General features: G+C 53.3%; 2 protein-coding genes, 1 long non-coding RNA gene and 1 pseudogene across 7 annotated transcripts; 3 read left to right on the forward strand and 1 right to left on the reverse strand.

Annotated features, from left to right (window-relative positions):
- Window positions 1-29,457: 29,457 nt before the first annotated feature.
- Window positions 29,458-88,591, forward strand: ADGRL1 (adhesion G protein-coupled receptor L1). Of its 4 annotated transcripts, none has more exons than XM_030820612.1 (24): window positions 29,458-30,295; window positions 52,945-53,109; window positions 58,866-59,079; window positions 65,996-66,105; window positions 69,697-69,714; window positions 73,300-74,100; window positions 75,083-75,397; window positions 76,009-76,112; window positions 76,408-76,593; window positions 76,945-76,983; window positions 77,133-77,316; window positions 77,504-77,629; window positions 78,158-78,372; window positions 78,659-78,829; window positions 79,248-79,457; window positions 79,564-79,784; window positions 79,987-80,053; window positions 80,525-80,616; window positions 81,195-81,363; window positions 83,486-83,614; window positions 83,785-83,881; window positions 83,961-84,089; window positions 84,248-84,265; window positions 84,757-88,591. In XM_030820612.1, the coding sequence occupies exons 2-24, from the start codon at window positions 53,040-53,042 to the stop codon at window positions 85,497-85,499; spliced, it is 4,428 nt and encodes a 1,475-aa protein (XP_030676472.1). In that variant the 5' UTR covers window positions 29,458-30,295; window positions 52,945-53,039; the 3' UTR covers window positions 85,500-88,591. The 4 variants fall into 4 exon arrangements, with proteins under 4 accessions (XP_030676472.1, XP_030676474.1, XP_030676475.1 ...); XM_030820614.1 differs by having other exon boundaries at window positions 69,700-69,714; XM_030820615.1 differs by lacking the exon at window positions 69,697-69,714.
- Window positions 80,859-98,636, reverse strand: LOC105740344. The gene is made up of 2 exons (XR_004032004.1): window positions 98,558-98,636; window positions 80,859-81,570 (listed from the first exon to the last, which is right to left on the reverse strand). It is a non-coding gene; the product is annotated as an uncharacterized LOC105740344 (long non-coding RNA).
- Window positions 86,563-88,591, forward strand: LOC101179277 (annotated as a pseudogene). The gene has a single exon (XR_004032003.1). The product of XR_004032003.1 is annotated as an uncharacterized LOC101179277 (transcript).
- Window positions 98,637-99,164: 528 nt separating the features above from the next.
- On the forward strand, window positions 99,165-116,623 carry ASF1B (anti-silencing function 1B histone chaperone). The gene is made up of 4 exons (XM_012509608.2): window positions 99,165-99,435; window positions 109,913-110,028; window positions 114,427-114,603; window positions 115,478-116,623. The coding sequence occupies exons 1-4, from the start codon at window positions 99,327-99,329 to the stop codon at window positions 115,682-115,684; spliced, it is 609 nt and encodes a 202-aa protein (XP_012365062.1). The 5' UTR covers window positions 99,165-99,326; the 3' UTR covers window positions 115,685-116,623.
- Window positions 116,624-117,851: the final 1,228 nt, after the last annotated feature.

The raw sequence follows: 117,851 nt of genomic DNA on the forward strand, positions 1-117,851 counted from the left end.
AGGAGTTAGAGACCAGCTTGGCCAACATGGTGAAACTTCATCTCTACTAAAAATACAAAATTAGCTGGGCGTGGTGGTGCATGCCTATAATCCCAGGTACTTGGGAGGCTGAGGCAGGAGAATCACTTGAACCCAAGAGGCGGAGGTTGCAGTGAGGAGAGATCGTGCCACCGCACTCTAGCCTGGGCCGCAGAGTGAGACTCTGTCTCAAAAAACAAAACAAAACAAAACAAAAAGCCCAGGTGTGGTGGCTCATACCTGTAATCCCAGCACTTTGGGAGGCCGAGGCAGGCGGATCATGAGGTCAGGAGATTGAGACCATCCTGGTTAACATGGTGAAACCCCGTCTCTACTAAAAATACAAAAAAAGAAAAAAAAATTAGCTGGGTGTGGTGGCGGGTGCCTGTAGTCCCAGCTACTCAGGAGGCTGAGGCAGGAGAATGGCGTGAACCTGGAAGGTGGAGCTTGCAGTGAGCTGAGATCGCACCACTGGACTCCAGCCTAGGCGACAGAGCAAGACTCCGTCTCAAAAAAAAAATTTTTCTTTTTGTAGAGACAAGGTTTCATTATGTTGCCCAGGCTGGTGTCAAACCCCTGACCTCAAGTGATCCTCCCACCTCAGCCTCTTGCATAGCTGGGAATACAGGCTCAAGCCACAGTGCTGGGCTAGTAAGATCTTATTTTAACTTTAACTAATGACATCTGCAAAGATACAATTTCCAAATATGGTCACATTCTGAGTCTCCAGGTAAACATGAATTTTGTCAGGGGAGGAAGACACTATTCCATCTCCTGCACCAATAGAGGACAATGATGTGTCATTAACTGAGTTGGGGAGGACAGAGGAGGAAACAGGTCTGGAGTGTGATGAAGAGTCTGCTTCCGGTGTGATGCTTGGGTGTGCCCACTGGGTTTCCAGCGGAGACATCTGGGGGGTAGGTGAAGGTCCCCAGAGAGGTGAGAGGTGGGGACGCCATTGGCAGCTGTCGGGTGTAGGTGGCATTTATTTATTTATTTTTGAGATGGAGTTTTGCTCTTGTTGCCCAGGCTGGAGTGCAGTGGCGCGATTTCAGCTCACTGCAACCTCCGCCTTCCAGTTTCTTTTTTTTTTTTTTTTTTGAGACGGAGTCTTTCTCTGTCCCCCAGGCTGGAGTGCAGTGGTGCGATCTCGGCTCACTGCAACCTCCGCCTTCCAGTTTCTTTTTTTTTTTTTTTTTTGAGACGGAGTCTTTCTCTGTCCCCCAGGCTGGAGTGCAGTGGTGCGATCTCGGCTCACTGCAAGCTCCGCCTCCCGGGTTCATGCCATTCTCCTGCCTCAGCCTCCCAAGTAGCTGGGACTACAGGCGCCTGCCAACACGCCCGACTAATTTTTTTTGTATTTTTAGTAGAGATGGGGTTTCACCGTGTTAGCCAGGATGGTCTCGATCTCCTGACCTTGTGATCTGCCCACCTCGGCCTCCCAAAGTGCTGGGATTACAGGCTTGAGCCACCGCACCCGGCCCCGCCTTCCAGTTTCAAGTGATTCTCTTGCCTCAGCCTCCTGAGTAGCTGGGATTGCAGGTGCCTGCCACTACGCCTGGCTAATTTTTGTGTTTTTAGTAGAGATGGGGTTTCACCATGTTGGCCAGGTTGGTCTCAAACTCCTAACCTCGGCCTCCCAAAGTGCTGGGATTACAGTGAGCCACTGCGCTCAGCCCAGCATTTATTTTAGTTTTATTTATTAATTTTTTTCTTTTTTTTTTCTTTTTAGACAGAGTCTTGCTCTGTTGCCCAGGCAGGAGGGCAGTGGTGCGATCTCGCCTCACTGCAAGCTTTGCCTTCCTGGTTCACGCCATTCTCCTGCCTCAGCCTCCCGAGTAGCTGGGACTACAGGTGCCTGCAACCACGCCCGGCAAATTTTTTGTATTTTTAGTAGAGACGGGGTTTCACCATCTTGGCTAGGCTGGTCTCGAACTCCTGACCTCACGATCTGCCCGCCTCGACCTTCCAAAGTTCTAGGATTACAGGCGTGAGCCACCATGCCCAGCCTATTTTATTTTATTTTAATCATTTTTTTCTTGAGACAGAGTCTCGCTCTGTCGCCCAGGCTGGTGAGCAATGGTGCAATCTCAGCTCTTGGCTTTCTCTTCAAGGCCAAGATTGGGAGATGAAGAGGAATCACAGAAGAGACTAAGAAGTGGTGGTCTTGGAGGTGGGAGGGGAAGCTGGGAATGCACAGTCTTAGAGGCTGAGAAATGACCATCAGGTTGGGCAGGATGGAGCCCTTCTAGTGGCTGAGTGGGAACAAAATACTGAAAGGAGAGAATCAGAGAGAGGACGAGAGAAGAGCAGCTGGACCCAGTGATAACTCTTGGGATGTTTTGCTAGGAAAGGGAATGTATTCTAGTCCTCTCTCTGCATCCTGCAGGATGGTTCCAGGACCTCCCTGGATACCAAAATCCACAGATGCTCAAGTTTCTTTTATAAAACAGCATAGTATTTGCATATCACCTATGCACATCCTGCTGTATATATACATACATATGTATATATGCTGTATATATGTATGTATATATACACATATATGTATATGTATACATATGTGTGGCTAGAGTGCAGTGACGCGATCTCGGCTCACTGCAACCTCCACCTCCTGGCTTCAAGCGATTCTCAGGCCTCAGCCTCCCGAATAGCAAAGATTACAGGCACGTGCCACCATGCCTGGCTAATTTTTTTGTAGTTTTAGTAGAGACGGGGTTTCACCATGATGGCCAAGCTAGTCTTCAACGCCTGGCCACAAGTGATCCACTCGCCTCATTTTTATTTTTTAATTTTTATCATTTTCTGAATCTGGGCTGCAGAGAATGTTTTTTTTTTTTTTTTTTTTTTTTTTTTTTTTTTTTTTTTTTTGAGACGAGTCTTCTCTGTCCCCAGCTGGAGTGCAGTGGCGCAATCTCGGCTCACTGCAAGCACCGCCTCCCGGGTTCACGCCATTCTCCTGCCTCAGCCTCTCCGAGTAGCTGGGACTACAGGCGCCCGCCACCACGCCCAGCTAATTTTTTGTATTTTTAGTAGAGACGGGGTTTCGCCGTGGTCTCGATCTCCTGACCTCGTGATCCGCCCGCCTCGGCCTCCCAAAGTGCTGGGATTACAAGCCTGAGCCACCGCGCCCGGCCCGAGAATGTATTTTTTTTTACTGTTGTGATATTTTTAACAATAAATATAACTTAAAATAATAAAATAAACACAGGCTGGGCGCGGTGGCTCACGCCTGTAATCCCAACATTTTGGGAAGCCGAGACGGGCGGATCACGAGGTCAGGAGATCGAGACCATCTTAGCTAACACAGTGAAACCCCATCTCTACTAAAAATACAAATAAATAGGCCGGGCGCGGTGGCTCACGTCTGTAATCCCAGCACTTTGGGAAGCTGAGACGGGCGGATCACGAGGTCAGGAGATCGAGACCATCTTGGCTAACACGGTGAAACCCCGTTTCTACCAAAAATACAAAAAATTAGCCGGGTGTGTTGGCGGGCGCCTGTAGTCCCAGCTACTCGGGAGGCTGAGGCAGGAGGATGGCGTGAACCCAGGAGGCGGAGCATGCAGTGAGCTGAGATCGCACCACTGCACTCCAACCTGGGGGACACAGTGAGACTCTGTCTCAAAAAAAAAAAAAATAATAAATACAAATAAATAAATAAATAAATAGCCAGGCGTGGTGGCACATGCCTGTAGTCCCAGCTACTTGGGAGGCTGAGGTAGGAGAATCACTTGAACCCAGGAGGTGGAGGTTGTAGTGAGCTGAGATTGTGCCATTGCACTCCAGCCTGAGTGACAGAGCGAGACTCCATCTAAAAATAAATAGAAAATAATAATAATAGGCCAGGCGAGGTGGCTCATGCTTGTAATCCCAGCACTTTGGGAGGCCGAGGCGGGCGGATCATGAGGTCAGGAGATCGAGACCACGGTGAAACCCCGTCTCTACTAAAAACACAAAAAATTAGCCGGACGTGGTGGCGGGCACCTGTAGTCCCAGCTACTCGGAGAGGCTGAGGCCGGAGAATGGCGTGAACCCGGGAGGCGGAGCTCGCAGTGAGCCAAGATCGCACCAGTGCACTCCAGCCTGGGCAACAGAGCGAGACTCCGTCTCAAAAATAAATAAATAATAATAATAATTTAAAATAATAAAAATAGTAAATAGATAAAATATGGTTTTGTTTGTTTGTTAGGATAGAGTCTTGCTTCATCACCCAGGCTGGAGTGCAGTGGTGCAATCATCACTCAGTGCAACCTCAACCTCCCAGGCTGAAGCAATTCTCCTGCCTTGGCCTCTCGAGTAGCTGGGACCACAGGTGTGCGCCACCCACTGGACTTATTTTGTTAATGTTTTTTGTAGAGATGGGGGTCTTGCTACTTTGCCCAGGCTGCTCTCCAACTCCTGGGCTCCAACAACCCTCCCACCTCAGCCTCCCAAATTGTTGGGACCATAGGCATGAGCCAGCATGGCTAGCCAGGGTTTTTTGTTGTTGTTTTTTATTTTTCTTTTAGTTTTTTTTGAGACAGGATCTCACTCTGTCTCCCAGGCTGGAGTGCAATGGCACGATCTTGGCTCACTGCAACCTCTGCCTCCCAGGTTCAAGCGACTCTCCTGCCTCAGCCTCCTAAGTAGCTGGGACTACAGGTGTCTGCCACCACGCCCAGCTAATTTTTTTCTATTTTTAGTAGAGACGGGGTTTCACCATGTTGGCCAGGCTGGTCTCGAACTCCTAACCTCAAGTGATCTGCCTGCCTCACCCTCCCAAAGCGCTAGGATTAGGGTTTTTTTCCCTAATGTTTTCCATTCGCTGTTTGTTGAATCCTGGATAAGTGGATATGGAGGGCCAACTATAATATTTCCTGTAACTGTTGTAACCAATGCCCACAAACTGGGTGGCTTCAGGACAGCAGAAAACAAAACAATACAACTATTATATATCAATAAAATATAATTTCAAAACAAAAACAAAAAACAGACATTTATTTTCTTACAGTTCTTACATTTATCCCTTAAGTCCCAAATCAGTATCATTAGCCCCAAATCAAGGTGGCCCTCTGGAGGCTCTAGGGGAGGATCCTTTCTGCCTCTTCAAGCCTCTGGTGGCTCCCGGCATTCCTTGGCTTGTGGCTGCATCACTCCAGTTTCTGCCACCATTGTCACATGGACTTTTTCCCTGTGTCTCTGTGTCTGTTTCCCTTCTTTTCTTTTTCTTTTCCTTTTTTTAAAATTTTTTTGAGACAGAGTCTCGCTCTGTCACCCAGCCTGGACTGAAGTGGTGCAATCATGGCTCACTGCAGCCTCCACCTCCTAGGCTCAAGTGATCCTCCCACCTCAGCCTCCTGAGTAGCTGGGACTACAGGCGCACACCACCAAGCCCCACTAATTTTTAAAAACTTTTTTCTAAAGACAGGACTCTCACTATGTTGCTCAGGCTGATCTCAAACTCCTGGGCTCAAGTGATCCTCCCAACTCAGCCTCCCAAGGCTCTGGGATTACAGGTGTGCATCCCGGTGGCCTCTCTTTATTCTTTTCTGATGACATTTTTTCTTTCTTTTTTTTTTTTTTTTTTTTTCCTCTGGCTCTGTCACCCACGCTGGAATGCAGTGGCATGATCTTGGCTCACTGCAGCCTCTGCCTCTCCAGCTCAAGCGATCTGATCCTCCCACCTCAGTCTCTCGGGTAGTTGGGACTACAGACGCCCGCCACCACACCCGGCTAATTTTTGTATTTTTAGTAGAGACGGGGTTTCACCATGTTGGTCAGGCTGGTCTTGAACTCCTGACCTCAGGTGATCCAACTGCCTCAGCTTCCCAAAGTGCTGGGATTACAGGCGTGAGCCACTGCACCGGGCCAGGACACTTGTTAATAGATTTAGAGCCCATTCTAATTCAGGATGATCTCATGTCAGGATTCTTCACATAAATACACCTTCAAAGACCCTTTGCCCAAATAAGATCACACTTACAGGCTCTGGGGGTTAGGATATGAACGTATATTTTTGGAGGACTGTCATTCAACCAACTATAGGGAGGAAAGGGATGGGGCTGGGGTGGGGAGGTGACTTGGCGAGCCAAGTGCTTTGGTGTGAATGTTTGTGTCCCCCCATATTTATATGTTGAAATCTTTTTTCTTTTTCTTTTTTTTTTTTTTTTTTTTTTTTTGAGATGGAGTCTCATCACCCTGTTGCCCAGGCTGGAGTGCAGTGGTGCAATCTCAGCTCACTGCAACCTCCACCTCCTGAGTTCCAGTGATTCTCCAGCCTCAGCCTCCTGAGTAGCTGGGATTACAGGCACCTACCACCATGCCTGGCTGATTTTTCCATTTTTAGTAGGGATGGGGTTTTTGGCATGTTGCTGAGGCTGGTCTTAAACTCCTGAGCTCAAAGCAATCTGCTCACTATGGCCTCCTAAAGTGCTGGGATTACAGGTGTGCACCACCACGCCTGGCCAATATATGTTGAAATCTTAACCCCCGAGGTCGTGGTGTTAAGAATTGGGGCCTATGGGAGGTGAGGAGGGTGGAGACCTCATGAATGGGACCTGTGCCTTTACACAAGAGGCTGAAGAGAGACCTCATGCCCCGTGAGATTAGAGGGCGAGAACGCTAACATCTTTGTCCATAAAGAGAGCCTGGCTGGGCGTCGTGGCTCATGCCTGTAATCCCAGCACTTTGGGAGGCCAAGGCGGGCAGATCACCTGAGGTCAGGAGTTTGAGACCAGCCAGTTCACCCATAGTGAAACCCTGTCTCTACTAAAAATACAAAAATTAACTGGTGTGGTGGTGCATGCCTGTAATCTCATCTACTAGGGAGGTTGAGGCAGGAGAATCACTTGCACCCGGAGGCAGAGGCTGCAGTGAGCTGAGATCTCGCCACTGCACTCCACCCTGGGCAACAGAGTGAGACCCTGTCTCAAAAAAAAAAAGAAAAAAAAAAAGTCTTAATGCCGGAGGAATGGAATACTCTGCTCAGGAACAAGACAGAAGTCCTCAAGTCTCTGGCCACTCCCCACGCCATTCCCCGGGACCCCAGCATCCCCCGCCCCCCCCCCCCCAACTATCCTTGGCTCCATGACTGTTCTCCCAGGTCAGAGCCTGCATCACACTCCTTCAACCTCCAGAAGTTTGCCCAGGAAGTCTCTCTACCTGACTGGCCTTCCCTCCCACAACTCCCTCTGTCTGCCTATCCTTAAAGTAGCAGCCAGGGTGATCCTTCTGAAGGGGACTTGGGTTATGCCAAGATCTCTTCTTCCCTCCCCTCCTCTCCTCCCCTCTCCCCTCCCCTCCCCTCCCCTTTCCTTCCCTTCTCTTCTGACAGAGTCTCACTCTGTCCCTCAGGCTGAAATGCAGTGGCATAATCTTGGCTCACTCCAACCCCTGCCTCCCGGGTTCAAGGAATTCTCCTGCCTCCTTCTGAGTAGCTGGGATTACCGGCATGAGCCACCACACCCGGCTAATTTTAGTATTTTTAGTAGAGACAGGGTTTCACCATGTTGGCCAGGTTGGTCTCAAACTCCTGGCCTCAAGTGATCCACCCACTTCGGCCACCCAAAGCGCTGGGATTACAGGCATGAGCCACCATGCCCAGCCTTCTTTTCTTTTTTGAGATGGGATCTTGCTCTGTGGCCCAGGCTGGCGTACAATGGCATGATCATAGCTCACTGCAGCCTCAAATTCTTAGGTCCAAGTGATCCTCTTGCCTCAGCCTCCCAAGTAGCTGGGACTAGAAGGCATGTGCCACCACACCCAGCTAATTTTTTAATTTTTTTTTAGAGTTGGTGGTCTCGATATGTTGTCCAGGCTGGTCTCAAACTCCTGGCCTCAAGCGATCCTCCTGCCTCAGCCTCCCAAAGTGCTGTGATTGTACTTGTGAGCCACCATGCTCAGCCCAGCCCTGCCAAGATCCATTTTCCATTCCCATGGCACTCAACACTCTCCTCAGAGCAGTTTCCACAATTGTAATTACCTAGTTTGGCAGAGTGATGTCTTAATGTTGCTCTCTCTGCTTCTAGAATGTGAGCCCCCAGGGAGGTCAGGGCCTGGGAGATTTATTCATTTACATATCCCACGCACCTAGTCAGGCATAGCACACAGTAAGTGCTTAATATATGTGCCCAGGGGGTTTTCAAATGAATGCCTTTCGGCCAGGCACGGCGGCCCACGCCTGTAATCCCAGCACTTTGGGAGGCCAAGGTGGGTAGATCACTTGAGGTCAGGAGTTCGAGATCAGCCCGGCCAATATGGCGAAACTCTGTCTCCATTAAAAATACAAAAATTAGCCGGGCATGCTGGTGGGTGCCTGTAATCCCAGCTACTCAGGAGGTTGAGGCAGGAGAATCGCTTGAGCCAGGGAGGCGGAGATTGCAGTGAGCCCGGATTGCACCACTGCACTCCAGCCTGGACAACAGAGCAAGACTCAGTCTCAAAAAAAAAAAAGGAATCCCTTTTGTCCAGGCAAGCGGGACGCACTGGTTCTCTGACCAGCAATTCCCCAATTCCCCAACTGGACGGGTCACTTGGTGTCCCAGTGGAATGAATATTCAGGAATCTTCTCTGAGGCAACGGGACACACACACACACACACACACACAATCACACACAGACACACACAAAATGAACACCCCCTCCTCAATTTCTTTACCAACTATTTTTCCCCCCAGGCAGAAAATGAACCATTATTAAAACAACACGGCAACCGGCCGGGAAAACCCATTTACAGCGATTTATATCGCGTCGCCGCGGCTGCCGAGAGGAAATGGGAGGAGAAGCTCGAGGTTTAAGCACTGGGTGAAAAATCACATTCCATCAGAGGAAGAACAGATGGGTGTTTTTTTCCTCCCCTTTCTCCCCCTTGCTTGGGCTGGGTGTCAGGAATCTATGTCAGCCGTGGGTTTGTTCTTGGTGTGATAGGGTGATTCTGGGGAGACGGAGGCCCAGCCAGGCTGCTGGGTCCCAGGGAGCAAGGGGTGGCTTGTGAGCCACTGAGGACCCCTGCTCCCCATCCTGCATCCTCCTGCCCACCCGCTCTGTCTCCTGGGCCTGTAGGCTGCCGATCTGAGCCCCATCCCCCATCCTGCTATTTTAATTTTTACATTTTCTCATCACCCCCTGGAATTACCGTCTCTCCTTATTTCCTTCCTCCTTCACAGTTTTTTTCCTTGAAGGCAGGGCCATGTCTGTCCTGTTCGTCGTTGCATCCTTAGTGCATTGAACACATAGCAGTGGCTCCCATATCTGCAGTCAACCACTAACCCTCTGCCACGGTTCCACCATCACGCCTGCCATCCTATCCTAACCTTACTAAGGACGCCCTCCCCCACTCCCCAGCGGGCTGTGAGCGCGCTGGAAGACGGGGGCTGTTTAGTTTGTTTCCTTCATGGATGGATCTACGGTCCCTCCACCCCCAAAGAAAGCCTGATTCACAGCTTTCTGGGTGTTGGGATTGGGGGATGGGGACAGACAGGCATGACTGAGTCATTCAGCTGTTTAAAAGCTATCACTGACTTCTTCAAAATTGAAAAATGTTATCATGGCTCCAAAGGTCCTTTCCAACCTAGACCCAAAACACCTGTTCAGTTTAAACCACCCCCCCCCACTTCCCCACGCCTGCCCCCAAAAACATGTTGGCACCACCTAGTCAAACCCCCTGGCCCATGTGGTCCCCAACTCACCCATGATGCTTTGCATCGCCTTCACCAAATGCCCCACTCCTCCCTCTGTGTCCACCCCAGAGCTGAATCCAGCCCACAGATGTAATTGGCTTGGGTCCATGCAGGGTTTAAAAACATTTTGTAATGACTTGCTAGCATTTATTTATTTATTTATTTATTTATTTATTTATTTATTTTTGAGACAGAGTCCTGCTCTGTCGCCCGGGCTGGAGTGCAGTGGCGCAATCTTGGCTCACTGCAAGCTCTGCCTCGCGGGTTCACGCCATTCTTCTGCCTCAGTCTCCCTAGTAGCTGGGACTATAGGCGCCCGCCACCACGCCCAGCTAATTTTTTGTATTTTTAGTAGATTCGGGGTTTCACCGTGTTAGCCAGGATGGTCTCCATCTCCTGACCTCATGATCCGCCCACCTCGGCCTCCCAAAGTGCTGGGATTACAGGCGTGAGCCACCGCGCCCGGCCCATGACTTGTTCGCTTTTAAATATAGGCTGCTTTTTCGTTGTTGTTGTTGTTGTTGTTGTTGTTTTTGAGACGGCGTCTCGCTGTGTCGCCCAGGCTGTAGTGCAGTGGTGTGATCTCTGCTCACTGCAACCTCCGCCTCCTAGGTCCAAGCGATTCTCCTGCCTCAGCCTCCCAAGTAGCTAGGATTACAGGCGAAGGCCACCAGGCCCAGCTAATTTTTTTCTATTTTTAGTAGAGACAGGGTTTCACCATGTTGGTCAGGCTGGCCTTGAGCTCTTGAACTCAAGTGATTCGCCTCCCTCAGCCTCCCAAAGTGCTGGGATTACAGGCCTGAGCCACCAGTACCAGACCTCAGGTGATTTTTGCATAAAAATCTGGATGCCTGACGTCCCCCAAAGATGAAACCTTGTCTGGGTGCGGTGGCTCATGCCTGTAATCCCAGCACTTTGGGAGGCCGAGGTGGGCAGATCACCTGAGGTCAGGAGTTCGAGACCAGCCTGGCCAACATGGCGAAACCTTGTCTCTACTAAAAATGCAAAAATTAGCCAGGTGTGGTGGCACATGCTTGTAATCCCAGCTACTCGGGAAGCTGAAGCAGGAGAATTGCTTGAACCTGGGAGACGGAGGTTGCTGTGAACTGAGATTGTGCTACTGCACTCCAACCTGGGCGACATAGCAAGACTCGTCTCAAAACAAAATAAAACAAAACAAAAAACAATCGAATTAAATGAGTTCATGCTATATAAGGAGCGGACTTAGCAAGTGCTGATAAATGTTACTCATTCTTATCATTATTTGCCATAGTCCCACCCGTCCTTACTGTCCCTGACACTGAAGTTGTTCCATTGCTGGTGCAGTCAGTCTTTTTTTTTTTTTTTTTTTTTTTTTTTTTTGAGACGGAGTCTCGCTCTGTCGCCCAGGCTGGAGTGCAGTGGCGCAATCTCGGCTCACTGCAAGCTCCGCCTCCCGGGTTCACGCCGTTCTCCTGCCTCAGCCTCTCCGAGTAGCTGGGACTACAGGCGCCCGCCACCACGCCTGGCTAATTTTTTTTTGTATTTTTAGTAGAGACGGGGTTTCACCGTGGTCTCAATCTCCTGACCTCGTGATCCGCCCGCCTCGGCCTCCCAAAGTGCTGGGATTACAAGCGTGAGCCACCGCGCCCGGCCTCAGTCAGTCTTTTTATCTTGGCTGCTTGACGTATTTATATTACCTACTGTCTGTCCCTGTAGGTTTGTGGCATGCTCCAGCTCAGTTCTGCGTCATCACCTCTGCTATAAAGAGGTTCCCCAGTCTGGGCACGGTGGCTCAAGCCTGTAATCTCAGCTCTTTGGGAGGCCAAGACAGGAGGATTGCTTGAAGCCAGGAGCTCAAGACTCGCCTGGGCAACATAGTGACACCCCAACTCTACAAAAAATAAATAAATAATTAGCCGTGCATGGTAACATGTGCCTGTAGTCCCAGCTACTTGGGAGGCTGAGGCAGGAGGATCGCTTGAACCCAGGAGGTCGACCGCGCCACTGCATTCTAGCCTGGGTGACGAAGAGAGGCCCTGTCTAAAAAAAAAAAAAAAAAAGAAAAAAAAGGCTCTCTGGTCCTCCACCTCACTGCCCATCCGTCTCTCAACACTCCCCATTTTCGAGTTTCCCTCCCCCTCCACTGTGCCACGGGCCCCTCCAGACGCTTCATCAAGTGCTTGTGGAATTGGATATCGGGGCCTGTGTTCATTTCCTGGGGCTGCTGAAATACATTACCATAAACTAGGTGGCTGGAAACAACAAGAATTTATTATTTCACCATTCCGGAGGCCAGAGGTTGCAATCAGGGTGGTGCAGGGCTGCAATCCCTCCAAAGGCACTAGGTGAGGATTCGTCCTCTCTTCTTCCAGCCTCTGATGGTTCCTTGCCTGTGGCTGTACTGCTGCAAGCCCTGCCTGTCTTCACTCGGCCTTCTCTGTGTCTTCCCCCCTTCTTTTCTAAGGTCATTTATCATTGGATTTCGGGCCACCCTAATCCAGGATGATCTCATTGCAAAATCCTTAACTTAATTACATCTGCAAAAACGCTTTGTCCAAATAAGGTCACTGCTATGGTTTGAATGTCTGTGTCCCTTCCAAATGCATATGTTGGAAGAGTTGGGGTTCTTGGGAGGTGATTAGGCCAGGAGGGCCCCATTCTCATGGGTGAGATTATTGCCCTTATAATTGAGTGTGACAGTTTGGAGATTTCTCAAACAATTTAAAATTCTTCTATTTTATTTGACCCAGCAATCCCATTACTAGGTATATACTCAAAGGAATATAAATTGTTCTACTATAAAAACACACGCACATCTATGTTCATTGCAGCACTATTCACAATAGCAAAGACTTGGAATCAGCCTAGGTGCCCGTCAGTGGAGGATTGGATAAAGAAAATATGGTACATATGCACCATGGAATACTATGCAGCCATTAAAAAAGAATGAGGCCGGGCATGGTGGCTTATGCCTGTAATCCCAGCATTTTCAGAGGCCAAGGTGGGTGGATCACTTGAGGCCAGGAGTTCGAGACCAGCCTGGCTAACGTGGCAAAAGCCCGTCTCTACAGAAAAATACAAAAATTAGCGGGGTATGGTGGCAGGTGCCTGTAGTCCCAGCTACTCGAGGGGCTGAGGCAGGAAAATTGCTTGAACCTGGGAGGCGGAGGTTGAGGTGAGCCGAGGTCATGACACTGCACTTCAGCCTGGGTGACAGGATGAGACTGTCTCAGAAAAAAAAAAAAAAGAATGAGATCATATCCTTTGCAGCAACATGGATGGAGCTGGAGGCCATTCTCCTAAGCCAACTAATGCAGGAACAGAAAACCAAATACCACACGTTTTCACTTATAGGTGGTAGCTAGACACTGAGTACACATGGACACGAAGGTGAGAACAACAGGCCAGGCACGGCGGCTCACGCCTGTAATCCCAGCACTTTGGGAGGCTGAGGGAGGTGGATCACTTGAGGTCAGGAGTTTGAGACCAGCCTGGCCAACATGGTGAAACCCCATTTCCACTAAAAATACAAAAACTAGCCAGGCGTGCTGGCACACGCCTATAATCTCAGCTACTAGGGAGGGTGAGGCAGGAGAATCTCTTGAACCCGGAAGGCAGAGGTTGCAGTGAGCTGAGGTCGCGCTACTGCACTGCAGCCTGGCAACAGAGTGAGACTCCGTCTGAAAAAAAAAAAAAATCAGTTGGGTGTAGTGGTGCGCACCTGTAGTCCCAGCTGCTCCCTGGGAGGCTGAGGTCGGGGGATGGCTTGAGCCCGGGAGGTGGAGGTTGCGGTGAGCCGAGATCATGTCACTGCACTCCAGCCTAGGTGATAGAACCAGATCTTGTCTCAACTAAACAAATAAAAAAAATAAAAATAACTTGCTTGGCCAGGTGTGGTGGCTCACACTTATAATCCCAGCACTTTGTGAGGCTGAGGCGGGTGGATCACCTGAGGTCAGGAGTTCAAGAACAGCCTGGCCAACATGGCAAAACCCCATCTCTACTAAAAATACAAAAATTAGCCAGGCATGGTGGCACACACCTGTAATCCTAGCTACTCAGGAGGCTGAGGCAGGAAAATCGCTTGAAACTGGGGGGTGGAGGTTGCAGTGAGCCGTGATTGCACCACTTAACTCCAGCCTGGGTGAAAGAGCGAAACTCTGTCTCAAGAAACAAAACAAAACAAAACAAACAAACAAAATCTTGCTTGAGGAAGAGTTAGTCTCTTGCCTTTCCATCCCTTCCTCTATGTGAGGACATAGTGTTCATCCCCCTATAGAGGATGAAGCAACAAGGTGTCATCTTCGAGGCAGAGAGTGGGCTCTCACCAGACACAAAATCTGCTGATGCCTTGATCTTGGACTTCCCGGCCTCCAGAACTGTAAGCAATACATTTCTACTGGCTGGGCGCAGTGGCTCACGCATGTAATCCCAGCACTTTGGGAGACTGAGGTGGGCAGATCACCTGAGGTCAGGAGTTCCAGACCAGCCTGGCCAACATGGCAAAACCCCGTCTCTATTAAAAATACAAAAATTAGCCGGATGTGGTGGCGGGCGCCTGTAATCCCAGCTACTTGGGAGGTTGAGACAGGAGAATCGCTTGAACCCGGGAGACCGAGGTTGCAGCGAGGCGAGATTGCGTCACTGCACTCCAGCCCGGGTGACAGAGTGAGACTCTGCCTCAAAAAAAAATAAAAAATAAAAAATTCTGGCTGGGTGCAGTGGCTCACGCCTGTAATCCTAGCACTTTGGGAGGCCAAGACGGGCGGATTACCTGAGGTCAGGAGTTCAAGACCAGCCTGGCCAACATGGTAAACCCTGTCCCTACTAAAATACAAAAACTAGCTGGGCATGATGGCGGGTGCCTGTAATCCCAGCTACTCAGGAAGCTGAGATGGGAGAGTCTCTTCAACCTGGGAGATGGTGGTTGCAGTGAGCTGAGATTGCACCACTGCACTCCAGCCTGGGCAGCTGAGCAAGACTCCGTCTCAAAAAAAAAAATAAAAAAAAATAAAAAAAAAAACAAAAAAACATTCTGTTACAGTTGACCTTTGAACAACACGGGCTTGAGCCATAACTTCCTGAGTCCCCTTGTAAGTGGATGTTCTTCCGCCTCTGCCACCCCTGAGACAGCCTCTCTTCTTCCTCTTCCTCCTCAGCCTATTCCATCGGAAGACTCGTGGATGAAGACGGTTATGATAATCCACTTCCACTTCATGAACAGTAAACACATTTTCTCTTTCTCATGATTTTCATAACATTTCTTTTTTCTAGCTTACTTTATTCTAAGAATACTGTATGTAATATATAGAACATACAGAATACGAGTTCATGGATTGTTTGTCATTGGTAAGGCTTTTGATCAACCATAGGCTATTAGTGGTTAAGTTTTTGGGAAGTCCAAAGTTATATGCAGGCCAGGTGCAGTGGCTCACACCTATAATCCCAGCATTTTGGGAGGCTGAGGCGGGAGGATCACTTGAGCCAGGAGTTCAAGACCACCTTGGGCAACATAGCGAAACCCCTATCTCTACAAAAAATATGAAAGCTAGCTGGGTGTGGTGGTGTGCGCCTGTGGTCCCAGCTACTCGAGAGGCCTTAATTTTCTTCTTCTTTTTTTTTTTTTTTTTTTTTTGAGACGGAGTCTTGCTCTGTTGCCCAGGCTGGAATGCAGTGGTGCGATCTCAGCTCACTGCAAGCTCCACCTCCCGGGTTCACACCATTCTCCTGCCTCAGCCTCCCAAGTAGCTGGGATTACAGGTGCCCCCCACCACGCCTGGCTAATTTTTGTACTTTTTGGTAGAGCAGTTTCACCATGTTGGCCAGGCTGGTCTCAAACTCCTGACGTCCAGTGATCTGCCCACCTCAGCCTCCTAAAGTGCTGGGATTACAGGCATGAGCCACCGTGCCTGGCCTCCTTAATTTTCTTTCTGTCTCTCTTCACTCATTCAGTTTTTTATTTTATTTTATTATTTTTTGAGTGGAGTCTCGCTCTGTCGCCCAGGCTGGAGTGCAGTGGTGCAATCTTGGCTCATTGCAACCTCTGCCTCCCAGGTTCAAGCAATTCTCCTGCCTCAGCATCCTGAGTAGTTGGGATTACAGGTACCTGCCACCACACCCAGCTAATTTTTGTATTTTTAATAGAGACAGGGTTTCACTATGTTGGCCAGGCTGGTCTCAAACTCCTGACATCCGGTGATCCGCCTGCTTCAACCTCCCAAAGTGCTAGGATTACAGGTGTGAGCCACTGCGCCCGGCCATCATTCAGTTTTTTTAAGCCAATGCAGACTCAGACCCTGCACCCGCAGCTGTGCCCCTGGAAGCCCGCTGTCCTCTCTCTTCCTTGCACCCACGGGAATGGCTCTCCCTCCAGGAGGGATGGGTAGGGGCAAATGCCACCCTGTCCGCCCTTTGTTACCAGGAAGGGCGAACCCACCTCTCTTCACATTGCAGAAGAACTCGGGTGAGCACCCCACTTTCCCGCAAGCTCGCAGAGAGCATCCTCCGCCCACCCTGGCAAGCACCACTTCATCACGCCACCGCCAGGGTGTCAGGCCGGGCGGGGCTGAGCGGTTGTCATTTCTCTCTCACCCATCAGAACTCTGCACTTCCTTGACAGTTCGCTGGCTGGCCTCCGACCCGTAGCTGATTTCTTTCCAGGGCTGACAGGTTGGGTTAAGAGGGAGCGCTCCCCTGAGCCGAGACATACTTTCTTTTGCCTCCAAGTTGCTTCATCCCCCACCCTTCACCAAGAACGCCCACGACTCCTGGATGGTGCATTACCCTCCAACCCCCCAACCCCGTCCCCTTCCTTTCCCTCCATTCCCAAATGACGGCAGCCCTGGGTCCAAACTGGCCCTGGATGTGTTGTTTGGCCTGTATGGTTAACTCTTCGTTTTTAAAAAATTCCTTTTTAAAAAAAATTAAAAAAATTTTTAAATTCCTTTTTGGAATAAAATTCACCTAACATAACACTCGCCATTTTATTTTATATTATTTTTAGAAACAGAATCTCTGTCTGTTTCCCCCAGCTGGAGTGCAGTGGTGCAATCATAGCTCGCTGCAACCTCAAACTCCTGGGGTCAAGCGATCCTCCCACCTCAGCCTCCCAAGTAGCTGGGATTACAGGCAGGCTCCACGTTGCCCAGCTAATTAAAAAAATTTTCACCGGGCACTGTGGCTCACGCCTGTAATCCCAGCACTTTGGGAGGCTGAGGTGGGTGGATCATCTGAGGTCAGGATTTCGAGACCAGCCTGGCCAAGTGATCTGCTCGCCCCAGCCTCCCAAAGTGCTAGGATTACAGGCATGAGTCACTGCGCCTGGCCCCAATTGTACATTTTAAAATGTACAATTCACTGGACTTTTGTATACTCAAAGAGTTGTGCAACTATCACCTCTAATTACAGAACATTTCCATTACCCCCAAAAGAAGCCCTATCCCCACTAGCAGTCAATCTCCATTCCCCATCCCCCATCCCCTGGCAACCACCAATCTGTTTCTGTCTCTATGTGTTTACCTGTTTTGGGCATTTCATATAAAGGAAGTCATACACTACGTGACCCTCTGTGTCCGGCTTCTTTCACTTTTCCAAATGTTTTCAAGGGTCATCCATGTTGTAGAGTTAATGCCTTTATTGTGAAACACATAAATCTTAGGGGCACAGGTCTGTGGATTTTTGAAATACATTTCACCCTTATCACTGCCACCTAGTTCAAGATCAAGAATATTCCAGTCTCCCAGGAGGCTCCCTGGGCTACTTTCCAGGAAGTGGGCTGCCTCAAAACATCACTAAGCCAGTGGCTTTTTTTTTTTTTTTTGAGACGTAGTCTTGCTCTGTTACTGAGGCTGGAGTGCAGTGGTGCTATCTTTGCTCACTGCAACCTCTGCCTCCTGGGTTCAAGCGATTCTCCTGCCTCAGCCTGCACATAGCTGTGACTATAAGCGCACGCCACCATGTCTGGCTAATTTTTTTGTATTTTTAGTAGAGACAGGGTTTCACCATGTTGGCCAGGCTGGTCTTGAACTCCTGGCCTCAAGTGATCCACCCGCCTTGGCCTCCCAAAGTGCTGGGATTACAGGTGTGAGCCCCCACGCCCGGACCAGTGGCTCCCATCTGATGGTGATTATGCCCCTAACAACAGACATTTGTCACAATTGGGAGGTGCTGCTGGTACGTAATGGTTGGAGGCCAGGGATTCTGCTCAACATCCTACAGTGCACAGGACAGCCCCCATCACACAGAATCATTTAGCCACAAATGTCAATGAAGCCGAAGTTAGGAAACCTTGGGCTTCCCCAACTCTTTTCATAGGTTACTTCTGCCTGGCCTTGAACAACACAGGAATGAAATCACTCAGGGTATTCTCTGTTATCTTGCTTCTCCTACTGAACATTATGTCTCTGGGGTTCATCCATGCTGTGAATGCGTTAGTAGTTTATTCTTTTTCATTGCTGCGTTATATTCCATTATATGAATGTCCTCCCATTTCTTTTCCACTTGCCAGTCGATGGTCAACTTAGGGGGTGTCTGGTGTCTGGCGATCATGAATGAAGCTGCTAGGCACATCCATGGATGTGTCTTTAGGTGAACCTAAGCTCCTGTTCCCACTGGGAATCAACCCAGGAATGGAATTGCTGGGTCGTAGCAATTTAACTTTAGTAGATCCCCATGGGATATTTAAAGCTCAGGGAATTTTGCACAACAACCGTGATTTCTGGCTTCTCTTGAAGAAGCTATTCTGGCAACATTGAGCCTGAGTTCCCACGCGGTAGCGCACAGCTGGAGCTGAGTGGTAGCAAGCGGGTGCCCATGGAAAAGGGGGGTGGTGCAACTTCAGCTACCCTGTCCTTCACCACTGCCTCACCCCTGCCCAATTTCTGCATTTTCATTCCCTGGTCCGCATTTGGCTTTGTGTCCCCTGAAATGAGCTCATGCAAGGTTAGGAGTCACCTTCTACCATCCTGTGGCCATCACCTCTACCTCTCTGGGACCCACCTATAACCCCTCACTCCTATTCCCAACCCCCTTCCCAACTTATCTCCATTCCACAGAGCCTGCAAGGCCCCACATCCACCTTGATCCCAAACACAGGATCCCTTTAGACCTGGCAGGCATTTCCGGGTTGCCGCAGACCCCGCCACTCCCTATCACACTATTGCAGTTTGGATCCTGCCAGCTTTTTTCTTGGTAGCACCCTCAGAGCCTCCATATGAGTGGTCCTCTCTGCCCAGATCACCATGAGGGGGACTGCTATTTAAAGCCAGCAGGTGCCTGCCTCAGTTTACCTGTCACTTCCCCAGGACTGGGGAGCCTTCTTTGTGCTGGGACTGGCCAGTGCCGGGACTGGATCTGTCTCATTCATTGCTGTTTTCCCACCACTCAGTTCATTACACAATGAATCCTGGCCCTGGGGCATGAAGGAGAGAGAGGGAGAGTCAGTGCCAGGTTGAAGAAGCCACTTACTGGCCACATGTTCTGCAGAAGCTAGCTGGTGAGCTTGCCAGGCACATCTCACTCCTCAAAGGGGAAGTCCCTCACCGTTGCTAGTCCGAGGGATCAGGGTCTGAGAAATCCCTCTTCCTCCCCAGAACACACTGGCCAAGTCCAAGTCCGGCAAAGCTTAGGGCTTCTTCCCTGGGATCCTTAACCCCATAGGCCAACCCCACCCCTTCAATCGTCCCGGTCTTTTCCATGCATGGTCCAAATTTCCTCCAGTGGAGCCACCAGGGCAAGGCCTTCCGGCTGCCAGACTTTCCCGGACTCCCCAGTTGCTCACCCATCTTCCCGCACCTCCCTCAACTCTCCGCTCCTCTCTCCCTAACACCGGGCTGTCTCCTCACCTTCTCACACCTCCCAATCTCCCCACGCATTTTTCCCTTCCTTTCGGCAGCCCCCACCTCAAACACGCTCACCTCTCTCCCTTCACCCCCACTTTGTCCCCTCACACCCCAACTCCCCCAGCTCTGCGCTCTTCACCCCCCTCCCTTCCCCGGGCTGCCCCTCCCGAGCACCTGGGGAGAAGGGGCGGGGCCCCCTCACCTGGCGGCCGGAGAGCAGCGGGGAAGCGGCCCCTAGCGGCCGGGGAAGGAAGCGCAGCCCAGCCGGGCTCCCCTTCCAGCTGGTGCCTAACTAGGAATCCGCCTCCACTTAAACGCCTGCCTGCTGCTCAGGCTGGAACCCGGCGGCTTCCGGGATTCTCGCTTTCCTTCACTCCCCCGCTTTCTCCTGAGCGCCTACTATGTGCCAGGATCGGTCCTAGGCTCTGGGTAGATAGCAGTGAACAAGAAACAAACATCCCTGGACTGCGGAGTTGGTATTCTAGTGAGGGAGACAGATAAATGAATGAAAACGAAACTAGGTCAGGATATGCTGTGGGGACCAGGAGTTCAAGACCAGCCTGGACAACATAATGAGACCCCCCCCCATCTCTGGGGCTGGGGAGAGATAAAGGGGAGAGGGGAATCAAGGGAGTGAGGAGGGTGGGGGTGTTTGCAGTTTTCTTTTTTCTTTTTTTTTGAGACAGTCTTGCTCTGTCGCCCAGGCTGGAGTGCAGTGGCGTGATCTCTGCTCACTGCAAGCTCCGCCTCCCGGGTTCACGCCATTCTCCTGCCTCAGCCTCCCTAGTAGCTGGGACTACAGGCGCACACCACCAGGCCTGGCTAATTTTTTGTATTTTTAGTACAGACGGGGTTTCACCATGTTAGCCAGGATGGTCTTGAGCTCCTGACCTTGTGATCTGCCCGCCTCGGCCTCCCAAAGTGCTAGGATTACAGGCGTGAGCCACCGTGCCCGGCCCTGTGTTTTGCATTTTCAGTTGAGTGGTCAGGAGGTAACATGAGCAGAGTTCAAGGAGGGTGCAAAGTAAGGGGTCCTGTTGACTCTGCCCCTAAGACATGCCCCAAACCTAACGTTTTCCCCTAGCATCCTGTTCTGGGCCTCCATCACCTGCCTCTCACCTGGATGACAGTGGTGATCACCTCGCGAATCTCCTGGCTCCCTCTCAAATTGCCTATATAATTTATTTATTTATTTAGAGACCAGGTCTTGCTATGCTGCCCAGGCTGGTGTCGAACTCCTGGGCTCAAGCGATCCTCCCGCCTTGACCTCCCAAAGTGCTGGGATTACAGGCATGAGTCACTGCGCCCGGCTGACCTGTATAATTAAAAAATAATAATAATCAATAAATAATATACATTTTTTAAGAGATGGGTATCACTCGGTCACCCAGGCTGGAGTGCAGTGTTGCAGTCATAGCTCACTGCAGTCTCTAACTCCCAGGCTCAAGTGATCTTCCCACTTCAGCCTCCCAGGTGGCTGGGATTACAGGAGCACACTAGCATTCCTAGCATTTTCTTTCCTTCCTTCCTTGTTTTTTTTTTTTTTTTTTTTTTTTTTTTTTTTGGCATCTCACTCTATTGCCCAGGCTGGACTGCAGTGGTGCGAGCTCAGCTCACTGCAACCTCTGCCCCTGGGTTCAAGTGATTCTCCTGCCTCAGCCTGTGGAGTAGCTGGGACTACGGGCACGTGCCACCATGCCCGGCTTTTTTTGTATTTTTAGTAGAGATGGGGTTTCTCCACGTTGGCCAGGCTGGTCTTAAACTCCTGGCCTCAAGTGATTTGCCAGCCTCTACCTCCCAAAGTGCTGGGATTATAGGTGTAAGACACCGTGCCCCGGCCCCTAGCATTTTTTGTTTTTTTTTGAGGCAGAGTCTCACTCTGTTGTCCAGGTTGGAGTGCAGCGGCACAATCTCAGCTCACTGCAACCTCTGCCTCCTGGGTTCAAGTGATTCTCCTGCCTCAGCCTCCCGAGTAGCTGAGATTGCAGGCGCCCACCACCACGCTCGGCTAATTTTTGTAGTTTTAATGGAGACGGTGTTTCACCATCTTGGCCAGGCTGGTCTTGAACTCCTGACCTCGTGATCCACCCGCCTCGGCCTCCCAAAGTACTGGGATTACAGGCGTGAGCCACCGCGCCCGCCGGCCAGCATTTTTAATTAAGCTAAAATTCCCACAACAAAAAATTAACCACCAACCATTTTAAGGTGGACGATGTCGTGTCATGTCATAGTACGTTCATCATGTCTAGTTCCGAGACATTTTTCATCATCTGCTAAAGAAAACTCATACCCGTTAGCAGTCACTCCCCGTTCCCTGCTCCCCCAGCCCCAGGCAACCACTCATCTGCTTTCTGTCTCTATGGATTTGCTTGTTCTGGACATTTCATATAAATTTCATATAAATAGAACATATAATGGTACACTATGGGAACGTTTGTGCCTGGCTTCTTTTGAGCATGGTGTTTTCAAGGTTCATCTGTGTTGTAGTGTGTACCAGGATGTCTTTCCTTTTAATGGTTGAATAATATTGCATTGTATGAATATATATTTTGTTTATCTGTTCATCTACTGATAAACATTTGGATTGTTTTCACGTTTTTACTATGGTGAGTAGTGCTGCTAGGAACATCCACGTACAAGCATCTGTTTAAGAGGCTGTTTTCAATTCTTTCGGTTATACTTAGGAGAGGATTGCTGAATCATACAGCATTTTTTTTTTTTTTTTGAGACAAGGTCTTGCTCTGTCGCCCAGGCTGGAGTGCAGTGGTACAATTATAGCTCACTGCAGCCTCGACCTCCCTGGCTCAAGTGATCCTCCCATTTCAGCCCCCGATCCTGAGTAGCTGGGACTATAGGTGCAAGCCACCCTGCCCCGGTAATGTTTGTATATTTTGTAGAAACTGTGTCTCACTATGTTGCCCAAGCTGGTCTTGAACTCCTGGACTGAAGCGAACCTCCCATCTTGGTCTCGCAAAGTGCTGGGATTATAGGTGTGAGACACCGTGCCCTGCCTCATATAGTAATTCTGTGTTATACTTATTGAGGGAGCACTAATATAATCTTTTATTTATTTATTTATTTTATTATTATTATTTTTTGAGACAGAGTCTCGCTCTGTTGCCCAGGCTGGAGTGCAGTGACATGATCTTGGCTCACTGCAAGCTCCGCCTCCCTGGTTCACGCTATTCTCCTGCCTCAGCCTCCCGAGTAGCTGGAACTACAGGTGCCCGCCACCACACCCGGCTAATTTTTTGTATTTTTAGTAGAGACGGGGTTTCACTGTGTTAGCCAGGATGGTTTCGATCTCCTGACCTCGTGATCCACCCGCCTCGGCCTCCAAAAGTGCTGGAATTACAGGCGTGAGCCACCGTGCCTGGCCTATTTTTTTTTATTTTTATTTTAACATTTTGTTTTAGAGACAGGGTTGGGGAGTTTTAGAGAGGATAGGTTGGGGGCAGGGAATAATTCCAACTGTAGTCTTTTCCTTTTCTCATCCTGTTGCCCAGCTGGAGCGCAGTGGCTATTCACAGATGTGATTCCACTACTGACCAACACAGGAGTTTTGACCGCTCTGTTTCCAACCTGGGCCAGTTGACTCTTCCTTTGGCAGCCTGGTGGTCCCCTGCTCTTGGGGGTCACTACATTGACGCCGATGGTCATGGCACACACCACCTCCCGGAAGTCCTAAGCACAAGCCTGTGTGCGTGAATCCTCCTGCCTCAGCTACGATACAGGATCACACCACCAAGCCCAGCCCTATAATCTTCTCAACATGCAAGTAAGATTATGCCACCCACTTCTGAAAGCCCTCTTGGGGTTCCTAGTATCACTGGGAATATAATCTAGACCCTCTCCTGGCCTCCCACCACGCTAGCCTAGCCCTGGTGCCTTTCAAATAGTCCTGCCTGGCCAGGCGCAGTGGCTCACGCCTGTAATGCCAGCATTTTGGGAGACCGAGGAGGGAGGATCGCTTGAGCCTGGGAGTTTCAGAACAGCCTGGGCAACATTGTGAAACCCTGTCTCTACAAAAATACAAAGTTAGCCAGGCATGGTGGTGTATGCCTGTCGTCCTAGCTACTTAGGAGGCTGAGGCAGGAGAATTGCTTGAACATAGGAAACGGAGGTTGCAGTGAGCTGAGATTGAGTCACTACACTCCAGCCTGGACAACAGAGTGAGAAAAGAAAAAGACCACAGTTGGAATTATTCCCTGTCCCCACCCTATCCTCCCAGCCCAAATCTGGGACCCGGCTCAGAACCTAACTACTTTTTTTTTTTTTTAGACGGAGTCTTGCTCTGTTTCCAGGGTGGATTGCAGTGGTGCGATCTCGGCTCACCACAACCCCCAACTCCTGGATTCAAGCGATTCTCTTGTCTCAGCCTCCCGAGTAGCTGGGATTACAGGCACGCGCCACCATGCCTGGCTAATTTTGTATTTTTTGTACAGATAGGGTTTCTCCATGTTTGTCAGGCTGGTCTTGAACTCCCAACCTCAGGTGATCTGCCCACCTCGGCCTCCCAAACTAATGGGATTACAGACATGAGCCACTGTGCCCAGCCTATAACTACATTTTTAAACTACTTGGGCATGTTCTGGAGCCTTCGTTGCCTCTTCTGTAAGATGGGGAGAAAGTCCCCCGTGCACAGAGTTACCATAAAGTATAAATGAGAGCATCCGTGCTCATTTGAGCCATTTCTCAGCCAGTCTGAACCTCTCCCCGGGCACCAACATCATGCCTCCACTTGGACATATCAAACCAAAGGCTTGGATCTAACCTACAAAACTGCCCCCTCTCCATCCTCTCTATCCTTCCAGGGACTCACTCAGCTCACAAATTTTGACTTACCTCTTTCCTTTGTATCCCACTTCCAATCCATCTGCCCCACCTTCAAAATATACCCCCTGAGGACAGGCGCCGTGGCTTACGCCTGCAACCCCAGCACTTTGGGAGACTGAGGTGGGCAGATCACCTGAGGATGGGAGTCCAAGACCAGCATGACGAACACGGAGAAACCCCATCTCTGCTAAAAATACAAAATTAGCCGGGCGTGGTGGTGTGTGCCTGTAATCCCAGCTACTCTGGAGGCTGAGGCAGGAGAATGGCTTGAACCCGGGAGGTGGAGGTTGTGTTAAGCCAAGATCACACCATTGCACTCCAGCCTGGGCAACAAGAGCGAAACTGCGTCTCAAAAACAAAACAAAACAAAAAACAAACAACAAAAAAACCTGGCCGGGTGCAGTGGCTCATTTCTGTAATCCCAGCACTTTGGGAGGCTGAGGCGGGCAGATCATTTGAGGTCAGGAGTTCAAGACCAGCCTGGCCAACATGGTGAAACCCTGTTTCTACCGAAAAAAAAGAAAAAAAAAAAATCAAAAATTAGCCTGGCATAGAGGCGCATGCCTGTAATCCCAGCTACTTGGGAGGCTGAGGTAGGAGAATCAGTTGAATCTGGGAGGCAGAGGTTGCAGTGAGTCAAGATCATGCTACTGCACTCCAGCCTGGATGACAGAGATGACAGAGGGAGACTCTATCTCAAAAAAAAAAAAAAAAAAAAAGAACACAGTTGGAATTACTCCCTGCCCCCAACCTATCCTCCTAGCCCAATTCTGGGACCTCTTTATCTTGCCCTCCACTTGGCTTGGCAGTGGGGGTGGAACTGAATGGAGCTCAGAAATCGCCCAAGGTTGGCCGGCCACCATGGCTCACACCTGTAATCCCAGCTCTTTGGGAGACTTAGGAAGGAGGATCATTTGAGCCCGGGAGTTTGAGACCAGTCTGGGCAACATAGCAAGCTATGAAAAAAAAAAAAAAAAATCAGCTGGGTGTGGTGGCTCTTGCAGTGAGCTGCAGTGAGCTATGATTTCACCACTGCATTCCAACCTGGGCAACAGAAAGAGACCATGTCTCTAAAAATAAATAAATAGGGTGGCGCGGTGGCTCACGCCTGTAATCCTAACATTCTGGGAGGCCGAGGTGGGCGGATCACTTGAGGTCAGGAGTTCGAGACCAGCCTAGCCAACATGGTGAAACCCTGTCCCTACTAAAAATACAAAAATTAGCCGGAAATCACTTGAACCCAGGAGCGGGAGGTTGCAGTGAGCAGAGGTCATGCCACTGCACTCCAGCCTGGGCAACAGAGCGAGACTCCTCAAAATAAATAAATAAATATAAATATAAATAAAAAATAATTATACAGGGAGCCTCTGGAAAGGCCAGGGACACACAAAACTTCACCCACACCTCGAGGCTTGGATAGGTCCATCCTCCACTCCCTGGCACCTGCTGACTTTCCAGGGCTCATTCCATCACGCATTCTGTGTCCATCTTCTCCACGATGAAGGGAGCGCCCAGAGAAGGCTCCCTGCCTCGTTCCGTGTGCGCTGGAGGCACATCCTCAATGCATCACACTTCACCTGACAGGTAAGGGCATATAAGGTGCGTGCTGTGTGTTTGAGGTGTAAATGGAAGGAATGAATACGTGCACTGAGCAGTGAAATGAACAGCAGGGTTGTGCATCCTATACCGAGTGGGCTCTAGGAAAACACGGGCTGAGGGCGCCTTCTGGGCAGTGGCTGTCTGGCGTTGCCCTGACCTGTCCAGGAGCCTGAGGCAGGGCACCCGGGAACGAGGGCGCTGGGCCTGAGGCAAAGGGAAGCCGAGCACTGGGGCGAAGCAGAGCCTTCAGGACGGTGAGGCCGGGGGCCCAACCGAGGCAGTGGGCGCAATACATGGAAGGCACAGAGAGGGGACAGACAAGGCACAGGCGAGCCCAGCTGTGTCTGACGCTGGGATGCTGGAGGTGCTAGGCGTACAAAATGTGGAGTCCCAGATACGCAGGAGAACACAGGCTGCCCTAGGCATAGGGCACCCTGGGCGTGCGGGTTCTCTAGCACAGGGTGCACAGAAGATGGGGCGTCCAGGTGCAGGGTTCATAGAACATGGGGTGCTCGAGGCGGTTGGCACCGTGGGCGTGGAGGTCCCGTGGGACGGAATACACAGAGCGTGGGGGTGTCTCAGGCGCGGGGCTCATGGGGATCCCAAGGCGCAAGGTGGGAGGCTGGAAGCGATGAGCGCCCTGGGAGCAGGGTGTCCGAAGCGCGGGTACCGACCCGGGCAGCGCGGGGCACGCGGCGCGCGGGCGAGTCTGCGTGCGCGCGCGGACGCCTCGGTTCCAGGAGCCCAGTTGCTGGCGCGGCCTCCACTGCGGCTGCGCAGCCGAAGGTCTGAGGGGCGCCAGGGCTCTTTACGCGCCCCCCAGCCTTTCCGTCCTCTTTGCCTCCTGAGCACGCCGCTCACAAGTCCAGGAGTCATGGATCAGATGGAGGCTGGAGAGCCGATCCCAGCTGGGACCAGTGGGGTTTAGAGGGTCTAGAAAGGGGTGAGGGGGTTCAGGCTGGGGTTTTCCAAACTAAGCTGAGGGTGCCTTAAAGAATGTCGTTGCTTTCCCTCATGTAAGTAAAGGCCACTCCTTCTCGTAGCCTCTGGAGAATGCAAGTTAGAACCACCTCCTAGGCTAGCTCTGTAGGGGGAAGTGGGTGGGCTGCTCAGGGCTGGAGGATGCGGTGGGGGCAAAGGCCTGGAGCAAGAGAACAAGGAGGTGACCAGCTTTTCCTGAGCGTCAAGTTCTGCTCCCTTTTCGGTACTGCTGGGTTTATAGAAAGCTGGCTGCCTGGAGTGCCCTGCATCTCAAAGCCTTCATGGGTCTTACTTGGTGCTGTCAATATCTCAAACTGGGAAACTGAGGCGTAGAGAGATGGGATGCCCTCCTCCATACCCAGTGGGTCTGCAGTCAACCACAGATGGATGGGATCCGTTTTGCACTCACCAACTCCTACTTTATACCCCTTTGGTACCCCAGATCCAGGTGTCCAGCCTGGCCACCCAGATTCAAGACTGGACAGCTCTGCAGCCATGAAATCCTGGGCATGAAGGAGGAACGAAAGTGACCCATCCCTCCATTTTGAAGTTCTCTGGGGCCAGATTTGCCTAGGTTCTGGCTTTCAAGAATCCCTTCCCAGTCGTGAAAAGACAGCTGTCCATAGAAGGCGGTGGAGGGTGACAGGCTGCCACAGCAGTGGCGCGTGGTCACCCGGCCAGCCTGGAAGTCTGGTGTCCCTGCCCTTCCTCCAGTTAAGCCACAGGAACGTGCTTCTAGGAAGGGATTCTTAGAGGCCAAGTTAATTCCCGTGCAGATATTCAATTCAGGCTTTCTTAGATACTCATTTTTCCCAGCCGGATATGCCTCAAGTTTTGTGGATTTACCACTCCTACTCAGGAACCCTTTTCCCTTTCTTCATTCATTCTGCAGAGCGCCTGGTTAGCAATGCACTCTCTTCCCTGGACATGTAGGGAATGGGGGTTTCCCCCATCCCCATCCTCAGCCCATCCCCCTCCTCTAAAACTCAGATCAGGGTTTGTCTGCCCTGCTGCTAAAATGCAGCCCAACTTTGAACTTTGAGCTGTCTGCTTTAACATTTGGGCCTCACTTGAATGGATTCCCTTCCCTGAGGATCCAAGCCCGGGTTTTGCTCCTCCCTAGCCGTCAGTCTTCCCATCTTTCATAAAATGGAGCCAGCAGCCCCGCTTCAGGGACTCCCCCTCCCCCCTGTTCCCTCCACTCCAGGATTCTTCCCCCCACTTCCATTTCCCTCCAGCCCCCACCCTGCACAAAGTTGCCTGTTCTGCCGAAGTGCCTATTTTTGGCTTGGGGCCCAGTTTTATAGCCCCAGCTATAGGTCTTGGCAGTCATAACTTTCGCTCTCCAGAGAGCCAAGCCGGGTCCAACAGCCTTCCCCCCCGCAGAGAGGGGGTGCGGGGGCTCCCTCTGCAGCCTCAACCCGAAACCTGCCCCTCGCCTCACTTGGTCTGATGCCTGGGAACCCAAGCCTGCTTCTTGCCCTACTTCTTAGAGTCCACCAGCTGCAATGGAGTTGTTAGGTGTTGCAAATCCATGCCGGGTTTTTACTCTTTCAGAGAACATAAAATTCAATTTTTTCCCCCCACCCCCTCCCCAAAAGCAAGACTTTGAGGTGTTTATAGATACAAACCTCCCCCTAACGCTTCCCTCCGCCCCTGCTGCCCGGTCAGCTCCAAGCCCCTGTCCCATGGCCCAGGATCTTCTTCTGAGGGTCTCATCCCGTCCCGCGCTCCAGTCCTGGCTTTGCGTGCCTCCCTCGCCTTTTATTGTAGGTCTGGTCTCCCAGGGTAGCGGCCTCATCGCATTCCCTTCGCAGCGCCCCTGGATCCAGAAACCGCTTTTACCTGTCCACTCCGGTGCAGCCAGCGCGCCGAATCCCTTCGTACCCGAGTCCAGCCCTCCTTTTGCCCCTCCCCCTTGCACGTCGCTGCCAGGAAGATGAGGGCAGCCCAAGTCGCCTCGGCCACTAAGCATCCTCCTTCCAGAATCCCCCTACCATGCGAACCCAGGTCCCGGGAGTTCCGGGCCGGGTCTTGCTTGTTTCCACTGCGTTAGGCCTGACGCATTACTCCGTCTCCCGAGAAAGAATCCGGCCCGAAATTTGCGTGCCCCGGGTGCATTTGGCCATGTCGCATCTACCCCGCAACCGCCCGCTCCAACACCGTTCCTCCCATCTTTATCTAATCCAACTCGGGTTTTGCACAACCCTTCCAGATCTCCCCATTTGCACCCTCCTTCCCCGGGCTCGGCGGCTTTCCTTTTACTTCACTGGAAAATCCGCTCCGGGTCTTCCTTACGCCTGTCTCCCTTCCCCCACTCCCCGCTCCAACGCGGGGCTCTAGCACGTCGCCTTCCCTCTCCCTGCTTTTCCAGGGAGGAAGCGAGAGGAGGCGAAAGGAAGGAAAGTCCAGCCCGGGTTTTCGGGCCGGCTCCTGGGGCGCTCAAGCGGGTTGCGGCGGCCAGTCCCGGGCGGCGACTCCGGGCCGGGTTTTGCGCGCGCCCGCCGCCCCCCTCCCGGAGCGGGTGCGCCGGGGAGCGGGGCTAGCAGGCGGCTTGTCATTGCTGGTGCCCGGCGCCGGCTCGGTCCGCGCGTCCTGCGGTGCCCACGGGCCCGGCCCGGCGCCCCCCCTCCGGCCGCACCGGGGGCGCGACGCCGCGGCACCCGCCTCCAGCCGCGCTGCCCCCCTCCGCCAGCTCCGCGCCGCCCGCCCCCAACCCGAGCTCCCCGCGGCCACTGCGGGGAGCCCGAGCCGTCGGCGCGGGAGCTGTCGGCGCTGCGGTGCCCCCGCCCCGCCGTCTGCCGAGGAGGCCCCGGCTGATGGGGCCGCGCGGGCCCCGGAGCCGCGCCGCCGGGCGGCGGGGGCCTGCAGGGGCGCCCCGGCTGCACCGTTAACCCCTCGTCCACCGCCGCCGTCGGAGGGGGCTGGGAAGTCGCCTGGGCGCACACGTGCCGCCTCCGTCGGGGCCGCGGAGTTGCGGGGGAGATGCGGGCCGCTGCCGGCGCCGCCTCGGGGCGCTCCGCCTCGCCCCAGCCCCTGGCGCTCTGACGCCGCCCCCGCCCCACCGCCTCCCTCCCCGGGAGGGGCGCAGACCCGATCGCCCCCAGTCCCGAGCCTCCGCCGCCGCGAGGGGGCCGCCTTTGGATCCGTGTAATCCGCCTCTTTTTTTTTTTTTCTTTTTTTTTTTTTTTTCCTAATTTTTGGTCGGTGGCGGCGGTGCTGGGCCAGGGGAAGGAAGGGACACGGAGGCCGCCCTCGCCCCGCCACCTCCTACCCGCTTCCCCCCAACCCCGGCTCCGGGAGATGTGCCGGGCGGGGGGCCCGGGTTCGCGGAGCCGCAGGAGAGACACGCTGGGCCGACCCCAGAGCGGCGCTGGACAGGTGAGTGTCTGCGGGCCCAGGGCGAGGGGCGAAGCCGCACCTGGGCCAGGTGTGCGGGGCGCGCGGAAGAGGGGAGGCGGGAAGGATGGGAGGCCGGGGCCTGTCCTGGCCGCGAGGGGGGAGGGGACGCTGGAGCTGCGCGGGGCACCGCACCTGAGCCGGAGGGGCGTCGGGAGCAGCCCGCACCTCATCCCCACTGGCGAGGGGCCCGGGAGGGACGGCCCCCACGGAGCGCCCGGGGCGCGGGGGTGCGGACGGGCGGCCGCAGGGTGCCTGGCGGGGGGGAGGGGACCGCGAGTGTGCCCGCGCGTGGCTGCGTGTGCCCGCGCGCGCGCCAGCCTTTGTGGGGAAGCGGCGCGGCGGTGCCTGCGTGTCCCCGGTGCGTGTGCGCGCGGGTGCTTGGCGCCCTGTTTGTGTAGGTGTCTGGGTGTGAGCGGAGGGGGTACGTGTGCGCGCCGCGCGCCGGCCCCGGGCCCCAGAGGAGCCGTGTCGGGGGCTGGCACCACAGGATGCTGGGCGAGGGGGTTGTTTTTCTCTGGGAGGCAGTGGCGCGGGGGATGGGGAGATGTCCGTCTGGGTGTCGAGCGGGCCGCAGTCCGGGGGGCGCCGCTGTCAGGAGGAAGGGTTGCAGCCAGGCAGCACCTTCTCTCCGTGGTGCCGGGTTAAAGCACGGGAGGCCGGCGGGTTTGATCTACCGGGATTATTCGTGCTTTGAGGACAGCTCCCCACCCCCACCCCAGGTGCGCATTGGATTGAGTTACGAGGGTTCGGTTGTCATCCTCCCATCTGACGGTCCTGGGACCCGAGTCCAGGCCTGAAGTGGTGGGGTGGGGGGGGTGCTGTGTTTGCTCCAGCCATGTCCAGAAAATGCTCTCCCAGGTATCTCTCCAGTGCACCCCCGGCCCCCATCTGAAGACAGCCGTTGGCTACACACACCCCTGTCCCTACACTTCCAGTCCGGGTCCTCACACTGCCCCATCCCTGGCCAGCACCTCACTGTACCTGCCTGGACCCTTTCCTCCTATTCCAACCCCCATCCAGCCCCAGCCATGGCAGCTGCGTGGGTGTTTCTGTATCCCAGTTCCAGGCAGGGCCCCCCTTTCCGCCTGGCTTCCACTGGACTCAGAGCTGGGGTCTGTCTTCCCACATCCCACATCCCAACATGTGTGCCTGGGGGCAGGAGGGGGAGGGGTTCAAAATGGCTGCCAAGATGGCTGGCTGGCTCTCTTTCTCTCGCTCTGTCTCTCTCTGTCTTTCTCTATCTCTCTCTCTCTTTCTCTCTTCCCCTCTCTGCTTGCCCGGCTCCCTTATCCTGGTAGGGAGTCACTGCTTAGGGGAGGTTGGACCCAGTGGGGCACACCTGAGGGTGAATGTCTATTCCGGGCCGTTGACCTCCATGCTGTTTGGGGACAGGCCATTGGTTTCTGCTTCTCTCTCCAACACCCCAAGGGCTGGCATGAGTTTAACCTGACCCTAGACCCCACTCCTTCACCCTGGCTCACAGCCTGAAAGCTCCCTGCCCTCCACCTGTTCTCCAGGGCCTGGCTTCCCGAATTGATCAACCCCACGGAGGGTCCACACCCCTCATTCTCTTCTCCAGCCTGCCCCACGGCCCGGGGGCAGGGGACTCTGCGTGGGCCCCTCTCAGGCCCCAGCTTTGGGGGGCAGGTGACTTCTCCTTCCTCCCTGCTCCTCTCTCACTAATGCCAAATTTATTATTTAAAAGTAGAATGAAAACAGGGAGAATAAGAGAAGGATTACAACCTTCATTATCATATCGAGAAAATTATCCGTGATTTTCCTAACTAGCAATTTGCCTGCCATGCCGTTCAGAACTGACTTGCCCATTAATTACAGAGATGAAAAATCATCTGGAATTCGGAAAAGGGAACTAATTCCATGGCTGGCAGCGATCGCACCCGTGCACGGAGCCACATACGTGTGCGACATACGTGTGCGCTTACATGTGTGTCCCGGCCCTCCTGCTGGTCTTGCCACCATCTTCCTCCCCAGCTGGTGACCTCTCTCATGGCCTCGCTCGGTCCACCCCATGTGTGTGTGGCACCTGCCCTGGGACACCCCTGCAGGCCCTCTTTCTCTCCAAGGGGCGCCCATCTCAATCCCCACTTCTGCGAGGCTTGCGTACCCGTGATCACCCACGCTGATGCCTGCTCTTGGGGGTGTAGCTGGCACCCAGGGTTGGGGAGGATGGGGAGCTGGGGACCAGCACACCTGGGCTGTGGAGCCTGCAAGGAGGGGGTGGAAGGGGGGGACTCGAAGCCCAGCTTCTATTCCTAGCCTGCCCAGGGGAGCGCTTTCTCCTGGGGGGCCTAGGAGGACCCTGTGGGCACGTTGGGGAGGAGCCTACAGGCGCCTCAGCTGCACGGGAGTGTGTTTGCATCCAGCAGTTTGGGCTCCTGGCCGGTGGCGTCTCCACCTGCATGCGAGGCTGTGTGATGCTTGCATCTTGGGGCGTCTGCGTCCTCCCTGCCCTGCCAGGCTGGTGGCAGAGCGTGTGTTGCTTCAGCCCCAGCGCAGGCATCTCGGTGGGGTGGGTGGCAGCGGATGCCCCTCAAGAGGAACGGGAGGAGTGGGAGCAGTGCCATCCCCGCCGGAGCATCGTCTTTGCCCTCCACCCCCTTCTTCCTCCCCGGCGAGACATGTGGCCAAGGACACACAAGGCTCTGGTTTCTGTGTGGGTTCCTCTCACGGATCTGATTTCCAGATGCCAGACACTTCCCCTCCTCCAGCCCCTCCGTGGGGAGGCAGGGGGAGGGGCTCCCGAGGCAGGGGTTCCCTGGGTCTGAAACCCTGACCCCAGTGACCCTGGAGGTGCCGTGGCAAGACAGACGGCTCCTCCCAGGCTGGGTTGGAGCAAAGTGGTTGCTATTGGGCACTCTGGTGGAAGGGGAGAGACGGGTCCTAGAGTAAGGTGGGAGGCCAAGTAGAAATACGGAGGGGGTCCCGGTGTCCCCAGAATCCGGATGTCTGTCTGTCTGCATCTGTGTTTAGGTGTCCTCTGCCTGTATGGCCTGGATGGTGATCTAGCCAAGGGTGCATGTGGCCATGTGTCCATCAGGCTCATCCGGTGTTCATAAGGGTCCCTTGTGTGCTGGTGTTTGTGTTTTGCAGAGGGGGTGGTCATGCTGGGGGAGGCAGGGCTACAAGAAGGAGCAGCTGTCTGTGTGCACACATGGGGCTGTCTGCATCTTCTGTGCACCTGCAGTTGTGTGCTCAGGACTTCTTGCAGCAAGGCTGGGTGCACCTTGTCATGCAATCTGCACACACTTGCCAAGTGCCTTCCCCACCCAGCACCATGCGGGGGGCACCATGGGGGGTGGTGGCCACGTCCTGTTCTCGTGGAGCTCGCACTCTAGCAACACATATGGGGTTTCCATCAAAGCTCTCCTGTCAGCTGGGCGTGGTGGCTCATACCTGTAATCCCAGCACTTTGGGAGGCTGAGGTGGGTGGATCACCTGAGGTCAGGAGTTCGAGACCAGCCTGGCCAACATGGTGAAACCCCATCTCTACTACAAGTACAGAAATTAGCCAGGTGTGGTGGTGTGCACCTGTGGTCCCAGCTACCAGGGAGGCTGAGGCGGGAGGATCGCTTGAATCCAGGAGGCGGAGGTTGCAGTGACCTGAGATTGCGCCACTGCACTCCAGCATGGGTGACAGAGTGAGACTCAGTCTCAAAAAAAAAAAAAAAAAACCCAAAACAAAAAAGCAAAACTCTCCTGTCATGCGAGTTGGGGAGAAGGCATGTGTCTCCTTTTCGAGGGTAGCCCCAAATTCTGACTGCAGTAGCCCACAGGCTTGGACTGTCCTGGGGTCTGGCCCTTCACGGTCTTTCTGGGCCACCTTCTCCCTCCTCGTTGCTCCTCCAATGTGCTAAGCGTGATCCTACCCCGGGGCCTTTGCACTGGCTGTTCTGCCACCTAGGACCATTCCCTAGATATTTGCAAGGCTTTTTCTACCCCACTCTCTTGAAATATCACCTCCCCGGTAACGTTTACTCCCAGGCACCTTCTGCAAAGTCTCAGCTTCCCACACCCCTCCTGATGTTCAGTACAGTGGACGGCTTTTCACGTAGTCTGTAATTTCCTGATGTTCTGCGCTTGTTTGTTTACTGTCTGTGTCTGTGAGGAGGATCCAAGTGCACGAGGATGTTGTGATTTGCTTTGCTTTGGGAATCCCAGGTGTCAACAGTCATCGCTGGCCCACAGTGTGTGTTCAAGAAGTCTTACCTGACCCAGGTGTGGTGACTCACACCTGTAAACCCAGCACGTTGGGAAGCCAAGGTGGGAGGATTGCTTGAGGACAAGAATTTGAGATCAGCCTGGGCAACATAGCAAGACTCATCTCTAGAAAAATTTTTTTAATAGTTGGGCATCGTGAATATGCACCTGTAGTCTCAGCTGCTCAGGAGGCTGAGGTGGGAGGATCGCTTGAGCCCAGAAGTTGGAGGCTGCAGTGAGCTATGATTGCACAAGTGCACTCCAGCTTGGGCGATGAAGCAGGATCCTGACTCTTAAAAAAAAAAAAAAAAAAGCCCCTGCCTTCCCTGTCTCCTGTTCCAAAATTTGGGGGAAGATAAAAATTCAATAAATAGATGCCCAGGCCAAAAATAGCCTTGCCCCCACCGCCAAAAAGCAAACAAACAAAAAAACTCAGAATAGCCAGTGCCCCTCCCTCAGAGGCTAAAAATACCCTGCAGGTCACAAATGATCAGGCCAGGAAGCCAGGTGGATTCTCCTTCGTGTCCCTTGAGGAGGTGAGGGGTCCGGGGCTGGCTTTCCTAGACAGGATTTCCCAGACGATTTCCATTACTCCTGACATTGGCGCTGCGTCATTCTCTGTGGGAGGCTGTCCTCTGTACTATAGGATGCTCAGAGGCCACCCTAGCCTCTCTCCGATGGATGTCAGTGACACCTCCAGCCCCACAGTTGTAACACCTCAGAAAGTCTCCAGACATTTCTAAACATACTGGGATCAGGGGCAGAATTGTCCTGGGTTGGCAGCGATGGCTGTAGAGCAGAGGTTGCCAGTGGGGCAAGGTGGCTCACATCTGTAATCCCAGCACTTTGGGAGGCTGAGGCAGGAGGATCACTTGAGTCCAGGAGTTCAAGACCAGCCTGGGCAACAAAGTGACACCCCCTTCTTTACAGAATAAAAAATTAAAAAATTAGTTGGGAGGCCGGGCGCGGTGGCTCATGCTTGTAATCCCAGCACTTTGGGAGGCCGAGGCGGGCGAATCACGAGGTCAGGAGATCGAGACCACGGTGAAACCCCGTCTCTACTAAAAATGTAAAAAATTAGCCGGGCGTGGTGGCGGGCGCCTGTAGTCCCAGCTACTCAGAGAGGCTGAGGCAGGAGAATGGCGTGAACCCGGGAGGCGGAGCTTGTAGTGAGCCGAGATTGCGCCACTGCACTCCAGCCTGGGTGACAGAACGAGACTCCGTCTCAAAAAAAAAAAAAAATTAGTTGGGCATGGTGCTGCACGCCTGTGGTCCCAGCTACTCGGGAGGCTGAGGCAGGAGGATCACTTGAGCTGGGAGGTCAAGGCTGCAGTGAGCTGTGATCGCGCCACTGCATTCCAGCCTGGGCAACACAGCAAGACCCTGTCTCAAAAAAATATATACGTAAATAAAATAGAGTAGAGGTTGGCTGACTTTTCTGTAGAAGGCCAGATGGTAAATCCTGCAAGCTTTGCGGGCCGCAGACGGGTTCTGTGGCCTGTTCTCTTTTCTCTTCTTCTCTTCAGTCCTTTAAAAATGTAAACACCATTCTTAGCTCACCAGCTGTACAAAGGCAGGCAGGGGCCTGACCATGGTTGGCCGACCCTGCCCCAGAACGCCCCCCAGTGGCTTCTGGGAGTGAAGGCTGGGCAGAGGGGCGGCCCCATTTGGGGAGCAGTTGTACAAGGCGAGTCCCGCACAGTCTGTTCCCGGCACCTCCCCGCTCTCACCTCCTCCCACTCTCCTCAACAGCTCACAACCCGCTTCCTCGATGCAGCTGCCACCGTTATTCAAACATACAGGCACGGTCCAGCCCCAGGGCCTTTGCACGGGCTGTGACCCTGCCTAGGACGCTCTTCTAACTCTCCTGAACTGAACACCTGCGTGCTCCTCCCTCAAATTCACAGGGGTTTGCTAAAATGTCATCTTCCCCAGGGGAGATGACCTTTCCTGATCATCCTGTTGAAAATTGCAACAGCCAGGCACAGTGGCTCATGCCTGTAATCCCAGCACTTTGGAAGGCCGAGGTGGGCGGATCACCTGAGGTCAGGAGTTCGAGACCAGCCTGACCAACATGGTGAAACCCTGTCTCTACTAAAAATACAAAAATTAACTGGGCGTGGTGGTGGGTGCCTGTAGTCCCAGCTAATCAGGAGGCTGAGTCAGGAGAATCGCTTGAACCCGGGAGGCGGAGGTTGCAGCGAGCGAAGATCACGCCATTGCACTCCAGCCTGGATGACAGAGCAAGACTCTGTCTCAAATAAATAAATAAATTAAATAAAATAAAATAAAATTGCAATAGCCGGGCACAGTAGCTCATGCCTGTAATCCCAGCACTTTGGGAGGATGAGGCGGGAGGATTGCTTGAGTTCGAGACCAGCCTGGGAAACATAATGAGGCCCCCATTTCTACAAAAAAATTAAGAATTAGCCGGGCACGGTGGCACACGCCCTTTGGTCCCAGCTACTTGGGAGGCCAAGGCAGGAGGATCCCTTGAGCTCAGAGGCTGTGGTGAGCTATGATCCCGCCAGCGCACTCCACCCTGGGCAACAGAGCCAGACCCTGTCTTTAAAAATACGATTTTAAAAAAAAAAAAAACACTCCCAAACCCACACACACTCATAGCCACTTTTCCTGGCTTTATCTTCTTTCACAACACTGGTACGCTATAGAATCGACTTTTTTGTACCCAGCCCCTCAGTGTCTGGCACATAGAAGATGCTCCAAAAAAGATGTGTGGAATTGCCGAAAATTATTTCTAACCCCCACAGCCACCCTGGGAGGCTCTCGTTCCCCAGCTCCCCCGTGGAGAGACAGAATTGAGAGGAGTGACGTGGGTGTCCTGTCGTGCTGACATGACGGCGCACAGCCGGGATTTGAACCCGCAACTTAAGGGCGCTATGCCCGGGGCCTCTTCTCTCCTACCCTACTAGGCACCATGCCTCCGTCTCCTGGTCTCTGCAGTCCCCACCCTGCCCCTTAACTGCCAGCATCTGATGGGGCAGGGGGATCCCGCCTCTGTGCCCTCTGCTCGGGTCCTAGCTTCTAGAACTCTTTTCAGCTCTGCTCTGCTGAGCTCAGAGTGCAAAGCTTGGGACTGGACAGTGAACACTTTGGAGTGGAAACAGACCACAGGCCACTGTGGTGTGGACCTGCCCTGATGGTGAGCACAGCAGAGGTGCAAGTCAGGGAAGGCTTCCCGGAGGAGGGGGCTTCCCAGCTGCAACCTGGAGGGGGAGGAGGGGTATGGTGGAGGGGAAGGAGCATCTGTGAGAGAGAGGGGCTGCCCTGAGGTCAGACAGAAGGTGGTGGCTCAAAGGGGAGGAAGGAGAGATGTTTCACAACTGCATATGGAAAGAGGCTGGAGGCTGCTGGCTGGCCTTGTGACCGTGAGTCCGTTGGGGCTGCCAGGGCCTGTGGCAGGGGTGGGGGTAGAGGTAGGGGGTTTGCGTCAGGATCCAGATGGCAGGGTGAGAATGTTTAGCATGAGCTCCCTCTAGCTGCTACATGGGAGAGAGCCGTAGCTGGCAGGAAGGGAGGCCAGGAGGAAACCAGCAAGGTGGGGGCCAGAAGCAGCCAGCACTTGGTGGAAGCTTCAGATTTCTGGTTTTGACAGCCCTGTAGACAAAAGGCAAGGGACAGGTCGGGTAGGGAGTACCCTCCACTCCCAGCAACCCTCCCCGCACACAGTCTGATCTCCACCTTTGCGGCCAGAGGACACCTGTGAACACCCAAGCCAGATCCCATCCCTCCTTTGTTCAGGATTCCTGATGGCTTCCACCTCTTTAGAAAGCCAAAGTCCTCCCTGAGGTCCACAAGGCCCTGCATGGCCTCTGTGACCCCCCTCCCCGGCCGCCGTCACCTCCTTCTACTCTTCCCCTTGCTTGCAGCGCCGCAGCCACATCTCAGCACATTCCTACCCCAGGACCTTTGCACGTGCTGTTCCCTCTGCCCAGAATACTCTTTCCACAGGTACCTAGATGGCTCACCTCCTCAAGACCTCTGCTGAAATGCCACTTTTTAGGGGAGGCATTTCCTGGCCACCCTGTCTACAGTTGCACCTACACGTATACCCCCTCTCAAGCACACCTTCCTCCATTGCACTGGTGACCAGTTGGGAACTCGGTAAACATCCACTGAATAGATGATCTGCTTTTTGGGTCTATTTCATCTTCATTCATTAAACAAATGAACAAGCATCCACTCCTTGCCCAGGGCTGGGTACGCAACAAGAGCCAGCCCAACCCACAGTGGTACTTTCCCCTCAGAGTCCCTCGATGGTGGGGAAGACAGACATTTAACAGCTGAGCCCAAGTCCAGTTAGGGGAGCAAAACACAGAGGCCCTGTGTGCTGTGAGAGTGGATATGAGAGATACAAATGCTGTCCTCTGGGCAGAGCCCTTTGGAGGGAGAGCAGAATAAGGAACTGTGTGAGAGAGAGACAGACGCTGAGTAGAAGTGATGGGAATGTGGCAGGACAGCAGGGCCTGAGATGCCATGTTAGAGCATCACAGGCAATAGGGAGCCATGGAGTGTTGTAGGCAGGGAGGGGTGTAATTGGATTTCCATTTTGCAAAGATCGTTCTGGCCTCAGGGTAGAGATTGGATGGGACAGGGGTGGCAGATAGATGGGGAGACCAGGGAGAAGGTGTCCGGGGGGGGGGGGTGGGCAGGGAATTTTTTGAACGACCCCTACCCCTCTGCAGTCCAGTGCTGCTTGGTGGCTGGGGTGACCTTTATGTTATGTTATGTTATTTTAGAGACGGAGTCTTGTTTTGTCACCCAGGCTGGAGTGCAGTGGCATGATCATAGCTCACTGCAGCCTTGACTTTTTGGGCTTGAATGACCCTGCCGCCTCAGCCTCCCGAGTAGCCAGGACCACAGGTGTGTGCCACCATGCCCGGCTAATTTTTAAATTTTTGTAGAGACAGGATCTCACTGTGTTGCCCAGGCTGGTCTCAAACTCCTGGCCACAAGCAATTCTGCATTGGTCTCTCAAAGTGCTAGGATTATAGGCATGAGCCACTGTGCCCAGCTCCAGGGTGACCTTTAAAAGGTTCTTCATTGAACAATTATATTTCAGCTTCCTGCTTGTGCCAGGCACTGTGCTGAGTGTAGTATGCAAACCCCACCTAGTAGCAGAGAGTTCATAAGCAAATAAAATGCATGGCGTGCTGGTGATAGGTATGGAGAAATCAAGCCAGGACAAGGTGTAGGAGTGCGGGGTTCAGCAGGACCTTGCAGAGCTAGTGATGTTTGAGGAAAGACCAAAAGGAAGATGCAGGAGGAGCTGTGAGGGGATCTGGGGAAGAGAGAAACAGCCCGTGAAGAAGCTCTGAGGCAGAACAGTGCCTGATGTTTCACATTGTACAGGGCCTGTTTGTTTTTTGTTTTTGAGATGGGGTCTTGCTCTGTTGCCCAGGCTAGAGTGCAGTGGCATAATCTCAGCTCACTGCAACCTCCACCACCCGGGCTCAAGAGATCCTCCCACCTAAGCCTCCCGAGGAGCTGGGACCACAGGCGTGTGCCACCATGCCCGGCTAACTTTTTGTATTTTTGGTAGAGACAGGGTTTCACTATGTTGCTCAGGCTGGTCTGGAACTTCTGAGCCCAAGCAATCAGCCCGCTTCAGCCTCTGGAAGTGCTGGGATTACAGGTGTGCGCCGCCACATCCGGCCCAGTGCAGAGCCTTTGTATGATATAGACTTTGGCTTTTGGTCGAGTGAGGTGGGAGCCACGGAGGGTTCTGAGCAGAGGAGGGAAGCGGCTGACTTACGTGCCCACAAGCGCCCTCTGGTGGCCATGGGGGAAACATACTGTAGACCGTTTCATTTTGCAGATTGTTCTCGACTCGGGGAAGAGATTGGATGGGACAGGGGTGGCAGATAGCTGGGGAGACGAGGTGTAGACAGTGAGGCGGGGAAGTGGGGTCCAGCCGGGAGATGATGCGGCTGGACCAGAGAAGCTGAGGAGTGGCGAGAGGTGAGCAGACTCTGAAGGAGTAGCCACAGGACCTGACGGGGCTGGATGTGATGTGAGGGGAGAGGGATCCAGGATGACTGTCCGGTGCCTGAGCACCTGGAGGGACTGGGCTGCCATCCGCTGAGCTGGAGGATGGGGCAGGGACTGGAGATGCCGCGAGAACCCTGCCCTGCCTGAGGACCATGTACCCGGGCCCTCTCTGGGCACGTGCTCTGTCTCTGCGAGGTAGGTCTGTTAGTTCCTGAGCAGCAATGGGGAAATAGGTTCAGAGAGGCCAAGTGCTTGCTCTGAAGCTACACAGCTGATTGAAATCCAGGAGCTTCGATTCTCAGCTGGTCCTTCATAGTCACCCCGGGGCCTGCAGCTTCCTTATGGACCTGCCGGATGCCAGAGGGCTTCCTGGAGGAGGCGTGCTCATGGGCGGCTGGGTTTGGGGAGTGGGCAGGAGGCAGGAGATGCAGCCAGAGGGCTGTGTGTGGAGGGGCCGGCTGCTGCTGGGAAGGGAGGAGACCATGAGGGGGGCCCAGATCCCAGATCCCCACCTTGGTTCCCCCCCACCCCCCACCCAAGGCACTCAGACTCCCACCCACTCGAGCGCGCAGAAGGTTCCCATGGCAACTGCAGGCTAGGGCAGGCTAGAGGCGCCCCCTCTCCTCCAGCAGCCGCTTCTCCTCCTGTCGCTCTCCCCATCCCCATCCCAGGGCACCCGAGGACAGAGTCTGGGCCTCAGTGACCCACCCTGCCGCACCGACCCTTGACTTGAGACAGATGTAGGACTTAGATGTGAACATACAGGCAGGTGTGCAGCCCCCCGTTTCCCATGGGTGGAATAGGGTCACCTATGGCTGGTTGCAATGGATTCCTGGGTACACCTGTAATCCCAGCTCTTTGGGAGGCTGAGGCGGGAGGATCGCTTGAGCCCAGGAATTCAAGACCAGCCTGGGCAACATGGTGAAACCTCATCTCTACAAAAAAACAGAAAAATTAGCCGGGCGTGGTTTTGTGTGCCTGTAGTCTCATCTACTTGGGAGGCTGAGCTGGGAGGATCACTTGAGCCTGGGAGGACGAGGCTGCAGTGAGCTGAGAGTGCACCACTGCACTCCAGCCTGGGCAACAGAGCAAGACCCTGTTGTCTCAAAGGAAAAAAAAAAAAGAGAGAAGAAAGAAGGAAAGGAAAAAGAAAGACAAATAAGGTGACTGGAGACTACTGAGGTGCAAGGTGGGGACAGACACAGGTGTGGGCTCACCTGGCCTCCCAGGTGTAGAACGTCCAGGCGTGACCAGCTCTGAGGATGCATAATCACTCGAATACAGTGTGGGCCTGGGGGCGGGGGCTCCTCTGGCCCCCCGGGATCCCCCCACAGCTCACCAAGCCCAACCTGGGGAGCCAGCCCTCCCTGGATTCAAGCCCCCTTACCAGTTGAGTGTCCCTGGGTATATCTCTTCAATGACAGGACCTCACTTTCCTCCTCTGTAAAATGTGGGTACAAGCATCTCTCCTTCCTAAATGGTTATTAGGATCACATGAGCTACACGTGGAAGCTGCTCGGGCTGGGACATGGAGGTGTCTGCCACTGTCCCAGGCATCTCAGGTGGTTCCTTGCTGGAGAGCCCAGCTAGACCCCCACCCTGTCATTTGCTGTTTCCTGTAAATGGTTTCTTTAAAGTTCTGCGGCTCAGGCCCTTGCCCCCATTTCTGCCTCCCTCCTCACTCTCTGTCCTGACTCCCTATATGAATTTCCTAGGCTCCCACAACAAATTACCACAGATGAGACAGCTTTAGCAACAGAGACTTTATTGGTTTTTTTGTTTATGTTTCAGAGATGGGGTCTTGCTCTATTGCCCAGGCTGAAGTGTAGTGGTGTGGTCACAGGTCACTGCAGCCTCAACCTCCCAGGCTCAAGTGATCCTCCCGCTTCAGCCTCCCGAGCAGCTGGGACTACAGGTGCATCCCATCATGCCCAGCTACTTTTTTATATTTGTTTATAGAGCTGGGGTCTCACTCTATTGCCCAGGCATGGTGGGCACTCAAACTCTTGGGCTCAAGCAATTCTCCTGCCTTGGCCTCCCAAGGTGCTGGGATTACAGGCGTGAGCCACTGCAGCCAACAGCAGAATTGTGTCGCCTCCCAGCTCTGGAGGTTGGAAGTGCAAGATCAAGGTGTCGTCAGGGTTGGTTCCTCCTGGGAGCCTTCAGGGAGAATCCGTTGCAGTCCTGTCTCCTGGCTTCTTTTGGTCATTAACTGGCAATCTTCCTGGCTTCTAGAAGCATCACTCTGATCTCTGCCTTCATGGTCACATGGTCTTCTGTGCATGTCTGTGTCCAGGTTTCTCTTTTGTATAAGTTGTTGTATTAGGACCCACACTAATGACCTCATTTTAACTTGATTATCTCTGCAAGGACTCCAGATGTTCCCAACACAGTCACATTTGAGTTATCAGGAGTTGGGACTTCAACATATCTTTTGTATTTTTGACATGGGGTCCCACTCTCTTGCCCAGGCTAGAGTGCAATGGTGCATTCAGAGCTCACTGCAGCCTCAACCTCCTGGGCTCAAGCAACCCTCCCACCTCAGCCTTCCCAGTAGCTGGGACTATAGGCACATGCCACCATGCTCGGCTAATATTTGTGTTTTTTGTAGAGATGGGGTCTCATTATGTTGTTCAGGCTGGTCTCAAACTCCAAGGCTCAAGTGATCCTCCCACCTTGGCCTCACAAAGTGCTGGGGTTGTAGGTGTGAGCCACTGTGCACTGTGGCCAGCCTGACATTTTTTTTTTTTTTTTTGGCGGTGGGGACAGGGGTCCGTAATTCGATCCATAACACCTCCCTCTCAAGAGGCCTCAGGGATGGTCAGGCCTGGGTCTCCCAGGGGACACCCACCATCTGCCAAGCTGAGGCTGGTCCCTGGGGGTGTCTGGAGCTTCCTAGGGGAGCCACTCTGGGGAGAGGGTGTCATGCTCCTGGGGAACTCTGTCTGTACCCCTAAGGCAATGGCACCCTGCTTGTGGGAGTCAGGTGTGGCCCCCCAGGTCACAGGGCAGACGCCCCATCTCCAGCTATCCTCACTGCCGTCATTAGTCACTCCCCTGTCTTCAGTAAGTTTTTGCTTGGGGACCCACTGTGTGTTCAGCGGACCGGGAGACAGGAGTCAGGGAAACCAAGTTCCAGCCTCAGGAGTTTCCATTCTCCTGGGAGTAGAAAGGAAATCTAGAAGGCTGGGTGCGGTGGCTCACGCCTGTAATCTCAGCACTTTGGGAGGCCAAGGCGGGTGGATCACCTGAGGTTGGGAGTTCGAGAGCAGCCTGACCAATACGGTGAAACCCCGTCTCTACTAAAAATACAAAAATTAGCCAGGTGTGGTGGCCTGTGACTGTAATCTCAGCTACTCAGGAGGCTGAAGCAGGAGAATCACTGGAGGTTCTTGAATCACTTGAGGTGGAGGTTGCAGTGAGCCAAGATTGTGCCAATGCATTCCAGCCTGGGCGACAGAGCAAGACTCCGTCTCACAACAAAACCAAAAAAAGGCCGGGTGCAGTGGCTCATGCCTGTAATCCCAACACTTTGGGAGACCAAGGCAGGCGGATCACCTGAGGTTGGGAGTTCAAGACCAGCCTGACCAACATGGCAAAACGTCGTCTCTACTAAAAATACAAAAATTAGGCAGGTGTGGTGGCGTGTGACTGTAATCCTAGCTACTCAGGAGGCTGAGGCAGGAGAATTGCTTGAACCCGGGAGGTGGAGGTTGCAGTGAGCCGAGATCATGCCACTGCACTCCAGCCTGAGTGACAGAGTGAGACTCCATTTCAAAAAATAATAAAATAAAGGAACTCTAGGAGAGGTCAAGTAAAAGTATGGAGCAGGGATGGGATGGATGAGGTTATGGACTAAACTGTATCTTCCCACCTCCCTCCCAAATGCAGAGGTTGAAGCCCTGATTGCCAGCGTGAGTGTATTTGGAGGTAGGCCCTTGAGGGAGGTAATTAAGGTTAAATGAGATCTTAAGGGTGGGGCGCCCTACTCCAAGAGGACTGGTATCCCAATAAGAAGAGAGAGGCCGGGGCTTGTGGCTCATGCCTGTAATCCCAGCACTTTGGGAGGCCAAGGCAGGAGGATTGCTTGAAGCCTGGAGCTCAAGACCAGCCTGGGCAACATAGTGAGACCCCATCTCTACAAAATATCAAAAAAGTAGCTGGGCACAGGAGCACGCACCTGTAGCCCTAGCTACTCAGGAGGCTGAGGCAGGAGGATCGCATGAGCCTGGGAGGTTGAGACTGCAGTGAGCCGGGATTGTGCCACTGTACTCCAGCCTGAGCAAGAGAGCCAGACCTTGTCTCAGAAAAAAAAAAAAAAAAAGAGAGAGAGAGACAGCAGGGATCTGTCTCCCTTTGTGCATGTCTAGAGAAGAGGCCCTGTGAGGATACAGTGAGAAGGTAGAAGAGAGTTTCCACAGAAACTGAATTTGCTGGCACCTTGATCTTGGCCTTCTGGCCTCCAGAACTAGGAGGAAGTAAATTTCTGCTGTGTAAGCTGCGCAGTCTGTGGTACTTTGTTATGGCAGCCCGAGCTAATGGAGAAGGTGACAATGGGGACAAGGGATGCTTCACCCTGTCTGTGTGCCAGGAGCATCCCGAGTGTCTCGTGTGTGAGAATTTGTCCTGTTGGACAGCTGCCCTCTGAAGTATCACCGTTTTACCAAGAAGAAAACAGAGACACAAGAGGTCACAGCATGGCGAGGGATGCACAGGCAGGCAGTGACTGCAGGGCGCTGTGATACAGGGTGGCGGAGGCCCATGTCTGCGTCTCTGGGGAGGACACCTCTGAGTCTGAGGGACACAGATGAGGACAGGCTGAGGCTGCAGGATGGGAACCTGCATGGCTGGAAGGAGACAAGGCGGGAGTCAGAGGTGTTGGAGGGGTTAAAGCAGAAGACCCACCACTCAACATTGTCCTTTGTTTTTGTGTTTTTGTTTTGAGACGGAATCTTGCTCTGTCGGCCAGGCTAGAGTCGGTGGCGTGATCTTGGCTCACTGCAACCTCTGCCTCCCAGGTTCAAGCAATTCTCCTACCTCAGCCTCCCGAGTAGCTGAGATTACAGGTCCCCGCCATCACACCTGGCTAATTTTTGTATTTTTAATAGAGATGGGGTTTCACCATGTTGGCCAGGCTGGTCTTGAACTCCTGACCTCAGGTGATCTGCCCTCCTTGGCCTCCCAAAGTGCTGGGATTACAGGCGTAAGCCACTGCGCCCGGCCAAGATTGTCTTTTAAAACACCCCTCTGGAATGGATGAACCTGGAGGACATTATGCTAAGTGAAATAAGCCAGACACAGAAAGACAAATAGTGCATGACCTCACTTATCTGTGGAATCTAAAAAAGAATTGAACTCATAGAAGCAGAGTAGAGCAGTGGTTATGGGGGTGAGGGCACAGGGGAAGGCGGGGGATGTAAGTCAAAGGGTACAAGCTTTCAGCTTTCAGATAAACACGTTTTAACCAGGCAGGATGGCTTGTGCCTGTAATCCCAGCACTTTGGGAGGCCAAGGCGGGAGCATCGCTTGACACCAGGAGTGCAAGACCAGCCTGAACAACATAGCAAGACCCTGTCTCCACAGAAAAATTTAAAATTAGCCAAGCATGGTGGCACACACCTGTAATCCCAGCTACACGGAAGGCTGAGGTGGGAGGATCTCTTGAGCCCAGGAGTTCGAGGCTGCAGTGAGCTATGATGGTGTCACTGCACTCCAGCCTGGGCAACAGAGCAAGACCCCATCTCTAAAAAAAAAAAAGTTCCAGAGACCTAAGGTACAGGACGGTGACTATAATTAATAGTAGCAGGCCAGGTGTGATGGCTCATACCTATGATCGCAGCACTTTGGAAGGCCGAGGCAGGCAGATTGCTTGAGCTCAAGAGTTTGAGATCAGCCTGGGCAACATGAGACCCCATCTCTACTAAAAATACAAAAATTAATCAGGCACAGTGGTGCCCACCTGTAGCCCCGGCCACTTGGGAGGCTGAGGCATGAGAATTGCTTGAACTGGGAGGGAGAAGTTGCAGTGAGCCAAGATTGCGCCACTGCACTCCAGCCTGGGTGACAGAGCAAGACTCTGTCTTAAAATAATAATAATAATAATTATAGCATATTGTTTTCTTGAATCTTGCTGAGGAATTAGACTCAAGCGTTCTCACCACACACACCAGAAAGGTATCTAGGTGAGGTGTTGGATATGTTGTTAGTTAGCTTGGTTGTAGTAATCATTTCACAACATATAACGGATATCAAAATACCATGTAACCTTAAATATATGTAATTTCTATTTGTCAGTGATGCCTCAGTAAAGCTAGGGAGAAAATAAAAAGGACCCTTCTGTGCAACAGCCCACATGTCCATTACTGATGACTGGATAAAGAAAATGTGGTCCACCCATGCAGTGGAATACTATGCAGCCATAAAACGGAATGAAGCTCGGATCCAGGCTATAACGTAGGTGAGCCTTGGAAATGTGGCGCTGAGTGAGAGAAGCCGGACACAAAATAAGGCCAGGAACAGTGGCTCACACCCGTAATCCCAGCACTTTACGAGGCCAAGATGGGCAGATCACTTGAGTCCAGGAGTTTGAGGCCAGCCTGGGCAACCTGACGAAATCCTGCCTCTACAAAAAATACAAAAATTAGCCAGGAGTTAATTTAGTGCGGTCATGTGACTATAGTCCCAGCTACTCAGGAGGCTGAGACGGGAGGATCACTTGAGCCTGGGAGGTGGAGGTTACAGTGAGCCGAGATTGGGCCACTGCACTCCAGCCTGGGCAACAGAGTGAGACCCCCATCTAACTGGGAAAAAAAAAAGACCACATAGTCTGTGATTCCATTTGTATGAAATGTCTAGAATAGGTAAATCCATGGAGACAGAAAGTAGATTATAAGTTACCAGGGCTGGGCGACGAGGGGAGTGGGCGTTATTGTTTAGTGGGTACGGAGTTTCTATTTGGGGTGATAAAAAAGTTTTGGAGGCCAGGCACGGTGGCTCATGCCTGTAATCCCAACATGTTGGGAGGCAGAGGCAGGTGGATCACTTGAGGTCAGGAGTTCCAGACTAACCTGGCCAACGTGGTGAAACCCCATGTCTACTCGTGGTGGTGGGCACCTATAATCCAGCTACTCAGGAGGCTGAGGCAGGAGAATCGCTTAAACCCAGGAGGTGGAAGTTGCAGTGAGCCAAGATTGCGCCACTGCACTTCAGCCCCGGTGACAAAGTGAGACTCCGTCTCAAAAAAAGAAAAAGAAAAAAGGAGGTGGTGCCTCTGGCTGCCAGGAGAGCCTGGACATCGGAGGCAAAGGGGCCAGAGGGCACTTGGGGAGTGGCCAGGGTCCAGGACTAGAGGGGCAGATGCTGAAGACAGATGTGTGGACCAACACTGGGGTGTTCTGGAAGTATACACAGCCCAAAGACTTACTCTTTAACTGGATTTAGGGGTGAGAGAAAGAAGAGTCAAGGGGTTCAGCTCCTGGGGTTCTGGCTGGAGGGCCTGGGAGGATGGTGGCATGGTACACTGATGTAGGGGCTTGTTTTGGTCTGGTTGGGCTGAAGATGCCTTGGAGTTCCCGGTGGAAGTATAGATGCCTCGGGGGCTCCACTCTGGAGTCTCAGCATTCTAGGGTGCAGCCTGGGAGGAAGAGAGGGACTGCCTCTTCCGTGGGTGTCTTTGTGCCCTGACTGGCGCCAGGCTGTGCACAGTACCCTCTGATAGGGCCTGTGTTGGCCCAGCGTGTACGTGCACTGCTCTTCTTACTAGAACCCTGCAGAATAGCAGCGCAGAGGGAACCAGGGCCAGGGAGGTGAGGAGACCAGCTCAAGGTCACACAGGGCACGTATAAGGCAAAATTGGGATCTAGACCCATGTGGATTCTCTGCCCACACAACTTGGCATCGGGTGGCTTCCTGCCATCTTTTTTTTCTTTATTGAGAGAGGGTCTTGCTCTGTTGCCCAGATTGGAATGCAGTGGCAGGATCATAGCTTACTGCAGCCTTACAAACTCCTGGGCTCAAGTGATCCTCTTGCCTCAGCCTCCCGAGTAGCTGGGCGCCACCACACCAAATTAAAAAAAAAAAATTTGGCCGGGCGCGGTGGCTCACGCCTGTAATCCCAGCACTTTGAGAGGCTGAGGCGGGTGGATCATGAGGTCAGGAGATCGAGACCATCCTGGCCAACATGGTGAAACCCCATCACTACTAAAAAATACAAAAAAATAGCTGGGCGTGGTGGCACATGCCTGTAGTCCCAGCTACTCAGGAGGCTGAGGCAGGAGGATCGCTTGAACCCAGGAGGCAGAGGTTGCAGTGAGCTGAGATCGCACCACTGCACTCGCCTGGTGACACAGCGAGACTCCGTCTCAAAAAAAAAAAAAAATTTCTAGAGACATGTTGCCCAGGCTGGAGTACAGTGGCACGATCATAGCTCACTGCAGCCTTGAACTCCTAGGCTCAAGTGATCCACCCACCTTAGCCTCCCAAAGCACTGGGATCACAGGCATGAGTCACCGTACCAAGCCAGCCATTTTTACTTCCCCTAACCAGTTCCTCTGCTAGGATGCCTGTTGCAGTGTGAAAGAAAGCGCTTGGAGACCCTGGGAGGGGAGTACTCCTCAGCTTGGGGACACTGCCTCCCCTGAACCTTTCTGTGGCTGGGCAGTTGGGGGAGAAATGAGGAAGTTGAAATAAGGAAGCCACTCCCCATCCCCAAGGTAACATGCTGGAAAATGATCTGAAAGTGACACCGGCCACGTCTAGTCACAGTTGTTGTGGGAGATGCAGATGGGGGCTGGTGGCGACGCTGTAAAATGAACTGAAAGTGACACCGGCCGTGTCTAGTTAGGGATGTGGGGGGAGATGCAGATGGGGGCTGGAGGTGGCTGGGGGGGATTTACTGAGGAAGCTGGGGCAGTGGAGAGGGAGCTGGTATCAGGAGTGGGCATGAGAGGGGAAGCTGGCAGAGAGCTACAGGGCTGGAGAGGGCATGTTCAGGGCTGTCTAGCAGATATTATCTTCCCATTTCCCATGTGAGGAGACTGAGGTCTGGACCAGGTGTCCTGCCCTGTGGGGATCTTTATTGAGGGCCTGTGCCGATTTGTTTTATTTTATTTATTTATTTTTGAGACTGCCTAGCTCTGTTGCCCAGGCTGGAGTGCAATGGCACAATCTCGGCTCACTGCAACCTCTACCTCTCGGGTTCAACCAATTCTCATGCCTCAGCCTCCCGAGTAGCTGGGATTACAGGCACCCACCACCACGCCCGGCTAATTTTTTGGTATTTTTGGTAGAGACGGGGGTTTCACCATGTTGGCCAGGCTGGTCTCGAACTCCCGACCTCTGGTGATGCATCCGCCTCGGCTTCCCAAAGTGCTGGGATTACAGGCATGAGCCACCGTGCCCAGCCATGTGCTGATTTATAAGAGCCTCTCTCAAGAAGCTTGTGTTGATAAAAAGGTAATTTCAGGTGCTCACTTGAGAGCTGTGAATTAAAAACAGGGAAAAGGATGGCGGGTGAGGGCAGCAGGCGAGGACTGTTTTGTTTGCAGGGGGCCAGGGTAGATCACTCTGCTGGGGTGACCTTGCGGCTGAGCCCTGAACAATGAGCAGCCGCAACCGACATGCAGGGATCCTGCTTGGGGGCTGGAACTGGAATGTTGAATGTTTCAGGAACAGGAGGGAGAACAGAATGGGGCTTGGAGAGGTTGGTGGCACCAGTTCACCCACAGCCTCTGGGCTCTAGTGAGGAACTGAGACCCCAGCAGAGACCAGGGGGTCAGTTAATGTTCGGATCAACGTCATTATGTGGTCCCTTATCTCTGAGTGAAGGGCGGATTGGGAGGCGGGCAAGGAGGCCGGGACAACATACAGGTGACATAGAATGGTGGCATGGGCCTGGGTGCTGTGCTTGGAGCCAGAAGTGGGCAGGTCGGCGAGATACTTTAGAGGCAGAGCCCACAGGACTTGCTGATGGTTTCTGTGAGGGGGATGACAGGGAAGGTGAGGAATCAAGGCAGAGTCTTACCTTTAGGATCTGAGATTCATTCAACAGATAATTCACTGCTGCGTGCCAGGCCTATTCTAAAAGTTGAGGATGTGAAGACAACCATGGTGATGGCCTCATGCAGTAATCCCAGCACTTTGGGATGTTGAGGCAGGAGGATCTCTTGAGGCCAGAAGTTCGTGTTCAGCCTGGGCAACATAGCAAGACCTCATCTTTGCAAAATAAAATAAATTAGCTGGACGCGATGGTGCATACCTGTGGTCTCAGCTACTAGGGAGGCCGAGGCGGGAGGATCGCTTGAGCCTGGGAGGTGGAGGCTGCAGTGAGCCATGATTTCACCACTGTACTCCAGCCTGAGTGACAGAGCAAGACCCTATCTCTAAAAAAATAAAAGTAAATAAAAGTTGGGGATACGGCCACCATGAGCAAAAACAGTTCAATGATCCCTGCCCCATGAAGAGGACATTCTATACACCAGGTGAATAGTTCCATCTGAGCAGAGGCCTGAAGGAGCTGGCCATGTGGACAGTGGGTTGGCAGAAGCTACAGGTGGAGGAAGCGACAGGTGCAAAGGCCCTGGGGCAGGGCCTGCTGTGGTCCAGGAATAGCAGGAGTGGCTGGAGCAGAAATGGGGTCAGGGAGCTAACTGGGCCAATTACAAGGGTTTTGGTTTTCAGCAGGGAAATAGTAGTGGGGGCTTTGATGAGAGATTCCAGGCTGGACATAAGAGATTTGAAAGTGCTGGCTCGATGGTACTGAGAGCCCAGGACAGCCTGAGATGGGACAGGCTGCGATGACAGCTGGATGTGACAGAGCAGGGGTTCCCACGCTGGAGGGCTCGCCTCAGAGAATGTGTGTTTCTGGCCAGTACAGTGGCTCACGCCTGTAATCCCAGCACTTTGGGAGACTGAGGTGGGAGGATCATTTGAGGCCAAGAGTTCAAGACCAGCTTGGGCAACATAGCGAGATCCTGTCTCTATAAGAAATTTAAAAATTAGCCGGGCGTGCTGGCGAGAGCCTGTGGTCCCAGCTACTCGAAAGGCTGAAGTGGGAGCATCACTTGAACCCAGGATCTGGAGGTTGCAGTGAGCCGTCATTGTGCCACTGTACTCCAGCCTGGGCAACAGAGCAAGACCCTGTCTCTTAAAAAAAGAGAGAGAGGGCCGGGCGCGGTGGCTCACGCTTGTAATCCCAGCACTTTGGGAGGCCGAGGCGGGCAGATCACGAGGTCAGGAGATCGAGACCACGGTGAAACCCCGTCTCTACTAAAAATACAAAAAAAATTAGCCGGGCATGGTGGCGGGCGCCTGTAGTCCCAGCTACTCGGAGAGGCTGAGGCAGGAGAATGGCGTGAACCCGGGAGGCAGAGCTTGCAGTGAGCCGAGATTGCGCCACTGCACTCCAGCCTGGGTGACAGAGCAAGACTCCATCTCAAAAAAAAAAAATAAAATAAAATAAATAAATAAATAAATAAATAAATAAATAAATAAAAATTAGCTGGTGGTAGTGGTGCAAGCCTGTCATCTCAGCTACCCGGGAGGCTGAGGTGGGAGGATTCCTTGAGTCTGGGAGGTCGAGGCTGCAGTGAGCTATGATTATATCATTGCACTCCAGCCTGGGCAACAGAGTGAGATCCAGTTTCTAAAATTTAAAATAATAATAATAATAATAATAAAAACTGAGCCGCTATGCCTGGGGACAGAGCAGGTGGGGAGGATGACAGGGGACGGCACACAATTCTCACCCCTCCCCCATCTCCCCTGGCCCCCCCCAGAGGGGGAGGCAGTGTCCCCCCTCCCACCCCGCCTGCCTGTCTCCAGCTTACCCTGAAGGTCCCCCAGAGAGGAAAGAGGGGACTCGGGCGTCCCTGGTTCCCGATCTGTGGCGCCAGCTGGATTCTAATTAGCCACCAGAGCTTGAGAGGCAGGAAGCAAGGGGCTGGGGGCGGGGGCTTGGATTCCTGCCCAAGATGGGGAGGCTGCAAGTCAGGCTGCACGCCTGGGTCCCTCACTTGGGAGGATGCTCATTACCTCCTTGCTCACGGTGAGGATGCGAGTAGGGGAGGAGTGGGCAGGGTCAGGACAGGGGCATGGGGAAGAGGCTTCCGGAGGGTCCAAGGCCTGCCTGGGATCTCCCCATGAGCTGTCCCAGGAGGTTCTGGCAGGGAAGAGTTGGCAGTCTCTTTGCCCAGAGGTGCCCAGATGGGTGGGTCTGCCTGCTGGGTGTAAGGGTGGGGGGTGTGGTGTGAGCTGCAGGCCCTCGAGGGGGCCCTACAGATAGGGCTGGCTCGAGGGACATGCGGGACCTCAGCCTCTCAGAGCCACTCAGCCACCAGCAGGAGGAGATTGGAGTGACCTGGAGGCCCTATCCCCACCTCACTCTCCCTGTCCTCCCTCAGGCTGGTGGTCCAGGCCGTGGTGCCTGCCAGGTGATGCGGGGCGAAGCCCCCCGCACAGGCCACTGAGAGCCCCGGACACGCACCCGGCTGCCACCATGGCCCGCCTAGCCGCAGTGCTCTGGAATCTGTGTGTCACCGCCGTCCTGGTCACCTCGGCCACCCAAGGTAGGTGCTGCTGGGGCCAGGGAGGGGCCGTGGCTCCCAAACCCTGCTGGGAGGGCAGATAAAATGTTGAAAACCCTCCTGATCACTCAGTAAAGAATTACAGCCCCCTGCCCCGCCCCAGACCTCAGCTGGAGCAGGCCAGTGGAAGACTCAGTGGTAACACACACCCCAGTGCCACCAAGAGGCCCCTGGACCATCCCCTTACCTCCAACAAGTCGGCTGGGCCAGGTTGGTAGGGGCCATCCCGCTGTGGCCCCTGGGACCAGGACAGGCCTTCTTGGTGAGCCGATGCTCCTCTCTCTCTCTCTCTCTGTCTCTCTGTGATTACATCTTCAAGGCTCTCACTGGGAAGAAGGCTTAATTAAAGCATGCCCGCTGACGTTTATTTAAAAACAACTAATTACCCGGCTCGGCCCTATGCCGGCCCTGGGATCCTGCACACGCCACTATTAGTGCCCCAGGCCTGCCCGCCCACCCTCACCAATTACTCAATTACTGGCCCCGTGGCGGGCCCAGGCCGGGGGCAAGGGCGGGATAAGGTGAGAGGCCAAGAGAAGAGGCCAGTGGGCCTGGTCCCTCACTCTGGGATGTGCCCCCTGCCCACCCCAACATCCCTCTATGAAGGGCATTGGTGGGTGACTGCTCCCTCTGGCCCTGCCCTCTGGAAAACTCCAAAGGTTGGAGGGACACAGTTCGGCTGGGCCCCAGGGCCTTGGCACTGCCCCGCTGGCCAGCAATCCCACTCCTCTGCTGCTACATTCTCTGCCCATCCAGGTCCTGCCCCATAGCCCCTGCTGGGCCAGGAGGGACTGCTTCCACCCCCAGACCCATCTGAGCCAGCCTTCCACCCCCGGCCCTCCCTCCCAAGCCCGGGAAGGCTAAAATTAGATGAGGAGGCAGATGGTGCTGGAAGAACACATGTGAAATGTTCCCCCCGCTGGGACTCAACTCACCCCAAAAAACCCCAAGGGCCTCCCTGCCATACCCCTGGGGTACCCACCCAGATCTCTGGAAAGGCTCGGCTCTGTCACTGTCTCACACGAGTGCCCTCCCGAAACCTCGTACAGCAGGTGGTCACTTCCTTCACCTACAAGCGACGGTCCCCACATTGGGACATCTGGGCCCCTGGCTGAATCCCCGCTCCCCTCCAGCACCTCGCAGGGCCTGGCTGGAACCAGCGTCACAGAAGGTGCTGCCCCGGCCAGCATGGACCCTGCCAGGCACCCTCTGTTGTGCGGACAAACCGCCTTAATGATATTCATAATAACAATAATTAGCATTCATATCATCTCACTGCGCTCTGTGCACATTAACACCCTGGAGCCATCACAACAGTCCTGTGAGATGGGAATTGTCCTCTCTGCCCCTCGGGAGGGACAGAGGCACAGAGGCAGTCAGTGACTTGGATGAGGCTGCAGCCAGGGAGTGGCCGGGCTGGAATTCCAACCCCAGCCGGCTGTCTGGCTCCTACATTCTAGTTCTCCATCTCCGTGTGGTACAACATGATGACCAACATGGGGCAGCGCAGTCCCCCCAGGGAACTCAGCCTGCTCAGGACATGTCCCTTCCTTGTCACAGTGAAACCCCGGGAGGTTTACCAGTTGATACTCATCAGGCACCCTCCGTGTGCTCAGTGCTTCCTTCAAGAGCATTTTCTAAGGCACAGGATCCCTGCAGGATGACCTGGGGCTGTAGGTGCTCATTTTACAGATTGGGAAACTGAGGCTTGGGGAGAGAAGAACAGTGGCTGTTCAAACTTTTTTAAATGTTTTTATTTTGAGATGGAGTTTTGCTCTTGTTGCCCAGGCTGGAGTGCAGTGGTGTGATCTCGGCTCACTGCAACCTCTGCCTCCTGGGTTCAAGCGATTCTCCTGCCTCAGCCTCCCGAGTAGCTGGGATTACAGACGCCCGCCACCACGCCCAGCTAATTTTTTGTATTTTTAGTAGAGACGGGGTTTCACCATGTTGGCCAGGCTGGTCTCGAACTCCTGACCTCCGGTGATCCACCCACCTCGGCCTCCCAAAGTGCTGGGATTACAGGCATGAGCCACTGCGCCCGGCCACTGTTCGAACTTGAGCATGCATCACCATCACCTGGTTGGCACATAGCCCTGCAGGCTCCTGGCCTCACCCCTGGGATTTTGATCCAGGAGGCCGAGCATAGGGCCCGAATCTGCATTCTGAACCTGCCCTCACATCTGCCCTGTCAGCGGCAAAGCCAGTCTCTGTGGTTTCTTCTAGAAACATGAGTTCACTCCCGTGCTTTCTGTGCTCCTCGCATGGGGTGGGGTGAAGTTAGGGAAGTCCCCAAGACAAGCCTCCCTTCTGACACCAATGACAAGTTTGGGGGTCCCCCGAGAACACTCAGGTATGATCATTCACTAGAAGGACTTGGAACTAACTAGAACATGTTACGCTCACAGTTTATTTATTATTTATTTATTTTTTCGAGACGGAGTCTCGCTCTGTCGCCCAGGCTGGAGTGCAGTGGCGTGATCTCGGCTCACTGCAAGGTCCACCTCCCAGGTTCACGGCATTCTCCTGCCTCAGCCTCCTGAGTAGCTGGGACTACAGGCGCCCGCCACCACCCAAGGCTAATTTGCTCACAGTTTATTACATCAAAAGGATACAGATTAAAATCAGGGCCAGGTGCACTGGCTCACTCCTGTAATCCCAACACTTTGGGAAGCCAAGGCGGGAGGATCGCTTGAGCTCAAGAGTTCGAGACCAGCCTGGGCAACATAGCAAGTACACCATCTCTACAAAAAATAAAAAAAATTAGCCAGGCATGGTGGTATGTGCCTATAGTCCCAGCTACTCGGGAGGCTGAGGCAGGAGGATCCCCTGAGCCCAGGAGTTTGAGGCTGCAGTGAGCTATGATCACACCACTGTGCTCTAACCTTGGTGACAGGGTGAGACCCTGTCTGAAAAAACAAACAAGCCAGGCACGGTGGCTCACGCCTGTAATCCCAGCACTTTGGGAGGCTCAGGCGGGCAGATCACCTGAGGTCAGGAGTTTGAGACCAGCCTGGCCAACATGGCAAAACCCCATCTCTACTAAAAATACAAAAATTAGTGGGGTGTGGTGGCAGGCGCCTGTAATCCAAGCTACTCGGGAAGCTGAGGCAGGAGAATTGCTTGAACCTGGGAGGCAGAGGTTGCAGTGAGCTGAGATCGTGCCACTGCACTCCAGCCTGGGTGACAGAGCGAGACTCTGTCTCAAAACAAACAGAAGTCAGGCAAGGGAAGAGGTGCATAGGGCAGAGTCCAAGAAAGTTCCATGCATGGAGTTTCCAGTTACCCCCTTCAGTGGAGTCTTGGACAGTGTTAACTCTCCCGGCAACAATGTGTGACAACACACATGGTGTATTGCCAACCATAGAGGCTCCCCCAAGCCTTGTTATCCAGGGTCTGTATTGGAGCTCAGTTCTGTATTCTGTAGCCCTGATTGACCACCTACAGGGCTGAGCTGAATCTCTAGCATCTCTAGAAGTCAGCTGAGACTATGTGACCCAAAGCTCCTGCCCTAAGTCCTGTTAGCATATTCATTAACTAGGGCCGCCCTAACAAAGTACCAGAGACCATGTGTCTTTGTTTGTCACCCAGGCTGGAGTACAATGGCATGATCTCTGCATGCCATCACTGCAACCTCCACCTCCTGGGTTCAAGCAATTGTCCCACCTCCGCCTCCTGAGTAGCTGGGATTACAGGCGCCTGCCACCACACCTGGCTAATTTTTGTAGTTTTTTTAAGTAGAGATGGGGGTTTCGCCATGTTGGCCAGGCTGGTCTCAAACTCCTGACCTCAGGTGATTTGCCCACCTCGACCTCCCGAAGTGCTGGGATTACAGGTGTGAGCCACCGAGCCCGGCCTAGACCATGTGTCTTAAGCAACAGACATTGATTGTCTCACAGTTGCAAAGGCCAGAAGTCTGAGGTCAAGGTTTCCGCCAGGGTTGGTTCCTTCTGAGGCCTCTCTCCTTGGGATTTATTTATTTGTTTCTTTGTTTGACGGAGTCTCGCTCTGTAGCCCAGGCTGGAGTGCGTTGGTGCAATCTCAGCTCACTGCAAGCTCCACCTCCTGGGTTCAGGCCATTCTCCTGCCTCAGCCCCCTGAGTAGCTGGGACTACAGGTGCCCGCCACCATGCCTGGCTAATGTTTTGTATTTTTAGTAGAGATGGGGTTTCACTGTGTTAGCCAGGATGGTCTCCATCACCTCACCTCATGATCTGCTCGCCCTGGCCTCCCAAAGTGCTGGGATTACAGGCGTGAGCCACCGTGCCCGACCTATTTATTTATTTATTTGTTATTTATTTTTGAGATGGAGTGTCACTCTGTCACCCAGGCTGGAGTGCAGTGGCACGATCTGGGCTCACTGCAACCTCTGCCTCCCTGGTTCAAGTGATTCTCCTGCCTCAGCCTCTCAAGTCGCTGGGATTGCAGGCACGTGCCACCACGTCCAGCTGATTTTTTTATTTTTAGTAGAGATGGGGTTTCACTATGTTGGCCAGGCTGGTCTCAAACTCCTGACCTCAGGTGAGCCACCGCCTCAGCCTCCCAAAGTACTGGGATTACAGGTGTGAGCCACTGCGCCTGGCCTCTCCTTGGCTCATAGATAGATGGCCACCTGCTCCTGTGTCTTCACATTGTCTTCCCCCTGTACACATCTGTGCCCAAATTTCTCCTTTTAGCCAGGTGTGAGGACTCAGGCCCATAATCCTAGCACTTTGAGAGGCCAAGGCAGGAGGATTGCTTGAGACCAGACTAGTTGGGCAACATAGAAAAGGGACCCATTTCTCTGAAACAATTTTAAAAATTAGCCGGACATGGTGGCGTGAATCTGTAGTCCCAGCTGCTTGGGAGGTTGAGGCAGGATCACCTGAGCCCAGGAGGTTGAGATTTGCAGTGAGCCGTGATCGCACCACTGCACTCCAGCCTGGGTGACAGAGGAAGATCCTGTCTTAACAACAACCCCCCACCCCCTCTTTTTTTATTGAGATAGGGTCTAACTCTGTTGCCCAAGCTAGAGTGCAATGGCACAATCATGGCTCACTGAGCCTCAACCTCCTGGGCTCAGGTGATCCTCCCACCTCAGCCTCCCCAGTAGCTGGGAATACAGGTGTGTGCCACCACGTCTGGCTAATTTGTGTATTTTTGGAAGAGACAGGGTTTCACTATATTGCCCAGGCTGGTCTCAAACTCCTGGGCTCAAGCAATTTGCTCACCTCTGTCTCCCAAAATGCTGCGGTTACAGGTGTGTGCCTCTGCGCCTGGCCAAAATTTCCTGTTTTTATAAGGACCACAGTCTTATTGGATTGGGGCCTACCCTAATAGCTTCATTTGAATTTACCTCTATGAAGACCTTATCTCCAAATAATGTCACATTTTCAGGTCCTGGGGGTTAGGACTTCAGCATATGAATTTTCAGGGGGACACAGTTCAATCCATAACAGCATATCTGGTGTAGCCCGAGGGCCCCAGGAAAACAGACACTCTTATCAAGCAGAGCATTCCAAAGGCTCAGACATCACCTCCTAGGAGCAGAGAGTCCGGGCACTCTCTGGGCCAGGTTAATGTCCTCACTACACAAGTGGGCACACTGAGAGGCCCATTCTACAGCTGAATCAAAACTGAGGCTGCCTCAGCCGGCTTCCGGGACACAGGCGAGCTACAGGTGGTGTTTTCTCGGCAGTGGGCAGGGTCTTCCCTTCCTGGCCCAGGCCCAGGAGTGACACCGGCCCCAACCCTCCCCGCAGGCCTGAGCCGGGCCGGGCTCCCGTTTGGGCTGATGCGCCGGGAGCTGGCTTGTGAAGGCTACCCCATCGAGCTGCGGTGCCCCGGCAGCGACGTCATCATGGTGGAGAATGCCAACTACGGGCGCACAGACGACAAGATTTGCGACGCCGACCCTTTCCAGATGGAGAATGTGCAGTGCTACCTGCCGGACGCCTTCAAGATCATGTCACAGAGGTGAGTGGGCTCTCGTGGCAGTTCCTGGATGAAGCACCCGCCTAAAAGCACTGCACACCTGCCAGCGCACCCGTTCACCTTACATCTTTTTTTAATGCATCAACACATTTACTGAGCACTTAATAGGTGCTGGGCCCTATGCAGACGAGAATAAGACCCAATACATCTCCCCACAGCCAGCCTGTGCCCCCGACAGAGGCCTATACCCATACATACACTGGCAAGTCCCTCCCCCCACCAGCCTCTTGCTTCCAAAAGCTTCCATCCCAAGATTAGCCAGGGCAGTTTGTTTGTTTGTTTTTGAGACGGAGTCTCACTCTCACCCAGGCTGGAGCGCGGTGGCATCTCAGCTCACTGCAACCTCCAGCTCCTGAGTTTAGGCGATTCTTCTGCCTCAGCCTCCCAAGTAGCTGGGGATTATAGGCGCACACCACCACGCCTAATTTTTTTTGTATTTTTAGTAGAGACAGGGTTTTGTAATTGGCCAGGCAGGTCTCGAACTCCTGACCTCAGGTGATCCGCCCACCTCGACCACCCAAAGTGCTGGCATTACAGGCATGAGATGAGCCACCACGCCCAGCCTTAGCCAGGGCAGTTTGGAGCTTGTAAAATACAAAGAACAGCAGGACAGAGTGAAGGTGTCATGGGAGGACTTTTCCCTTTATCCCAGACTTTTTTTTTTTTTTTTGAAGATCGGGTCTCACTGTCGCCCAGGCTGGAGCACAGTGGCACAATCATAGCTCACTGCAGCTCTGACCTCTCAGGCTCAAGCAATCCCCCCGCCTCAGCCTCCTGAGTAGCTGGGACTACAGGTGCATGCCACTATGCCTGGCTAATTTTATTTTATTTTTGTAGAGGCAGGGTCTTGCTATGTTGCCCAGGCTGGTCTTAAACTCCTGGCCTGAAGCAATCCTCCTGCCTCGGCCTCTCAAAGTGCTGGGATGACAGGCATGAGCCACTGCACCTACCCATCCCAGATTTGAGAGCTCATCAGGCTACTCCAAGGAGGAGACACCTGAGCACAGATGATGGAAGCACAGGCCTGTGTGAGTGATTGTGTGTGGGGTGAGTACTTGAGCATGCAAGACTGTAACTTGGAGTGTGTCTGTGTGATTGCATGCATCTATGAGTATGATGGTGTATTTGTTTTGTTTTGTTTATTTTATTTAGTTATTTAATTTTTGAGAGAGTCTCACTCTGTCACCCAGGCTGGAGTGCAGTGGTGTGATCTCGGCTCACTGCCACCTCTGCTTCCCAGGTTCAAGCGATTCTCCTGCCTCAGCCTCCCGAGTAGCTAGGACCACAGGCGCGCACCACCACGCCAAGCTAATTTTTTTGTATTTTTAATAGAGACGGGGTTTCACCATGTTGGCCAGGATGGTCTTGATCTCTTGACTTCATGATCCGCCCGCTTGGCCTCCCAAAGTGCTGGGATTACAGGCGTGAGCCACTGCGCCCGGCCTATTTTGTTTATTTTTGAGACAGAATCTTGCTCTGTTGCCCAGGCTGCAGTGCAGTGGTGTGATCTCAGCTCACTCAGCAACCTCCACCTCCAGGGTTCAAGCAATTCTCCCACCTCAGCCTCCTGAGTAGCTGGGATTACAGGCATGCACCATCATGCCCGGCTTATTTTTGTATTTTTGTAGAGACAGGGTTTCACCATGTTGGCCAGGTTGGTCTTGAACTCCTGACCTCAGGTGGTTCACCTGCCTGCCTTGGCCCCCTTAAGTGCTGGGATTACAGGCGTGAGCCACTACGCACGGCCTGTGTGTGTATTTGAGTGTGTGTGTGCATTTTTGAGTGTGTGACTAAATGTGTGTGATTGTGACTGTGTCTGTGTGTCTAAGTGTATGTGAACAGGCGCAGGTGTGTGCAGATGTGTGTGACTAAACATGTCTTTGAATATGTCTGAGTGTGTCTGTCTTTATGAGTGACTGTATTGGAGTGTGTATCTGGGTGTGTGTGTGTGTGTGAATGTGGGTGTTTGTGGGTGAATGGGTGGTTATATGTCTGAGTGTGTTCGGGTGTGTTTAAGTGTACGTGAGCGGGTGTGGGTGTGAGTGTGGGTGTGAGCATGTGTGTTAGAGTGTGTGGCTGACTGAGGTGTGTGTTTTCGTATCTGGTGGGGTGGATGGGTGAGCGTGTGGGGGTGGGTGGGTGTGGCTGTGTCTTTGTGTGTTTAAGTGTGTCTGTGGGCAGATGTGTGTATGTGGATGAGGGTTTGTGTGTGGTTGAGAATGTATTTGTATTTCTTTGAGTGTGTTTGTGACTGTGTGTGTGAGTGTGGAGGGGTTGCCCCAGGCTGAGGCACCACGTGTGCAAATCTGCACAAGCCTCTCTCACACCCACAGTCAGTCCACGTACAGCTGATCAGCCTTTCCTTCAAATTACACCCAGGCTGGACGCGGTGGCTCATGCCTGTAATCACAGCACTTTGGGAGGCTGAGGCAGGGGGATCGCTTTAGGTCAGGAGTTTGAGACCAGCCTGGGCAACATAGCAAGACCCTGTCTTTACTAAAAACTAAAAAATAAATTAGCCAGTCATGGTGGTGTGTGCCTGTGGTCCCAGCTACTCAGATGACTGATGCAGGAGGATCACTTGGGCCCAGGAGTTTGAGGCTTCAGTGAGCTATGATCCCACCACTGCACTCCAGCCTGGGTGACTGAGCAAGACCCTGTCTCTAAAAATAAAAAAAAAAAAAACAGACCAGTCACAGTGTTTCACGCCTGTAATCCCAGCACTTTGGGAGGCCATGGCGGGTGGATCACTTGAGGTCAGGAGTTCGAGACCAACCTGGCCAACATGGTGAAACCCTGTCTGTACCAAAAATACAAAAATTAGCCTGATATGGTGGTGTGAGCCTGTAGTCCCAGCTACTTGGGAGGCTGAGGCAGGAGAATCACTTGAACCTTGGAGGCGAAGGTTGCAGTGAACCAAGATAACACCACTGCACTCCAGCCTAGGTGACAGAGTGAGACTCTGTCTCAAAAAAAAAAAAAAAAAAAAAGAATGTGTGTTACTAGGGGAGGAGCGGGTCACTGAGAGCCCCAGGAGAGCAGGAGAGGTTTGGGCAGGGGATGACAGTGTTCAGGTGGCTGAGACAGCTGGGCTGGGCTGGGCTGGGCTGGGCTGGGCTAGAGGCGCCTCATCATCTCCTCCTCCTCTCTGTCTCTCTCTCAAACTACCATTCCCCTCCAGCAATCTTGCCTCTCTTCCCTGCTTCCTGTCTCCTGACACCCCTGCCGAGGGTGCCCTGCATAGGCATTCCCAGTCCAGGCTCCAGCCTTTGCTTAGGCTGTGGGCCCCCTCCCTGGGAGCCCCCTTCCTCCCACCTCTCCAAATTCTCCCTGCTGACTTCATTCAACACCAGCTTTGGGGGACTGCATTCTTCTCCATTATCTCTCTAGCACCTAGTACAGCATCTGGCCCAGTTCCCATGTCCGTGGGGAATGCTGTGCAGAACAGTTACCGGGGCTGCGGGAGTGTGATGCCTCTCGAGTCACATCCAGAAGGACTTGTAGGGGGCCTTAGTCCTGCTTCCTCTCTGCTGAGTCCCCAACCCCCATTGCTCCACAACCAGGCCTGGAGGCTTTTTTTTTTTTTTTTTTTTGAGACAGAGTCTTGCTCTGTCCCCCAGGCTGGAGTGTAGTGGCATGATTTCGGCTCACTGCAACCTCCGCTTTCTGGTTCAAACAGTCCTCCTGCTTCAGCCTTGCAAGTGGCTGGGACTACAAGCATGCACCACCACGCCCAGATAGTTTTTGTATTTTTAGTAAAGACGACATTTCACCATGTTGGCCAAGCTAGTCTCAAACTTCTGACCTCAATTGATCTGCCAGCCTTGGCCTCCCAAAGTGCTGGGATTATAGCCATGAGCCACTGCGCGCAGCCTAGCTGTTCATTTGTTGGTGGACATTTGGGCTGCCTCCACTTTTTTGGTGATTGTGAATAATGCAGCTGTGAATGTGCATGTACAATGATTTGCTTAAACACTTGTTTTAAATTATTTTGGGTACAGTAGTCCCCACTTATCCACTGGGGAAATGCTCCAAGAACCCCAGTGGATGCCTAAAACTGCAGAGAGCTACTGAACCTTGTATATACCATGTTTTCTCCTATACAGCTCTAATTATAATAAAGTTTAATTTACAAATTAGACACAGCTAGATGCGGTGGCTTATGCCTGTAATCCCAGCACTTTGAGAGGCCGAGGCAGGCTGATGATTTGAGCCCAGGAGTTTGAGACCAGCCTGGGCAACATGGCAAAACCCCATCTCTACTAAAAATACAAAAAAATTAGCCAAGCGTGTTGGTGCATGCCTCTAGTCCCAGCTACTCAGGAGGCTGAGGCAGGAGAATAACCTGAGCCTGGGAAGTTGAGACTACAATGAGCCATGATCACACCACTGCTCTCCATCCTGGGCAATAGAGTAAGACCCTGTCTAAAAAATAATAAAATAAAATAGGCTGGGTGTGATGGCTCATGATTGTAATCCCAGCACTTTGGGAAGTCAAGGCGGGTAGATTGTTTGAACCCAGGAGTTCGAGACTAGCCTAGGCAACATGGCAAAACCCCATCTCTACTAAAAATAAAAAAAATTAGCAGGGCATGTGGCACATACCTGCAGTCCCAGCTCCTTGGGAAGCAGAGGCTGGAGGATCACTTGAGCCTGGGAGGCTGAGGCTGCAGTGAGTCAGGATTGTACCACTGCACTCCAGCCTCAGTGACAGAGCGGGACCCTGTCTCAAAACATAATAATAATAAAATACATTAGGCACAGTAAGAGACTAACAACAACAATAATAATTTTTAGTAGTAAAATATTGTTACATAAACTAAGGGCTACCTGAACATAAGCACTGTGAAACCGTGACAGTTGATGGATAACTGAGATGACCACCAGTGACTAACGGAGCAGATACAGCATGCCCCATACAGCATGAGATTTCATCAGGCTACTCACAACAGCACACAACTTAACATGTATGAATTGTCTACTTCTGGAGTGCAGTGGTGCGATCTCGGCTCACTGCAACCTCTGCCTCCTGGGTTCTAGTGATTCTTGTGCCTCAGCCTCCTGAGTAGCTGGAATTACCGGCGCGCCCCACCACGCCTGGCTAAGTTTTGTATATTTAGTAGAGATGGGGTTTTACCATGTTGGCCAGGCTGCTCTCAAACTCCTGGCCTCAAGTGATCCATCCACCACAGCCTCCCAAAGTTCTGGGATTACAGGCGTGAGCCACTGCACCCTGCCCCAGTGTTCTATTTTTTGTTTTGTTTGAGACGGAGTCTCGCTCTGTCACCCAGGCTGGAGTGCAGTGGCTCAATCTTGGCTCACTGCAACCTCCGCCTCCTGGGTTCAGGTGATTCTCTTGCCTTAGCTCCTGTGTAGCTGGGATTACAGACATGCACCACCACGCCTGGCTAATTTTCGTATTTTTAGTAGAGACGGGATTTCACCATGTTGGTCAGGCTGGTCTCAAACTCCTGGCCTCAGGTGATCCACCCGCCTTGGCCTCCTAAAGTGCTGAGATTGCAGGCGTGAGCCACCACACCCAGCCAGTGTTCTATTTTTAAAGAAGAGGGTGAGGTGGATGGATACAGACAGATCTTCCCATGCCCCATCCTGCCCCCCATTTTTCTCTCTCCCTGCTAGATCGTTAGTCCCTTCTCAAGTGTCTGTCTGTGTTTAGTACCCTTGGTTAAGAGCAGGATTGAAGGGGAGACACAGGGCCTCTTCTGCCCCATACCTGTCGGGAAGCCTCTCAAACTATGTCCTGCATGTCTGTGTCCTGCCTGGCCTAGCCCCAGCCTGCTGCAAGGGACAGGGACCCTGACAGTGGGGACAGACAGACAGCAGATGAGACACATCTTTTTGTTGTTGTTAAATAGGTTCCCCCTTACATGCTAGCCAGCCCCCTGGGAAGTTGACAGTGACTTGGAGGAGTTCCCTCTTGGGAACTGAGAATGGCTTTCCCCTGGGGACGCTCTCTCCTGGCTGCCCTGGCTATAAGTCTGCACAGCAGCACTGCCCAAAGGGTGGGACGTGTCCACGAGATGGTGTGAAGTGGACACAGCTGGACACTGAACATTTCATTGATCATAAGTTTGCAGAGGCACCACCTCACGTGCATGGCTTCACATGTATTACTCTCCAGTGAACAGTGAAGGGGCTTTAAAGTCCATTTAAAGAAAAATGCCAAGGATATAATAGTGTCAGCTACACTCACAGTGAAAGAGATGAGGGGTGGCCAGGAAAGCACTGTTTAGCGGGTGACTCCTTCTCAGCCCTGAGGATGATGCTGTGCTGGGGCTGAAAGTGGAAGAACCCTGGTGGGAAAGAGAGAGCAGGCAGGAAACAAAAAGTGCCCACACAAGGCCTCTGGGCTTGGTGTATTAGTTTGTTCTTATACTGGTATAAAGAAATACCTGAGATTGGGTAATTTATAAAGAAAAGAGGTTTAATTGGCTCATAGTTCTGCAGGCTGTACAGGAAGCATAGTAGCTTCTGCTTCTGGGGAGGCCTCAGGAAACTTACAATCATAGCAGAAGGTGAAGGGGAAGCAGGCACGTCTTACATGGCTGGAGTAGGAGGAAAAGAACAGGGGAGGTGCTACACACTTTTAAACAACTAGATCTCAACAGCACGGAGGGGATAGTGCTTCATCATTGATTAGAAACCGCCCCCATGATCCAATCACCTCCCACCAAGCCCCACCTCCAACATTGGAGATCACAATTCAACATGAGATATGGGTGTGGACACAGATCCAAACTATATCACTTGGTTTCCAGCTCCACTGCCCCTTCCCAATTTTAGGGTGTCTATGACACCATGACCTTGGAGCATGCACCCCCACCCCCGCCACCCCATCTATGTGTTTCTTTCCCAATGCCCTGTTTCTCCTCTGAAGGTGTAACAACCGCACCCAGTGCGTGGTGGTCGCCGGCTCAGATGCCTTTCCTGACCCCTGTCCCGGGACCTACAAGTACCTGGAGGTGCAGTACGACTGTGTCCCCTACAGTGAGTCATCTTGTTCCTTGTGCGGATGCGGGCCCTTCTCCCATGAGTGAGTGAGGAGGAGACACCTTGACTCATCACACATGTGCACACTTGCATGGGGCCTGGCCACAGTGGGGAGAGCCGGGCCTGCTCTCTCCAACACACATTCTCTTCTCCCAGACACCAGTGTCCACACTCAGTGCTTGCTCCCCCTCCTCACAGACTCTGTCCCCTCTTGTGGGGGCACCTTCTCTAGCTCTCCTTACCCCAGCCCACTCACCCTGCTTCTTCATGCACCCTGTACTCATTTTCACACTGCCAGGCCATGGTCCCGTGCTCTGCCTGGCACACTTACATCTCTCTCTTCTCCCTTGGCCTCGATGCTTTTCTCGCCCATCTGCCTCCCTCCTCTTCTCACATCCCTTCCTTTTCTGACCCTTCTCATCTACCTTCTCTTCCCTCTCACTTACCCCACTGCCCCTCTCAGCACCTTTCTCTCAGCACCCTCACTCCCCACACACTCCTTCCCAATCATGGAAACTGGACTCTACACCCATAGAGCGGGATACCACCCTCCGAGGCCTGGTGGCAGATTCAGGGTGAAGGGCTGGGGGGCATTTTCAACAGATTCATAGCTCCTCACTGGTTTCCCCATTACCATGTGGCACTTCCTGTCTGCAAAGGAAATGCCGCCATGTTGGACTGAGGGTGGCCTCTAGGCAGTCTGAAGAAAGTGCTCTGGGGAGCCAGGAGCCTGGCCGTCTTGCACCTGGCCAAGGGGATCAGACAAAGACAGGGTCTCTCCTCCTCAGCACCCCACCCTTGACATCACCTTTTTCCTGCCCTCTCTCCTCCCTCCCTCCTTCCCGTTATCCCTTCCCCTCTCCTACCACAATGGGTTCCATGTAGCCAACCTAGTGGTAGGGCCTCCGGGCAGAGTGGGGAGAAGGCAGGGCCATCAGGGTGTCTGAGTGTGGCGGGCCGGGGTTGGGGACCAAGAGGCCCTGTAACTCTCCCTCCTCTCCCTTCCCACCCCAACCTTCCCCGCCAGCCTTTGATTTCTCCTCACAGGTGACTCGACGCTGGGGAAACAGGATCCCTTCTGTGCTTCCGTAATTTTCTTCTTTTACTCCTCGTCCTTTCCTTTCAGCGCCTGAGGCCTTCAGCCACCACCGAGGGGGACGCCCATCTGCTCCTTGAAGCCTCCCCACAGCACTGGGGACACGGCCGACTCCCGTGGCTGGGGCAGCAGGGAAGGGGGGTGGGAGGCAGCGAGCTCAGCACAGGGGAGCAGTCAGATGGGTGTAGGTTCAAGACTCGACTGGGCTCTTGAGTTTTCTGGCTCTGAAACCTTGAGCAAATGACTTAATTTCTCTGGGCCACTACGGAAGGAGGTGTGAGTCTGCGAGATGACATGTGAGAAGCGCTTGGCCCAGGGCCGGCCACAGAGTCGCTCCCGGTGGCAGGGTTTTGAGTGCCGAGTGTAAACTTCCCAAGGGCAGAGGCTTCGTCTTTACCCGCCGCCCCAGCGCCCAGACCCATGCCTGGTTCAGGATGTGCTCAGTAATATTACCAATGCCCTTTAAGCCAGCTGAGCCTGTTTATTCATCTGTGATGGGGTGGAGAGGGGTCAAAAGCCTTCCCTGGGAAGCTGCAAGGAGTAGCGACAATGTGTGTCAAGCTTGTGTGCACCCGAGCTGTAGATGCAAAGGAAATGGTGCCTGCTTCCGCCAGCCATGTGGCCTCACTTCACTGTACCTCAGTCTTCCTATCTGTAGACAGGGTTCTCAAAAGACGGCCCATGAGGTGCGTAGCATAGTTGCTGGCCCCTCGTGAGTGCTGGACACTTGGTAGTCGTTGCTTTTGTTGCAACTCCTTGTAATGCCTCTTGTCAATTACGATTATTGCTATGGTAATCAAAATTAAAATAACAACGGATAATGAACCCAACTTCTCCCGAGGCAGGTGAGATAAAGAGCAGGAAGAACTCCCCGGTCCAAGTGGAAGCCAAAGCAAGTAGATGAGAGGCCCAGGTCAAGCCGCAGGAAAGAAGCTAGGAGAGGAGAGGAGCTGAGAGACCTCCTGGAGCCGAGGCCCTGAGCGTGGTCCAGGGGCCACAACCAACAGAGACCAGGCAGGCTCCAGGGACAGAGGGCTGTCTGATAGAAGAGAGATAGCCTGAGCCCTTGGGGAGACAGGAGACACAAGCACACACACACACATGCACGTACACGTGTGTGCACACATAAGGGGTGGACGTTGGGGGCAGAGCTAACTCCTGATCCTCCAGAGGAAGGAGGCTGGAGTCAAAGGGGGGACAGGAGGTAGCTAGAGGACAGGGAGGCCAGGCACTCGTCCCCAGAATGTTCGCTGAGCATCTCCTGAGTGCCAGGCCCTGGGTGAGGCGCTGGGAAGGGAGCCAGAGGCTGCCCCTGCGGAGCTCCCTGCCGGAACCTTCAAGAGGGGCCAGGAGAGCCAGTCCCTCCGGTCAGAAGTTCCTGAGGGGCCAGGAATGCAGTGGGGAGCGGCCTGGGCAGCCACCTGGCCCAGGGCTTCAGAGGCTGGGGTGACCCCAGTGCTGGTGAGGGTGGGTCGGGTGGGTGGCAGGGGGCACGTGATGTGTGGGAACCCTCCCACACACTGGACAAGCCCGACTAATGCTGGATTTGCTTTGCAGCTGAGCACAGTCTAACCTCGCCCCTTCCTCCCCTAGGTGCCGCCCGTCCTCAGGGCAGCGGGCAGGGCGGAGCTCCCAGCTCCTGGGCCCTGGGTGGGTTGAGCAGAGAAGCCGAGTCTCAGGCTTGCCCCTGGGGAGCCTGGGAGCGTGTCTGTGCCCCCACCTGCTGTCCCACCCAGTCTGTGTCCCCCACCCCCGCCACCTCTCTGCCTCCGTCTCCCCGACCCTGGCTCTCTCTGGGGCCTGGGTGCAACTGCCCGTCTGCCTCTCTGTCGTTCTGTGCCTGGCTCTACCACCTTCTGTGTTTGCTTCTTCTGGGTTGTGAGAGCTTGGGGGAAGTCAGCTGGACCTGGGTGAGGCCAGCACAAAGGGGAAGGAGTTCAGCTTGTTTCTCGGCTGAGGGTGGGCCCAGGCCCTGGGAGACACTGAACCCCTTCCTCTAGGGCCCCTGGTTCTAGCAGGAGGGCAGCAGGCAGGGTGGGAAGGGAGCCGAGTGGCTTATCCACCCCACCACTCCCTGGTGCCCCCTCTGACCGGAGCCTACCTCCCAGCTGGGGCTCCCTACTCCCTGCCCCCCCTGCACCAAGGGTGCCCCCTCCCACCTGAGGGCTCTGTCTGCCTGCCTGCCTGTATCCCCCTACCACTCCTGTGTCTTTCTGTGTCTTCTCCCTCCTGTGTGTGTCCCCCTCGTCCCTCTGACTGTCTCCCCAGCACCCTCTGGCCCCACCTGACCACCCCCAGAGGAAGGGACCTGGGGGCGGGGGCCCGAGCTGATGCTACGGAAGGGGTTGGGGAAGCAGGAGCGAGGAAGGAAAGGAAAAGGGGGCGTGTTGCCAGAAAAGAAACGAAAGCAATTTAATCTCTTTTTTTTTCTCTTTTTTTCTTGCACATTTTTTTTTTCAATTTGTTTTCTCTCTCTCTTCCGATGCTTAAAGTAGAAGTGGAGCAGAAAGGTAAACGCACTGTTACCAATGCTAACCCCTAACTCACACTTTGTTCTACCTGTACCATACTTATGTGACCTGCCCTCCCTCCCGGCCCCTTCTTCTCTCCCCCACCCACACTTGGTCCGGTCGGTATCCCCCACCCCGGGTTGTCCTCCCAGCGGGGCCAGCCCTGGTGCGGCCACGGGCATCTCCACCCTCCAGATACCCACGGAAGCTCCTCTCTGAGCTTGGGCAGGATTTTCTCTCTCTCGCTGTTTCTGTCTCTCTCTGTCCCTCCTTCCTGGTCCCTGGCCCTTTCGGGGGACCTGGCCTTCTCTCATACTTCTTTTGCCTCCTTCAGGAGAAGTGTATAAGCATCCAGGGCGGGTGGGGAGGGAGGGACTCCCTTCCCCGGCTCCCCCACTGGGGCACCGGGTGAGCTGTCTCTCTCTCTCTTTCTATCTCTGTCTCTCCCCTCTCTCTTCCTCCTTCCCCTGCACCTTTTATAACATGTTTCTGGTTCAGGGGAGGCGGGCTGGAGGGGACGCCACTGTTTTCCTTCCGGGGAGCAGATTCTTCTATGTCTCGGGCTCCTGGTGGCTTAAGTTCCTTCTGGTTTGATGTTTCCAAGGCCCAGAGCTGTTTTGGAGCATGGAGCACCAGTCTTCCCCACCCCCAACCTGATCCCCATCTCTGACCAGCTGGGGGCCCAGCCCTGGGGAGGGGTGTCAGCTGTCCCCAGCCCTGGGAGGGGGCAGCCTGCCAAAAAATGAAAAAATGAGGGCGAGGGGGCGGGGGCGGGCCTCGTGGTTGGGGGAGCGAAGGGTGGGGGAGCGTGTTCTCTGTTTCTTTCACACTTGCAAAGCTGCAGTCAGGGTTTCTTCTGGGCTGTTGTGGTTAGAGGACCAGGGAGAGGGGCGGTGGGCGGCGGGGGCACAGTCTGGGGACTTCCACAGACTCCGTAATTTCTGGCAGAGAACTCCCTAGTGGATGGGGCTGGCCTTTACTGGCTGTTACTGGGGGGGCAGAGGTGCTGCTGCTGAGGGGCTTCTAGGGTGAGACGTTAGGGATGACCATTTCCTCTCCAGAAAGTTTTGGGAAATTTACCCATCTGAGGCCAGCAGCAGCGGGCAGGGCTGGAGGACATGGCCTTTAGGGATCCCTTTTGCCTTGAAATTACAGTGGTCTGTGGAGCATCCCTTCCGAAGGAGGTGGGGCAGGGTCCCTCTGAGCTGCTCCCCTCCCCGTCTTCCCCTCTGCCCCATCTCAGAGAGGCCTGGGCTGCTGGCCCGAGGTCCGCCCCCTCACCACACCCCTCCACTCTCCTCTCTTTCTCCTGGAGTCTCTCTCCCTCCCAGCACCAGCCACTCTTCTTGCAGGCCCACTGGTTTGGATGCGGCACCACTGGAGCTTTTCTCTTCGAGGGCCAGGGCAGGGCGGGTGGGGTGACGGGGCAAGGGAGGCAAGAGGAGGGATTGGGAGCTTGGTGCTGGTGAAGGGTCCTTGCTGTCCAAGGCCCCAGACAGACTCTTCCTCATCTCTCCCTTCCCCTGGGTTGACCTCTAACCACGTTTTTCCTCCCCTGACACCCTCTGAGCAGGTTAGGCTCTGAGGCCTCCCACCGTCCCCTTCACACAAACACGTCCCCTCAGATGCCACACACCTGGCGGGGGTGGGGACCGGCTTGGGCATAGGCCAGTGTGCTGGACGGAGTGTGCAGGCCGACCCCTCGGGGCATCAGGGACAGGGGGATGGCCAGTCCCCAGGGCCCAAGCCAGCGTCGTTCTGGCTCCTGCCCAGCTCTATGTCCCAGGCTCCTCTCCCTCTACAAAAACTACATCCTCCTGGCTCCTTTGTGCCAGGGGGCCCCTGAGCCACATTGTCCCCATGCTGTGAAGGGAGTGCTGCCTGTCCCCCTCCCTCCCAAGCCTGCTGGAGGTGGGGAATGAGGACTAGCCCAAGCCCCTCTTGCCACTGGGGCTGCCCCCCAAGCCGGTGCCAGGTCCTAGCCCCCCCCCGGTTCCCTCGGGGCCAGCTGCTTTGGTGACATGCCAAGCAGGAGCAGAGAATTCACTGCAAACCCTCCACCCTCGCCCTGTGCCCTCGCCCTGGCCTATGTGTGGGTACCGCCAGCCGGGAGGTGAGGGAGGCCCGGCCATCCTGGATGGAGGGGCACACTCTGGGAGATGGGGGGGTCTGGCCACACTGACACCCGGATCAGTCAAGGGGAGGTTAGGAGTAGGTGGCGCTGGGACGTGACTGGGCAAGGGTGGGCCGGCCAGCAGTGGCCAACGAGATGCAGTTGAGGTTTTCCTCCTTTTCAGGGATTGGGGGGGTGGGGCGGGGCCCCCCACCTTTCTGACATCAGCGCTGCCTTGGTCCCTCCTCCCGAGCCGGGGATGGTCGCAGGTAAATCGGGGTCCGGGCCAGGGGAGGTGGGGGGCCTGGCTGGGGCGGGCTGGGTCTTTATCCTAGCGCCTGGTTCCCTCCCCTGCCCCCTCCGAGCTGGACCTGGGACTGCCCCCCTGAGGGACCCTCAGTCGGGCCTAGGCCTTGGAGTGAATTCTCTGCTCACCCCTCTCTCCTCCGCCAGCACTAACCCTTTCTTCCCAGGTGGTTTGCAGCGCAGCCTCCCACGGAGCCAGGACCTCGCCAAGCCCCATACGCCCTTGTCTCTCTTCCCTCTGCACAGCTCTCCTCTCCCTCCCCAACTCTCCTGGGAGCCCTGTCCCTTTCCATGTCCCCACCCCCACCCCTGTGCACAGTGCCACTGTCTGCTGCTGAGCCAGACCCCATGAGAGACCCTGCTGGCTGGGGGCAGGGCTGGGCGCCCTCCAGAAGGGGCCAGACTCTTCCATTCCCTGTCCTAGCCTGGGAGCTGCCTCTGGGAATCCCTTCCTCGGCTACTGACTTTGTGGGTACCGGGTGGGGGGTGGGGAGCAGGCTGTATCAGGAACCTGGGGAGAGAGTTGAAACCCCTATCCTTCCCCCAGCCTGGAATAGGGGGACACTCCTGACACCCACAGTGGGTATGGAAACATCACTCTACCTTGCAATTTTTGCAGGAGGAAGAAAGAGGAGTTAAAAAAAAATCTGTCCGGGTGTGGTTGGTGAAGGATGGGACCTTGGACCCTAGCTCTTCCCTAAGTGGCAGAGAAGAGGGAGAAGGGGCCGGGTGCTGATTCCCTGGACCGGCAAAGTCAGGAGTGACTGTAGTGGGGAGATTCTGCCCCCACTTAAATCACACGGGACCACCTCTGGGAGGGCTCTTGCCAAACTCCTCCCCAGCCTGTGGGGCCTCTAGCAGCCAGGGAAGGGAAGAGGGGCACCACTTCCCCTCACTAACCCCACTCTTAATGGCCTTCAGGGTTCACATTTCCAGGGAGAGGGGCAGCTGGGCAGGGCGTGGGGAGGGGGTCGGGTCCCAGCCCGGAAACCCCCTTCCCATCACCAGCCCTACCAAGCAACCGTGACTGCAGCAGCAGGAGGGGACAACCTGGCTCCCCACCGGCAGCGTGACCAACTTGCCTCTCTCCCCCCCTCTCTCTTTTTCCTCCCTCTTGCCTCTGTCCCTTCTCTCCCGTCTCCGCCCCTCCTGCCCACTCTGCCCAGTCTTCGTGTGCCCAGGGACCCTGCAGAAGGTGCTGGAGCCCACCTCGACACACGAGTCGGAGCACCAGTCTGGCGCATGGTGCAAGGACCCGCTGCAGGCGGGTGACCGCATCTACGTGATGCCCTGGATCCCCTACCGCACGGACACACTGACTGAGTATGCCTCATGGGAGGACTACGTGGCTGCCCGCCACACCACCACCTACCGCCTGCCCAACCGCGTGGATGGCACAGGCTTTGTGGTCTACGATGGTGCCGTCTTCTACAACAAGGAGCGCACGCGCAACATCGTCAAGTATGACCTGCGGACGCGCATCAAGAGCGGGGAGACGGTCATCAATACCGCCAACTACCACGACACCTCGCCCTACCGCTGGGGCGGCAAGACCGACATTGACCTGGCAGTGGACGAGAACGGGCTGTGGGTCATCTACGCCACCGAGGGCAACAACGGGCGGCTGGTGGTGAGCCAGCTGAACCCCTACACACTGCGCTTTGAGGGCACGTGGGAGACGGGTTACGACAAGCGCTCGGCATCTAACGCCTTCATGGTGTGTGGGGTCCTGTACGTGCTGCGCTCTGTGTACGTGGATGATGACAGCGAGGCGGCTGGCAACCGCGTGGACTATGCCTTCAACACCAATGCCAACCGCGAGGAGCCTGTCAGCCTCGCCTTCCCCAACCCCTACCAGTTCATCTCCTCCGTTGACTACAACCCTCGCGACAACCAGCTGTACGTCTGGAACAACTATTTCGTGGTGCGCTACAGCCTGGAGTTCGGGCCGCCCGACCCCAGTGCTGGTGAGGACCACTTACTTCCAGGCATGGAGCCTGCTTGCCTTTGTCTCCTCCACCCCCACCCACCCCTGGGTCCCAGGGTGGGGAGCCCCATCCTGTGAGCTCTTGGGGATTGGGAGGTAAAGGAAATTCACAGCATGTGACAGACGCTGTTCTAAGCACTTCACAGTTATTAACTCATCTCCTCACGGTCTATGACACAGGGATCCTTACTGCCCTGTTTTACACATGAGGACACTGAGGCACTGTGTGGGTAGGGGATTAAGTTATTTGAGGATCTGAACCCAGCTTCCCAACCACTGAACTGCAGTGCCTCTCCCAGAGGCTTGGGCACCTTTACTCCAGGAACCCTTGGATCCACCAAAATCCTGGGTGGAAGTCCAGTATCCACAAAAGAGCTGAGCTGCTGATGTTGACCGGGCTGAGGGCAGCGCTGCAGTCTTCTTTTGCCCCCCTTAGCTGCCCTGCTAGCTCTGTACCGCCCCAGGGCTCCAGGGAGCCCTATCTAACCCCATCTTGTTTGCAAAAGGGGGAGTTGAGGCCCCCAGAAGGAGGGAGCCTAGCCAGGTTACATAAGCCAAAGTCAGCTAGAACGAGGACGGGAGGCGGTGGTATTCAGCCTCCGCCTGGTGGCGGGGCTGACCTGGATTGGGGAGGGCTCCTGCCCTCAGGGGCTCAACCTGGGAGGGTTCCTGTCCCCCAGACACCACCGTCCCTGCCTCTCCTGACTGTTCTCTCAGAACTTACGGTACACATCGTGGATTTTTACCACCCTTTGCTACTTTATATGGTCCCATGGGCATAAGGGACTTTGGTGGGCACAGAGAGGCCAGGAGAGATCAACTCTCAGACCCAGTGGGGCCTAGCATGTGTTTCCACGTCAGTAGATGAGGAAGATGCTAGGATGGCCTGGGACCCCCTGCCCAGGCATGCTGTGACATGGCCCTGAGCACGGGGATGACCCTGTCTCGTATCCCCTCTCCAGGCCCAGCCACTTCCCCACCCCTCAGCACGACCACCACAGCCAGGCCCACGCCCCTCACCAGCACAGCCTCGCCCGCAGCCACCACCCCGCTCCGCCGGGCACCCCTCACCACGCACCCAGTGGGTGCCATCAACCAGCTGGGACCTGATCTGCCTCCAGCCACAGCCCCAGTCCCCAGCACCCGGCGGCCCCCAGCCCCAAATCTACACGTGTCCCCTGAGCTCTTCTGTGAGCCCCGAGAGGTACGGCGGGTCCAGTGGCCGGCCACCCAGCAGGGCATGCTGGTGGAGAGGCCCTGCCCCAAGGGGACTCGAGGTGAGTACAGAGGCTGCAGCCAGGCGAGGGATGGGGGCCATGCCCCCAGCAGCTTAGCACAGATGCATGTGTGGGTGGTGGTCTGTACTGCGGAGCAGAGGCTTTCTGAGGGCAGGGGTCGTCCCCAGTGACCAGCAGAGCTCTCACGGCACAGGAGCCACTCAGTGCCCCCAGCCCCACCTGCAGAACCTGCAGGGAGTCTGCAGGAGGTGACCTGGCTCCCAGCCTCAGGCTGACCTGCAACAGCCCCAGGCACAGCTTCACATGGATGGCCAGCTGAAGTGTGAAAAGGGCAGGGCCGCGTGTCCTGGAGATCTGAGGGGAGGGTTGGCAGGTGCTTCGTGGAGAGGGGGCGTTCAAGATGGGCCTTGCCGGAAGGTTCTAATTCTGGAGGCAAAGACAGAAGGGGGTAGGAGGGAGAGCTCAGGGCAAGTGAGTGGCGCCTCTTTCGACTGTCCAGCCTGCTTCATGTCTGTTTCTCCGTGTTTCCCTCACCTCCCTCTTCGCCCGCTCGTCCCCCTCTCTCTTTCATCTCCTTTCCCCCTCTCCGTCCCATCCTTCTCTTCTTCCCTTTGGCTCCCTTGTCTGTTCCTGTCTGTCTGTCCCTGCAGGAATTGCCTCCTTCCAGTGTCTACCAGCCTTGGGGCTCTGGAACCCCCGGGGCCCTGACCTCAGCAACTGCACCTCCCCCTGGGTCAACCAGGTGGCCCAGAAGGTACCAGCCACCACCCCTCGCAGGCAGGCACATGTGCTCAGGCCCAGGGCCCAGGGCCCAGCAGGGGTCGTGGAGCAACTGGGGAGATACGGGCTGGCAGGTCTGGAAGGCAGGACTGTGGGGTCACCTCCCTGGCCTACAAAGGGAGCAGGGACAGATGGGGTGGGAAGGGGCAGACGGTGACGGGGAAGCAGAGAGAGAAATAGGAGAGGCTGCACAGGCCAGGGAAGTCGGGGAGGGCAGGATGGTCCCTGACAGTCCTGGGATTCCCCCTCCCCGCCCCCACCTCATGCAGATCAAGAGTGGGGAGAATGCGGCCAACATAGCCAGCGAGCTGGCCCGACACACCCGGGGCTCCATCTACGCGGGGGACGTCTCCTCCTCCGTGAAGCTGATGGAACAGCTGCTGGACATCCTGGATGCCCAACTGCAGGCCCTGCGGCCCATCGAGCGCGAGTCAGCCGGCAAGAACTACAACAAGGTGGGGCCTGGCGGTGGCGGTGGCGCTGACCTGGTGTGGGGAGGGCGCCTGCCCCCAGGGGCTCGGGAAGTATCTGACCTGGTACCTCCCAGCCAGGCTGCCACCTCCACTCCTTTCCTCAGAGAGGAAGGACCCCCCCCCCCCACCCCCCCGCCAAGGACTGCTGGGTCTCACTCCTGTGCTGCCCCGGATGGTCCTGGGGGTTGGGGATCCCTGACGAATGTCTTGCTGATAGCCCAGCCCTGGGTCAGTGGTAGCCACAGACAAGAGAGCTATCCAGATGTGACAGTATTAGGGTGAGGGAACCGGCACCCAGAGGCCTGGCCTGACATCACCTCCATCTCTTTCTAGATGCACAAGCGAGAGAGAACTTGCAAGGATTATATCAAGGTGAGACCCAGGGGGTCCCAGTGTAAGGACCGTGGGCTCCAGCTGATGGGGTGATTAGGGGTGGAGGTTGAGAAGAGGGCACGCAGAGCCCACCCCGAGGAATTAGAGGCTGTTGGGGGCTCACAGCACCATGCCCCCTGCCTGTGCAGGCTGTGGTGGAGACAGTGGACAATCTGCTCCGGCCAGAAGCTCTGGAGTCCTGGAAGGACATGAATGCCACGGAGCAGGTGCACACGGCCACCATGCTCCTGGACGTCCTAGAAGAGGGCGCCTTCCTGCTGGCCGACAACGTCAGGGAGCCTGCCCGCTTCCTGGCTGCCAAGGAGAATGTGGGTGAGTGCCACAGTCACCCAGGGCAAACTCAGATACGAACCTTAAACCACGGGGTTCTGGCCTGGAGGCCACAGGGGGACTACCCGACCCTTGGGCGTCTTGCCACAGGGTCTTGTTCTGCAGCCTGAGCCCCTGGACCGGGAACAGACCCCAACTGTGTGTGCCTTGCCTTCCCCTGTCCCCACAGTCCTGGAGGTCACAGTCCTGAACACAGAGGGCCAGGTGCAGGAGCTGGTGTTCCCCCAGGAGGAGTACCCGAGAAAGAACTCCATCCAGCTGTCTGCCAAAACCATCAAGCAGAACAGCCGCAATGGTTAGTGTCCCTGGCGGGGCCTCGGGTGGGGAAGCAGCCCCACCCCCACCCCCCAGCTCTGTGCTAGCGTCTCTGTGGAGACACAAGTGTGCCATTTGTGGAGGGCAGCAGTGCTGAACTTTTCTCATGCTAGTGTAAAATTGAGGGGATTCATGGGGCCTGAAGTGCTGCAGAGCCCCAAGGGTGAGCCTTACAGTTGCAAAGCTGGCTCCTGGGCCTCACAGCTCAGAGAGGATGGGGCCATTGAGACGAAGGCTCAGAGAGGTCAGGGGCTTGCCCAAGGTCACACAGTGAGAATGGGTGGGTCAGAGGCCCAGCTTGTGTGTCCTGGCACGCTGCCCTGCTGTTTAGAACTGCCTTCAGCTGAGCAGTGGTCTTGTGGACAGGGCTCCCTGACCCCCGCCTGCCTGGGCTATGGATTGGCTTCAGAGGTCCCAGTGGCCAGCGTGGCCGAGGGAAGCCAGGGGCCTGGACGGAGGTGCGCCAGCTTAGGATGCTGACACATCCAAACGTGCCTGTTCTCACCAGGGGTGGTCAAAGTTGTCTTCATTCTCTATAACAACCTGGGCCTCTTCCTGTCCACGGAGAATGCCACAGTGAAGCTGGCTGGCGAAGCAGGCCCAGGTGGCCCTGGGGGCGCCTCTCTAGTGGTGAACTCACAGGTCATCGCAGCATCCATCAACAAGGAGTCCAGCCGCGTCTTCCTCATGGACCCCGTCATCTTCACCGTGGCCCACCTGGAGGTGAGCTGAGCCGTCTCCCTCCATCCATGGGGGTCCCTGTACCCTCTGTGTTACCAGGCTGTGTACCTGCCCCTCCATGTGCTCACTTCCAGAACAAGTTATGGGTTCTTCCACTTTAGTAGCTTGGGCCATTTGTCCCTAGAGCTCTCAGAATGTCAACTGGAGCCCCAGACCCCAGGCACTTCTTTGATACTTGGCACCATCCCTGTAGCCAGGTGTGGGGGGCCGGAATGGGACTCCCCGGTTCTGACTCTAGTTCTGACACCCTGGCGCCACCACACAACAGGACAAGAACCACTTCAATGCTAACTGCTCCTTCTGGAACTACTCGGAGCGCTCCATGCTGGGCTACTGGTCGACCCAAGGCTGCCGCCTGGTGGAGTCCAACAAGACCCATACCACGTGTGCCTGCAGCCACCTCACCAACTTCGCCGTGCTCATGGCTCACCGTGAGATCGTAAGCTGGCTGGCGCTCTGCTCCTCCAGGCAGGCCCGCTTGCTGGCCTGGCTTTGCATGGCATCCTAGAGAGATCATGGGCAGTATCGGGAGGCTGGCCTCATGGGTGTGGGGGGCCCCAGTCTTGCCTGGGGCATGAGGCCATGCGTCTGGTCCTCTATGGCCATGGTCCCACCGTCTCCCAAGGCACTCTGGAGAAGCAAGTTGGTGTCACGTTGGTCATCTCTCCACAAGCCTTCCAGAGCATGAGGAAGTGAGCGCATTGCTGCTTGCAGAGGGGTGGGGGCTGCCAGGTTGGCGGCACCAGAGGTCCTCGCGGCCCATGGCCTTGCCCAGGGCCCTGTCTGCGGCTGGCACCTGGCTGAGCCCAGCGTGCAAAACCAAAGGCCCTGAGCATGCCCCCTGCTCCTGTCCCCAGTACCAGGGCCGCATCAACGAGCTGCTGCTGTCGGTCATCACCTGGGTGGGCATCGTGATCTCCCTGGTCTGCTTGGCCATCTGCATCTCCACCTTCTGCTTCCTGCGGGGGCTGCAGACCGACCGCAACACCATCCACAAGAACCTGTGCATCAACCTCTTCCTGGCTGAGCTGCTCTTCCTGGTTGGGATCGACAAGACTCAGTATGAGGTGGGCTGGGACTCTAGGGCAGGTGACGGCCAGCGCCTGGGGGGCCGGGAGAGGAAGGGGGACGCCTGCCTGGGCAGCAGCCCCTCACCCTTGGTGCTCCCCGCAGATTGCCTGCCCCATCTTCGCCGGCCTGCTGCACTACTTCTTCCTGGCCGCCTTCTCCTGGCTGTGCCTGGAGGGTGTGCACCTCTACCTGCTGCTGGTGGAGGTGTTTGAGAGCGAGTATTCCCGCACCAAGTACTACTACCTGGGTGGCTACTGCTTCCCGGCCCTGGTGGTGGGCATCGCGGCTGCCATTGACTACCGCAGCTACGGCACCGAGAAGGCGTGAGTTTCCACCTCCCAGCCCTGCACCCTCCCGCCTGGTTCCCTGCTGGGCGGCACCCCTTGGACCAGGACCTTCAGGGCGGTAGCCTCCCTTCCTCCTCCTGATCCCAGAGGCTGCAGCCTGCAGAGTCCTAGGCCTTCATGGGTCGCTGGGAATGGCTCCTCGGCTTCTTTCTATACCCCGGCCCTGTTTCCTTTACAGCTGCTGGCTCCGAGTGGACAATTACTTCATCTGGAGTTTCATCGGGCCGGTCTCCTTCGTTATCGTGGTGAGTTGGGAGGTGACACCCCTAGCACCACATCTTCCTTCATCCAGGCTGGCCTTGACCCCAGCCCCTGCCCCCACCACACACATACACACACGCATGCACACACACACACACACACTCTCTCTCTCTCTCTCTCTCTCTCTCTCTCTCTGTCTCCACACATTGGAACTGAGCCACCATCTGAGAGGATGAGAGCGTGCTGGGTCCATGGAGCTCCTGTGCTGAGGGCTGCTTGCCTGGGGGGCTGTGATTTGAGTCCCTACCGTGTGTCAGGCCATGGGCCTTGTCCTCCCAGCAGCCAGGAGTGGCATTAAATTGCCAGTCATGCCAATCAGCTCACTGCTGCACAGCAGGCACCTCAGGGGCAGGTCTGGGGTTCTCCCAGCAGAGGCGAGCCAGGCCCTAGCCTCAGTGCTCACTGAGGGAGGCAGGGCCACTCTCAGCCCAGCCTGTCCCTTGTCCCGCCCCCAGGTCAACCTGGTGTTCCTTATGGTGACCCTGCACAAGATGATCCGAAGCTCATCTGTGCTCAAGCCCGACTCCAGCCGCCTGGACAACATTAAGTGAGCCTCGCCCCTGCCTGCCCCCTGCCCCATCACCCACCCCCGCCCCGCACCGGGCCCACCTCTTCCAGGGTGTCCTAAAAGGTAGTGCTGTCACCTCTGGTGACACACATTGCAATTTTAAGTACCAAGAGGGGTGTTTTATTGTGTTTACTATGTACCTACTTAATGGGTCTTAGCGTATCATTAGCACGTCCAACCTGTGGCTTTTGGGGCATCACTATGTAGAGTGAGGCTAAATCCAAAAGGTGAGTCTGTTTAAGGGCAACTTAAAGAGAAACAGGCAGCAAATGTAGCCTAGGTGGTCTGGAAATTTGGCAGAAACAATGAAGTTGGCAGAGGAATAACTGATGTTCACAATACCCCGACCCCTGAGCCAGTACCTTTCCCTCAGTCCCAGGCTGGGGTGGAGGTGTCCTGGGCAGGCCACTGCCCCCAAGGCCCACTCGGCCTGCTCAGGGCTTTGCAGACAGTGCCCAGGCCCACCCAAGGGTCCCCCTTGTAGGCTGCAGGGGAGGCCTGGGCTGAGGCCGTCCTCTCCGGCGGGTACTTTGACACCCCTGTCGCCCCACCCCCAGATCCTGGGCGCTGGGGGCCATCGCGCTGCTGTTCCTGCTGGGCCTGACCTGGGCTTTCGGCCTCCTCTTCATCAACAAGGAGTCGGTGGTCATGGCCTATCTCTTCACCACCTTCAACGCCTTCCAGGGGGTCTTCATCTTCGTCTTTCATTGCGCCTTACAGAAGAAGGTGAGGTCGAGGCAGGGTCCTGGGTCACAGCTTCCCTTGGAGATGTTTCCTGGGCACCCAGGAGAAGGCGGCGAGGGTGGAGGGGATTCAGGGGCTCCCTCAAGCCCCCAGTGAGTACTGCAGGGCTTCTATGGTCAGGTCTGCATCCACCGGGAGGGGAGCACAAGCTCAGGGTTAGGGAGGGTTTAACCACAGGTGAAGAGGGTTCTGAAAAAAAGCAAGATACAGCAGCTTAGAGGAGAGCAGAACAGATTTGGTAATGGGGAACCCTCACCACCATGAGGGCCACAAGTCAGGCCTGGGAGAGGGAGGACTTTGGGAGCCACCCTGAGGAAGCACTGCCTACATTCATAGTTCTGGAAAGAATTGTGAATTTTGTGGTGATAGAAAGGGTCTTTTTAAAATAAATGTGTTAAAATCTGAATCTTAAAAAAACATACAGTCCGGACGCAGTGGCTCACGCCTGTAATCCCAGCACTTTGGGAGGCTGAGGCAGGAGGATCGCTTAAGCCCAGGAATTCGAGACCAGCCTGGGCAACAGAGACCCTGTCTCTATTTAAAAAAAACAAAGGGGACAACAGTAGCCGGGGAACATGGGCAGGGAGTGGGGATACTGGCAGCACCCTCAGGACTGAAGCTGGGGAGACGGAGCTGAGGCATTTGTAGAGTCAGTCCTGGCAGCAGTGCGGGCCATGGAGACTGCTGTTGGACTTGGGGAGTGGTGAGGCAGGTAAGGCTTAAGGCAGGGGATGGCGGAGGCAATGATCATGAGAATCCTGGTTGCAAGGGAGGAGGTGGCCTGTGTGCCTGCTCTGTCCAATGCTGTCCTGGCCCCTCCTTGGACACATGGTCAAAGGCAGTGTCTGCACAGCCCCCATCTCACACGCAGTGACAGCAATGTCCTTTCAGGGGACCCCAGGCCCCTATGGTCTGATCTGGGCCCCTCGGCTCCCCTCCCTCCAACCTCTGCTCTCAGACACCTAGATGTGGACACTCAGGGTGCAGCCCTCGTTCTTACCAGCCCCCGTTCTTACCTTGGCTTAAATGAGGCCTCCTCTGATCTATTTATTTTTTTAGGTTTTATTTTTTATTATATCATTTTTGAGACAGAGTCTCGTTCTGTCCCCAGGCTGGAGTGCAATGGCGCGATCTCGGCTCACTGCAACCTCCACCTCCTGGGTTCAAGCAGTTCTCCTGCCAAGTAGCTGGGATTACAGACGCCCACTGTCACGACCAGCTAATTTTTGTATTTTTGGTAGAGGTGGGGTTTCACCATGTTGCCCAGGCTGGTCTCGAACTCCTGACCTCAGGTGATCCACCCACCTCTGCCTTCCAAAGTGCTGGGATTACAGGTGTGAGCCACCGCGCCTGGCCTCCTCTGATCTATTTAAAATCACGACCAGTCTGGCCAACATGGTGAAACCCCGTCTCTACTAAAAATACAAAAAAAAAAAAAAAAAAAAATTAGCCGGGTGTGGTGGTGTGCGCCTGTAATCCCAACTACTCGGGAGGCTGTGGCAGGAGACTCATGTGAACCAGGGAGGTGGATGTTGCAGTGAGCCGAGATTGCGCCATTGCACTCTAGCCCGAGTGACAGTGCAAGATTCCGTCTCAAAAAAAAAATCACAACCTGCTCCCAAGTCAGCACTGCCTAACCCCCTTTCTGGCCATAGTTTTCTCCACAGCACCTAACACCATCCAACAGCCTGCATGTTTATATTTTCATCTATGTTCTGTCTCTGTCTACTGAAATAGAAGCTCTCAGAGGTAGGGATTTGTGTCTGTTGTGTTCCATACCTTCCCTGAGGCCTAAATTGTGCCTGGCACATAGTGGATGCTCAATAATGCTCTGCTCATTTTATGAATGAATGAAAAACTGTCAGAGGAGGTGGAGAAGAGGATGGGCCTGAGTAAGAAGAGAGTGAAACCTAATCGGCTAGCTGTTGGGGGACGGGACATCACGGTTTCCGTGGCCTGCAAGTCGCTGAACAGGGGAACATAGTCATTGGAAGCTCGGTCTCCGGCCTCCCAAGGCTGCCTGTCTTGGGACCAGCCCTGTGGGAGACTGGATCACAGAGGCGGCTAGTGTCCCGACCAGCTGACTGTCCTCCTCACCTCCCAGGTGCACAAGGAGTACAGCAAGTGCCTGCGTCACTCCTACTGCTGCATCCGCTCCCCACCCGGGGGCACTCACGGATCCCTCAAGACCTCAGCCATGCGAAGCAACACCCGCTACTACACAGGGACCCAGGTATCGGGCCAGACAGGGCTCCCTGGGGCTGAATGTTGGAACCTGGAGCCTGAGAGGTGGGGAGTGGCTTGGCCTGGGTTTCTGATTGTGATGATCGGGTGAGCAGTCTCAGAAAGACGCCAGAGGGTGGGTGGCCCAAGGACCCCCTTGCATCTGGGTTGTGTTCCCAGAGCCGAATTCGGAGGATGTGGAATGACACTGTGAGGAAACAGACGGAGTCCTCCTTCATGGCGGGTGACATCAACAGCACCCCCACCCTGAACCGAGGTGAGAAGGCATCCCTCTGCCTCTGGCTCCAGTCTCTGGAGGCTCCTGGTTGCCTTGTGACCTCTGATCCCTTGGCCAGGTACCATGGGGAACCACCTGCTGACCAACCCTGTGCTGCAGCCCCGTGGGGGCACCAGTCCCTACAACACCCTCATTGCTGAGTCAGTGGGCTTCAATCCCGCCTCACCCCCTGTCTTCAACTCCCCAGGTGAGAGCACGGGGGAAGCATCCCAGGTTGGGAAATGGAGGGTTTGTGTCCCAAGGGACCTCCGCATGGGATGTTCTGTGCCCCAGAACTGGAGCCTGGACTTGCATTTCGAACTCATCCTTGCCTTTTCTCTTTTCTCTTCTGGCTGCCACCTGCAGGGAGCTACCGGGAACCCAGTAAGTGTGACTCTTCCCTGGGGATGTTTCTGAGGCTGGGAGAGGGACAGACAGTGTCCTTCTCAGACGGCCTCACTTAAGGAGGAGGACTTGGGATGCCTCCCCATGCCCACATCTCCCCACCCCCCGACACACAGACTCTGGCAGCTGAATGGAGGATAGTGGATGGTGTTCATTGAGTTTGGGCTGTAAGTGCTGAGGGTCTGAGCACAGGAAAGCGATCCTGTCGCCCAGGCCTCCTCACACTGCTGAGACCCTGAGGGAACTGGTCCTTGTCCCCCACCTTTCATCAATCCGCTGCTGGGCTGGTGTGTCTACTGCCAGTGAGGGAGAAAGGGAATGTGAGACCAGAGATCCAGGGGGCAGGGGGAAGCCTATGGAAAACCAACAGGAATCGAGCCCCACTTCTCCACACGGACCACACCCCCTCACTGCCCCCTAGTGCATCCAGGACCCCTCTTCCACCTGACCAGCCCCTTTCTGCCCTGCAGAGCACCCCTTGGGAGGCCGGGAAGCCTGTGGCATGGACACCCTGCCCCTGAATGGCAACTTCAATAACAGTTACTCCTTGCGAAGTGGGGATTTCCCTCCCGGGGATGGGGGCCCCGAGCCGCCCCGAGGCCGGAACCTAGCCGATGCAGCGGCCTTCGAGAAGATGATCATCTCGGAGCTGGTGCACAACAACCTGCGGGGGAGCAGCAGCGCGGCCAAGGGCCCTCCACCGCCTGAGCCCCCTGTGCCACCTGTGCCAGGGGGCGGGGGCGAGGAAGAGGCAGGCGGGCCCGGGTGTGCTGATCGGGCCGAGATTGAACTTCTCTATAAGGCCCTGGAGGAGCCTCTGCTGCTGCCCCGGGCCCAGTCGGTGCTGTACCAGAGCGATCTGGACGAGTCGGAGAGCTGCACGGCCGAGGACGGCGCCACCAGCCGGCCCCTCTCCTCCCCTCCTGGCCGGGACTCCCTCTATGCCAGCGGGGCCAACCTGCGGGACTCACCCTCCTACCCGGACAGCAGCCCTGAGGGGCCCAGTGAGGCCCTGCCCCCACCCCCTCCTGCACCCCCCGGCCCCCCCGAAATCTACTACACCTCACGCCCGCCAGCCCTGGTGGCCCGGAATCCCCTGCAGGGCTACTACCAGGTGCGGCGTCCTAGCCACGAGGGCTACCTGGCAGCCCCAGGCCTTGAGGGGCCAGGGCCCGATGGGGATGGGCAGATGCAGCTGGTCACCAGTCTCTGAGGGGACCTCATGGACCAGGGGGCTGGTGGCCCAGGCCAGGGAGGGAACCCTGGGCAGGGCTCTGGTGGGAGAGGGAAACAGATGGAGGCAGTGGCTGGTGGGCCACTCTCTCCAGGTGCCCCTCAGCCATGGGCCCTACAGTCCCCTCAGGGGACTCTGACCTGGGGGCCTGAGGTGCCAGGGTTCACAGACAGGGTTTCCCACCAGCCACATGCACCAGCTCTATTTGGGGGAAGTGTAGTGAGGAGGAGCCCAGAGGTCCCCAGGGGAGTGAGGAGGGAGAACTTGGAAGGGTGCAGCCCACTTCCAGACTCTCCCCTCTCCCACCCTTCTACCCTGTGAAGGGAAATGAGGGCTTTAGTTTCCCTGGGCAGGGAGGGGCAGCTTCTGAGGTTGCCAAAGGCCCCCACTGGATCGAACCTGTCAGCTGCTCCTCTCTGCAGCCAGAAATGCTGCGGGCTGCTCCCTGGAGACTGGGAAAAGGCCGAAGGGCAGGGGGACTGGGCGGTGGTGGCTGGTGGTTTAAAGGTTGAACTTTCTCTGAAGCTCCTTTCCCCTTGCTCTTGGTCCCTGCCCCCCAAGCAAACCTGCTCCCTCTGCCTCCCAGTGCACCCAATGACCCCCTCCCTTGGGGCGACTCCTGATGAAGCACAACTCCCCGCAAGGCCCCCAGCCCACAGGGGTGGCCATATTTGGGCAGTTCCCAGTCCTGTGGGCTCGGCTATCTGGGGAGCAGATTTTGGGTCTGGATCTCCCTGGGGAGTGGGTCCTGGGCTTGGATCTTTCCCTAGGGGGCCCTCTTACTCCTTCCTCTCTCCTCCTCCTCCTTCCCCATTGCTGTAAATATTTCAACGAAATGGAAAAGGAAAAAAAAAAGACAAAAAAAAGAAAAAGAAAAGAAAAAAAATCTCATCACTTGAAGCCACCGGGAGCCTGCGGCCCGGGCCAGCCCGGGCTTTCTCCGGAGCAGAGCGGCGCTGCTGGCCCGGCAGCCAGGACTTCTCCGTGTACGTGCATCCCCAGTCCCCGCTGGGGCGGGCAGGCCGCCAGAGCAGCTTTTTACAACCCAGAGACAAAACAAAATCTAGATGCAACAGCGAAACAAAGAACCCATTTCCTTCCTGGCACCCGTTTCTGTCCCCTCCTTTCCTGCTCCGCCTGCCCGGCATCATCAGCCCTTCTGGGGCGTGTACCTCACTGCCTGCCCCAGGACCAGAGGCCTGTCTCCCCCTTCCCTCCCCACCGGCCCGGGGGAGACGTCTTCACACCCAAAGATGCTTTGTCAAGATGACTGCGCTGTCCCTTTGAGTTCCTACTTCTTGTATATTGCTTTGGGGACTCTAGCCGGGAAGATGGGGCTGATTTCCCACCTACAGAGGTTGATGGCGGAAGGAAAATGGGGAGGCACTGGGGTTGTGGAGGGCATGGGTATGGCTGAGGAGGGTGCTGGGAGCAGCAAGGCGGTCTGTCTGGGGGGGGAGGGGCAACGGTGAGAGATCACCTTCCCTACCCTCCACCTTCCCTCAGGGAAGACGAAGCCAGGTGCCAGGGCTGGGGTCAGGACACCTATGTTCTGGGGGGCTTGACCCCAAATCCCAGACCCTGGAAGCTCCAGGCTCGGGATGTCTCCTGAGCACCTCTCCGGGCCCCCTCCTCTCCAGCCTGTCAGCCCAGCCTCCCCAGCCCCCTCCCCTCAACTCTAGGGGTAGCGTAGCCCCAGGCCACCCTAGCCCAGCCCCTGCATTGCCATTTCCCCAGAGGTGGCCCCTCCACCTCTGCTCTGACCTCTCCCCGTCTCTCTGCCCCTCCTTTTCTCACAAGTGCCATGAGTTTTCAAACATCTTCGGGTCTCAGCCTGCTGCTGCCATGAACTTTGTTGGGTTAAGGGGGAGGGGCTCTAGGAAGGAACTGGGGGGAAGGGGACAGGTAGGTGGCTGGAGGGACCCTTTTTGCTGCTAGAAAGCCCCTCCCTTCTCCTGGGGAGCTGGGGCTGGCTTGTCCCCATCAATTAGGGGAGAAGGGGTCAGACCAAAGATGGTGGTTTGTCCCGAGTAAGGGAACAGGTGTGGGGAAGAGGTGGGGTTGGGTTCCAACTCTGGCTTTTTCTGGTAGAAAGGCCTAACCCATTACACTAGAAGACCATGGGTGAAGTCTAGATGGGGAGGAGAAGTGAGGCCAGGGACAGTCTTGCCAGACGACTGAGGAGGGCAGGGGACAGTTCCATGGCCCTTCCTGGACTGCACTAGGCTGGGAGCTCTGTTGGTGTGTGGAGGGGTGGTCAGAGGTCTGTGAAGAGCGGGCAAGAGGCATGGGCAGGCGAGGAGCTGGCCCGTCCCGGGAAGCAGCCCAGCCTATGGCTGCCCCCGAAACCAGGAGGAGGGCCGGGAGAGTTCTGGGGGGGCTGAGGCACACAGGGAGGCCCACTCCCTACCTGCCCAGCTTTCCTTGTATCTCTGCAGACTTGGACAATCAAAGGGAGAGAGGGTGTACCGGGTCCTGTTCCAGCCGGCATAGCCCGGTGGCTTCCAGGCCTCAGAGCTGTGTGGCAGGGCCCCCTGCTGGGGCTGGACACCACTGCAGTCCAGTGCAAAGCCGCCCCCAGAGCCCAGGTGTCCCCCCCACCTAACCAGACCTGGTGCCTTGACGCCCCCACCCCAGCTGGGACGGTACAGAGAAGGGTCTTGGTTTCCTCTCCTACTCCCTTCCTTGGGCTCCTGAACTCATTTGCTCCTAAATCTTGTTAATTCTTTTTCTCTGGATTTTGGTTTCTTTTGGCTTTTCCTTGCCTTCCCCTTTCTCTCTGTCTCCAACTCTCTTTCCCCATGTCTTTCTTGCTGTCTCTATGTTCCTCTTCTCTCATCCTCAACTTTCTGTCCATTCGGGCCTCCTCCCCACCGCCCACGCCCCTAGCCCCTCCCTCCTTGGTCTCCTTTTCGATATGCCAAACCAATTTTGGGTCGAGTGCATTTAACGAGAACAAAACAAAAGGCTCATAACAACAAGAACGTTTCAGAAAAAAACAAAAAGTTAAAAAAAAAATGTTGAGTCAAAAAGTCAAACAATAAAGAAATTAAGATTTCTTGGAATGACAAGAGTGGTGTGACTTCTTGAGCGGGGGAGTAAGAAATGGGTGAATAGCTGGGTGCGGTGGCTCAGTCCTGTAATCCCAGCATTTTGGGAGGCTGAGGTGGGTGGATCACTTGAGGCCAGGAGTTTGAGACTAGCCTGGTCAACATGGTGAAACCCTATCTCTACTAAAAAGACAAAAAATTAGCTGGGCATGGTGGCAAGCACCTGTGGTCCCAGCTACTCGGGAGGCTAAGGCAGGAGAATTGCTTGAACCCAGCCGGAAGGCAGAGGTTGCAGTGAGCCAAGATCGTACCACTGCACTCCAGCCTGGGCTACAGAGTGAAATTCTGTCTCAAAAAAGAAAGAAAGAAATGGTTGAGCAGATCTGCACAGGGGCGTCCCTATGGGCTCTGGTCTGCACTCAAGCATTCAGAACCCCTGGCAGAGGCCTGGCAATTATAGAATCATTCATGTTTATGAGACCTCAGTAAGTTCCTGGGCCTGGTGGAGCATTTCATGTGCAGTTTCTCTGAATCCTCACAAAATGCTCCTGGATGGAGACAGCGATGAGAGTTCCATTTTACAGATGGGGAAACTGAGGCTTACAGCCCTCAGATGCATGCCCCAGTCTCTCTGACCAGGCCACTGTTCCATGCTGTCTCACAGAAGCCCTTCTTGGCCCAGATGTCTGTCCCCAGGCTGTACTAGAGCAGAGCTCAGGAATTGTACACTGTGATGTGTCATTACAATTGCCGTTCCTACACTCCCACATGCTACTGGCAGGGAGTGCTTTCAAACTTGACACACGGTGGAATTGCATCATGTGTATTTCACATTGTCAGTTCACCAACAAACTGCCCATGCTCAGAGAGAGAGGAATAACTACTCAAACTACAAGGATCCTTTTCCGGGCCCCTCTGCCCTAAAAAGATACTTGTGTCTAGGACACCACCCACCTCCCCACAGCCACTCCTTCCCAGTCTTCATGGCTGGCTCCTTCTTGTCTGACCTCCTAATGATGGGGAACCCAGGGGCTCAGTCCTTAGACCTTTTCTCTCACTCCCTGGAAGGTTTCACCCCATCTCATGGTTTGAAATGCCACCGGGTGGGCGCAGTGGCTCATGCCTGTAATTCCAACACTTTGGGAGGCCGAGGCAGGCAGATCACGAGGTCAGGAGTTCGAGACCACCCTGGCCAACAAGGTGAAACCCCGTCTCTACTAAAAATACAAAAATTAGCTGGGCGTGGTGGCGAGTGCCTGTAGTCCCAGCTACTCAGGAGGCTGAGGCAGGAGAATCGCTGGAACCCAGGAGGCGGAGGTTGCAGTGAGCCGAGATCACACCACTGCATTCCAGCCTGGGCGACAGAGCGAGACTCCACCAGAAGAAAGAAAAAAAAGAGAAGAGAAGAGAGGAGGGGAGGGGAGGGGAGGGGAGGGGAAAGAAAGGAAAGAGAAAGGAAGAAGGAAGGAAAGAAAGAAAAGAAAAAGAAAGAAAAGGAAAGAAGGAAAGAAAGAGAAAGAAAGAAAGAAAGAAAGAAATGCTACCTATACACTGATCACCCCCAAACGTAGCTCTCCAGCCTGAACTCCTACCTGAGCTCCAGATTTACATATATTCACCTACCCACCCCATCTCTCTCCCTGGTATCTGGTAGGATCTCAAATTAACCTGTCCCAAACTGAGACCCTGGCCTCTCCCACCCCCATCTCTAACACTGCCACCACTGTAGTTCTTCCCATGTGAGGCTTTGAGCTTCCTCACCTCAACTAAAAGTGAGTCCATCCATCCTTTGATTCAAGCTAAAGACCTTGGAGCTTCTCTTGAACTCATCTTGTTTGATACCCCACATCTGATTTGACAGCAAATACAATGATGGCTCTAACTTCTAAATATCCAGAATTAATTAGTTCTCACCCATCTTTCACCACAGCCACTACAACAGTCCCCTAAATATTATAGTTCCTTTGTCCCTCTTCAGGTTTTTCTCAACACAGAAACCAGAGTGATCTTGGTAAACATATTTTGTCCCTCCTCAGCTCAAAACTCTCCAATGCTCTCCTATCTCACCCAAAGCACAGGTCAAGGTAAACACAATGGCCTATAGGCCCTCCAACCTCACCCCCTGGCTTCCTCCCTACCTTCCCTCCACTCACTGGGCTCAAACATGCAGGCACCCTCTTGCCTGCCTTAGGGCCTTTGCACCAGCTGTTCTCTCTGCTGGCTTGGGCCCCCTCCCCCATCCCCATATCCACAGAGTTGACTTCCTCTCTTGAGGAGTTTATGAAAATGAAATCCTGCTTCCCAGAAGGCCTTCCCAAGCCACTCCAGAACTTCCTAGTCTGTGCCTTGCTCTGTCTTCATAGTACTACTGGCTAGCAATTACGTTTTGCTTATTTGTTTATCATCTGCCTCTTGGCTAGAATGTAAGATCTGGAAACACAAGGGTTCTTGGTCTGAGCCTAGCACAGCATCTGGCACACAGGCGATCTGTAAATATCTGTAAGAATGAGAGCTGAATTCAGCACAAGACCCAAAGTGAGCACAAGATAAGAGTGAAGGGTGATGGAAGCTCTTCAATAAGGATAAAGAAATATATTTTAAAAAAAAGAAAAGAATGATGGAAACTGTGAATCTGCCATTCCCTCAGCTGGTTCAGTTTCACTGTGTGATGCTACGGTTTTAATTCAGCATGGCTCCAAAAACCTAAGATCAGTATTTCCTCTGGTGCCCAGCTGAAGAAGAGGTAATCTGTTCTCACTGGAGGATAAAATGAATCTACTAGACTTTCTGAGAGATGCACTGTGGGCAAGCATGGGGACTTTTAAGAGTAGATAATTTTAGCCAGGCACGGTGCCTGTATTCCCAACACTTTGGGAGGCCGAGGTGGGCAGATTGCTTGAGGCCAGGAGTTTGAGACCAGCCTGGTCAACATGGCGAAACTCTACTAAAACTACAAAAATTAGCTGAACGTGGGGGTGCCTGTAATCCCAGTTATTCAGGAGGCTGAGGCAGGAGAATTGCTTGAACCCGAAAAGGCAGAGGTTGCAGTGAACCAAGATCACACCACTGCACTCCAGCCTGGGTGACAAAGCAACACTCCGTCTCAAAAAAAAAAAGAGTAGATAATTTTAACTATATGTGATTTGACCTCATACTCTGATTTGAAATCGAATCCCGCATACAGTGAGAGTCAAATATGACCAGTCCTTCTGTGTCTTTTACTCTCCCCTTCACTACACACAACCTAAACCCACTGTGCCTGACTGGATGCGGTGGCTCACCCCTGTAATCCCAACACTTTGGAGGCCAAGGCAGGCGGATCACCTGAGGTCAGGAATTCAAGACCAGCCTGGCCAACATGGCGAAACCCCAACTCTACTAAAAAAAAAACAAAAAAAAAAAAAGAAAAAAAAATTAGCCGGTCGTGGTGGCGGGCGCCTGTAGTCCTAGGTACTCGGGAGGCTGAGGCAGGAGAGTCACTTGAAGCTGGGAGGCAGAGGTTGCAGTGAGCCGAGGTCACACCACTGCACTCCAGCCTGGCGACAGAGTGAGACTCTGTCTCAGAAATAAAAATAAACCTGCTGTGCCTGACAACCTCTGACCCTCAGGTAGTTAGTTGTTAGTGGCACCCATTCATCTGCATGTGCCCAGAGACAGTACATTTATGCTGAAACGTATCATTTCAAAACTCCTTCCTACATTTTATCTCATTTAATTCTCAGAATATATGTTTTGTTTCTTTGTTTTTGAGACAGAGTCTCACTCTGTTGCCCAGACTGGAGTGCAGTGGCGCAATCTCAGCTCACTGCAACCTCAGCCTCCCAGGTTCAAGTGATCCTCCTGCCTCAGCCTCCCAAATAGCTGGAATTACAGGCACCCACCGCCAAGCCCAGCAAATTTTTGTATTTTTAGAAGAGACAGGGTTTAGCCATGTTGGTCAGGCTGGTGTCAAACTCCTGACCTCAGGTGATCCGCCCGCCTCAGCCTCCCAAAGTGCTGGGATTACAGGCGTGAGAGACCGGTCCAAAAAGCTACTCGGGAGGCTGAGGCAGGAGAACTGCATGAACCCGGGAGGCGGAGGTTGCAGTGAGCCAAGTTCACACCATTGTACTTCAGACTGGGTGACAAAGCAAGACTTTGTCTCAAATAATAATAATAATAATTTTTAAAAACCGTGAACATCAAAACATTATAAAAATTAAAAGACATCTGGGTGCGGTGGCTCATGCATGTAATCCCAGCACTTTGGGAGGCTGAGGTGGGAGGATCACCTAAGGTCAGGAGTTCGATACCAGCCTGACCAACATGGTGAAACCCCATCTACACTAAAAATACAAAAATTAGCCAGGCGTGCTGGCGCACACCGGTAATCCCAGCTACTCAGAAAGCTGAGGCAAGAGAATTGCTTGAACCCGGGAGGCGGCAGTGAGCTGAGATCGTGCCATTGAACTCTAGCTTGGGCAACAAGAGCGAAACTCTGTCTCAAAAATAAAAATAAAAATAAAAAGATAAGGACACTGAGCAACAGGAACACTAACGGTGACAGTGAGAACCAGTGCCATCATTCTGAAGAGCAGATTAGCAGTATCTTGAAAAGGTGAATACTTCCGCAATCCCCCATCCAGCACTTCAACTCCTAGGTTTATCTCCCAGAGTAACTCCTACATATGTTCAAGGAGACATAGATACCAACGCATACTGCAGCACTGTTTGTAATAGTAGAAAACTGAAAACACCCTAAATTTCAACCAAGTGAATTGATAAGTAAACGCTGTCCAGCAAAACTTTCTGTTCTCATGGAAATGTTTCCTCTCTATGTTCTCTATACACCATGGTGGCCACTAGCCACAGGCTCCTGCTGAACATGTGAAATGTGACTAGTGTGTCTGGGGAAGTGGATTATTTGTTTCATCTAATTTTAATCTAAATAGTCACATGTGGCTAGTGGCTACCTTATCAGCACAGCTGTATAGCCGTGAAACTAAGTGAATTAGAGCTATACACGTTTCCACATAGATAAATCCCAAAAGCATTACACTGGATAAAAAAAAGCAAGTTTCAGAAGGCAGAACCCAGTGCCACCTTAGTGCCAGCTCTGTCAGGATACACCCAGTATGATCCTGCTATCAGAGGTCCCCAAGACCACCCTGAGGTTCAATGACGCACTGGGAGGAGTCACAGGATTTTGCTTGGAAGTGTAGGCATGGCTGTGATTTATGATAGTGAAGAGACACAAGGCACAATCAGCAAAGGGAAAAGGTGCAGGAGCTGAAGTCCAGAGGAAACCAGGACAAGCTTCTAAGAGTCCTCTCCTAGTGGAGTCACACAGGACTCCATCAATTCCTACCGCCAAGTATGACAGCACGAGGGATATGCGGTCTACCAGGGAAGCTCATTACTCAGTGACCAGAGTTGTACATGGGGGTGGTCGTGTACCAAAATGCCAGACTCTAGAAGGAAAGCAGGTGTTCAACATGAACCACATTGGCCGGGCGCGGTGGCTCACGCTTGTAATCCCAGCACTTTGGGAGACCGAGGCGGGCGGATCACGAGGTCAGGAGATCGAAACCACGGTGAAACCCCGTCTCTACTGAAAAATACAAAAACTTAGCTGGGTGTGGTGACGGGCGCCTGTAGTCCCAACTACTCGGAGAGGCTGAGGCAGGAGAATGGCGTGAACCCGGAAGGCGGAGCTTGCAGTGAGCCGAGACTGTGCCACTGCACTCCAGCCTGGGGGACAGAGCAAGACTCCGTCTCAAAAAAAAAAAAAAAACAAAAAACAAAAAACAAAAAACCATGAACCACATTGTTGGTGGAAACAGTTTAGGCACTCATCATTTGGGGAACGGCAGGAACCCTCCTAAAATCCAAGTTCCTAGATATCAGCCAAGGGCCAATCTTGCAAATAGGTCTTTCTAAGGATAGCAGTCTCAGGCCTGCTAGGTTAACTCTAAATTGCACAGACACCATTTATATAAAAGTATAGAACATGACAAACAATACTATATATTGTTTAAAGATACATGCCTATATGCACAGAAGACTGTAAACACCAAATTCAGGGTTGCAGTTACATTTGAGGAAAAAGGAAGAGGAATGGGTTTGATGCAGGGGTATAAGGCCCTTCAGTTGCATCTCTAATGTTTTAGCTCTTAAGCTGGGTAACAGTATTTTGCTATAGCACTTCTTATACTTTCTCGAGCATGTGTGCACCTGAAGTATTACACAGGAATGAAGACGTATCTGCTTATTACTATATGCTACTAACAGTTCAGTCTTTTGTTTGTTTTTAGACAGGGTCTCACTCTGTTGCCTAGCTAGGCTGGAGTGCAGTGGTGAGATCTTGGTTCACTGCAACCTCTGCCCCCAGGACTCAAGCAATCCTCTCACCTCAGCCTCCTGAGTAGCTGGGACCACAGGCACATGCCACCACACCCAGCTAATTTTTTTATGTTTTGTAGACACAGGGTTTTGCTATGTTGCCCAGGCTGGTCTCGAACTCCTGAGGTCAAGCAATCCACCTGCCTCAGCCTCCCAAAATGTTGGGATTACAGGCGTGAGCCACCGCACCTGGCTGGTTCATGTTTATTGAGTACTTTTCACATTCCAGGTACTATGCTAAACTAAACCCACCCTTTACACAGATTCTTTTTTTTTTTTTTTTTGAGATGGAATCTTCCTCTGTCACCAGGCTGGAGTGCAGTGGCGCAATCTCGGCTCACTGCAACCTCCACCTCCCAGGTTCAAGCAATTCTCTTGCCTCAGCCTCCCAAGTAGCTAGGACTACAGGCACGCACCACCACGGCTGGCTAATTTTTTGTATTTTAGTAGAGACAGGTTTTAATCATGTTGGCCAGGATGGTCTCGATCTCCTGACCTGGTGATCTGCCCACCTCGGCCTCCCAGAGTGCGTGACCCACTGCGCCCGGCCAAGAAAGCGCTACTTTAAATAGGGTACTTTGGGAAGTCTTCTTTCAGAGGACATTTGAGCTGAACCACAAGCGAAGAGAATGAGACAGCCATGCAATTATCTGGAGGAAGCACATTCCAGGCAGAGGGAACGGCAAGTGCAAAGCCCTGCGGCAGAAATAAGCTGGATGTGTTGAAAGAAGGGAAATAAAGCCAGCTGGGCTTGAGAACGGTGACAAGAGGAAGAATGGTAGATGAGTCCTGAGAGGTCAGCTAAGGCCACCACACAGGGCCGCCTAAGCCATAGGAAAGATCTTAGGTTTCATTCTAAGTAGGATAAGCTTTTGAAGGTTTTAAGCAGAGTAATGACATGATCTGGTTTACAAGTGAAGATCATTCAGCCAGCTGTAAGAAGAATGCATCATAGACAGGGCCACATTCTTCATTAGCGCCACGGAAATAATGCTGGTGGCTCATGAGCTTCTCAGGGGCTACAAAAAGGTCAGGGACAGGGATAAAGGGAAAAAAGTTCCACAATGCAAAGAGAAAACTACAAAGTTGGAATGAATAAATGTTTAATTAAACATCTAGAAATGTGACATCATGACAACTGCATTAATCATTAAATTTAGTATTCATAAGCAATCGAATTACATTTGGAAATTAGATTTTCTCAAATCACAAATATCCCCAAGTATGCAATGATTGCCAAGAAATCAAGCGAATCATAAATGTGAGTTTCCTTGAAGCCAAATCATTTCAAAAGAATAAAAACAAAGCTTTCAATTTTTTAACAGCTAAAAAGAATTCTTCTTAACTTAATGTGAGATGTAGATACCAAAAATGGGCTACGTGCTGTAATCCCAGCACTTAAGGACAAGATAGGTGGACTGCTTGAGGCCAGGAGTTTCAAGACCAGCCTGGGCAACGGCGAGACCCCGTCTCTACAAAAAATTTAAAAAGTAAAAGAGGCAGGGCATGGTGGCTCATGCCTGTAATCCCAGCACTTTGGGCGGCCGAGGCGAGTAGATCACCTGAGGTCAGGAGTTTGAGACCAGCCTGGCCAACATGGTGAAACCCCGTCTTTACTAAAAATACAAAAATTAGCCAGGTAAGGTAGCGTGTGCCTGTAGTCCCAGCTACTCCGGAGGCTGAGGTGGGAGAATCACTTGAAGCTGGAAGCAGGGGGTTGCAGTGAGCCAAGATCGCGCCACTGCACTCCAGCCTGAGTGACAGAGCAAGACTCCCTCTCAAAAATAAATAAATAAATAAAATCTATAAAACGAGTTAGGCATGGTGGCACACACTGGTGATCCCAGCTACTCGGGAGGCTGAGGTGGGAGGATCACTTGAGCCCAAGAGTTCCAGGTTATAGTGAGCCACGATTATGCCACTTGCACTCCAGCCTGGGCAACAGAGCTCTATTTAAAAAAAAAAATCCCACAGGAACTAGACTGTTTAAAAAGAAAAGGAAAAGGAAAACATACTAGCACAGTGAGTGAGTCCTAGTGAGCCCACAGAGGTGACTGAGTAAGAAATACTAGTGCCTTGGATCAGTGCTGTTCAGGCTTACGGCCTGTGAGTTTGAACACTGTCCGGAGCACCCTTAGAAAGGCCTCTCTGGGAAGAGGACATTTGAACAGAGACTTGAATGACAAGAAAGCATAAGCCATGCCAAGAGCCCAGAAGAAGAGGTTCTGGGCAGAGGCTTTGCACTGGGAGTGGCTTGTCAGAATTTTAACAAAAAGAGGGTTACTTAGGCTGGTTTGAAGTTGGAGCTGGGTGGTTAACAGGAGACAAAGCATAGAGTTTCAAAGACAATGCTCTCATCCTGAGAAGTGGCCTGGTCAAATGTGTTTCCGACCTTCGCTGTCCAGTAATACAGGAGCCACTTGTCACAGGGGCTCAGGAGCACTCAACTGTGGCTATCAAGACAGCTAAACTGAACTTTCTTTTTTAAAATTTAATTTTAATTTTTAGAGACAGGGTCTCACTCTGACACTCAGGCTGGAGTGCAGTGGCTGGAGCATCCTGGGCTCAAGAGATCCTCCTGCCTCAGCTTCAGGAGTAGCAGAGACTACAGGTATGCACTACCACACCTGGCTTATTTTATTTTTTGTAGATATGAGGTCTTGTTATGTTGCCCAGGCTGATCCTGAACTCCTGGCCTCAAGAAATCCTCCATGACCAGACTCTAAAATTAAAAAAAAAAAAAAAAAAAAAAAAAAAAAAAGATATGGCCGGGCACAGCAGCTCACGCCTGTAATCCCAGCACTCTGGAAGGCCGAGGTGGGCGGATCACTTGAGGTCAGGAGTTCGAGACCAGCCTGGCCAACACGGTGAAACCCCGTCTCTACTGAAAATATAGAAAAAAAATTAGCTGGTTGTGGTGGTGGGCACCTGTAATCCCAGCTACTCAGGAGGCTGAGGCAGGAGAATCGCTTGAACCCGGGAGGTAGAGGTTGCAGTGAGCCGAGATCGCGCCATTGCACTCCAGGCTGAGTGACAGAGAGAGATTCCATCTCAAAAAAAATAAAAAAATGGCTTCCAAAAAATGTAAAATTAGGTGCGCGGCTGGCATTATTTTTCCACTGGGCAGCGCTGATCGCCCGTGAGGGCAGAGACTCTGCGACCTGGAGTCTCCCAGGCCGGGGGCGACGGCCCAGACGGGATGCGGTGGAGAGAAGTTTCCGCATGTATTATGTGGTCATGAATCATCTCAGGGAATTGCCACGGCCCCCGTTGAATGGGGAGGCGCTGCCTCGGGAGCTGAGTAGCAGAGCCCGGACTCTGAACACTGGTCTGCCCCCGAACTGGAACTCCCATTTTCAGTATCGTCCGCTTGAAACCTCCCAAGAGCCCTCGAGGGGGCGAGAGCGGGATCCAAACCCCTCGGGGGCGAGAGCGGGATCCGAACCCCTCGGCGGCGAAAGCGGGATCCGAACCCGGCCGGACTCCCGAGGTCCGAGCGCGCCGCGTGACCGCCACTCCGAACGTTCGCAACGTTCACAACGGACTCCCGGGCCGCTGGACCTCAAGGGTCAGGCGCCACTCAGAAAAGCTCCAGGATACGCTCACCTGTTGACAGACGCTGAGGCCACAAACGCTCCTCCTCTCTCTTCACACTAGCCAACACCGCGGCGAGGCTCGACTTCCGCTTCTTTCCAGCGAATCCCCAGCTGAGCCTTCTTCTGCTCCCGCCGCCATTACCAATCCAGCCAATCAGCTCTCAGAAAACCCGTTTATCTCCGCCCCCCACTCCCTCCTGCCAATCACTTAGGGTGCGAGCACCGCCCTTCCCGCCTTCTTTAGCGAGCGCCGCGCGCCACCGCTCGGCGGTTGGCGGCGCTGCGCGCTGCGGGATACATCTCCCGGAAAAGCGAGGCGAGGGGCGGGCCACGCCGGTGCGGGAACCCTCAGGATTGGCCAGAAGGAGGCCGGCGCTGTGACTCCGTCCATTCCCGCCGTTGACATCCAAGTCGGAGACGCTGGGGATTGGTTCCCAGAGGACACGCTAAGAAGCCTGGAGACAGTTTCGCCCTCCTCACACGCTGCGGAGAGGGAGCTCCGCTGATTGGTCCGGGGAGTCTGGGCGCGCGCCGATCGGCGCTCCCGGATTGGCTGAGGGGGTGCGCGCGCCGCCGGGGAGCGTTGGCGGTGATTGGCCAGAGCGCGGAGGCCGGCTATTTGAAGGCGGCGCGCGGACTAGGTACGCACTTCAGTCAGCGGAGAGAAGAGGCGGGAGAGGACCTGGTCAGCCCTACCCCACTGACCCCACCGGACCCAGGAGCGGCCTCCGCCACAGCCACAGCCACAGCCCCTGCCCCTGCTGCGGCGCGGCGAGGCGATGGCCAAGGTGTCGGTGCTGAACGTGGCGGTCTTGGAGAACCCGAGCCCTTTCCACAGCCCCTTCCGGTTCGAGATCAGCTTCGAGTGCAGTGAAGCCCTGGCGGACGGTGAGGCTGGGCCTGTGCGGGGACCCCCCACCCTCGGGCCGACCCCGGCCTCCCCTCGGAGAACCGCTCCCATGGCCAACTTGATCTCCCCCATGAAATCCCTCGTCCCCCTTCTGCCAACCCCGATCTCCCCCAGCCCGCCAGTCAACCGGATCTCCCGGTGGAGAACCCCCGCCACCAGCCAACACGGACCTCCCCGTGACCTCCTCCCCCACTGCCCGCCTTGACCTCCCGGGTGGAGACCCCCCGCTAGCTAACTCGGACCTCCCCGTGACCTCTTCCCCCACTGCCCGCCCCGACCTCCCCATAGAGATTAATCCCCTCCAAGCCCCATTTCCCGCGTGGGGAACCTCATCCATCTTTTTTCTCTGGAGCTCTTCCTAGGTACCCGTTTTCATGGGGAGACCTTCTCGGCCTCCATTTCTTAACCCACGGAGATCTTCAGCCACCGTGGTTTCCCTGTGGCAAGACCCCCGCTTCAACCACCCACCCACTTTTGCCCACTTATTCCCTCTTTCCTGTAGTGAGATACTCACACCTCCCATTTTCCCTCTGGAGACCCCCAATATCCAGCTCCTTCCCATTTTCCCCGGGGGGAAATCCCAGTCATCTCCTATTTTCCCTATGGAGACCTCTCACCCAAGCTCCTTTCTCTCCTCACCATGAAGACCCTCCCCTCCAGTAACCTTTTTTTCCCTGTGAAAACCCCTCAACCCCTTTTCAGGACCGCTCTCACCCCCATCTTCCCATTTGTGTCCCACCAGTCCCTTCCCCAACCTGCCAATATTTCAATAACCCTACGCCTACCAGTTGCTGCTGCTTTTCTGCCCCAATGCACATACCCTGGAAACTGGTTTCCCTCCTTCGTTGGGGCCCAACCCCACTATGCTTGAGCTCTCCCTGGGAAAGGATGCTACCGTCTTTGAGGGGAACTTGGTCTCCCCAGCTCCCCTTCCCCACCTTCTTCTGTGGGCTTGGATAAACACACTGAGATCCGAGGGGTGGCATAGCCAGGCAGGCATTAGCTAGTTCTCCAGGTTTGCCCACCCGTTTCCAGCTGAGTTACTGCAGCAATTTTTCTGTCTCTTTTTCTTTCTTCTTCTTCTTCTTTTTTTTTTTTTGAGATAGAGTCTCGCTCTGTTGCCCAGGCTGGAGTGCAATGGCATGATCTCGGCTCACTGCAACCTCCACCTCCCGAGTTCAAGCGATTCTTCTGCCTCAGCCTCCCAAGTAGCTGGGACTACAGGCGCCTGTCACCACGCCCGGCTAATTTTAGTATTTTTGGTGGAGGCAGGGTTTCACCACGTTAGCCATGCTGGTCTCGAACTCCTCACCTCAAGTGATCCACCCACCTTGGCCTCCCCTCAAGTGATCCACCCGCCTTGGCCTCCCAAAGTGCTGGGATTACAGGCGTGAGCCACTGCGCCCGGTCTTCTTCTTCTTCTTCTTTTTTTTTTTTAATAAAGCTGGATAATCAGTGCTAAGCTCCCATTGCTTTTGATGGTCTGACCTAGTCTGGGGGATGGGTGGGTTGGGCTGAGCTGTGACGGGCTCCAGCTTCAAACAGTCGGCTGGAGCTCGGAGGTCACAGCCTCCTGTACATCTTTTCCAAGGTGCTTCTGCAGATGTACTTATTAATCTGTGTGACTTAAAGCTGGACATGGCTCTCATCTCATAGATGAGAAGACAGGAGCCACAAAGCGCAAAAGACCTTTCATGTCAAGGCCTGTACATATCCAAAATCTAAGGTCACCCAGGGAGCCTTGGCACCGCTAAAAGGCAAGTCCTGCTTTCAGGAAGAAGTACTCCATTAGGCCATTTTTCTGCTTGGTGGTTAAAAGAGAAAAGGCAGCAGCCGAGGAGGTGGTGATCTGGGGGCCTGTGAAGCCAGGATATGCTAACTAGTGCCTCTCGGGGGGCAGGTAGGTGTTTTGCCCTCAAAGCTGGTCGCCTGGACTAGCTTGGGGCTGATAGAGTGAGATGTGGATGTGCTTTGGGTAGGCCAGTGGGTCTGTCTCTCCCCAGTCTCTCTCGCTCCTTTTTAAATTAAGGAGTCTACTTGTGGCTAACTATAGAATATGCCGAGTTAAATCCTTTCTGGAACAGGGCAGCGGGTAAATAAATAAATAAAGTGTAGAATGACGCTGTGGAATAAGATTTAATTTAAAAGCCAGGAGGAGATGGAAGGAAGTAATAGGTTGAGGGATTCCCAGCTCCCAGACGGCAGGAGATCAGGTTTCAATCAGCCTGTTGGTGTTCCTTGCATTTAAAAATGGTTGCGTGGTCATTATCTGGTACTTCTACTCCTAGGAAGCCCCTGCCCTGTGACTTTACTAACTTATTTATAGAATTAGAGCCGGAAGGGCTAAATTCAACCTGCTGGTCCTTTTTTTTGTTTTTTTGGAGACGAAGTCTCGCTCTTGTCCCCCAGGCTGGAGTGCAATGGCGTGATCTTGGCTCACTGCAACCTCCGCCTCCCAGATTCAAGCGATTCTCCTGCCTCAGCCTCCCGAGTAGCTGGGATTACAGGCGCCTGCTACGACGCCCGGCTAATTTTTGTATTTTTAGTAGAGATGGGGTTTCACCATGTTGGCCAGGCTGGTCTTGAACGCTTGACCTCAGGTGATCCGCCCTCCTCAGCCTCCCAAAGTGCTGGGATTACAGGCGTGAGCCACTGCGTCCAGCCTCTGCTGGTCATTTTTTAATAGAAATGGAGTGACTTCACCAGAGTCACACAGCCAGTTTGTAGAAGTATTGGCACTGAAGTTTTGAATCTAAATTCTTTATCTTTGCTCCAATCCAGGGAAAGAAAGGAAGGATTCCCTATTTCAGGGGTGGAGCATAGATAGGAATGACCACAGAATTTATTGCCTAATCAGGACACTCAAAACGCAGTGAAGAGAAGTGCTATTATTATTATTATTATTATTTTTTAAATTATTTATTTATTTTTGAGATGAAGTCACGCTGTGTCACCCAGGCTGGAGTGCAGTGGCGCCATCACAGCTCATTGCAATCTCCGCCTCCCAGGTTCACGCCATTCTCCTGCCTCAGCCTCCCAAGTAGCTGGGACTACAGGCGCCCAAAACCATGCCCGGCTAACTTTTTGGATTTTTAGTAGAGATGGGGTTTCACTGTGTTACCCAGGTTGGTCTCGATTTCCTGACCTCGTGATCCGCCTGCCTCGGCCTGGGATTACAGGCATGAGCCATTGTGCCCGGCCTATGATTATTATTATTATTAGAAATGGAGTCTCACTATGTCACCCAGGCTACAGTGCAGTGGTGCGATCTCAGCTCACTGCAATCTCCACCTCTCGAGTTAAAGCGATTCTCCGGCCTCAGTATCCCAAGTAGCTGGGATTACAAGCTTGAGCCACCATGCCCGGCTAATTTTTGTGTCTTTAGTAGAGACGAGGTTTCACCATGTTGGCCAGGCTGGTCTCAAATCTGACCGCAAGTGATCTGCCCACTTCAGCCTCCCAAAGTGCTGGGATTACACTTTGAATCCTAAGTGCCTGGCCAGGGAATGCTATTGTTAATTGCACCTGGATGATAAAGCTTTTCCTTCAAGTAACTCAAGTAAGAAATCCTGGCTCTTCCAGTCCTAGGGCTCTCTGTGACTGATCTGCCAGCTTGCTTTCTGCCTCTTTCTGGACTCCTCTCCCTGAAAAAGAGAATCTGCCTCACTCTCAGCAGTGTCAACTGAAAATCTGACGAAACCCCTAACCCAGATGTGTGAGGTAGCATATACCTGTAATTCCACCACTTTGGGAGGCTAAGGAAGGAGGATCTCTTGAGCCCAGGAGTTTTGGGCCAGCCTGGGTAACATAGCAAAACCTTGTCTCTACAGAAACATAAAAAATTAACGGGGCTTGGTGGCACCTTTGGTCCCAGCTACTCAGGAGGCTGAAGTGGGAGGATTGCATGAGCCCAGGAGGTCAAGGCTGCAGTGAGCCATGATTGCACCACTGCACTCCAACCTGGGTGAGAGAGCAAGACCCCATCTCAAAAAAAAAAAAAAAACACCCTAACCCCTAAGCCCCAGTTGGGTGACCCCTATTTCTCAGGGGCCCCAAACCCCCTTTGCACTTTTATCTTCCATATCTGGAAATAGATTCTTCCACGTTTAGCTGAGAAATTCAACAGACACTGGTTGAATAAGTCATAGAAGCCAGATGTTCTGACCCAGAACTAACGAAGTTGTTATGGCAGCAGAGCTCATCTTTGATTATGAACAAAGGCAAAAAACAAACAAAAAAAGGAGGCCGGGCACGGTGGCTCACGCCTGTAATCCCAGCACTTTGGGAGACCAAGGCAGGCAGATTACTTGAGGTCATAAGTTCGAGACCAGACTGGCCAACATGGTGAAACCCCGTCTCTACTAAAAATACAAAAAATTAGCTGGATGTGGTGGTGGGCGCCTGTAGTCCCAGCTACTCGGGAGGCTGAGGCAGGAGAATGGCGTGAACCCAGGAGGCAGAGCTTGCAGCGAGCCAAGATTGCGCCACTGCATCCCAGCCTGGGCAATAAAGCAAGACTCCATCTCAAAAAAAAAAAAAGAAAAAGCCAGGTGCGGTGGCTCACACCTGTAATCCCAGCACTTTGGGAGGCCGAGGCGGATGGATCACGAGGTCAGGAGTTCGAGACCAGCCTAACTGACAATGGTGAAACCCCGTCTCTACTAAAAATACAAAAATTAGCCAGGCATGGTGGCACGTGCCTATAATCCCAGCTACTCAGGAAGCTGAGGCAGAAGAATCGCTCGAACTCGGGAGGCAGAGGTTGCAGTGAGCTGAGATTGTGCCACTGCACTCCAACCTGGGTGACAGAGCGAGACTGTCTCAAAAACAAAGCAAAACAAAATGGCCAGGCACAGTGGCTTGCCCCTGTAATCCCAGCATTTTGGGAGACCAAGGCAGGTGGATCATCTGAGGTCAGGAGTTTTGAGACCAGCCTGGCCAATGTGGTAAAACCCTGTCTCTCCTAAAAATACAAAAGTTAGCTGGGCTTGGTGGCAGGCGCCTATAGTCCCAGCTACTTGGGAGGCTGCGGCAGGAGAAGCGCTTGAACCCAGGAGGTGGAAATTGCAGTGAGCCCAGATTGCGCCATTGCATTCCAGCCTGGGCGACAGAGCAAGACTGTCCCAAAAAAAACAACAACAACAAAAAAGCAGGAAGCAGGCTTTTTAGCTAGTTCAGCTACAATAACTGTGTACGTCTTTAGTCTTATCATTTTTATATATATATACAAAATATATATATAAATATATATATACAAAATATATATATATAAATATATATATACAAAATATATATATATAAATATATATATACAAAATATATATATATAAATATATATATACAAAATATATATATATAAATATATATATACAAAATATATATATATAAATATATATAAAAAATATATATATAAATATATATATACAAAATATATATATATAAATATATATATACAAAATATATATATATAAATATATATATACAAAATATATATATATAAATATATATATACAAAATATATATATAAATATATATATATAAATATATATATACAAAATATATATATATAAATATATATATACAAAATATATATATAAATATATATATACAAAATATATATATAAATATATATACAAAATATATATACATAAATATATATATACAAAATATATATACATAAAATATATATACATAATATATACATAAAATATATATACATAATATATACATAAAATATATATACATAATATATACAATATATATATAATATATATACAATATATATATATAATATATACAATATATATATATAATATATATACAATATATATAATATATATACAATATATATATATAATATATATACAATATATATATATAATATATATATATATATACAGTGGAGGTATGTCTTGCACAGGGACTAGCTTGTGAAGTTAGCGCAGAGAGATAACATGGAGCACAGTCGAGTTGCCTTGACATTGCTCAGAAGGTTAGGTATCCACGTCATATGTACAGCTGTGTCGTGTACTCATAGCTATGAGTTCCTGCTGTATTGGTGATTTGTGTCCCATGTATAATTCTAAAGAAAGATTATATTTAGAGATGAAATCATACACATATGTCTCTACTTATAACACTGCAGCCAGATTTTTTTTTTTAAAGAGATAGGGTGTCACCATGTTGCCCAGACTGGACTTGAACTCCTGGGCTTAAGCAATCCTCCCACCTCAGCTTCCTAAGTAGCTGGAACCACAGGTGCACATCACCATGCCTGGGCACTTCAGCAAATTTAAGATGATTCTCGACTGGGCGTAGTGGCTCACGCCTGTAATCCCAGCACTTTGGGAAGCCAAGGCGGGCAGATCACAAGGTCAGGATATCAAGACCATCCTGGCTAACACAGTGAAACCCCGTCTCTACTAAAAATACAAAAAAGTTAGCCGGGCATGGTGGCCGGCGCCTGTAGTCCCAGCTGATTGGGAGGCAGAGGCACGAGAATGGCATGAACCCGGGAGGCAGAGCTTGCAGTGAGCCGAGATTGTGCCACTGCACTCTAGCCTGGGCGACAGAGCGAGACTCTGTGTCAAAAAAAATAAAATAAATTAGAATTACAGGTGCACACCACCACGCCCAGCTAATTTTTTTTTATTTTTAGTAGAGATGGAGTCTCACTGTGTTGCTCAGGCTGGAGTGCAGAGGCACGATCTCAGCTCACTGCAACCTCCGCCTCCCAGGTTCAAGCAATTCTCCTGCCTCAGCCTCCTGAGTAGCTGAGACTACAGGGGCATGCCACCACGCTTGGCTAATTTTTTGTATTTTTTGTATCGCCGTGTTGCCCAGGCTGATCTCAAACTTATGAGCTCAAGCAATCCACTCGCCTCAGCCTTCCAAAGTGCTAGGATGACAGGCATGATCCAATGATCCACCTCGCCTGGCCCTATACCTATAACTTTATTTCTTCCTTTCCTTCTTTTTTTTTTTTTTTTTGACAGATGCTGGCTCTGTTGCCTAGGCTGGAGTGCAGTGGCATGATCTCGGCTCACTGCAACCTCTGCCTCCTCCCAGGTTCAAGCAGTTCTTATGACTCAGCCTCCTGAGTAACTGGAATTACAGGTGCACACCATCATGCCCAGCTAAATTTTTATATTTTTAGTAGAGATGGGGTTTCACCATGTTGCCCAGGTTGGTCTCAAACTCCTGAGCTCAGTCAATCTGCCTGCCTCGGCCTCCCAAAGTGCTGGGATTACAGGCATGAGCCGCCGTGCCCAACTAGCTGCTCTAACTCTTGAGTCAGTATTTCTCTACAGCCCTCAGTTAATTCTCCAGTTTCTTTCCGACCCTGGTTAAAAGAGCCATTTCAGCCCATGTGCCTGACAGTCAACACAGTACATTTTTTCTTTTTCTTTTTTTTCCTTTGAGATAGGGTCTCTGACGTCCAGGCTGGAGTGCAGTGGCTCGATCATGGCTCACTGCAGCCTTGAACTCCTAGGCTCAAGTGATCCTCCAACCTCAGCCTCCCACATAGCTGGGACCACCGGCACGCCCCACCACACCCAATTAATTTTGTTGATTTTTAATAGAGTCGAGTCTCCCTATGTTGCAAGGGCCCATTTCTTTCGGTGAGTTTCCACATGCTCTTTGTTTAGGTTTTGCCAATTAGTATTGACCTCAGCTGGACAACATCAGGTGCCCATGGGTACCCTTTAGTCTTTTTTGTCTACCTTCCCAGGACATGAATTAAATGCACCCGTACAGGATTCTACCGGCTATGAGAGGAAAGGGCTGAAGGAAGCATACCAAAATGATACAACTGCTTTAGAAAGGAGAGAGCAGGGCTGGCTGGCTTTTCTGTCTTCCCCCAAAACTTGATTCCAGTTGTGTCACTACTTGTAACAAAAATAAATCAACAGGCTGGGCATGATGGCTCAGACAAATTACAGCACTTTGGGAGGCCAAGGTGGGAGGATTGCTTGAGACCAGGCTGGGCAACCAAGCAAGACTTCATCTCTAAAAACAATTTAAAAATTCCCTGGGCGTGTGGCACAAGCCTGTGGTCCCAGCTACTTGGGAGGCTAAGGCAGGAGAATCATTTGAGTGCAGGAATTTGTGGCTGTAGTGAGCTATGATTACGCCACTGCACTGTAGCCTGGGTGATAGACCGAGAGCCCGTCTCTAGGGGTCTAGGAAGAAAAAAAAGTCAACTTCCTCCCTGCAAATAATAAGAGGCTAGTTTGACCAAACACCTGTGAGTTCAATGGTCACCCGTATCCTACAGACCTGCTATAGGGTTCCTGAGTGAAACCACAAAGGGACGGGTAGCCAGTGCATCAAAGAAGGGTGTGGGGCTCAGGTGACAAGCCTCTGTAGTCATGACCCAGCAGCAGTGTGCTTCCAAAGTTGGATGCTTTTGTGGGACACTGGACCAAGGAACAGGGTGGCTTCTGAGAGAGTTTGCTTCCTGTGAAAATCACAGCTTGTGAAACTTCCCCCAGCTGCTAGAGCTGAAGGGTTGTGTAATTTCTAAAGAGCCGAAAATAAGTTTCAAGCCTCTTGCCAAGCCTCCCTGTACCAGCATGACCTTGCCCCTGATACACTTGGACCTCCTGCAAGAGGCCATGTTGACCGGAATTTCCTGTGATTGACAGCCAGAGGCTCCATAAGCAGTTTCCTTTCATCTCAATGGAGCATATTCAGGGGATTGGGGCCCTCCTGCTGGATGGGGTGCAAGAGTTAGGGTTTGAGGCCGGGCACGGTGGCTCACACCTGTAATCCCAGCACTTCGGGAGGCCAAGGCGGATGGATGACCTGAGGTCAGGAGTTCGAGACCAACCTGGCTAACATGGTGAAACCCGATCTCTACTAAAAATACAAAAAATTAGCCAGCTATGGTGGCAGGCGCCTGTAATCCCAGCTACTCAGGAGGCTGAGGCAGGAGAATCACTTGAATCCGGGAGGCAGAGGTTGCAGTGAGCTGAGATTTCACCATTGCACTCTAGCCTGGACAACAAGAGTGAAACTCTATCAAAAAAAAAAAAAAAAAAAAGTGTTTGGAGGATCACCCCGGGATGCCGCATTTGTTGACTGAGTTGCCCAAATGTCTCTAAGTAGGCATGACTTGGTGCCAGATCTGCAAGACCATGGTGGCTGGCTCCCTGAGCAGCCTCACCTTCCCCCTCCTGCAGGCTGGCTCTCCTGCCGGATTGGAATCTGCTGCCCTGCCCCAGTTGTCGAGGGATCCACTTCGTTGAGTGGCACCGGTCCCTGTGTGTGAAAGAGGATGCTGCTTCCTATCCCAGCACCCAGTGGGCAGGGCCCTGAAATGACCCAACTCCCTGCCGTTCCCTTCTCAGCATGTCTGTGTCACGTGGCTCTTAATTCAGCCTCTGCCATACAGTTCACGCTCAGGCCTTGAGAGGCCCAGGTTTCCCTGGAGGTACAGTCAAGGTCACCTGTCATAGCTAGGCTTACAAAACAGAATTCCCTAATGGAGGTAGAGCTTCTTGCCCACCTCAGCATTAAAGACTGCAGTGCCTGGCACTAAGTGTTTGACAGATGGAATAATAGTCTTTTAACATATTAAGGATCTGTCTAAAATTACCACAAGGCTGGGCACAGCAGCCCACACCTGTGATCCCAACATGGTGGGAGTCCAAGGCAGGAGGATCGCTTGAGCCCAGGAGGTTGAGGCTACAGTAAGCCATGAACATACCACTGCATACCAGCCTAGGCAACAGAGGGAGACTGTCTCAAAAAATAAGTAAATAAAAATAAAATACAAGATGTGGCCAGGCGCAGTGGCTCACACCTGTAATCCCACCGGTTTGGAAGGCTGAGGCGGGCAGATCACTTGAAGTCAGGAGTTGGATACCAGCTTGGCCAACATGGTGAAACCCCATCTCTACTAAAAATACAAAAAGAGGCCAGGTACAGTGGCTCACACCTGTCATCCCAGCCCTTTTGGGAGGCCGAGGCGGGTGGATCACCTGAGGTCAGGAGTTATAAACCAGTCTGATCAACATGGTGAAACCCTGTCTCTACTAAAAATAAAAAAATTAGCCAGCCATGATGGCGGGCGCCTGTAATTACAGCTACTCAGGAGGCTGAGACAGGAGAATCGCTTGAACCTGGGAGGCAGAGATTGTAGTGAGCCAAGATCACACCATTGCACTCCAACCTGGGTGACAAGAGTGAAACTCCATCTCAAAAAAGAATCAGCTAGGCGTGGCAGAGGGCACCTATAATCCCAGCCACTCGGGAGGCTGAGGTACGAGAATCACTGGAACCTGGGAGGCGGAGGTTGCAGTGAGCCAAGATCGCATCACTGTACTCTAGCCTGTGTGACAGAACAAGACTCCATCTCAAAAAAAAAAAAAAAAAAAAAATACAAGAGCCTTTCCCTGCCTTCTTTCTGTTGAGCTATTTCAATTCGTTAACCCTCCTATGTCTTTGCAGACCTGGAGTGGAAGATCATTTATGTTGGCTCGGCTGAGAGTGAGGAATTTGATCAGATCCTAGACTCGGTGCTGGTGGGCCCTGTGCCAGCAGGGAGACACATGTTTGTCTTTCAGGTAAGAAAGATGAGGCCTTAGGCCTTAGCCCTTAGCCCTTGACTCCTAGAAACATCTTTTACCTGAAATCCCAGAGTGCTTCAGGAATCAAAAGTTCAAGTTCAGCTGGGCACAGGGGCTCACGCCTATAGACCCAGCTACTCCAGGGGCTGAGGTGAGAGGATTGCTTAAGCCCAGGAGTCTGAGGCTGCAGTGAGCCACTGCACTCCAGCCTAGGCAACACAGTGAGACCCTGTCTCTAAAAAAAGAAAAAAACAAGTATTAAAAAAATAGAGGCCAGGCACAGTTGCTCATACCTGTAGTCCCAGCACTTTGGGAGGCCGAGGTGGGAGGATTGCTTGAGGCCAGGAGTTTGAGACCAGCCTGGGCAATATAGTGAGACCGCATCTCTACAAAAAATTTAAAAATCAGCAGAGCATGGTGGTGTGCGCCTGCAGTCTCAGACACTTGGGAGGCTGAAATGGGAGGATCATTTGAGCCTGGGAGATGGAAGCTACAATGAGCCAAGACCACACCACTGCACTCCAGCCTGGGCAACAATCAATCAATTAAAAAAAAATTTAGAAGTTCAGGTTCAATTCCTAGTTCTACTGTCAGGAACTATCTGACCTCTCAGAGGCCGTCAGGCCTGCCCTTCCCCCACCTCTGTGTCAAAGCTGCCACTGATTTACAGGCAATTCTCATTATTCACAAGAGTTACGTTCTATAAAGTTGCCACGAACACTGAATTAGTGAATACTGAACCATTGCCCCAGGGGAAATACAGGGTTAGATTCTTGGAAGTCACGTTTTCGTCAACCGGTCAATAAGTAAACTTGTATGTGTGTTTCTGCTGAAAAGACACCAGGCCGGCTATGGTGGCTCACACCTGTAATCCCAGTACTTTGGGAGGCTGAGGTGGATGGATCGCCTGAGGTCAGGAGTTCGAGACCAGCCTGGCCAACGTGATGAAACCCCGTCTCTACTAAAAATACAAAAATCAGCCAGGTGTGGTGGTGCGTGCCTGTAATCCCAGCTACTCAGGAGGCTGTGGCGGGAGAATCGCTTGAACCTGGGAGGTGGAGATTGCAGTGAGCTGAGATCGCACCAGAACACTCCAACCTGGGTGATACAGCGATACTCTGTCTCAGAAAAAAAAGAAAGACACCTTATTTAATATATACAGTGGTTCATTTATGTTGAATTTACAGCCAACAGCACTATAATTCTCCTGAATGAAACTTCTCTAATACACATATTTTCCATAAGGCCTTTCTTGTACTCTACACTGCACTTCAGCACTACCGTTGGGTGCCATCATAGACAGCAAACTCACCAACAAAAAGTACAAAACATGGAAAAAAGCACTAAGTAGGCTGAGGAAAGGACGCTCATTCATAGTGAGAGCTGAGACCAGAAGACAGAGTGTTGCCTTGTTTGACCTCAGATGGGAACAGGTGTGGTAGGTAACTACGTGGGAACAGGCATGGTAGGTAACTCCAGGTTTTCCCTGCTCTGTGCATGTCCGCAAGTGACTGTGAAAGCACGCAGATATTCATCTTGGGGTTACAAATAAATTTAGCAGGTAGGTGAACTTGCACATATGGAACCCATGAATAATGAGGATGGACTGTAACTCCTAAATGGCTCTCATGCAGCACCCTACCTGGGTTTTCAAATGTAGATTCTGGCTGGGTGTGGTGGCTTCCAGCTTTTGGGAGGCAGAGGCGGGAGGATTGCTTAAGGCCAGGAGTTCCAGACTAGCCTGGGCCACATAGCGAGACCCCCATCTCTACAAAAAATAAAAAAATTAGCTGGGTGTGGTGGCTTGCACCTGTCATTCCAGCTACTTGGGAGGCTGAAGCAGGAGGCTTGCTTGAGCCTGAGAGTTTGGGGCTACAGTGAGCTATGATTGCACCTCTGCACTGCATTCTGGGTGACAGAGCGAGACCCGTCTCTACAAAAAATTAAAAAATTAACCAGGCATAGTGATGCAGGCCTGTAGTGCCAGCTACTAGGGAGGCTGAAGCAGAAGACTCTCTTGAGGCCAGGTGCCATGGCTCACACCTGTAATCTCAACACTTTGGGAGGCTGGGGCAGGCAGATCACTTGGGGTCAGGAGTTAAAGACTAGACTGGCCAACATGGTGAAACCCTGTCTCTACTAAAAAATACAAAAATTAGCTGGATGTGGTGGTGCACATCTGTTATCCCAGCTACTTGGGAGGCTGAGGCATGAGAATTGTTTGAATCCGGGGGGTGGAAGTTACAGTGAGCTGAGATTGCACCACTGCACTCCAACGTGGGCAACAGAGTGAGACCCTGCCTCTAAAAAAAAAAAAAATAGGCTCGCTTGAGCCCAGGAGTTCCAGGAGTTTACAGTGACCTGTGATTGCACCACTGCACTCCAGTCTGGATGACAGAGGGAAACGCCATCTTTTTAAAAAAAGAAGGCAGCCGGGCGCGGTGGCTCACACTTGTAATCCCAGCACTTTGGGAGGCCGAAGCGGGCAGATCACGAGGTCAGGAGATCGAGACCACGGTGAAACCCCGTCTCTACTAAAAATACAAAAAAAAAAATTAGCCGGGCGTGGTGGCGGGCGCCTGTAGTCCCAGCTACCCGGAGATGCTGAGGCAGGAGAATGGCGTGAACCCGGGAGGCGGAGCTTGCAGTGAGCCGAGATTGCGCCACTGCACTCCAGCCTGGGCGACAGCAAGACTCCGTCTCAAAAAAAAGAAAGGAAAAGAAAAAAAACAACAAATGGAGATTCTGAGTTCTCCAGGTGATTTTTCAGGATCCTCTGCTCGGATACACTCCCTTACCTCCATCACTGCTGTTACCTCCCTAATCCAAGCTACCACATCCTATCTAACCCCTTCAGCCACCACTACTAAATCCACTGACAGGCCCTATATACTCAACAATCAGGACTGGCCTGGGTGTGCAACCCAGGCAGCTGCACAGGACCCCACACTTGGTGCGATACTCTGCTGTCACCGTCTGAAACCTAATAGGTTTTCCAGAGGGGCCCGGTGTTTACATTTTGCATTGGTTTTATTTTGCACCAATTACGTGGCTGGTCTTGTTTGCAGCAGTACACCCTGAATCTGTCCTTTACTGCCCGGTCTAGGCCAAGTCCACTGCCTTTCCAGGATGACTGGTGTAAGCCTTCTGCTTCCACTACAGTCTCCTCCTGTCACAGCTCCACACTTTGCCAGTGGCTTCTTTTCAGATCACAAGAGTGATGTGGCACTTAACCTCCTGCTTACCCTCTTGCCCTTTCCCAATCCCTTATCTGGCCCCTGGGTGGCCTGATACCACCTGCCTCACCTGTTCAGCTTTATGCCACTGTCCCCTGGCTCACCACGCTCCTCCAGAGTACCACACACCTCTCCCTGCCACAGTCAACATTTTGTAGTCATTTGTGGGATTGATTCTGTCTTTCCATCAGTTGACAACTCCTGGCTGGGCACAGTGACTCACACCTGTAATCCCAGCCCTTTGGGAGGCTGAGGTCAGAGGATCACTTGAGTCCAGGAGTTTGAGACCAGCCTAGGCAACATGGAGAAACCCTGTCTCTACAAAAAATAATTGACTAGACATGTTGGCACACACCGTGGTCCCAGCTATTTGGGAGGCTGAAGCGGGAGGATTGCTTGAGCCCAGGAGTTCAAGGATGCAGTGAGCCATGATGGTGCCATTGCACTCCAGTCTGGGTGACAGAGGGAGACCAGACCCTGTGTAAAAAAAAAAAAAAAAAAAGTCCAGGCATGGTGGCTCACACCTGTAATCCCAACACTTTGGGAGGCCAAGGTGGGCAGATCACCTGAAGTCAGGAGTTTAAGACCAGCCTGGCCAACATGGTGAAATCCCATCTCTACTAAAAATGCAAAAAAAAAAGGCTGGGCGTGGTGGCTTATGCCTGTAATCCCAACACTTTAGGAGTCCAAGACGGGTGGATCACCTGAGGTCAGGAGTTCGAGACCAGCCTGGCCAACATGGCGAAACCCTGTCTCTACTAAAAATACAAAAATTAGCCGGGCATGGTGGTGGGCACCTGTAATCCCAGCTACTCGGGAGGCTGAGGCAGGAGAATCGCTTGAACCTGTGAGGCAGAGGTTGCAGTGAGCCGAGATCGCACCATTGCACTTCAGCCTGGGCAACAGAGCAAAACTCCATTGAAAACAAAACAAAACAAAACAAAATTAGCCGGGTGTGATGGTGTGCGCTTGTAGTCCCAGCTGCCTGGGACGCTGAGGCAGAATTGCTTGAACCTAAGAGGCAGAAGTAAAAAAAAGAAAACTGAGGGCAGAGAGCATACTTTTTGCTCAGTAAATACATTTTGCTTGGGAATCTTTGTACTAATGACATCGAGGCATGGCTGTGGCACTGCTAAGGCCTAGGATGTGTCTCCCCTAGGCCGACGCCCCCAACCCATCCCTTATACCAGAGACTGATGCCGTGGGTGTGACTGTGGTCCTCATCACCTGCACCTACCATGGACAGGAGTTCATCCGAGTGGGCTACTACGTCAACAACGAGTACCTCAACCCCGAGCTGCGTGAGAACCCGCCCATGAAGCCAGATTTCTCCCAGGTGGGGCCTGTTTCCACTTCCTGCTTCCCACAAGGCCGTTCTTTATACTTGGGGGGGAGTTCAGCCATTCAATTTGGGAGTCAAGGTCACTTCTTAAGGTTTTCAAGTAATGTTCAGTTCTTACAGTACAGAGTTAGAACAGGAGAAAAAGGCCTTTGTTTCTCAAAGGCATGTCTTAGAGAATTAAGATTAGATAGGCCAGCCTGGGCAACATAGTGAGACCCTGTCCCTAACCCCTGCAAAAAAAAAAAAAATGAGCCAGATGTGGGTGGTGTGCTCTACTGTGGAGGCTGAGGTGGGAGGATTGCTTGAGCCCAGGAGTGAGGCTGCAGTGAGCTCAGATTGTGCCACTGCATTCCAGCCTGGCCAACAGAGTGAGACTGTCCCTTAAAAAAAAAAAAAGAGAGAGGTTCTGGGCCAGGCGCAGTGGCTCACGCGTTGTAATCCCAGCACTTTGGGAGGCAGAGGCTGTCGGATCACCTGAGGTCAGGAGTTTGAGACCAGCGTGGCCAACATGGTGAAATGCCGTCTCTACTAAAAATACGAAAATGAGCCAGGTATGGTGCCTTGCACCTGTAGTCCCAGCTACACAGGAGGCTGAGGCAAGAGAATCGCTTGAACCCGGAAGGCAGAGGTTGCAGTGAGACGAGATCACATCATTGCACTCCAGCCTGGGCAACAAAAGCAAAACTCCTTCTCAAAAAAAAAAATAATAAATAAATAAATAAAAAGGTCCTGGCCACAGGTGTTTTCTGGAGTTCCATATGTAGGTTGCTCTTGCTGGGCTTGAGATGGGTGATTGGGGGTGTCCTGGCTCTATGGGAGCAAGGAGAGGGTGTACCAACAAGGGTTGATGTTCCTCTTCCTGCCCCAGCTCCAGCGGAACATCTTGGCCTCGAACCCCCGGGTGACCCGCTTCCATATCAACTGGGACAACAACACGGACAGGCTGGAGGCCATAGAGACCCAGGACCCCTCCCTGGGCTGCGGCCTCCCACTCAACTGCACTCCTATCAAGGGCCTGGGCCTCCCTGGCTGCATCCCTGGCCTCCTCCCTGAGAACTCCATGGACTGCATCTAACTGCAGGAACCGAGTGTCCCAGCACACTGGGAGGGGCAACCAGACCTCCCAGCGAGTCCTGCAGGGCCCATCTAGAGGACTTTGGGGGCCATCAGCTGCATCCAGGTCTAACTCAGCCCCTTGGAAAGAACAGGCTTTGGGTCTCCCCTAGTCCTGGCCAGAAGGATGATCTCAATTTTCCTCTACAGGCCTATAAGAAGCAAGGTACTTCAGCTCTAAATTCTGACTTGTGTTCTTTTCGTCTTCATAAATTCTACCTAAGGCCACTGTGCACCCTTGAGTACCACTGACCCAAAGCTTTCCCACAGACCTCCCTGGCCTGCCTAGAGGCTTTCTTGGTCAGTGCCTGTCAAGGCTCCGGTCCTGCTGAGCCAAAGGCTCTGTCATTCCTTTCTCTTCCTGTACATCTGAGCAGATCCACTCCAGCTTTCTGGTGTCACAGGCAGGAATCTTGGTTAGTAGGTAGACTTAGATCCCATTTTTGTCCTGCTCCCAGGAAGATATCTTAGGTCTTCTTCAATCCAGCAGCCCCTCCCAGAGGTGTGATCAGCAGGATGCTGAGGAACCATGTTGCCTTTCCTGTCAATCACAGCCACCTTCCTGTTATCTCCTAAATGGATCTGGCTTTTCCTGGAGGCTGCCGTGGTTGGAAGATGGTATCAGAGGGCCTGCCTGTGCAGTCTGTCTCCAGGCCAGGGTCAGGGACCCTCTGCCTCTGGCAGCCTTAACCTGTCCTCTGCTAGGACCAGGGTGATTTCAAGCCAGGGAAGCAACTGGGACCCTGAAAACTGTCCCTCCCCAGCCCGCTCCCCCTCTCTGTGCCCTGGTCCCCTTGCTGCCATGTGGATGCTGTTGTGATTGCTGTTTGTATATTATTAAAATGTTTTTATATTAAAAATGTTTGGTTGGTCTGAAAATTAAAAGCACTTCGTTTAGAATTATTGTTTGTGCTTTTGTCTCTGGTGGACTGAAGAAACTTTGTCCACTCTTCCCCAGAAGTGGCCTCTTGCCCTGTCCAGTGGGTTGGCTGTCCCATGTCTTCTTCCCAGCTTCCTACTCCAGTCTTAATTGATTCTACAGTTGTATTCCAGACCGAGGTTCCAGGAGGGGTTTTTCTTTGTCAGAACTTAAACCAGCTGTCCTGCAGACAGATTATAATGAGTGATTTTTCAGACTTTGCCCTTGACCCACAGGAAGAAATTAACATTGTGATCCCAACACACAAACAGCAATGCTTTTATTAAATTTTACTAAACCTTACCATGTAACCATCCAGAGGCGGAGTGGTCAGCCATTTCCCCATAATTCACAGAAAGGCTCTGACTCTCCCTCCCTGGAACAGTGGTTGACCTGGGAACATGGGAGCAGACAGCAGCTGGAGAAGGTGGAGGCTATTCAAGTCGAAGCAGCAGATCGGCTTGTAGTTGAGCCCAGCTAGCCCTTCCGAGTCGGGGTGACCTGGCTTTTCCCCTCCCCTGACTGTCTCTTAAGTGCTTCTCAATCAGGAGCAGTTCGGCCCCGCAAGAGCACATTCACCAACGTCAGGAGACAGCGGTTGCCACAGCCAGCAGGAAGACAGAGGAGGGGCTATTGGCATCCAGTGGGTAGAGGCGGGGGATGTTGCTTAACACCCAGTGGTGCACAAGACACCCCCTAGCAGAAAATGATCCAGCCTCACCGTCAGTAGTGTCGCAGTTGGGAAACCCCGACTGTCCTCTGCTAAGTGTGTACTGAAAGAGGATCCTGAAGGAAGGGGCAGGTTCCCTTTGCATTGCCCAAACAGGAAATACAGACGGGGAATAGGAGCAGGGAATCTGCCTGGCTGTACCCCAGATTCCTCATCTGTGCAATGGGAGTGATGATGGTAGCACCTACGCGATGGGAGTGTGGTGCGAAGGAGCGTTAAGTGGGTGCCAGCTCTTACTACTGGCAGGAGCCCAGGGCTAGGGCCCAGCAAAGGGGTGGACACTGAGCGCCCCTTCCCAGCCACCCCTTGCGCCGGGCCCGGCATCCTCCTGACTGCGGCTGGGAAAACCCAGGAGGCCTCGCGGCCTGGCCCCCAAGCAGGCCTGGCCACGGCTGCCCAGCGCCAGGCCTTATGAATGACGCCGGCGGCGGCCGGGCGACCTCTGACCTGCGCGCCGGCCGCGCCCCTCCCCCGCTGGCA

This window comes from Nomascus leucogenys, chromosome 10 (assembly GCF_006542625.1).
Source record: "Nomascus leucogenys isolate Asia chromosome 10, Asia_NLE_v1, whole genome shotgun sequence".
In the NCBI taxonomy this organism is placed as follows: domain Eukaryota; kingdom Metazoa; phylum Chordata; class Mammalia; order Primates; family Hylobatidae; genus Nomascus; species Nomascus leucogenys.

Bases quoted from the DNA above. Each gene is read 5' to 3' on its own strand.
- ASF1B (XM_012509608.2), top strand. From the start codon at position 99,327: ATGGCCAAGGTGTCGGTGCTGAACGTGGCGGTCTTGGAGAACCCGAGC. The intron at 110,029-114,426 runs GTAAGAAAGATG...TGTCTCCCCTAG, and splicing joins GACACATGTTTGTCTTTCAG to GCCGACGCCCCCAACCCATC. The intron at 114,604-115,477 runs GTGGGGCCTGTT...TTCCTGCCCCAG, and splicing joins TGAAGCCAGATTTCTCCCAG to CTCCAGCGGAACATCTTGGC.
- ADGRL1 (XM_030820612.1), top strand. From the start codon at position 53,040: ATGGCCCGCCTAGCCGCAGTGCTCTGGAATCTGTGTGTCACCGCCGTC. The intron at 76,594-76,944 runs GTGGGGCCTGGC...ATCTCTTTCTAG, and splicing joins CCGGCAAGAACTACAACAAG to ATGCACAAGCGAGAGAGAAC. The intron at 76,984-77,132 runs GTGAGACCCAGG...CTGCCTGTGCAG, and splicing joins CTTGCAAGGATTATATCAAG to GCTGTGGTGGAGACAGTGGA.